Source organism: Athene noctua, chromosome 12, assembly GCF_965140245.1.
Source record: "Athene noctua chromosome 12, bAthNoc1.hap1.1, whole genome shotgun sequence".
Classification (NCBI taxonomy): domain Eukaryota; kingdom Metazoa; phylum Chordata; class Aves; order Strigiformes; family Strigidae; genus Athene; species Athene noctua.
In genome coordinates, this window is record NC_134048.1 from 3,355,383 (window position 1) to 3,477,278 (window position 121,896).

Sequence of the window (121,896 nt, forward strand, 5' to 3'; positions counted from 1 at the left end):
GGGGCAGGAGCACATCACTGCTGTGGAACAGGAACCGGTCAAAGCAGGGGAGGTCCAGGTCCCACAGTGAAGACCCTTGAGCTTTGCACCAGCGGGGCCTCGCCGACACCTCCCTGAGGCACGTCCCACATCATCTCCACGCAGGGCACGTGCCCTTAGCCCCAGGCTCGAGGCACTGCTGGCGCGAGGAGCTCCCAGGTCTGCTCCATCTGCTCCCCGACACCCAGCCAAGGTCACCTCTTCTCTGGGGGAGGCACTGACACCCGCCAAGTCTTACAGGTCAGCCTCTGGACAAGGAGCATGGTTTTCCTTGGGGTGCCTTACAGAGACCAACATGTCATTTGTGAGTTGACCAAGGCAAGATTTCACTTGAGGAAAGATTTTAGCATTTAAATGGAGAGCATCTATGCTTACCTGTTTCATGCCATCTCAGACTGCAGCATTTGAACAGTCAACTTACAACTAACCCAGTAAAATCCGCTTGTGACAAAAGCTTATTCTCCAATGAAGCATCCAGCATGAATTTAGAGTAGTTCCTACAGCTTTTTCAGCAGCATTTTCCAAGAGGGGATTGCAAGCTGAAACACCAAGTACTTTATGTTGATATTTAGGGTTACAACAAGAAAAGACTTATACAGAGCTTTATAAAAGTGATAAATCCATTAGGGTCAATCCCAGTCACTAAATCAGCGAGATCAACACACAGCAGAGGCTGCTGACAGCTCAGCAGGGACCGAGGTGCCATGTTGGGGTTGTGCATGCAACCTTTATCTCCACAGCTGAGGTGCCACTTGAACCTGCTTAGTTACAGCAAACAGTCCGAGTACATCCAGGAGCAGGCTGACACAACACCATCCTGCATCACCCCACTTGCGCACCTTCACCGACTGCTCTGCTCAATTCCATCTGTTCTCCTGAAAATCTGAGCCGTTATCCTGCAAGGTGTCAGCCGAGTGGGATTAAAAGCAAAAGGGGGGGGGGGGGGGGGGGGGGAGGGGGGCAAATCAAGGAAGCCATGCACAGAATTAACAGGAAAGCAGATCGGATCCCTCAGTGAGCAGGAGGCAGGTCAACATCAGGAAACCATACAACAGCCAAGGCTAAGCCGCAAGGTACAGTGATGGCTTTTTTTTGAAGCTCTGTCTAGTTATTCAAGTGTTCAACATGACTCACAACTGCTGGATTTCATGGGGCTGATCCCAAGCACTGAGGGACATGCATGACATCCTGCAGAAATATGGAATTACCGAATCCCATGTTGAACTGGCAATACACAGACCCCACAAACAGCCACTGACAGTGTCACTGTGTTGACTCACAAAGCTCTAGGTCAAGGAAAAAAAAAAAAAATTAAAAAAAATCACACTGCCAAGCTATATGAAAATTTTATTAAGACTTGCTAAAAGCTGGCTCAAGAACAGACACAAGGCAGGGCTATAAAATCTCCCAAGAACACAACTACTGAGGGTGCCTCAAGAGGTGAGCAGGGAAAGGATTTAGATACAAAACACCTGCTTTGCTTATGGAAAGGGGGTCAGAAACCTCTGCAACAGCATTTTCATGTTCGCCTTTGCTCTATCAGACCAAGAAATGAATGCTTTCCCTCCATCTAGAACACCATCATTGGCACTTTTTCCCATCTTGCCACCAGCTGCAGTGGCCTAACACTGGTTTGTTGCTTTCCCCACAGCCTTATCAGCCCCAATTCCTCCACACCAAGAGCAAAATGCTGCATGCAGTAGCTGGAGTTGTCCCCTGAGCCACCTTCAGCAGCTGGGGCTGCGTAAGGGCAGGACCACAACGCTTCAGCTGGACACAGGGACCGCATATGATCAGAGGGAAATTACAGGCACAGTGTTAGTGGCTTCAGGACACTTATTTCCTATTCGAGGAACTTGGAAACCACACTTGGAAGAGCTTACGCTCCCCAGCAGCCAGTGCTGGGACAACGGGCAGACCCCTGCAACACAACACAGAAGACCATGCCTGTAGCCAGACTGCTGGCACCACAGCTCAGCACCCTGCCACCCTCCCTCACTCCATCAGCTGGTTCAAGTTTAAGACTTTGGTCTCTGTAATGTGGTCCTGGTTACTCTGCTTCATACTCCCTTCCAAAACTTTGCTTTCAGGGGCAGGTCAGTATTCCTCAACAACTCTGACATGATGCTTTATGTGTTGATGTTGTAATAACAGCCTGAGAGTACACAGGTCCACAGCTCCCCTTGGTCTGTTGGGTCAGTACCAGCTTATAAAGGATGTCACATAACTCAATATTTAAAAAACACAAACCCAAATAAACAAACAAAAACCTCCCCCCAAAACCCCCAAACTAGGTTGTCTTCTGAAAAAAAAAAAATGTCCAAGACCAGCAAAAAAAAGCTGTACAAAGTTTTCAGTCTTTGCAGACTGTAAATTCTCTCTTGTCAAGACCAAAAAAGGTGAAGCAAAGTAAGCTCTCAGATCAGGGCAGGTGCACCACAGCACTGGCTGCCCTCCATCAGGATTTGGAAGCTGCTTCCTCAGTGTTTACCTTCAGTTCAGAAAAAATACTTTATCACAGGCATCGAAGAGTTTTCTAGGGTAGAAGTTTAACAGCAGCTCTGTTTTAATATCAGCTCTTACCACTGATGCTATTCCAAGTCATCCAAGTTGCCTCTGACTGTTCCCATCCACAAGCCACCCTGCTTCCCCCAAATCCTACCATCATCACCAGTACCACTAAACTACTTCACACTGACAAGATCAGATAAACAAGAGATTACACAAACATAAGGACAGAAGGGACACATTCACAGGAGTCTATTCAAGACAACCAGAGAGGTTACAGAACCCACAGTTCCCCTCAGGAAGCTCTTCAGCTGGAAGTGAGTACAGGTCAAGCATCACAGCTGCCCATCCTGTTCCTGTCTGCCCACACAGATCCTTTATTTTGGTGACTGTTGGAGAAAGAATAGGGTTTAGCTGGACTTCCAGTGCCAACAAACATTATTTCTTACATAGGAAGGCAGTGAAGAGCCTGAGAACCAACACTAGTGCACATGCAGTGACCAAACAAACCCGAGTTGCCAGCTTATTCAAAAGGCCAAGTTGCATCTAAACCCCATGACTTGGGTCCTTCAACCCAAACCTTTGCAATTTCATCCTGAATCTGTTCTGCAGGCTCTGTGGACCCAGCTACCATCGACAAGAAGCAAAAGACCAGCAAGAGCTTCCACTGATGCCAACTGTTCCTAAGAGATGGGGGCAAGGAAGAAGTGTACAGAGCCGAGCAACTCGCCAAGATAAACTCACTGATAAATCTCTCACCAAGCAACTCAGATTTCTCCATAAGAAGAGTATTCATTATGAATACATTCATTCATGAAAGGGCAAGAATTGTAAATTCATCTGCTCACCCTGAGATGCTTTGACCTAACTATATGACAATAAAAACTAAACATTCTCACACAGGGAAGGAAAGGGGGGTGGCAGCTGAGAGGCAGAAACACAACAAAAACCCGTGGATGTCAAATGGGAGGAAGAGTAAGCCACAAGGTAAGTCACAAGTTGTGGGAACCCCTGAACAGTCAAGATAGCTGTGGTTTCCTCCAATGCCACGCATGCCTTTTGCTTTTGTGCCAGATTATCCCAGCTTTACAGAACTAAGTGAGCCCAGAGTCAAGGACACAGGTGTTAGCAGCAGCTTGCTACCAAATCACAGCTTCCGACAAGGACAGCTCTGGGCTTGGTGAGAGCACAGGCATTTCTGTCAAGAAGTAGGCAAACCACCACCAAGGCTACTCAACATTGTCCAAAGTACTGCCCATGTTCAGAGAGCAAGCCAGGCTTTGCACAAAGGTAAAAACAAGAAACACAAGACAAAGGCAACTGGAAACAGCTGAGCAGAGGACAGTGCAGACTGGGTAACTGGGGAGGAGGGAGAGACTAGCCACAACAGGAAAGAAAATGAGCCAAAAAAAAATTGGATAAAAGGCAGAGGTAAAGCAAAAAAGCAATCAAGCCACAGTAAGTTTAAGGGAATTATTTAATGGTGATCAAAATGCAACACATTACAACAGTACAAGCAGTGTCAGCATAGATCTAGTCACACACACTTCCAGGTGAGCGCAGGGGCAGCGAGGCAATGGCTGTGGGAAGCCCTCCCAACGCTTCTGATCACTGTTATTCATGCAGGGGTTGGTCTCCACACATCCAGAAAGCTGGACAGCAGTTTTTCCTGCTTCTAACCTTCCATCAGGTGCCCTCAACACATTTCTTGTCACTGTGCACTCCCTGTAGGAAACCGCTTCTGCTAAACCCCCAAACAACTAAGAATTCCAACTTTGATCACAGACTTGCTCTAAGTCTACACAAAGGAGCCAAGGAAAGGAAGGAAACAGTAACTAGGGGGGGAATTAAATGCTTTTCTAGCTATCTGTGGGAGACAGAGGTGGGCTTCTCTAATGCTAAAGGGATGAGAGCGAAACTGCTCCAAAGTTTAAGAGGACAGCCTTCCTTCTACTCACATATACCATGGGGCTTTTATTCTTGCAGGAGATGGCTTCCAAGCTCTGCCTGGGCAACCATGCATGCCTGGGGCCTAAGCCCAAGGGCTCCTCCATCTGGAGTGGAAGTGCTGAGCAGTTCAGTGATGTTATCCCGGTTCTTCAGAGCAAAGTGACACATGAGTAAGTTTTAAACTGCTTTAAGCACTAGCTTTCTTCCGCACCTCCCACATGCTCAGGTCTGATGCCATGGTCTCCCAAAGCAAAAGCTGCTCAGGGAAATCCATCTTTACCTGGGCAAAGCACTTATCGTCCTTCCTTTAGGATTCTGATCTACCATCCATCAGAACCAGGAACACAAACAGCTCTAGAGCCGTTTCTCTGCTGTGCATAACAAGAGGATGACTGTCAAAAAATGCAGCCAGGCATTTGTCAGCAGCTGCAGCTACCAAAAGCTAGGAAGCCACCACCCGCAGTGACAAGGGACAGTTCAGAGTTTCCTTTACTGAACATGCTAGGGACACAAGATCACATCCAACTGAGTCCGCTGGGTTTTCTACAACATTCGATGTGTGCAGACTGAACAGACAAGTCCATAGACACTTCAGTATGCAGCTTAATTGAAAGCATTGGTATAAGTAAGGTAATAACACCAAAAAGAAAAACCAGAACAAAACATCACTCTTGCAGTGCCAAAAAGCTATGAAAGAAATGCAGCAGCACATGCTACCAAAAGACAAACTAGATATTTCAAGCACAGTAGTCAGGTCTCCAGTACTGCCCAGAATCAGCTCCATCCTAGGCTGTTGAGACCATGGATGTTGGACTCTTAAGTCATGGAAACGCTTGAGCTAACTGCCAACTTCTGCACGCTGAGTACTAATCTAGAAGAGTTCCTGAAATATATTGGATCATGTTCTCTCATATGCAAGCACAGCACATGTACAGAAACAGACCCTGAAAACTCCATTTGCAGGCAACACACTATAGCAGGTATATGCAGTGTCACACAGTGCCAGCTGCGCGGAGGCAGTAGTCCTAGCACACAGACACGCTGTACAGCTCACTGAACTTGGAGCTGATTGTCCTCTGGTTCACTCTGTTACAGCGGATGGGCACTGATGAACACAAGCAATGCATCCAGTGTTTCAGCTTTACAGCTCTGCCAGAGCTGGAGGAATCTAAGCAGCCCAGCATTTATTTTTGCTTAGTACATAACAGGAAAAAAGGGAAATGGCATGTACAATCTACATCCACAGAAGTCCCAGCACAAAGCAAGCTATGCAAAGTAACTTAATACTAAATCAAGTAAAAAAAAAAAAAGTACCTGGACAAAAAAAGTTCATGATGTTACAAGATCAGTTACCAGAAAGGCAACAACCAAGGCCCCTGGCTTCTTGTGCAGTTTTACACTGGAACATTCACAATACAGTTTCAAAAGAGCAAGTTTCTAGTCCCAACACACACTACAAGCTGGATCAGGTTTTAAGTCAAATTCTAGAAAAAAAAGGCTCATTTATCTAGTTCACAGTACAACCCTCAACGACAAATGGTTAACCCACATGAGGGACAGCATATGTACTCCCTACTTCAGGATCACCGAACTTGCTTTTACTATACCACAACTTTTGTCATGCCATCAGCAAGAAAGTCAGATCTGTTTAAACACTGCACTGCAAGCACGAGACAATCATCCCAACACAGGCAGAAATGCTAATACAGTCTCTAAGGTGATGTTGTTACAAAATTCAGGACGCTTTCAACTCATGTATGGCTCCATTACTCTCCCATCACCTAGCACACGTGACTCCTGCCCCACCAAAAATGGAAACCATCCTCCTCAACTTCCACTTCTTACTGTTCCCTTTGCTTTCTCTCCTACACAGGCCCCTGATCTCTCCCAGTAACTGCCAATGCCAAAACCCAGCCAAACCCACCACAAGTGATTTTTTTGGGTGGTTCACTTGTAAAGCAGTCAAGAGGAATCCCCCAAAAAGAGCTTGCTGCAAGGTTTGCAACCAATCCAACCCACCCTCCCTGTACTTATCAAAGTATCTGGTGACCCCACTGCAAAAGCACAGAGGACGACTCCACCATTGCTGATGTGTGTTCTCTGCCTCAGTCAGTCGTTAGTCCCTGCGTGTGAACAGTTAGTAAGAGGTAAGTCCAGGCACAGTTACAGGTTAACACAAACCCAAGGTACGCTAGCAGCCACTAGCTTACACTCTAGTTTTGACAATGCAACAAGTTTTTATCCAGGACTAGTGACAGCTCACATACTGCTTTCTCAACCCCTTGTGGCATTGCACAAGATGAGCCAGTAGCCAGGTTCAGAACCCTGTACACTGCGTTGCTCCCCTCCCCTGCAGCCATCACCCCTACGTTGTCACTCCACCAGGAAACGTGCTCATGTGCTCCATTATTTGGGCGAAGCTTTAGAGCTGCTCCGTCCCCACAGCGCAGCGTCACCTTGCTAGAGCAGCTGTCTTCACGCCTGCGGGAGACGCACACAGATCTTTGTTTCACCTACAGCTTGCTGCAAGAGGGCTCCAAGAAACACTGCCAACATTTACATCCAGCAGTGAGTACACAAGGACATTGAGAGATGAGACAAGTGGAACAGAGTTAGACCAAAAGCAGTGGACATTTATTCCTCATTTGTGCAAGAGTGTAAAGATGCATTTGAAAATGGATGGGACAGACCCCTGTGGCTGGAGAGCTGGAGGCCACAGCCTCTCCTTCAGTCGATGGCTTTGTTTACAATTCTACTAAGAGGAGATAATCTTGCAGACTCACCTATTGTCACACCAAAGATGCTGGCAAATACACTTGTATACAAAGAAAAGTTTCAAACTACATTTTTCACTAGATTCAAGTGAAGACTTTGTTCAAAAAAAGACACATACAAGTACAATTTAAAACTGTATGAACATTTGCAAATGTTTAGTGCAAAGTAATTATGTAAAAGCTACATTTTATGAAAGTTTGTGCTGATGTGTTTGGTAATAGGTTGTTTTTTTACCCTTTTACATCCATTATTTTAGTTACATAAGGTTTCACTTACCTACAGTACATATGTATTGTGTTAGGTCCCATGCAAGTGGGAATAATACCATTAGGCTTTGTAAAATGTCACTCAGATTCTCATTTAGTAAACTGCTTATTTGGTTTAACAGTCAAGTTCCTGGCACACTACACATCTTGATTTCATGTAAGTGCTTAAGCTTATGTTTGTCTTGTTCAGGTGCACAGCCTTGTGTGATGCAAACCAAACTGCTTCCTGACTTCCAAATGCAACCATTCGTGAATGCAAAAGTTTTAGAGAAATCCACCATTAGTTTTAGCCTGTAACAAACTGCTCTTAAAATTAAAAGCCTATTCACACAAAGTTATATGTAATGACTGTAGTAATCAGTTTATTACACAGATTAATCATTCTTGAACGTACAAGCTCCAGGGGAGCAGTTGGGTCTTTAAATATACACAAGTTCTGTCAAATGGATTTTTACCCTTACATCCAGAAAGACCTAAGCAGTTAAAAAACTTAAGAAAAGTAAGAGCTATTAGCTATGTATTAACTGAGAAACCACATACAAACCCAAAGAAGTATGAAGGAAGGGAGAGAGTTGAAACAAATCAACATCACTTGATGCACTAATAGCTCCAATCCATTTAATGTTGACCGGTTAAACTTAGACCTTAAACACAGGATGTGGGTACAGTTTATCTCATTGGTCATAACATTTACCTAAGGTGTAGGTCCTTCAGAATAAAATGAATACAGAAACAGCTTCAAGTTCTTCATCTTGCTTTTCATAACTTATGAGTTTAAAAGGATTCCACTTAAAATCCTTCACGGATCAGCACTGTCCCTAGAAATATGAAATCCACCATAACTCTCCCATTCACATTTTATTACCCCATTTAAATCAACAAGGAATGCTTTTAGGCTCAAAGTTATGACTGAAGAACCAGCTTTTCACACACACACTTCTCTGCTAGGAGTCAATGTTGGTACGGGGAAATACAGTATTTCTATTTTGTTGTTCCAAGTATGTACAACACGCAGCACTGCTGTATCAGGTAAACATGTGCACAGGGGAAGATGAGGCGTGGGCTCATAGAAAGCAGTCAAATGGAAATCAAAAGGACTTTCTCTTTCAGAGTTCCCCTATCTTTATTTGTAGAGGTTATCCAATAATTTCTTTAATTACATCGCATACTTCTGAGTCCATTCCCGAGCTATTCTGTTGTACCTGTATGTATAAAAAGAGGATTTACTTAACATAGCATCTGAACAGTCTTTCAACTCCAGCAGTTTAGTCTACACATGGCATGAACTCACATTCTCTCCAGCACTATCATGAATTTGTAAAATTTAAAAGCAAACTGAAATACTAGGCAAACAGAGGAAACAAGCCCACAGTACTTCATGGAAAAGAAATAACTAGTCATGTTTACAACAGGAATATGAAATCTTTGTGACTCAAGCCACAAAACAGGGCTGAGGGGAAAGGATTTTCAGGAGGTCTTTTCCTGTGCCTCCACCAGCCCCCAACTGCTACATGGAAAACTATTACTGCAGGTTTTGAATTCTGACATTCTGAATAAAAAAAAGTGTGCCCCTCTCACCTCTTCTTCCCTTAGAAAGTTAAGCCTAATAGCTGGTATCTACCAGGCTGCCAAACCCTGACAGGCTTGTTTCTTGCTACACATTGCATTTGACTGTTTTGATGACTATCAGGACATGACAATTTGTCCACCAGATTTTTTTATTCTGGTCACAATATGCTCCGTTTCACAAGCCTGTAGCTTCTGCACCCAAACACCCTTCATAGCCAGAGCTGCTGCTAGAGGAAGCTCAGAATACTTATGTAAAACAAAGCAGTTCTTGTGATTAACAGTACTGCTAAAAGCTTATTTCTAACAAGAGAAGGCAAGTTATGTTTTTTCTACAAATTCTGTAAAATAAGAACAAGACACAGCAAAGAGTTTCCTAGTTATGTACAACTAGGTTCTTGTGCTAGAATTCAGTCTGTAGACAGTGTTCTTTAGCTTAAAGAATCTGACAATCCACTCATGACAAGTGCTCTCACCTTCACATTGCTGTTCAGAGACTACTCAAGAAGAAAGTCCAGTTATGTTTAAGCACAAAATTAATTTCCCTATTTTTGGAAATAGGAAAAAGTCCTGCATACATTAAGTGCAGTCAGTCACTGTTAGCTGTGTCTCAAAATACATACTGTTGCTCTCGCAGGATGCCTGAACTTTTCTAACACTGCTTCTCAAGTATGTAGTAGAGTATGTTTGTAGATTATTTTTCCTTCCTATCTTGTTCTCAGGTGACCACGTAGCTTCAGAAATTAACACTACTGATCAGATCTGGAAGGGAACAGTGAGGTAGAAAAGTGTTTACAACAGTCGTTAAGCTGTTGTTTTTAAAGTGCTCATTAGTGCTAGAGTTCTCTCCATTCTTGCTGTTTACTTCATAGAAGCCTGGAGTCCTCTCATCCCACCTCTTCACCACTTGTTTTTCCCCTGTGTTGTCAAATGAAGATGAAACAGGGTATTGTTCTTATTCGCTTGTATAATTCCACCACCAATAGCCAGCATGGAAATATTCTCCCACTAGAGTAACTTGTTCTCCCTCTGCTGGTTATGTAGAATTAAAGCAGGCAGTGAAGGCTCTTAAAAGCTGGTCACATTCAACTTAGAGCTCCACATTAAACAGATTTGCATTGTTCACATTTTCATTAAAACAAGCAAACTGGTAATTAACAGCTACAAAACTAACGTATGACCATTGTGGGGAATGAGACCTCTACATCCCTCACTTCTACTGGCGTATGTACCTTTTTCCTACAACAGTGCAGTGCTGCTAAACTAGCAGAGCTACAGATCCCAGGAAAAAAAAAACAACTCTGAAAAGACCACAGTTGAAGTGAAAAAGGCAAATCAAAGTTCACACTCTTTTCCAAGAAGCACATGCTTTCAGTTCCCCTTTGCTATTTAAGTGTGGATTCTGCTCTGTCAAGAATGTTACACATTGTTTTGGCTTCCATACTCACTTTTCTCTATCTGTTTTGTAGATCCGTGCAATCTCAGGCACTAAAGGATCATCTGGATTGGGATCACACAACAGAGAACAGATGGACAAAAGTACTAGGGAGAGAAAAAAAAGACACTGCATTAGAGTTTAAGTGTATCTGAAGACACCTGTAGAAGTCAGCCCACACACTTGCTTCCCTTCTAGCCATTAGTATTAGCATTAATTTTTTTAAAAAGGCCAAGGAGCAGTAATCCCACATACTTCAGCCAAGTGATTTTGAACCAAAATCCTTACCATTTAACTACATAACTTCGCATGACCACAAGTTTTTAAATATCACAGTGAATAGCCTCCTGAATAGCTGTATTTCACTACAGCCTTAAGCTCCAAGGCAGAAGTGTTCTATCTGAAACCATACCTAAAACCTTTCCCAGAAAACATCCTTGCTTTTAGACTTGAAATTCAGCTTTTCCCTAAACCAGACAACCTCACTGTTAATGACTTGCTGAAGCACTGAAAGTCAGACAGGTCCAAATGAGATGAAGTAAGAACTGCTCACAGCTCCTCAAGTACTGTTTAAAAAAAATGCAGAGAATTAAGAGGCTTTATCCAATTATTTTCTGAGCATAAGGAAGGTTGAGATTAATTGTAGAATAGTACACAAAATGAATCACCTGCACTTGTACCAACCACAAAGCCTTGAACTTCAAAGTTTCACTGTAAATATATACTGTATATATCCCAGAAGCCACATCCCGCTCAAATGATGCCGCTGGGCACAGCATCAACCTTTAGCCATATAAGGAGTCAGGAGACTGCCTGCAAAGCTACAAATAGCACGTGCACATTCCTACGTTCACACCAAAGTAGAAGAGATGAGAAGGCAGTAAGTTATAAGCAAAGCATATTGGGATAACACTGCGTGAGGCATGTCAGGGACATTTTCCCCCCCCATAATAAATGCCAAACATTCCTTTGATTGCTTTCCCTCAGCCTGTTTTAATCAAATGGTGCCATTCCATATGCCCCTTCACCAATAGTAGCAACAGCAGAGTTGTCACAGTGCATCCTCCAAGCAAGTTGGAAATGACAGCTGCTGGAAGTTTGAAGGCACTAAACACAAATCTGTTTGAACTTCCATTGGTTGCTACTGCTACAGAGCAGGAGGCAGAGCTACCATGCTGAAAGATATCAGCTGGAAAATGGAAGAGAACAGCACACATTCCATAACTCTCTTGTTGTTTTTAAGATAGGTTAAAACAGAGGCCACAAAACAAAGAATGGCTAAATGCAGCCAGAGAGAAGGGGGAAAACAGGTCTGAACCACTGGAACTGGAGAAGATTTTTAAAGTGGGACAAAAGTGAAAGCTTCACTAGGTCTTAACTGAGCTAGCTGCTCAGTGATGGGAGCACCACGGACCCAGAAGCCCGGTTAGTTCAGTTTGTCTGTGTATTTCTGCAGACCCTTCACTAACAAATTATCGGTTGAAAGTTAAAAGCTATTAGAACAAGTTTAGTAATAAAGTGTTCTTGACTGAAGTGAATGTATTTCTTGTTCTAGAATAAAGAACCTGAAAGAGTTAAGAGCTTAGTTATTCTCTGCCACTGACTGACACTGGGACCATTTATTCAACTACCTCTCAGAACACAGCTTCAGAGTGCTAAGGCTCATTTTGTGCTGGAGGCACATAGAAGCCCCCAGTCCCAGACTGCTGTCCCTTAGCAAGGGGCACAGCATGCTTAGAGCCTGTAGCACTTTCCATCAGCTTCAGCCTTTTTCCCCTCCCACGTACACTGAGTAAAACTCCCAGTAGCATTCAGCAATGGGAATCTCTGCCACCTTACATCCACCTGCTGCCACCAGTCAGTTTAACTTCAAAAACAGTGATCTCCCCAGCTGTTTTCCTCTCTCTGTATTTATCAGACTACACTGCTCTGGGCAGTGAAGCTTCTTCAGCTGGTAGGATGAGTAAAACAGCTAACACCAGTCCCCTTCCTTTAACAGAAGCCATGGGAAATCCAAAGTTTTCTGGTCAACTATTGTAACAACTCCTTCAAGTTTTATCTCAGTCCTTTAATAACTATGGATTTTTCTGAACAAGATAGCTCACCCTTCATCAGCAGAACCAAACTGCAAGTCTGTCCAGCCCTCTCGGCCTAACTTCCCCAACCACCATACCCCCCCTTTCCTCAGCACTCACAGCACTGGTTAGGAGTTTCTCCTTGCACAGCTCACATCAGCCTTGCAAACCCCCCCATCTGCTCTAGGCACCAGACAGAGGTGGTGCTCAGCTGCTAGTCAGCATGGGCACCAGAATAACCAGAGTGCTGTCTTGTGTCCTCCAGAGCAACAGCAGTCCAACAGGCTGTCATTGCCCACTAGTCAGTTTGGGCTGGCAAGATGCAAGTCTGCCTTGAACAGCACCTCATCTGCTGAAAGGAAAGGGAGAGTTAACCACTGTCCCAGCTTGAGTTTTCATTCTTGGTTTACAGGCTATCAACATGAGAGTATCATTGGTACTTGCTGGCCGTTAAAACAGATCCCATGCCACTAATATTCTTTACTGTGGTTTGTTAGAACTCAATCAGTAGCTAAATTCTTCCTGTGATTAGTTCTGTCAATCACTTCAAAACACATTTCTAGATTTCATTCCTCAGCAGGTGTCCTATAAGAAGTGTCACTCCAAAAACACTGAATAGAAATGGACTGGCTTCAAGCTGCACTGCCACATTCAGCTGCTTTATTTTTTAAGTCTTCATTAATCAAAACTATTCTCCATTATGCTTGCTCTCACTGGTAACTTCACATCCTTCCCTTTTATCTGCACAGCCTCAGCAAGAAAAACATTTTAAACTGAGTTATCCAAACTAGTTTAATTTTAATAGCCTACTGAACCTAGCTATCTGTTAAAAAGAAATTCAGGAAGTTCCTCTTGAGGTTTTCCACCAGAACACTGCATATACTCACATTTTAGACCAACCACTGTATGCAGCCTCCAGACCACTACAAAGAACCCCTTGGAAGAAGGTACCTTCTCATAAAGTTTAAAGGAGCCAAGTGCAAGTGGGAAGAGGAAGTTATCCTTAAAAGTGTCAGCTGTGTATTAGAGTCCTTTGATGCATTAGAGTAACAAATTAAACCAACACTGTGGAATAGAGAGAATCTCCAGACCATCTTCTGCAATCAAGTATTGCTGCAATGAATTTCACAGCAAAGCCTTAACATTTATTAGTCAAATGACTACAACATTAGCAGAAGAAAATTAAAAATAGTTCACAAAAATGAAGTTTTATAACCACAGAATCAGGCTGAGTAACTACACAAGACAGGTAAGTAACACTGTTTTACACCTTGTCCTATTCATCCTGCACAACCATAGACAAAGCTGCCCTAGTGGTATCAGTCTGACAGCATCCCTTCTCATGTCTTTCACTGAAAGAGATACAGTAGAAGTGTGCACTCTCCAGAATTTAAGTCTCAATTTTTGTCAGTAATATTTGTCAGCAAATAAATTTTACTTCACATTGATTCAAGGGGTTCAAGTACAGAGTTATTTCTGATCTCTTCACTCTTAACTGTCAAAGCAGTCCAGCCTGTAGGAAACCATTAGGCAACTTAAAACACTGTCAATTTAAAACTCCCTTTCATTCAAAGATTGGTTTTGCTTTATTTCACCAACCGTGCAAGCCTACTTAATTCCAGTACTTCAACTGTGATCTCCATCAACGCCAACAACTTACCCTTTAGCTGGCTTCCTACTGCTGCGGACTATCACGGACCAAGGAACTGGAAGACCCAAACTAACCAAGCAGGAAGACTGCTAACAGTGTTTCTAAAAAAGTAATGGGCTTAGTTTCCCCATAGAGCAGTGATACAAATGCACTCTCATCAAGCAGAATCATCACCTAACACTTAATTAAGAATGCTCCAGCAACATGCTCTTTGAGGCAAAATGAGGTCTACCAGTGTAACTCTGATCCAAGTTTCCACTGCAAGTCTTCCCTTTACAGAGTACACAACACTTGAAAACTCAAGGACAATCTTTCTCAAGGCAGCTCCTCCGTGCAGATAATCATGCCACTTACAGCTTGTCAACAAGTTTAGCCACAGTTCACCACTGCAGGACCCACCTCACCTTCCCAACAGGCTTCTGTGCTGTGCTCTTACATCACTAAGAGTAGCCTGTCATTTCTGATGAGCAATTTCATTCCTGGTTCTGCCACGCCTCAGACTGAATGTGCAGGATAGACGCAAATTCTGTATATAAACTCCACCGCTGAGCTGCTTCTGCTATGAAGCAGCTCAGTCATTAGTCAGGACAATTCACTGTCAGCTCACCACAGATCCTTGCAGCACTAGCCAAATGAGCAGTACAGAAAACAACTTAAACCCCCATCTGCCTACTGGAACATCTACTGGCTCATACAAGTCTAAGGCATGTCAAAGCTCCTAGAGCTCAGTGCTGAAGAGACTCTTAAAAGCCACAAGACAACAGCTCCAGGCAGGGGCAGTAAGTTCCACAGGCCAGAAGACAGACATCTTCTGTAGAGTGTCATCAGGGGAAGGAAGTCAAAGATGCCTAGCAACTTATACATGGCAATTAACTCCCCTTGATGTCAAGGATGACTTTATGACCAAGTGCATCATGCAGCTATGACACACCCCTGTATGTCCAGAGCATGCAGCTGACCTGGAAGTGGTCTTTAGGAGCCAGAAGCAGCCATGGATGAGCCACAGCACTAACACACCTTTGCACACACTCTGTTGATGTTTAAGTCAACTGGGCTAAGCCAATTTCTACAGCAGCTCAGCAGTCCAGGTCATCACTGAAAAACTCTAAGCTTTGTTAGGGCATGACATAAGACCCAAAAGCTACACCTTCTGGTTCTTCATATATCAGCAGTAGAAAGGCAAGTATAAGTTCTGCTCTGTCAGCCCGTACTGAGACAGTGATCCCAGTTGATCAAAAAGCGTAGGTGCTTTTCATGTAGAAGCCCAAAACATGATAGGTAAGGAACAGACTTCCAAAAGGTTGCTAAACGCAGTTGATTATTATCTCTGCATTCTCAGTGCAGAAGTCACTTTCCAAATGCAAAGCTCAAATCATTCACTTTGCTTGCAAAGCCTGAATGGGTCTAATATCCACCACTTCCAGCTGTTCCCTTAACATAGGACACTAGCCACTATAGATACAACCATTCAATCCTAGCTGGAATTGCAAACAAAACTTGCTCCAGTAAAAAGTTTGTCTATGGGACACTTTAGGATAAGGAGAAGAATCTGAGGAGCAATGGAATCTCCAGCTGAATCACCACAGGGAGATAAAAAGCAAGCATCAATTCCTTCAAGGTAATGAGCCACCCAGAAGAAACATCTTAACTGCTGTGTTGTGATTTGACAGCTGTTTGGTGGAGTTACCACTCTCTAAAGAAGAGAAGCCACTTTAGGATTCATCTAGAAGTAAAGGTGTTTTCTTCTTGGGCAAACAGCTTAGATCAAAAATGGGTCATGAGTGAAAGCCTTAGCTCTCTTCCTTGAAAGCCCCTGCTATCATAGCTTTTATATTAAAGGCAAAAAGTACATCATTAAATCATAGAGTGAGAGGAACAGGTAAGTTGCCTTTAAAAAAAAAATTTATTCCTGTAGGCTCAACTCCTGCATGGAGTAAAAGGCCTCAGCAGACTCAAAGCCAGTATTCTCCCACCAAAAGAAGTTCCAGTTCTAAGTAAGCACAGAGACTGGACCAACAAAATTTCTGTTAAAAGTATAAGCAAGCTGATAAAACAATTACTTTATATGCCAGATTTTCAGGACAGCTATCTGTCCTGGCTGAGGTCACACAGTAGTCTCAAGATTGCCAGTATGAGAGCTCCTTCATATGATGTGGAGCTGTCAGATGGGGAAGCATCCATTCCTGGACACCATGCCAGTGTCATGAGTTCACAGTAATGGAGGCAGCCCATCTTGCCAGCTTTGCCCCAGGTGAGTGACAAATATGGCAGTTATGGAAAGCAGTTTGTCACCCTCCAGGAGACCAGGACACAGGCTCCAACAGACAGTGCTGTACTTTTTGATCCAGCTCATCCAGCCAAGTTTCTGAATATTAAAGTAACAATAGTTTGTCAGCTCAGGCTTAATTCAGCCTTGCATTCTGGGGATTATGAAACACATCTACTAGCATCAATTTGAGCTTAGGACACATACCACTACTGAAGAATTCTTAATTCTATTTCGGAGGCTTTATCCAGCTGTCCTGCTTCTCACACCAGCTAGGGCTCCTCTCTTCCTAATCATCACTCTGACAGCCAAAAGCCTCCTCAAAGTCCACTACTGCTTAGATCTCTGTTCCTCAAAAACAGGCAGAAATCTGACTCCTGGAAGGACCATTCACCTATACAATCACTACTCTGGAGTTTCAGGCCCCAGACCTTTGAAACTCTTGAGGCATAAAGTTGTCAAAGTTTTATCAGTGCTGACAAACATTAAGATTTTAATATTAAAACATAACTGATACTACTGTCCAATGAATTCAAGTGCTAAGTACCAAACGACTGGCTTCTGACTGTGAATGGGAAAAATGAATCTGAGTAAATTAGAGCAACTCCAGACTTCACTCAAGTTACATCCTATTTCTTAACCATAGTTCCATTTCAAACTCTTCCATCAGTCTTACCTAGTCTCACAGGAAGTGTACCTTTAAATCTGAGCAGTTTAAACTTCTTGCTTCAAAGCAACTTGAATTCCTGCTAAGTCAGTTCAACAATTTCTGGTGACAAGAGAAGAAAAGTTAAGTTTTTCCTAGTGTATCACAGACTGGTTGAGGTTGAGAGGGATCTCTGGAGATCATCTTGTCCAACCCCTCTGTTCAAACAGGGTCACCTAGAACAGGTTTCCCATGACCATGTCCAGCTGGCTTTTGAGTATTTCCAATGTAGGAGACCCCACAACCTCCCAAGGCAACTTGTGCCAGTGCTCAGCATACAGTAAAAAAAGTTTCCTACATTCAGAGGGACCCTCCTGTGTTTCAGTTCATGCCCATTGCCTCCTCTCCTGTCACTGGGTACCACTGAGAAGAATCTGGCTCTGTCATCTCTGCACTGTCCCTTTACCTATTTATATAAATCAGTAAGATCCCCCTGAGCCTCCTCTTCTCCATGCTGAACAGTCCCAGCTACCTTAACCTGTCCCCAGTGTGACATCCTCCAGTCCCTTCATTGCGCCATGACCCTTCACTGGGCTCTCCCAAGTACACCGATGCCTTTCTTGTTCTGGGGAGCCCAGCACTGGACCCACACTCTGGGTGCGGCCTCACCAGTGCCAAGCAGAGGGGAAGGTTCACCTCCCATGACTTGCTAGCAGCACTCTTCCTCGTGCAGCCTTCTTTGCTGAAGGGCAGCATCTGGGAAGCTACAGAAGTAGCTACACTGAAGTTCCAGGAGAGTTGAAATGCAAAAGAATTAAAGTTTCCCTTAGAACCTTGACTCAGCACACAGGGAGGGACTGATCCATGCTACATGCCGAAGTCATGCCCCCCCCCAAGTGATTTGGGTGAGCATTGTAACAGGCAAATTAAAAGCCAAGAGGATGATGAGAAACAGACTTCCTGATTTTGAAAACTGCACTGTGAAGACCAAGTTCATTTAGGTTGCTGGGTATTTGGAAATTCCCACCCAGTAAGTCTTAGTAAAGCAAGTCTTGAACACCTGTAAGAGCAGCACCACAGAAAATTTGCACTGCACTGGTCATGGAAGAGTTTGAGCAGTGTGAGCTCAACTCTTGGATGTGAGACTGAAGTTATTCTCTGCCACTCACCAAGCAGGGTCTTCCAACACACCTAACAAACTTCATGGTCCATTAGTTACAGAACACAGTGGGGAGAAGTGGGACGGGATAAAGCAAGTTAGCCTGACCTTCAGACTAGCCTGAAGAAGTAGTTCAGTTTAGCAGTAACTCTTTCACAGCCACTTGCCAAAATCAAGAGAAAGTGGGATTTTTCCCCAAAATGGCTGAGAACTGTTATAATCATCTTAAAACACTTTATCCTCCTGTTTAAGGCAACGGGGATTCTTATTTATCCAAACTTTAAGATAACATTTTTAATTTAAGCCTATGCATTTTGCTTAAGCTTTGGAGTTTAAATTAACCACCAAGGTGTTTCAGACTACTGTGAAATAATTTCTTCTACTACATGTATTCTTTAAAGAACAATTACTTCAGAATTACCAATACAAGTTAACTATTCTACTGAGACAATCAGTGTTGTTCTCCCAGTTCTTCAGAAGCCATTTTAGCAAGTCTAGGCACAACAAACATTTAGAATGAGAGAAAAAAAACCCAAGATGCTATTCACTGCTATCATCGCAGCCAAGATCACTTTATCAAGTTGCTTACAGAGGGAGAGACTTCCTTATTTATTTAGCTCCAGTAAAACTGCTCCAATAGCCCCCACACTCAGGCCTTTGCTATCTTACCCAGCAGAGAGGGCAGGGGCAGGCTCCCAAGCCAGATACTCCAAGTGCCCTCTGGAGCAGCCTTCAGAGTGTAAGGAGCCAAGATCCCTACCATTACCACTTCCCTAGGATGGATTAAGTAGCACTGACTACTTCTGTGTTTCCATCAAAAAGTGGCATTACAGATTAGAAAGAAGTCACTGTATACCCCTTCATCTTTCTCCTTGCAGGTTAGGGTGAAAAACATCTTCATTTTATGTTGCAATTCCTGTATAGTACATCTAGCCCATGTGAGCTGCTGATAATGTTGCCTACCAGATGCCTCAGAGGGAGAAAGCTGTGTTACAAGCTGTTTCCTAGAAGGACTGTTTCTAGTCTTCCCTAATTTCACTAGCAGTAGAGAGTACACTTTTTTGTAGCTGTGTTCTAGTCATCTGCTTACAGATTTTAAATTCTAACAGCTTGCTCCAAAAGCATCCTCTTTTAAAAGGTGGTACAATTCAGGAAACAGTCTAAGAAAGTTACACTAGAAATACTAAATTGCTGCTTTGGAAGGGATACAAGTTTCATGCTGAATAACTTCTGTCTTAATTTTTGTTATTCACTTTAAGTTACCCAACCCAACAGCTTTTCCTACTAGCATCACATTTATTCTTTGATAAAGCTAACCAAAGAGTCACTAGAGCTGAAATAGCCCCAAGGTCTTTAACAACATAGTTCTAACCTGACTGAAAACAAGATTTCCACCCTAAAAGACTCAAGTTGTCTTTGTGGAATTTACTTATACTTGCTCAAGATGGGAATACTTCTAAGGATCAGGTCTGACTTCTTAAGTTGAAGTTGCCTTCTGACAAGATGTCCCTGTTATTTCCAAGGAAGTACACTGAATTTCTATAGTCATAAGAATTTCTTTTGGTGCCTTTAACTCCTCCATGAAATGAACAGCAAGGGAACTCTGACAAGATCTATATGCAGGAGAGTGCGTGCATTCATATGAACTCTTCTGCAATGAGTGAAAAATGATCAGGAATACAAAGACACCTAACCCCAGGGAGCATACTTTAAGAGGGAGATGGGACAGCAGAAGGTGCTAAGTGACACAGTAATCGCATGGCTTACTCTAGCTAAGCTATGAGGATGCAGTTTGAAGAGGTAAGGAAAAGGAGTTCAAGGCAGAGAACAGAAGATGATCTTAAAAGCATACTACAACTGTATCTGGGCTGCAAAATTAATGTTAAGATATATTTTGTGAGTGATTAAAGCTGACAGCCATCAATAGGCAGTCCACTGATGCCCTTAACTGGCCTTTTAAATTCTTGATCCATCTTCTTCCAACTGCCTTTTTCCAACTATTAATTCCAGTCTATCTTCCAGTATTTTCAAGTCTGCTACCACCCGACTGCCTATAAGGTCATTTTAGATGCTCTAAATCAAATTAAAGATGCCGTGCCACATTACATTCTCCAACTATAGTATTCTAACCAATTATACACCAATTTAATCAAAATGTAAGACATCAGTACTTAGTACTAACTTAGTGCTTCTAACAGTAGCCAGTACTTGACTGAAAGCATTTGTAAGGAAAGTTGCATCAACCTGACAATCATTTTCCCTTTACTGGCACTGTTTCTTCAGTTCTTTCAACTCAGTGAAGACTTTCAGCTGCATGCACTCTAGCAGATTCACTTCTGTCAAGAGACAAGTTGAGATACTGTTTTGCCTTTCCACCTGTTTCTACAAATGCAGAAGCCTTTAGCTGGACACAGAAGGTAGAACTTTTGTGAGTTCAGTAAAAGGGAGACAGTTATGATGTCCAAGGGAGGGCTACCAGGAGTCATCTGTCTGAATCAAAAGGCATCTGGAAACATCACGTGTAGTTGGAGAGAAGAATTACAGGCAACAGGACAGCCTCACAGAGCTGGGACACAATGTGAAGGATACTGTAATTAAATGTAATGACTGCAACATTTAATTATGAAGACAGTGAGAAGCTAAAAAATAGAATGATAAAGACACAATCAATGCACAGAAGAGACCCAAAATATTTCTCAATAACCATGGCTAGATCTACAAACTGTAGATCTACAGTTTCAGTAGCCAAAAAAAATTCAAACCTGGGTCTTCAAAGTGTTTAAAGCCTCTGTTTTACATTAAATATGAATGCTGCTTTAACTAGGCAAAGGATATACCCCAGTGCCCCACAGGCTAACACAGTTCACAGGGGATGCATTTAGATAAAAGAGATAGTGCAAGCTAGTTAAGTTTTAAAATATGCTTTAGAATCCGTATCATTGAAAGTTTTGTTAAAAAATGACCAACATTAAGTTCTGATGTTACCTGAAAACAACTTTTTAAAATTACAAAGAATCAAAGCAGCTTTACCATTTTTTAAAAGCCACAGCTGTTCCCCTTTGTATTTTACTTGGTGTGCATTTTGAACATTGAAGTCTTCCATTTCATGTGCTAGGTTTCATTTTTTTTTAAGTCTTCAGCCCAAGGTGAGGTGGCAACACTACATACTTAGTGTAGCAACTTATCTGATCCACTGGCAAAGTTGAACAGTCTCCCTGTGGTCACAGGGAAATTGGATGTTCAGAGCATCCTGCGCTCATGAACTGGCTGCAAGCTAGATGTAGAGTCACAAGACTGAAGTAGTGACCACAGAAATGGTTGACAGCAGGAATGCAGCGGTATTTACATTCTCAATCCAAATCACTAATTCATTTCAGCAGAGCAAAATCAAATGAGCATTGGAGGTACCTTTTGAAATAGTTAGTGCTGGGGACCACTGTGATCGTAGAATATCAAGACAAATGCTGCCATTACTGTTAATATTTGGATGATAGATTCTTGTTGTAAATGCAACCTGCAGAAGAAGGAAAATTTCAGTGTAGGCTCACAAATATACATTACACCACATGGTAATGAATAGATTTATGGTACGAGCCACTCACCTTAGGTGGTTTGAAGGGATAATCTGTTGGGAAGTGAATTGTCAAGAAAAATACTCCACCTTGATAGGGACTGTCATTCTGTTAATGAAAAAGAATCATTGCAGCTTCAGGAGTTAAGAAGTCTAGTCATAAAAAGCTATGAACATCAATTCTCTCATACTTACTGGTCCCATTATTGTAGCTTGCCAATGGAACACTGAAAAAGAGAAAGATTTACTTCAGTTTGGAGAAGCTCGAAGTAATGAACTACTTTCTTCCAGACAAAGCAGCAAATAAAAGTCTATTTTAAAAACAGAGCCTTCTGAAAGGCTGCAGGGAAGCAAGCCAAAGAATTAAAGAGACAGAGCAAAGTACTCCACACTCCACATTCACTTGGTCCATACTTTGGGATTGCTGTGGTACTACACACACACCCTGCGAAAAAATCCTATTACAATTAAAAAAAACACAGTTTTGTCAACTTTTCAGACCTAAAACTGTGAGTTCTACTTTGTGGTTTCCAATGAAGCACCTGAATCAAAGCCCAGTTTCTAATGACTGCCCTCTTAGAGCAAGCCATGGCAAATGTACAGTATGAACTCATACCTTTCTTAGGCAGGATCTCTCCTACACAGTTCCTTAGTCAAATGCAGAGTAAGCCTAAGCTTTGTATAAACTGTATGTAAAGAGGTAATTTAAGACAGTGGTATCTTCACTGAATGTTTAAGCTTAGTCTCCACAGAGGCTTCAAGATTTCATTAAAGCAGCATAAAGCAATACAAGTCTTAAGAGAATGCAAGAACGAGTCGGCTCAGGATGTGCCAGTACACACTTTAGGTTAAAGGGACAGAAATTAAGCCTCATTCATATGCATCTGTCCGAGAGAACATCTTAATCTGGTAATACAGAAGGTTCATGAAGAATGTCTTTATGTTGCAGAAAACAAGGAAAACAAAGCTGTTAATCTGTATGAGACATGATAGGAAGTTCTCACGGTTCCTGCGTATCCCAAAGGCTCTAATGCTAGCCTGTGCAAAGAGCTCCAGCTTATATTATTTGTAAAATAGTATCATGGGAAGTTTCCCTCTGCATGAACGTCAGTTACATCGTATCTTCAGTACTGGGAAGCTGGGCAGAAGACTCCAGTTGCTGCAAGGTAAGTCTCCAAGACACAGAAGCTGAAGCCACCTGCAGCCATGAACTTATCTTGTAACTGGTGTCAACAGCTTTCAAGACCAGCTGGGCCAAAATGACTTTTGGCCCAGAGTGGCACTACTTGTTATAATCTAGCACAAGCAGTTTTTAATTACACACAGAACAGGCATTACAACTGTGATCTCATACAAGGAAGGGGAAAGCAGGAACAGCCCTGCCAACGCAAGGGGAAGAGTGTTTGGTTAGAGCAGCAGGTTTGTTACAAAGGGTACTGCAGCTGGTAACACACTAGCCTTTTAAGAAACTCTGCATTCAATGTAGAGTCAAAAAAATCAAGACAGTGGTTCATATGTAGCATTTACCCATTTTACAAGGGTTCAGACAGCTTCACATGATGGAAGCCCTTATCTCCTGTAGCAGGACAGTGGGAAACTTAGAACGTGAGGACAAAGGGGCAGCAGAAACCCAGCAGTGAAGATAGTGGCTAATGACAGAAAAAACACCAAGAATTTGACAGGCATCAGTTGATGCTAGCAAGATTGACTGTGACTGCATAGGAGTACACAGACAGCACTGGACCTTAACCTGCACACCTCTGCACACTGAAAAAGAAAACCCGATATAATCAACTATTGTCTTAAACCCAACAAGAAACCAGAAAGAAAAACATTTTCACCACGAATCTTAACATTTTACAAGCTGTAAGGGTGGTATGGTTGTTTTGGGTTCCCCCTCCCCCCCATGCTCAAGTGCTTATTTAACCTGAGCTTTAGATTCTCACAATATCCAGAACAAGTTTGACAAACTAGAAGATGCATCTGTCACAGAGCTTATTTCAACCGATTCTTTACTTCGAAATCAGCCATTCAAGAAGTTATTTACAAATTAATGGGGTTGCTGACTTTCAGTAGCTAAGCATAGATACATGTTCAAAAGCAAACTAAGCCACTGCACAGCACTCAAACTGTACAAGTGTAATTCAGTCCCAGGCATATTTCCAAAACAAAGGCAACAGGCAGGTGGAAGAGGACTAAAACTACATTACCAAGAGAAGGAAAACCCTGTCCCTACACTTACCAAGGCAGAAACAGCTCTTCACTTCCCAGTTTATGAACTACAGGGACATAACTGGGGACAGTTTACATCAGCTGAACTAGCCACAGGATACCAGTTTGCAAGCACAGCATGTCCTGAACTCTGAGAAATGTCATTCTGGCAAGGCAACTGAGGCAGGCCTAGGGCACAGGGATCTCAGAGAAGGCACCTTTCTGTTGCTGCCACTACTATCCACTTACACCCAAAGCATTGCTCTCAACAGTGAAAGTCTTTCATTAGAGGTCTTTCAGAAAGGTGGCACGAGGAGAATAATTGAATATTAAAGTTTTCTGTATTCAGAAGTAACTTTCCATTATAAGCATTCACCAACTTGTATTACCACCTCCTCCACCAAACGATCTCCATCACCTTTGATAGTTTTTGGAAACTAAGTAGTTTATCATGGCACAAGTCACACTGGATAATTCAAGGGAAGAGCCGCAAACTGACTCTACATCTTAGTAATTTCTCTTCCATGAAACTACCAGCTTTTTTGAAATACTGTTTTGAAAGCAGAAATAACTTGTGGAATAATTAGAAACAGCTTGACACTACTGCAAAAACCCTGAAAACCAAACACAGCTTCCACTTGTTTAAAAGCACTGCTGAACAGTAACATCTCCATTAATTTTAGTATTTTTGTTCTCAGGTTTCAAGTGCTTTTTTAAATCTACTCCTAGATTTCTATAGGAATGTGCAAGTTTCTATAAGCTTCAGCATTTTGAACAGTTCAGAAATGATTCAGCAGGGCTGAAGCACAGCCCCCTGAGATTAGGTGTCTTAATATATTTTTCCCTTTAGAAACAATATACCCAAGCTTAGAGCTCTTAGCACATAGATTGAGGGTTTCCCTGCTTAAACATCCCCTACTCTTATGAGCTTGGATGCTCTGCTGAACAGCACCCTTGTCAGAGACCATGCTGCACAGCAACTTCAATGCATGCTGTTTAATGGACATGCCAGTCAAACCCTCCAAGTGCTCTTAGGTAGCCTTTTATACACAGCAGATCTGCTACAAGTCAAAACTCACTCCCTTGTCTCAGGCATTCTGTGCATTAAATGTCAATACGCAGTACCTGAATTTACCCCAGGGCCCACTGTAAAGTTATAAAGCAAAAGGTGAATTTGCAAGTGTTCTTGTCTCACTGTAAACATCCTACTGATCTTGCTCACCTAAGCTATGACCAAGAGTCTAATGCTGCTATAAAAAAAATTGGTTCACTGGAAAACGTAAAATCCTAGTTCATATGGAGAAGGCTGTACAGCTTGAAAAACCACTGCGGTTTAAAGGCCTCTCACAGAAAACCACTGTAAAGTACAGGGAAAAAATTAAGTTGCCTTATTCACAGCTAATCAGAGCAGACTGCGGAACATCACCTACAAATAAGATAATGGTGTTTATATAGATGCTTCTTAAAGTCAAATCACACAATATATCTTGCCCTCCTCCCTATGCAAAAATAGATGCACAAGATGACAGTAGATCTTACTATAAAACAATGTTAGGCAAAAAAAAGTCATGGTAGGGCTTTAAATAACTGCTTTTTTTCCTGCTTTAACACAGGTCCTTGGAACTTTGAAATGACAGAAAAACAATTCCAAATCACACACCAGGTGAATAACCTTGCACAGGAGACAACCAGCTGATGTGTAGGCCAAAAAGATTGTCCTATGCCATCCCTTACATGGAACCTTGCAGGGCCGACTGATTTGAGTACAGTTTTCAAACAGAACAGTACCATGGGACTTAAGTACACTCCACCTGTACCTTCTATCTCACAGCTAAGCAGCTATGTCCAAATAAAGCGACAAGGTAGTCATGACACCATGATCTGGACATTTAGATTTTGCTAGTGAGAAAGCCACAAGTAGTATTCAAAACTGAGTGAAATCCTGTCTAAAAATTAAGAGCCAAACCTGGTTTTCAGTTCTTATACTCTGGCTTGCCCTATAATACAATAGCACAGAACAGATAAAAGAACAAGCAATGTTTCCAGTGCTTCTAACTCATTTGACCACAGTAACTATTGAAATTTTTTAAAAAAACTTAGCATCACTTGATGATTCAAGCTCTAATTTACCAACTAGTTCTCCTTCCATTCACATTTTAGCATCTTATTCCCAAGGACTACATGTAAATCTTTAAAAAAATGCAGTGTTGACTAACTTCTGTGTAAAATAGTTAACCCTGACCTTGCTGTACTAGCACTTAGTATTAGCAATAGATTCACTTCTACAGCCATGTGATTATGCCATATAAAGTTTAGATAGCAAAGCTCAAAGTTGTATGCAGCTGCTTACTGGTTTGGCCACAGAGCTACTGAAATTTCCTAACTTCATACCCTATGAGAATGCCAGAACAGTTAATTCAAATGATGCAATTTAGATGTCATCAGAGACCAGAGCTGGCCCATCAATAAAATGGGACTAACACACATCTCTAGTGATACACAAAGGAAGTATTAAGAGATACAGAAGGGCAACAAATTTAAGATTAGTATGAGGAGTAGTATTTAGTACTCTAACCAAAAGAAACAGAAGGGTTCTCCTTACTAAGGAACCAGACATCCCATTTTAGAAGAAAAAAAAGTTAAGACACTGCATGTGTTTGCTGATAGTAACATACTTACTGTCATCACCAACAGGCCCTGCTGAACACTGTGCTGGAGGATCACGTGCCAGATCATTCAACTCCTAAAAAAATAGGAACAGTTTATTTAATTTCAAACGCAATTATGTTATTGCTAAAAAACTACTAGTGGCACTTTAGCTATCATTCTCGCTCATGAACACAATGGTCACATTAGGGAGTTTTCTGAAACCACAAGAATAGCAATACCACAAAAGTAACAGCCAGGACCCTGGAAAGCAAAGTTGCATCTTAAATCCAGGTAACACGTTTGGCATATGCATCAGTTACCTTTCTAGGTTTCCACACAATATTAAGTCACAGCAATCCTTATCAAGTCATAGGGTCTATCAATTTGCCTTCATTGATAACAGAACTTAAGAGATGCCAAGCATTACTAAGGTATTATATATTCCACTATCTCCAGGTCAGAGAGATAAGATGGCCTCAATCCAATGACTCTCAGTATCAGCCTCATTTTATCCCCTGTATTGTAAAAGCTCCCAGGTTGCTCCAGCTATAACAATCTACTTTATCATCATCTCAAGCCTTCGGTGGCCTTTTTGTAGTATAGAAAGCTTCAATAACCTGTGGTTGTTTCATCTGCAGCTAAATGCATCAGTGAATATAGGTGGTTAAATGGAGTAAAACACAAGGCCTTCTGTACCTATAGAACTGCTAACCCATGAATGGAAATACTCACTTTTCAAGTAGCCGTGTCAGTCAAATTTTCCTCTGAAGAAATCCTATTATGAGTCTCAATTGCTCTGGCTAAAGAGGTTGAGTAATTCAGAATACTTCTCAACTATATCAAGTTTCAATCTGAAGCAAAATTTCAGCCCACATCAAAAAAGAGTCCACACATTGTCACCAGTAACTCACATTAGCAATTTTCTCAGGAAGTGGACATTCAGTGGAAAGTGCAAATTTTGAAGTCAAACTTTGTCTGTTCTGACTCAGCTACTGACCTACTTTGCATGATGAGCCCAAACATATTAACTTTTTTCTGTGCTAACTCAGTTTAGAGAGCTAAACATAAACACCAGACAATCATTATGAGCACGACTAAATGTACCATTCAGGAAACACTCCCACACTGTGCCTGGCCCCGTGGTTCAGCTTTTCACCTCACAGCCTGCAAGGGTTACCAGCAACAGTCCACAGTGGAGGCTCAGATACCAGACTTATCTGAAGCTTTTGATACACAAAACATTTAAGGACAATGATCAAGACAAGCTGATTGCAGGAACAGGAAAAGCTTGCCACTTAATGGCTTTTTGCTATTTACAGGAAGTATTTAAGCTCTGGAATAGACAGTATCTGGAATTCCAGTTTCTACTGCCCATCAACTGGGAGGCCACCACTAACCAAACCTTCTTCTGTTACAGCACAACAATGCTGCCTTACATCAAACAGGTAAGTCTCAGGATTTTTCCCTCCGTATGCAGTCCTCCAAGAGTCTTGCAGTGGAGATACAAAGCTTCACATACCCTGACTACTGTAAAGCATACACAAGTTTGGCTTTGCTCTCATTGACTCTCAGCTTCCAAAGATCCCAGCTAAAGGCCTTCTGACAGTTTTCTAGTGATCTCCTTACGGTGCAGACCCAAGCAAACTTTGCTCCCACCCTTCATGTTTCAGCATGGACTTGGGGCAGGAGATACTGAGCATGCAGTATAGCTGAATAGCCTACTCACTCCTGAAGGTGAAGAAGCATCTTCAGCTATCCTCTGAAGGAGGAAAGCCCTTCAGAGTTGTCGGTTATGCATGGCAATTCAGAGCAGACAACTTTAGCCAAGTAAGGATTCCCTCCTCACCTCCTATTTGCATGTATCAGCTAGCACAGAGATCAGTGGTGTGCTATCACTCCCCACCAGCACACTTCCCAGCACCCACTGTACACCTCTCTGCTTTAACTCCAGAACATGAAGTATGCTGAGCACCACCCTGCACAACAGGATACTGCTCTACCAGAGAAGTGCACATACTGTAGAAGTTTTCAGGTAGTGCCAGTCTGAAAAATACAGAGTAGCTGACTGCACTGTGCTCTGCTTCAGCACTGGTAAGCCACAAGACAGCCTGTGCCATCACTGCAGTGAAGGAAGGCACTTACAACTCCACTGGCACCTGGAGGCCACACACCTCCTTCATGGTCAGTCTAGTCGTGGCTACAAAGAATGAAGTGCATCTCCACATGCACAAATTCAAAAGTACAGGCATGAAAAAACTTAGAAACAGGAATGTACCTACTCCATCTGAAGGTGTATAGAGTACAATCCATTTCCAAATGACACAGGACTCTAATCTTCTGGAACAATTTAACACTACAGTACTCAAAACCCCAAACACATCTATTAAAGTCACACACATCTAACCTCTCTTCCTTACCACTTCTCATCCCCTTCACTCCTGTTTTATGCATAAGATGCAACACTAGACTCAGAAAGAGTGCAACTGGAAGAATCCATGTCTTCCACGCAAGGCCACAACCTACTATGGATTATAATAAGAACCTAGCATGGTCCTTCCCTACTATAAAGGGGAAATAGTTACAAACACAGGCTGCAGCCCGAGCACATACTCTGCCAGCTAGTATAATGTACAGCTCCAAAGCTGCCCCAACATTCACCCTACATCCTGCTGCTCAAAAGCATGATTTCAACAAACTGGATGAAACAACACACCTTCAGTAATACCACGAGGTAATTCTCACAACAGATGCAGAGGCAACAATGAAGTTGTTAGTGGCAGCCCTGTTTCTCAACAAAATACTCTCTACAATCTTCAGTTCCAGCTAGAAGGAATACTTTGGTTTTCTGAAGCCATGTATAGTATCTCACTGGAAAGAGACTACTTACAATAAACACTCAGACCACTTGTCTTAGCAATTCAGCTCTCACCTAAGGCAGCATTTCAGGTTCTGCTCTATAATTCACAGATTGAAACATCACAGATTAAAAGGCCCTTGTAAAAAGCAATGCATAAGCTCCTTCCACTTGGAAAAGTTTAGCAACAACTCTCGATTCAAGCCCCTGTGATAAAAAAATCCTCCCAGCTTTTGTAGAACAAGAGCTCAGATGACAAGAAGGAAGTTTAACCTCAAAAGAAACCTCTGGAGCACAGCCACTAGCTGCAGCAGACCATCAGTTGCCTCTGCACACCAGAGAGGCCAACATATCACCAGATTTCCTGGCAGGTCACAGACGATAGCTTTAACATGCCATTATTCTCTTGAAGCTGCCGACATGCTAATAAGACTCCCACTACTCACTTGTCAGACCTGCAAAGACAAGTTCTAAAACAGGAATGGTAGCTACATATTGTTGCATTTATCCAGGTACAAACGAAAAGGAGCATTCACTGCTGCAGCACAGTGCCAAGCTTTTGCATCTAAGATGTCACTTTGCCTTTTGAAAACTCCTGTGCAGTTTCCAAGGTACAGCTAGCACAGTACCAGACCTAGTGAGGTCTTTGCTTCCAGATGTTGCTGAGGGAGACTGAGAACCAGCTGGTTTGTAACTCAGAACAAATGACTCAAGTTCACATAAAACTGGAACTCATAATACATGGAGGATTCAATTATAGTTTGGTATCATCTACAAGCTATTACTGCATGTACCAGATCCTGAGCTGCAAGGTTGGCTATATTTCCCTGTCACCTGGGAAGGCTTGCTGGTAAATGATCAAATCTGATCTTGACAATGCTGATTTAAAACCGAAACCCAAAATGAGCTGTAGCTGGTTACCATTCAGGACAGTTTCTGATCCTTAGGCACATGCGGAAGGTTTTGCTTTAGGAACTTAGAAGTGAAGACTCAAGCAGCCTTTAGATGAAGTTTCAGTTTGAGTTATTCAGCACCCAGGAAGCTACCTCACCATGAACTCCCTTCAGCTGGAAAGCCAACTTAAAGTTTCTGCCATCTCCCCTACAGCAAAATACCCTTGAGGTTGGGCCCACTGCTGCAGATCATATCATCAACCCAATCCATCTTAGAGTTAAAAGTATTCATTTAGTTATTCAGCAAAAATGAGGAAGGGGAAGCACAACACAAAACAAAACAAGATTCAAGGTGTCTTGCCCAAAGGCCAAGGTGAATGAAACTACTCCCATTACATCCATAAATATCCTAAAAGCTACAAAACCCTCCCAAGTAGGCTCCAAAAGCAGACTTAATTGTGTTCCTAAGTTCCCAATAAAACAACCCCCTACTCAGGGGTGCCAGGAAAGCATTTTAAGGAAGATGGAGTGTGCTTGTGCCAGACACCCTCCCTAGCTGTGCTTCCCAAGTCAAAGGCATCAGCTGCCAGTGAGGCCTCATGGCACAGGGAAAAGCCAGTGTCACAAGTCTCACTCCTAGCCTCCTCCCTTCATACATTTCCCATCTAAAATACATCTTAAAATGCATCTTCATCAAGGACTTCAAACTACCCAACAAATTTTTAAAGCACTATCAAACACAAGTGTTTTAAGTCTTAACCTTAAAGTTTAACCCTTAAAGTTAATTAGTTTTAACTGCAAACTCCAAAGACATTTGTTAAGATAAGTTCAAATTTATTCCTCTAGACAACAACTACCTCCCCATGTTCCTGATAAAAACTGCTCTGGCCAGAAGACTGGTTTTAAGGATTAAACTAATGCTAATACAGCCTTCAGTAAGAATAACCAACATAACTGGCAAAATCAAGAAGCCAATCAAGCAACTAAAAACCAGCACCCTTTAGCAGTCAGTTCCAGCAATTTTAATAAACCTTGGCACACAGAGTTCCCCAAATACACCCCAACACACTAGATCCATGCCTTCAGCCAAAGATCACCCAAAGTTTTTAGCTTGGACTCCATAACCTTTCCTCCCTACTCCAGTTTGAGCTGTTTTCAAACTGTAATTTACTCAGAGATCACATCCCTAGCTTGATTATAAAATTTTCTTCAGGTTGCTGCTGTTAGGTGAAACAAGCTTTTAATCTGACTTTAGCAAGTGTATCTGCCTGAAGCCCCTGAATTCTTCTGTGACAGGTAGTTTGACACTATGTTACAAAATTGTGATTTACCTAACCAAAACGGAACTTCCAGTGACTTAGCCATGAATCATTAGCAATTTTCACCAGAGCAGTGCCAAGCAGTATGGAATCAGGGCCCAAGTCAAGCCAACAGCACTCTGGTTTACCTCAGCAGCAAGACCACAGTGCAGGTGAGCAGCTGCCAGCTACCTGCAGTCCAATGCAGTCATTATGTAGGGCAAGATCCTGCTGCTCGTTCCTTGGGCCAGCAGGTTCTACCCTTATCTGTTGCTGAAGGTACCATGTAGGGCAAGGTGTAAGAGCCTACATCCACCACACATTTCATCCAGCTATGCTCTCTACCTGCCAAGCAGTAACTCTGCACAAGGTAGCACTCACACGTGCACACAAAGGTCAGATCACTGATGCCCTGCAACATCCGTCAGTGCTCTCCTGGTCTACAGGACTCGTGTGATTCCAGAATATCTGTCATTCTAAGGCTACTACCCCTATTAACAGAAACATTTTAATCTTCAGAAAGATTTTAATCCTCTCCCTTTGATAGAATCTGCCTTTTCAATGCTTGAAATCTCAGATCCACAAGACTCTGCAAAAGTTAAAGGCAAGCAGTTAAGTAAGCAGCATGAGAAAAGTCAAGGTGCATGAAATACAGGAATAACCAAGGTACATGCTATAAACAAGCTCTGATGTAACTCTCACCTTTTTTTTTTAATAACCTGAACAGCAAGAAGACCAAAACAATGTGTAACTTCCTCCTGGTGTGGAATCTGACTATCAAAAAGCCTAGCTAGCTAACAGAAGCTTAACCAGTATTCTCTGTACTAGCAACACACAAGATACTTAACACAGATGGGCTGCACTGGCAGCTCCATGAACGCAGCAAGAGGCCGTAACGGAAGAAACAAGTTGTTCTCACTGGCTGCTGTAAAGCAGAACCAGTAGCGCAGAAATAACACAAAATTTGCTCAGCACAGGTAGCATGCACACAACTCTGAACACCAACATTGTCCAGTTAGCCAATCACTCTAATGCACCCCATCTGCGGGTAGTGTTTATTTTGGCAGAAGTGATACTTCTCAGGAGGGCAAGCAGCTCTGGACTACAGGCAAGCCCATCATCTTCTGAAGCTAAACAGGGACATCATTAGGAAATACATAGTTTAGTTCTGCAAATCATTACCTGGTTTTTAGGCCTCTACATTATAAACTCCTCTGCTATAAGAAAAGGTTTTACTTCAGCAGGGCTGAAGCACAGCTTCTGATTTCTCCTTCCCCCTCAACTATAGGGTCCATCCAGCAGTTCATATGGGACACCCATGTTAGTCTTTTATGTGCTCTCCCATTCAAAGAATCCAAAACAGTGCCCTAGTTATTCAGTCATAGGTAATGCACTTCCTAAAGATAAACAACACAGATGGGATGCGGCTGAATACAGAGTGCTTCACCTGAAACCCTAAAATGGAAGCCATTCATTACTGCCCTCCAGTATCACTCCCACCTTACCCCGGGTATCTTCGCATTGCATTTCTTATAAATTATATCCTTAATAAAAAATACCATTGATATATACATTAAAATAACACTGAAACTGTGATACTTCATGGTTTTATCCCCACACTTCATAGGGATCCTGGCTACCATCACTGCTTACACCCCGAACATTTCTCACAAGAAAAGAGTTCCAAGTTTTAGACCCGACAGCCAGTAAGCACCTAAGCAAGAACTAAGACCACTGCAGCCTGGAAGACTACAGTGAATAATACAAGCAGCAATCTGATAGCAGGTCTCGAGTCTGAGCTCTTTCAGAGCATCTGATTAAAGAACAGCTGCTGCTGCTTCGTGCAGAAACTCAAGCTCAAGTCCCTGGACAAGCCCAAGAGCAATCATGCTACCAGAGACATGCCAAGATGGACTGTGCAGGTTCGTGCGCTACCTCACGCACCAGCAATATTACTTACCCAGCTGCAAAAACCTCCTTGTTCTGCCCCTCTGCCAGCTCAGAAACGTTCAACATCAAAGAGGTAACACTGTTGACACTGTATCAAAGGTTTACTCTTGGGATTTCCTGCTTGTTTCCAAATTCTCATCCCTATATTGTCCAAAGACACAAAAATTTTGGCGAAAAGCTCAGTCTGTGGTTGAACATAAAACCCAAACTGCCAAGCACAAGAGCCAGTGGCAAGATTGAGACCTAAACACTGATCTATCAAGTCTGATAATACCCTCTAAAAATGCCTAAGCAGCAGCTTTCCTTCCATTGCTTCTCTGGACTCAAGTCTATTTGTATTATTTCTACTTGATCCCCATTCTGCAGGCTTTTGTTCTTGCCACTGTTCTTCTCGTTATCCTGACAGGGATGGTATGGTCACTACACACAAGATACTGCTGCTTTTCCCAAAGACCAGAACAAAACAGAGATGATGATACACTCTCCACAGGGTTTAAGAGAGCTGGAGTGTAAACAACCAGTGATTAAGTGATCAAAGAGTTACAGTCAATGGCTCCACATGCAAGTAGAGAGCAGTGACAAGCAGTGTTCCTCAGGGGTCGGGACCAGCGCTGTTTAACATCTTTGTTGGAGACACAGAGAGTGGGATCAAGGCACCCTCAGCAGGTTCACCGAGCAGTGTGGTGTGGTCACACGCTGGAGGGCAGGGATGTGCCATCCAGAGGGACCTGGACAGGCTGGAGAGGTGGGACCATGTGAACCTCATCGAGTTCAACAAGGGCAAGGGCAAGGTCCTGAACATGGGTCGGGGCAATCCCAAGCACAAACACAGGCTGAGCGAGGAGTGGATGGAGAGCAGCCCCAAGGAGAAGGACTGGGGGTATGAGTGGGTGGAAAACTGACTGTGAGCCAGCAACGTGCACTCACAGCCCAGAAAGCCAACCATGTCCTGGGCTGCATCCAGAGCAGTGTGGGCAGCAGGTCAAGGGAGGGGATTCTCCCCCTCTGCTCCGCTCTTGTGAGACCCTCCCCCTGCAGTGCTGGGTCCAGTTTTGGGGGCACCAACATCAGGACACAGACTTGCTCAAGTGGTTCCAGAGGAGGGTACAAGATGATCAGGGGCTGGAGCATTCCCCTGAGAGAGTTGGGGGTGGTCGGCTGGAGAAGAGAAGGCTCTGGAGAGACCTTAGAGTGGCCTCCCAGGACTGAAAGTGGCTACAGGAAAGGGGGGGGAAACTCATTATTGGGGGGGCCTAGGGATAGGATATGGGGTAATGGTTTTAAACTGAAAGGAGGTAGATCTAGATTAGATATGAGGAAGAAATTCTTCCCTGTGAGGGGGTGAGGCCCTGGCACAGGTTGCCCAGAGAAACTGTGGCTGCCCCCTCCCTGGAAGGGTTCAAGGCCAGGTTGGACGGGGCTTTGGGCAACCTGGGCTGGTGGAAGGTGTCCTTGCCTGTGGCAGGGGGTTGGGACTAGATGATCTTTAAGGTCCCCTCCAATCCAAACCACCCTATAATTCTATTATTTAAGTAGTTAAGGAAGTAACTCAGAGTACTCCTTTCCAATCCGTAGCTTAACTACCATCTAGCTTTTAAAGCATCCAGACTGTAGACAGTTTTATTTCCCTTCACATACTTTGTTGGAAATGTCACCTACAACGCTATCATCTCACCTCTCCTCAAAACCCACCACTCTTACTCCACTGAAATACTTGGTACTTTTCAGAGCTCAATATACGCCACTGTTTGGGCAATGCTCTTGCTACTTTCCAAGTCTTTAAAGGCTCTTACACAATCCCTGTGACCCATCAGGATTCCTTCTTTGCAAAGCAGCATAATGAATCGGTCCACAAGCACCCAATATTAACAGACTCAACACATTCAGATTCTCTCCTGTTAAAAACCGAGAGTAGAAACAGAAGTGCTCAGAGTGTTGAGTCCTGAACCTCAGCACACAAGCTACAACCGAGCAGCTGTCCTTGCTTCCCAAGTCACCTGATAGAAGATATACCGTCCCCAGAAGAGCCCTGCACTGTCTGCCCCTGCCCCCAGCAGCCACAGTTACCCTGCCCGGCGTTCACTGCTGTGTCTCTTAGGTCCATCTCAATGGCAGGCACATGACACGCTCCCAAGGAGGAAGCACTCTTCTGAAACACCTGCAAGCCCACAAACACACTGTGGAACAGTCTTCACAACGTACCGAGCGTCACTGAAGTAAGGGACAGAATGATATAGAAAAACAATACTCAGCTGGAGCACAACTTCCTTATGTAACCCACTACCATGTGCTCATCTGGAAATTTCAATACACTAAACCAATACTCAAAATCCTTCCATCTCAAGCTCTACCTATTCCACAAGCATACGTAAGCCTTCACACTCTCTTCAACTTTCTTCTCTGCCTTAACTTTAATTTGACCAGTACAACACATAAAGCTTCACTAAAACTTCAGGATAACCTACAATCAAACCAAAGATGTAATCACATAATCCAAATCTGATCCTACATACATAAAACAGAGCTAGCAAACTGATCTTAAACATTAGGTAGTGGGTTGACATCTGGTTCTAGACAAAAATTAGATTTACATAGTAATTAGATTTACACAGTAACAGATTTACTTAGAAACTCTGTGGGAGGAGTGGCTTCTACACCTGAACCTCGAATGGAGGCTCCAAACTGACAGCTAGGCACTTTGCTGGGAAAAGGATAGAAATTCCCTGCCTGACTCACCAAGGCAATAAAAGCGTACTTCAATAATCCTCTTCCCGCTCCCCCCGGTAAAATATACTATGATGATCAAGCAAAGTATAGTTTGAAGTCAACAGGAGATCCGGCAGCAGTGTTCTTCTAAAAGGCCAAGTGCTGTGCACCTCCTGTTCCAGGAGGCAGGGGCACCTCGCATGCCTTTCCCTACAAGTCTGCTAGATGACTCAGGTTGTAGAGCAGCACTGGCTCCATTAAAATAATAAATCACACTATTTTGATTAGTTGAACGTGACAAGTTTACTACGCTTAGCGCTTCAGTATCCAAGACCAAGATCGCCTGCCGCTCCTGGAGGAAGAAGGGCCTTTAACCACCGAAATCTCGATCGAGCTATACCAAAACTTCCAGCGCGGGCAGCGTTTAGCTCCTCCGGGCGCCTTCTCCCAAGAGCAGCGGCCTCCGCTCCAGCGCTGGGTTCCTCGCTACCCCCACGCGTGTCCGGTTCCACACCCCGAGCGACTCCGGAGGGCGAGAAGCAGCCCCGTAAGCTGCAACAGCTGGCGGCGGCTGGTGCCCACCCCCGGCCCGCCGCCCTGCCCCGCCGCCCGGCGCCCCCTCGCGGCCCCAGGGCCCGGGCTCCGGGGGCCACGTTGCCTCGGAGGGGCCCGGCCACCCAGACCCCCACCGGGCCCGGCCTCCCCCCGCGGCGGTAACAGCCCCGAGGGACAGGGCCCGGCACCGCATCCCCTCCGGCCAGAGCCGGCCTTTCCAGGGGGACGAACAAAGCGCCCCGGCAGGCTGGGCCGGAGCCGCCGAGCCCAGCTCCGGCAGCCGCGGCCCGGCCCGCGCCGCCGAGGGCAGCCGGGCAACTTCCCCGCGGCTCCCACCTCCCCGGGCCCGGCTGCCGCCTTCTCCTGGCGGCGGGCCGCCCGTCCCCTCAGCGCGGGCGGGGAGAGGCGCCCATAACCCCCCCCGCCCAGCCGAGGCGGGCACCGGAGGGACCCCGCGCCGCCGGGGCAGGGCCCAGCCCGGCCCTCCCCTCCCGCCAGGCCCGGGGCGGCGGCGGCGGCCTACCCGGGTTATGTAAGGCGAGCGCTAGGCCGGGGCGGGCGGGCGCGGAGCCGGGCGCGGGGCGGCGGGGCCCTGCCCTTACCTTGTGGATTCTCTTCAGCGCCATTGTGTGCGCGAGGCGGCGAGGAGGGGCGGGCGGGGAGGGGGCAGCCCGCGGGGACTATTTTCCGAGGGGGAGGGGGAAGGAGGAGCGCGGAGGTGGCGGCGGCGCGGCAGAGGGAGGGGGGAGGGGAAGGGGGGAGGGGAAGGAGAGAGAGAAGGGGGGAGGGAAGGAGGGGGCCCCCCCGAAGGCGGCAGCGGAGGGGGGGCGGGGGGCCTGCGGGCGGGCCGGCCTGGCGCGCTGCTCCCCTGGCGGCGCCGCTGGGACGGAGCTCGCTGCCGCTGCCGCAGCTCCTACCGCATCCCTCCGCCGCCGCTTTATGCACTGGCGCCTCCTCGCCGGCCTTCCGCGTATCACTCCGCCGCGGCTCCACAACCGCCGCCGCCGCGCTCGGCCGCCGGTTGGCAGCGCGGAGGCGGCCGCCGCGACGGGGGCCAAGGCCGGTCTAGGAGCGAAGGGGGAGGGCCGGGCGGGAGGGACAGGAGCAGCGGGGGACGGCGGGGACTATTTGTCGTGCGGCCGCCGTGCAGAACTCTCCAGAAGGGGGAGGGGGAGATCGCGGAAGGATACGGCGGCGGCGTGACGCGCTGGCGGCCGCGCGTGTGACGGCGCGTTCTCGCGAGAGCACCGGGCGGGAAGAAGTCCCGGCCGCGCCGCCGCCGTGGGGCCGGGCAGGGCCGGGCCGGGCCTGAGGCGGTGTCGGCGGCCCCGGCGGGAGCCCGCGTCCCGGCAGCCTCGGAGGAGACCTCCGCCCTCCTCCCCCTACGGTGCCCCCTTAACGGCGAGATGGCGGCCGGCCCCGAGTGCCCCGGCTGAGGTCGCGGAGGGCCCGAGGCCCTGTCCCAGAGGAAGGCCGGGGCCTCTGGGGCGCGGGCCTGTGGTGTTCCCGCCCTGGGGACGCATCCGGGAACACGGGGAGCGGCACTAAGCCGTGCTTGTGACACCTTGTACGTAGCAGGGGTGGCACGTGGCTCCGCATCCCTTCCCCATGGGCAGTGGCAGGGAACTGGCGCACAGCAATTCATTTGTAGGCCTGGGAGGACACATGGACTGAGTCCACCGAGTAGATCACAGCGTGGCTGCATAATAAAAGTTTGAACCATCAAATGGGCTCTTAATTATATAGCAAGGTGTCTCAAATACCAGGCTTAGCGAGCGTACCAAACCCAGAGTGTTGAGTGAAAAACACACGGCAGCGGCATCGCGGAGGGTGGCAAAGGCTCCCCAGCAGCAACGGTACCCATAGCCCCTGCGGCCAGAGGGGGAAGAAAAACTCATTTCCATCCAGCATCCCCATGGTAAAAATAATGACTCTTGTCAGATGACTGAGCAGCTTGTATCAAAAAAATTGCATCAAATAATCTTCTTGCTGGCTTCCAGCAAGCTGAAGGGTTCTGTGCAGCTTCAGCAAAACTCCAAGCCCCATAACCACGTCCTGTTTGCATAACTGCACGGTCAAAGCTGTAAACAGCCAGCTCAAACAAAAGGGCTACTTCCCTTCGGGTCTGAATCATCAGAAACCGAGCAAACGAGGCTGGGAACGGGACAGTGCTTGGGACAAGCACACGTTCAAACAAGGTGCCTCTGCAGGCAAGTTCAACCTAATGGCCAAACTGCCTGCACGTGCACAAACCCATGGGACATCTTGTAATAGTAAGACATTTTTAAATCTACGTCAGATTGGAGGCTTTTCTGTTGGTCCTGCTTCTCTTCCCGTTGCCAGCTTTGGATCATGACCTGGGACTGGATGCTTGCCCCTCCCCCTTGGGTTTGGGGTGGCCAATGCCTTGTGCTGTCTGGACCCTTCCAAGTTGGCAGTGCTGCTACTGAGTCAACTAAGAAAAACACCAAGAGCATCTTTAATCAGGGTTGGAAATCATAAGACTCCAAGAAGACATTAGTTTTCGTTCCTTTACAGGAGATCCTGGTTTCCTATGGATTCCTCTCCTGCGTAACTAATATTCTTAGTGAATTATACTAGTGTTTTTTTATTGCCTATCTTTTCCTCACCTAGTACTGCAGCAGGGGTGTTTTCCACCGTTCTTGTCAATCCCGCACCTCCTGTGCATCTCTTGGCAGAGAGAGATGAAAGGCTTAAACAAGAAATTTACGGGTAGGTAACTCAACTCCAAGCAGCAAGAAGCTCCAGAACGTCCCCTGGGGTCAGATTGCCCCTTTGCTAAAGCACCCTTCTGCCACCTGGTCCTTGTAGCCAGCAGAGTTACCCACAGGATTCATTTGCTTGCTGCTGTTGAACGAGCAAGGTTTGGAAACCCCACACCACTTCTCATGTGTTGGTGATAATGAACTCATGCCTGCTCCTCCCAAAGCACCTACTCCTGCCTCCTGCCCATATAGCTGCTGCTCCCAGCAGAGGTGAGGAGCTCTGGTAGTGTTTCCCTGGCCTCTCAGGAGTTGTCTCTCAGCAATAGCTGTGGTCTGTTCTCGTGCTGACTTTGCTGCCAGCCTTTCTGCAACAATTGAAGATTTCTTTTCTGGTGGCTTTTGCAGAGGGTGTGTTTTGAATTAATTTCTCTTTCCTCCTCCACATTTGGTATGGAGAAAATACATCACAGATTCATTAAAATGGTTTTCTGGGGCTTTTTTTTCAACCTCTTTGGTTAACTTTGTGGCTTCTTGCTCTTTTCTGTTGCCTTTTGGGTTGCGGGACACTATTGCAGAAGAGCAGACAACAGTGCACCGGCTCACTGCTCTGCCACACCCAGCACAAGGGAGCCTGTGGTCCTTCCTTGCCACACCAGTCTCCACCAGCCTGGGGAGCTGGAAATGCTCAAAAACTAACCCCAAGTAGTTCTGTCCCTTAAGGCTCCCTTCAGGCCTGGGGCAGAGGCAAAACTGCTTTTCTTCCATCGTTTTCTGTTTTCCTCTCTTACTGCCCAGCCAATGTCTGATCCCAGTCAGGCAGTCTGATCCCGCTTACTAGACGTGACATCCCAAATTCCTCTTTACTAGGAGATGCTGCCTGGGTCCCTGAGAGCTGTACAGCCACAGTAGCCTTGCTCAAACTTGGCCCACCTTGGCAGGGCAAACATCATGTCTGGAGCTGCAGTCACGGGGGTGATTGCTGGGGGCACAAAGGGCTTCCCTCTCCTCCAGCATCTCTCCAGAAGCAACTTTCTCATGTCTCTGGGGCACTTTTCAAAATACCTTCAAGTCACAGCCTCTAAGGACTTCACTTCAGAGGTCTGCACATCAGCCAAGATTAATCTTTTTCCAGTATCCTCAGGAAAAGTGTCAGATGTTGTCCCCAAATAGGAAAATTATTTTTGGCTCACAGTAGTAAGAGAAACAGTCTGGATTGCTGCTTTTTCCTTGTCAAGCTTTTAAAAGTCCTCTCTGAGTAGTAAAGTGTTGTAAAACTCAATACACAGAATAAACAATTTTGAAAATAAAAAAGAGATAGGAAAATAATTTTATTGTGGGTTTAGTACCTGGGATAACTATGGTTTGCTGTTTCTTACCAGATGGGTGTGAACTTATCAAAGAGATAAGAAATTGAAGCAGAAAAGTAATTTTCATCGTTGTTATTCACAAGGTCGGTCCCCTTAGAATTACTGAAAAACAAATCTCAGTTGCAACTTCTGACATGTGGCCTGTAGCTGTAATGGATAGATGTTAACTTAGTGGGTGTAGGCTGCAGGGAATTGAAGACAGGGACATGTCTTATCCAGAAGGTATTTTCCTCAAGATTCACAGTTAGATCTTTGTCTGATGTGGCAATAGATTAAATGCTTTCCACCAGAGCTCGCACATGTCTAAAAATGCCATGAGATGCGAGAAAGATCAGGCCAAATAAACATTAACCTACAATCAGAGGGGGCAGAGCCAGGGAATATCTGGTCATGTTGAGCTTGAGGTCAGAATTTCTCCTGGCTTTTTGACCCATTGCACTATGGTTTTCATGTCCTTTGCAATCTCTTCCCCTTTGCTTTCTCTCTTTGCCGAGGTTGGTTGTTTAGATTTCGCTTTCATGGTCCTGTCTGCAGCACTTTCTCACTGTCTGTCTCCCTGCTGTCTCTTGATTTCTACCGTCTCTTGTTAGGACTTCCTTATCCCACCTGCTGCCTTTCTCCCTTGCTTCTCTTCCACCTCGCCTGTCCCTTTTGCTGGTGTCCTCCTTCAGGTTTCCATCTCTTCCCACCCCTGCCCGAACATGAAGGCAGAGCGATTGATCCATACGCACTTTTCTGTATCCCACATCAGATCATATCCTGGTCCTCTTCTCTGAAATGATGAGTTCAGTTCACCAGCACCAGAGAAAATGCTTTGGGCTGCATCTGCTGTGAGAATTCATGGCTGATCCCTATCCAGAACAAGCCCTGCTGCAGAGAAAGCATTGTTTGTTAGGCTGATGCTGTCTCCCCACACCAGTGGCTGCTCATCCCTTGTGCAGCACCTCTCCACAGCATTTTAGGGAACGTTCCACCTGCAGCTCTCTGCCTTCTCTTTCTCAAGGAGAGAGCTGGCCCTGCAGACCCAGGGTGCTGTGGTCTCTCGTCCCAGGGGCACCACTGTGCTCTTGACTTCTGTTCCAGAGAAAAGCACTGAGTGATCTGCTGGCTGTGCCTGCCAAGACCATCCCATGCCAACATCACCCACTACAGAACAGCAGAGCATCACTGGGGGAGTGAGCAGAGTCCTGCCTTATCCTCAGATGACTCCTGCCTCCATGTGCCTTTTCTTCACCATCTTCCTCTGATCAGCTCTGCTCAACAGGGTCAGATTGCAGTGCTGCAATAGCGAAAAAACCTAGTCATTGTTTAGTCAGAGGCACAAAAATTTAAAGGAAAAATTTAAAATTTAAACAAGCTTCCCAGCCTAGCTAGCTAAATCTGATTTTTCTAGGCTTCGGTAACCACTGAGACCTTTGTTAGAAGGTGAAAAAAGATAACTCTAAAGGAGGTAAGACACATGTGGAAAAGGAAGAACCCCACACTTTACCAACGTTGGGCACACGCTGGTGGGCAAGCTTCAAAGAAAAAAACTCCCAGAAAAATGGACCTGGAACAGAGGAGGAAGTGAAGTGAAGGGTTAGGGAGAAGAAAGCTCTGCCTCCACCTCTCAGCAAAAAGCAAAGGACCTGCATCCCCTTCTGCAGCTATGAACTGACGAGAGTGACTTGCCTCCATAGCTGCTAAAACCTTGGTGTCTTTAAAAACAGGCACAGAAATCATTTTTACCCCTTGCTCATTGGTGTTTCCTCCAGGAGCAGCTGAAGCCCCCTGTCTGCTGACCTGCAGGCAGAAGAGCTGGTGTAGTGAAGACCACTCTCAGCTCTAGGCAGCACAGCTCCTGTCCTGAAGGTGCTCTGCCCAACAGTGCCACCCAAATGTACAATTTCACACAAATTCTTCCCTGTGTTACACCCTGCAGAGTCACTTGCCAACGGGGGAGTGAGCTGAGGTCCAGTCTGGTTCAGAGTTATCCACAGAAGCAGGAACCATGGCAATTCCAGTCAGAAGCTTGCAGATCCTGAGGTGAGTTGGCCAGGCTAGCAGCTAAAAGCCTTACAGTCTCAGAGAGGATTCTTTGGCACCTCAGTTCAAAGCATTTCTAAAAAATCTTATGGACTGAACTGATAGGCATAAGTTGTCATGTATGTCACATGGAGACTCCCACCACATAAAACACACTTTTTTCCTCTCCTGCTGCAAATCCTAGGCTTGGCTGTACTCAGATGGAGGGCAACCTGTAACTCAGCTATAGCATTGTTTCTTTTTGTCCTCTCCATCAAGACACCAGAGACAGGTCAGTATCCACAGCAACAGTTATCAAGAAGCTAATTCTGTGGGTTTTCAGCCCAGATGAAGAGCTCTAGAAATGCTCTTTCTAGCCTTGGCCCAATCCTGTGGGGTATGGATCCATGACTGTGTGTTGGTAGAACATGGGAGATCACAACCAGAAAGAAAATTTATGGAATCATTCTCATATTAGTTTTGAAATTCACAGATGAGTCTTTGTATAAAATGATCGCACTCCCTTCAAGATTGTTCTCCAAGACAAAACTGAAAACAAGCTTGGAACAGTCCGGGAGCCCTGAGTTTATGATGGTATATGGCAGGAAGGTGAAAATGGCCGCCTGAGCCCAACAGCTGTGCTCTCCATCACCCACTGAGGGAACACAGCAGCAAGGTCTCTGCTAATCTGTCCTGTGGCACCAGCTATCCCAGGCTTGAACATGACTGTAAGATTGCCGAGTGTAGGAATACAGAAGATAGGATTTCTCGTAACACACCATTATAATCTCTTCCAGTCTATCATCCCCTCTGCAGAACAACCTTAAACTTTAGAGAAAGGCAAAGAACAAACTGGAATGACCACAAAGCAGAATCTACAAGTTACCACCGCCACCTTGTCCATGAGAAAATTTCCAGCAGGCAGTGTATGATGTGGGCTGAAGGTATCACAACTGTAACTCTCACTGGATGTTTCACTGGTGTCACAGAAGAGGCACGGTGCCCATCTCTAGCTCTCTCAGGGCTGGATATCCTGGACCTGGTGTAACCAGCTTCTCCTAGCAGGACAGAACCCTTCTCCTTGTGTATTATTATGCTTCATAGTCTCTGGAATTGGAGGCAGAAGATACAAATTCACAAATGGCTTTAAAAGATCTAACTGCAAGCTGTTGCTGAAAGAAGCACTCCTGCCCACCGCCCCACAAGCCAATGGCTAGCTGTTCTCTGACATACAGTTGTGCTTAAGCTGGATCACTTGATCCAAAAGTAATTTCTACCTTCACCCAGCATTACATGGCACCTAGGGCTGTGAGTTGATCTGGTTCTCTTTGGAATCACTCATGCCAACACAAGGAAATGGGCTGGAGGAAGCCCCCGGAGAAGATCTTCTAATTCAGTCCCAGGCTGGGAAGCTGCTGGGCTCAGCCACCATTGCAGTGCTCTCCATGGGATATTGAGGACAATGACAGGGCAGTCGTGGAATCATTCAGCATAGTCAAAGAGAAACAACAGGAGCTTTTTGGGCAAAAATTCAGGCAGTGCTGACAGCTATAGGCACGTCCTGAATTGTTCATTCCCTGTTCCCAGCTTGCTAAAATCCTCCTGGGCAGTTTGGGCTTCCATGGGTATTCGAGTGAGCATCTCAGCCCTGCCAGTCACCCTGCTGGTACCTCCATCATTTGCCAGAGTAAATCAGAGACTTCCATGTTATGCCCTGGCTCTACTTGTCTGTGCTGTGGGGACGGGCTCCTGTAAATCTCCCTTCTCTAGCTATGAGAGTGCCAATAAATCTCCCTTGGGTGCATGTCCTGACCAAGGAGACAACAATAAATTTCCTGTAAGTGGTTGAGAGAGGAGGAACAAGGAAAGAAACAGGATAGTCACACCGGTCATTACACCTGCTTGCATAGGAAAAGAAAGCCTGGCTCCCCTCTCTGGCAGTCAGGTTCTGGCTCCATTTTCCGTACAGCCATTGCCCTTTGCTCTGATGCCACGGGCTGCCCTTCTCCACCCCCCTGCATGCCTGCTGCCCCCAGTGCCGCCGAGCACTGCCATGCTAGAAGTCCCCCCTCACCCCAGCACCTCCTCGCCTCCACTGAGCATCTCATCACCACGGCTGCCTCCTTCTCCATGAGAGTTCACAGAGATCCCTGGGAACTGCAAGCACAGTTCCCATGCTGCTCCCTGCCACTTTCAGTTCCTTTTTTCAGAGAGACTTTTCTTCATCCCCAAGTTGTTTTATCCCCCTTTCATCCCCCTTGGCTGTATCAACAGCAGGCTTCTAGGGTCAGTTGACAGGTCTTCTTCCATGCCTTTATAACACTGCCCAGGGGGATCTCTAGCAAGGCTTTTGACACCGTTTCCCACAGCAGTCTCCTGGCAAAAATGACTGCCGAGGTTTGGACAATCGCACACTTTGCTGGGTAAAAAACTGGTTGGACGACTGGGCCCAGAGAGTTGTGGTGAATGGAGTTAAATCCAGGTGGCAGCTGGTCACGAGTGGTGTCCCCCAGGGCTCGGTTTTGGGGCCACTCCTGTTTAACATCTTTATTGATGATCTGGACGAGGGGATCGAGTGCACCCTCAGTCAGTTTGCAGATGACACCCAGTTGGGTGGGAGTGTTAATGTGCTCAAGGGTAGGGAGGCTCTGCAGAGAGACCTGGACAGGCTGGAGCCATGGGCTGAGGCCAACTGGAGGAGTTTCACTGAAGGCAAATGCCGGGGGCTGCCCTTGGGCCACAACAACCCCCAGCAGCACTACAGGCTTGGGGAGGAGTGGCTGGAGAGCTGCCAGTCAGAGAGGGACCTGGGGGTGTTGATTGACAGCCGCCTGAATATGAGCCAGCAGTGTGCTCAGGTGGCCAAGAAGGCCAATGGCATCTTGGCTTGTATCAGGATTAGCGTGGCCAGCAGGGACAGGGAAGGGATCTTGCCCCTGTACTTGGCACTGGTGAGGCTGCACCTGGATTCCTGTGTTCAGTTTTTGGCCCCTCACTACAAAAAGCACATAGAGTTACTCGAACGTTGTCCAGAGAAGGGCTACAAAGCTGGTGCAGGGTCTGGAACACATGTCCTATGAGGAGCGGCTGAGGGAACTGGGATTGTTTAGTCTGGAGAAGAGGAGGCTGAGGGGAGACCTCATCACCCTCTACAACTCCCTGAAAGGAGGGTGCAGAGAGCTGGGGATGAGCCTCTTTAGCCTAGTAGAAAGCGACAGGACAAGAGGGAATGGCCTCAAGTTGCACCAGGGAAAGTTCAGACTAGATATTAGGAAGCATTTCTTTACAGAAGGGGTTGTTGGGCGTTGGAATGGGCTGCCCAGGGAGGTGGTGGAGTCCCCATCCCTGGAGGTGTTTAAGAGTAGGGTCAATTTAGAGCTTAAGGATATGCTGTAGGTGGGAACTGTGCTAGGAGAGCGGTTGGACTAGATGATCTCCAGGGTCCTTTCCAACCTAGATGATTCTGTGATTCTTCTGGCCTCACTTGGGCTTTCTGTGCTGTCCTGTTGCACAGGACAATCCCAGCAAAGCTTCAAGCCCACTGCTGCAGAGGAAGGGGGAACACCATCAGTGAAAAGCAGGTTCAGGCGAGGAGCACTGTTTGGCTCGAGATCTCACATCCAGTTCAGAAGATGCTCTGTTGGCTCCTGCAGCTCCCCCATCATGGGGTCCTGCCTTTGCAAAGGCTGTCCCCTGCCGCGCGGCAAAGGTGGGGGTCAGGATGCGTTAGGGCAAGAGCAGTTCCCAGCGGTCCCTGGGACTGCAGCACTCACCAACTGCCCGCTGTCAGCAAGCTTTTGGTGGCTCCATCCCCAAAGCCAGCTTTGTCTGTCCTGCAGGCTGGAAGATACCCATAAAAGAACCCAAAAGGCACACGTGTACACAGCCATTTATTGTGTTGTAGTTTCATTTGTTCTCAGCTCAGCCTAGTTGGGTCCCCAGTGGACATGTGGTGGGACGCCAGAGGAGACACAAACAGCCACTTCCCTTTCCTCTGTCTCTGTGCCAGCATGACTGGCAACAAAGGGTAGGAGCATACATGACTGTGGGAGGACACAGGGCAAGAGTACAGGTGTTTGAGTGGAGGGGTCCCAGCGGGAGCTCCCCAGGGATCTGTGCTGAGACCTGGGCAGCTTAACACATGTGACCTGGAAGAGTCAGATCTGGAAGGGACCAGGAGAAACTATTCAAAGCATTTTGACCAGCACAATCAAGTAGAAAACAGCTTCTTTTCAAGGAACAACTGAGTATCTGAGATGCTTCAGCCTGGGAGAGAGAGGGCTGAGGTCTGAAGCCATGAGTGCTCTGGGGAGGAGGAAAGGGCTGGTTGTTCATGTCTCTCCCAGCACGAGAGCAGTGACACCCCAAACCACGCTAGCCTGTGACAGTTTCAAAACAAGCAAAAATGACTTCTCCACCCAACGTGTAACTGGGGACTCAGTGCCACAGGATACTGCAGGTGCTGACAGTATACAGGGATCAAAAGACTGCATAGATCACGGATTGATCCACTGATGTTTATTAGATGGATAAAAACTCTCTCTTAGGCAGGAAGTTCTGGTGCCACAAAGGAAGGAAGAACCTTAATCGATAAGGGACGTGCAGCCCTCAGAGCAGCCCCATGATCCAGGGATGGAGGAATGGGCCATGCTGCCATCAGGATTTTAAACTCATAATTGCTCAGGTCAGGGCGAGGCAAAGGATCTCCCAAGCTGGGCACATTCCTGGAAAGGCATCCCATTTCCACATGGACTTTGTGAGCAAAGATCAGGGTCCTGCATCATCTGGAGACAGAGCAGAAAATCTGTCCAGGACACCTCCCTGGCTGCCCTGACTGTCACCTCTTTTGTTCCACAATTAAACTGCTTTGCTGAATGAGTGAGGGACAATGTGTGCTTGGGAGATGGAGGAAGCAGATCGCCTGCTTCCATAAGATTTTACCCAGTATGTGGATGGCTTCTCACTGCATCAGAGAGGCTGATCCAGTTCACAGAGCCCAGTGCAACACAGAATGTTACAGAGCACTTTATTTTTGCTAGGGTGGGTGATAAAGCAAGCCCTCTCAGTGCACAGGACCTGAGGGTACACTGGTGGTGCAACTGCAGCACTAAAACCACCGACTGCAGCACTTCTTAGCCAAGAGACCAACGGCACTCTTAACACCAGCCTGGCATCCGAACCCTGGCCCCGCAGGCATCCCCGGTGTAAAGCTATCACTGGGCAGCCTGCCTTGTGGCTGAAGCCAGCAGCTCTACTCGCTTTTGCAGAGCAGCAGCACATGATGCAAAAAAAGGGGAGTAAGCAAGTGCTGCTGCAGTGCCCATCGCCAGGAGCAGTCCTGTACCCAGGAGACTCCAGGGAAAGCGCCATGTTCCTGGACTGGCTTTTGATTGAGGACACACTACATGCATCCAGCACCTGCTCCTAACTCCTCCAGCCTTGCACAGGGGCAGCGACCAAGCCCAGCTTCTGGGTTAATCCACCTTATACCTACAGCGCCTCATACCGAGCAGCCAGTGGGTCTCCAGAGGTCAGGGGAGACTTCGAGGATATTTGCAGCATCTGGCTGCCTGCAAGGGATCTTACCTCCTATCACTGTGGGACTTCTACATTCTTTTTCCAGGTTATTACAAATTCTCAAGCATTTCACTGAGACTCTTTCCTGTCTAAACAAGCCCTGGATACAGCTCTCCACTCCACCTGTGGCCGTTGGGATCTCAGGAGAGGTTAATGTCTTTCTCAGTCTCAACGAGTACACCTGGTACACCAAGGCCCTCCTAGAAACCAGCCTATGTTGTGTTACAGGCCAGCTCTTTTGGATGCTCCAAAGGGTAGAAGTTGTCTTTCCCTGCCTTTGCAAGTACCTCTGCCGCTTGGCAGATAGCTTAGTTCTTGCTGTGTTTGGACAGTAATTAAACCATGGATGGTTTGGACAGCGAGTTTGGACCACAAGCTCCTACACCTCTGCCTGGGTGTGTAGAGAGATGCTATAGGGTCCTTCGGGTGCTCCAAAAGATGACACAGAGTAGGCTTCAGAGGCCAAGAACAGGCACTCAGGTAACAGCAGGCGTGGAGCTGCCCTGACCCCAGCCCATCTCCTCTCCGCAGCACAGCAGCAGCGTGAAAACCAGCAAGCCAAGGCTGCACTGGAAGGTCAGTGTCAACTATTGTGGTGCTGATGAGTCAGTTATCCCGCAGCTGAGCGTGGACATCTCCAGTAACATAATTTGCTGTGGTTTGGCTGCATCAGAGCGTCCCAAAGATGCATTGCCAGGACGCTGCCCTAGGACGATGCGTGCCCCCAGCACAAGAAGTGGGGAAGGTGAAGGTGCCCCTTGTGTCCCCGAAGCAGCAGCTGATGCACGTGCTGCTCTGTGGTTAGGGAAAGGCCACGGCACATGGTGCATGAGGGGTTTATGCTGCCTGCTACTCTGGTGTTTTAAAAACCTCTACGGTGAGAAATTACTAATCTCAGTGAGGTCTGCAGTGTAGGTGGGTTTTGTAGATTGCTTTTCAGACAGATGATTTCTTTGCCCAAGTAAATCTTACAAGTGTCAGCACTAGTCTAGTTGGAAGTGCCATGGCACTGGTCTGGAGAGGTCACTTGCCATGATTTTTTATGCATCAGAAATCTTCTGGCGTCATGCATGACTTCTGTTTCCCTCCACTTGAGAGAATAACAGCAAGCAGGGTAAGAGGGAATTTCAACCAAGACACGATCTGGAAATGCAAATTGTTGGCTGGAGCAGAAGACCGGGGTGACAAAGCGGGCAGTTTTGGTGGTGCTGCTTCTCGTTGGCTATGCAGAGGCACTGGGCAGCACTGGGCTGTCCATTCCCAGGCAAGTTCAGAAGTCACAGATGTCCAGCCTCTGCTGGAGACATTCAAATCTCATTCCTGGAGTTTAGGTTTGGCTCTTGGCCCAGGCACCACAGCTCTGCTCTGAGCTGCCCATCTCAAACATAGTCCCAAGCACAATGCGGCAGGGAGCCTGGAAAGGCTGGGGGGTGGCTGGGAGGATTGTTCAAGACCAAAGTGGTGTGGAAGTGATGCGAAATGGTTAAAAACATGTGAGCTCTCATTTTGTCCCCATCTGCAGCTGGCCCACAAACTGCAGATGAAATTCCTCTTTGCTTCGATCCTCACCTCCCCCCAGCCTGTTTCTGCAGGCTCTGGCAGGCAAAATGGCTCTTCCATGGTGCTTTGTTTTTGCAGTTAGCACCCTAGCAACACCTACTTACAAGGCAGGTCTGGGGTTGTGAGGCAAAGGCTGGCTCAGAGCAGAAGTGAAAGAGAAAGAAACACCACAGGTGTTAGCATGCTGAAGGTAGAACTGAAAGCAGGAAGCCAGGCTCCATGGGCAGGATTGTCACCCAGCTGCTCAGGGACCCACAGGAAGAGGGCTGGGGGGCCAGGCATCCTCTTCCACTGCACCTCAAGAGGCAGCCAGAGCTGGTCAGTGAGACCCAGCTGGTGGGGACAACCCGGCACAGGAGGAAGAAGTGATTTGCTTGATGTTTCAAAAGAAGAGTTGCCAACAGGTCAACAGAGATGATTCTCCCCCTCTACTCTGCTCTCGTGAGACCCCCTTACAGTGCTGGGTCCAGCTCTGGGGCACCAGCATCAGAAGGACACAGAGCTGCTCAAGTGGGTCCTGAGGAGGCCACAAAGATGCTCGGGGGGCTGGAGCACCTTCCTGTGAGGACAGGCTGAGAGAGCTGGGCAGGTTCAGCTGGAGAAGAGAAGGCTCTGGGGAGACCTTAGAGCAGCCTCCCAGGGCTGAAAGGGGCTGCAGGAAAGGGGGGAGGGACTCTTTATCAGGGAGTTGAGTGGTAGGATATGGAGTGGTGGCTTTAAACTGACAGAGGGCACCTTCCCTGTGAGGGTGGTGAGGCCCTGGCACAGGTTGCCCAGAGAAGCTGTGGCTGCCCCCTCCCTGGCAGGGCTCAAGGCCAGGTTGGATGGGGCTTTGGGCAACTGGGCTAGTGGAAGGTGTCCCTGCCCGGGGCAGGGGCGTGGAACTAGATGATCTTTAAGGTCCCTTCCAACCCAAACCACTCTATGATTCTAATTTTTAGCCAGCTTTTGTGTTGAAGAGGCAAATAACATGTTGGCTATATCCACAAGCCCTCCCCCAGCTAGGAACACAGGTCAGGTGCCCTGTAAAGTGGGTTTGCTGGGGTTCCTAAGATACCACTGAAAGAGAGTCTGACAACCTCGAGACAAGTGCAGGTAGCACACTGCCACTCTCTGGGCATCTGTTCCTTCTTCCACTCTCTGAGCTTTCAAATGCTTGAATTAAATGTTACCTGTGGGCATGTCTGGATCAAGATCCTTGTGCTGTGTGCCCACTGCAGCCTGTGCAGACCCCTGGCAAGGTGTCTGCAGGTCTGTGGGGACTCAAGGGTCTCCAGGCAGCCTCCCTGCATCTACAGGCATTCCTGGGCAGAAAGCAATTGGACTCAGAGCAGGTTCTGGACAGCCACCCCTTTCCCCAGCCTGAATCTACCCAGTTTGGCTCATGGAGGCCATAGGAGGCCATGCTGAAGTAACGGTTCTCCCCTCATCCACACAGCTGTAAGGCACTCAGGTTGGCCAGGTACGATGTGCCCTTTGTAAATCCCTGCTGGCTGTGCCCTTCTCATCCTTCAGGTGCTTGGCAGTGATTGCTGGGAGGATTTGCTCCATCACCTTCCCAGGGACAGAGGTGGTGTCGGGCAGGCTGTAGTTCACCAAGCCCTCCTTCTTCCCTTGCTTGAAGCTGGGTGTGATGTTTGCCTTCTCCCACTCACCAGGAACCTCTTGATTGCTATGATCAGGAGGTAATGGACAAGAAGGAATGGCCTCAAGCTGCCCAGGGCAGGGTCAGGCTGGCTCTGAGGAAGGATTTCTGTGCAGAAGGGGCTGTTGGGCGTTGGAATGGGCTGCCCAGGGCAGGGGGGGAGTCCCCATCCCTGGAGGGGTTGAAGAGTCGGGTTGACCCAGCACTGAGGGATCTGGTGGAGCTGGGAATGGTCAGGGGGAGGCTCATGGTTGGACTGGAGGAGCTTCAAGGTCTTTTCCAACCGAGATGATTCTGTGAACTTCCAAAGACATCAGAGAGCGGGGCACTGGCCATCTCCCTCAGCATCCTTGAGTGCATCCCACCCGGTCCTCTGGGCTTGTGTATGTGTGCTTTAAGTCAGTCTTCCTTGAGGATGGGTAATACCTAACTGCAGACCCTGCTGCTAGGACCAGGGACCTGTTAGGCTTGAGGGCAAACCTCAGCAATAACAGCTGAGTAAAAGGCTTTGTGTACCTCGGCTGTTCTGGGTCTGTGTCACTACGACCAGGGACCCGAGAGCCTTGAGGGCACTTACCAGCCAGCAAGAGCCTGGCTGCAGGAACCCCCTGCAGTGTTTCCAGTGCCCATGGGCACTGTCCCCCAAGACAGCATCTCCCAGAGCTGTGTGGGGTGCAGGGATCTAGGGTGCTGTGAGTCACCCTCTCTGCTAGAAAGAATTTCCTTCTGTTTCACTGCTGGAACCCTGCTGCACTTAATAAATTAAATCTCAATAAATTATTGTTTCTTTCCTCATTCTGTTTTGGCTCAGGTGCACTATGACCTGACAAGTATGTTGGGGCTTGCCAGAGTTGTGAGCTCATGAGCATCGAAACCTGACACATCCACTCAGCACTGCCCAGTGCCCGGATTTCCAGTGGGCTGGGACACCTCATTGGTGCCCTGCGTGGGAGGGCTCTGGTGCTTTCGGCAAGCTGCCTGCAGCCACAGCTCCTTTCATTTTCATTTTTCTCAGCACTGGGAACTGTGCAGCTCCACCCGTGGCACCAGAAGCCTGTGTGGTGCAGAGGCTCTTGGTCTCCATCTGCAGCAGGAGCCTCCAAAAAGAGCCGCAGCTGCCCAGGCAGGAGCACAGAGCCCACCGACCGCCGTGCGGGACCCGGGCAGCGCCTGATCTCCCGCTGGTAACTGCTCCGGTGAGTGTGACAAGAGGCGTGAGGGCCGGGTGGCTGCGGAGCAGGGAGGGCTGGCCTGTGGTTGCCATCCATGTGGGGCGGGGAGGCCAGCCAGGCTCTGTCTTGCCCAGCCCGTTTGGGCACGGGGCAGGGGAAGCCCTGAGATGACCTGGGCATCGCGCAAAGGAGCCTCCCCAGAAGCATTTCAGCAGCGTGCAAAGGGGCTCTGTTGCATGCTTTGGGGTGCTCAGCGAGCGCTGGATGTGTGTGTCTCCCCCCTTCTCCACTCCCCACAGTGTTGCTGTGGGTGCTGGGGACAAGAGCTGCTTCTGACCTCCCCTCTCTGCCACAGATGTCTCAGGAATCGTGGCGGCCGAGCCACCCCAGCACCCTGCTGATCCCCAAGGCCCGGGCAGGGCGAGCACAGCATGCCGTGTACCTGCTGCTGGCTCTGGGCGCTGCGGCGCTGTACCTCCGTGGGGAGCCCCTCGTGCCCACCGCCCGCAGCCTCACCTTCCACTTCACGGCCCTGCAGATCGGGGTGCTGCTCAAGGGCACCTGCTTCCTGGCGGAGGAGATCTTCCACCTCCAATCCAGGTGAGCCAGCGTGGGGGTGGCTGTCTCCCCAGTTCCTGGGAACACCCTGGGGACAAGGGCAGAGCAGCCTCCGGGTGTTGGCGGGGATCTGCTCCTTGTCTGTGCTCCCACACATCCCCTCTGTGGCAATGCCCAGCCGTGCCCCTGGCAGCACACACTGCTCTGTATCAGCCTCCTGTCTCTTTCATCTCTTCCTCCCTCCTCCCCATCTCCTGCCTGCCCTGATCCCCTGTCTATGGACCTCTCCCTTTGTTGTGGTTTAACCCCAGCTGCTTACTCACTTTCCCCCGTGGTGTGATAGGGGAGAATCAGAAGGGTAAAAGTAAGAAAACTCATGGGTTGAGATAAGAACAGTTCAATAATTGAAATAAAATTTTTAAATACTAAAAAAAAAAAAAAAAGAAAAGGAAGATAACAAAAAGAGAGCTAAATAAAACCCAAGAAAAACAAGCAATGAATGTAAAATGAATTAAAAACAATTGCTCGCCCCCAACCGACCGATGCCCAATCCGTTCCCGAATAGTGGTCCCCGGCAGCTTTCCTCCTAGTTTATATGCTGAGTGTGATGTCACATCCCTTTGGCAAGCTGGGGTTAGCTGTCCTGGCTGTGTCCCCTCCCAGCGTCTTGTGTGTCCCAACCTCCTTGCTTACTGAGTTCTTGACTTAGCTTAAGCACTGCTAAAACATCAGCCTGTTATCAACATTATTCTCATCCTAAATCCAAACTCAGCACAATACCAGCTACTATGAAGAACATTAACTCTATCCCAGCCGAAACCAGGACACCCTTTCCTCTCTGTGGTAGCTCCCTAGTGTGCCCTTTCCCTGGGGAACAGAACTTGGCCCCCAGCCTTTCCTCACCACCCAGTGCTGGAGGGCACAGGGCTGTTGGGGACAGTCTGCCTTTGCTGTCCAGGGCGACATTACATCTGCTCCCCTCTGAGACCCACACATGCTGCCAGAGACCCAAGCGCTCTCCTGGCTCGGGGCACCCCCAGTGCACTGAGCAGGGTCCCACAGGGCTCCCGGGCTCCACGCTGCTCCAGAGGGTCAGTGGCACTGGCAGGGAGGTGGGAGCATCCCCTGGCCTGTGCCCTGTAGGCTGCAGATGGTGGGTGGGCGGCCACCAACCTGTCTGCTGTCTCCCTCTCCCACCCAGGCACCACGGCAGCTTCTGGAGGGCCCTGAACGCCTGCTTCCCCCTGCGCTGGCATGGGCTCATGCTGCTCGTCTGTGGCTCAGCCTACGTGGCTCTTCTCGATGGCGATGGGCAGCTGCTCGGCCTCCACCTCGGCCTCGCCAGCCTGTGCCAGCTCCTCATCCTCGCTCTGGGGCTCCACGTAAGGCACAAACACCTCTGGGGAGCACTTCAGCCCTGAGCAGTTGTGGGGGCACCTGGCCTGGCCCTGCATGGTCCCTGCGTGTACAGCCCGCCCACACGCAGCCCCACGGCAGAAGAAACGCTCTCGTTAGCTCAGCCTTGAAGAGCTGATCTCCTCAGCCCCATACTGCCACAGGCATCAGTAGGAGGGCCAGGCTGCCTTTAATGAGCACAGCCACCCTGGGTTGCTGACAATGGCCCTGCTGCAGCCAGAGCCCCACTCACACACACACACACACACACACACAAAAAAAAAGGTGTATTTTTAAATCTGTCAGTCAAGCTGGTGCTTGAGGGGAAAGGGTAGCCTGTCTGGTCTCCAAAGGGTTAATTATCAGACATGCTGTGGGCAGCAGAGCCCAGCTCGAGGTTTCTCTGCAGCATTGGGAGGGCTCTGCTTTACCCCAGCAGAGCTGGAGAGGGAGAGGGGTCACTCAGCCTACAGGAGGGTGCTTCGGGGAGGGCAGCCATCAGGCGCCTGTGGGGGCTCAACACCCATTTCCACCTACATGAACACACAGAGCTAGCAGGGGCCACTGATGGCCCTGAAAATCCTACCATCAGGCACTGGGATGGCTGCTCCTGCATGCTGGAAGCGCTGGGCAGATGCACAAGTTCCACTGGGACACACGAGCCCAACGGAGAGTGCAGCCAGAAAAGTGCCCAGCTCTCCCCAGCATCACCTTTCCCCTCTGCAGGGGCTGCATGGGCTGTCAGGGCCCCACTGCCTGCCATAGTGGGGCAAGGGGGCAGCAGGGTTTCTCACTTTCCAGATCTCTTTGGAGAGGGCAGCTGTTCTCCAATGACTGTAAAGAACCGACTGTTGAAGAAGAGCCCAGGTGGCTGCATTCATCACCACTGGTCTGTCTTTCCTTCCCTCTGCAGAAACCCTCAGCAGTGGAGGTTTCTGAGATGTCTGAAAAGTCCAAGCAGAATGTCGCTCATGGGCTTGCCTGGTCTTATTACATTGGGTACCTAAAAATAGTCCTGCCACGTACGTAACTGTTTCCCTGCATTATCATGCCTACAGATAGAAATAGCTCCTAATAACAATCCTCCCACTTTTACAGCATTAGCTAGGAAATGGGGAGCAAGACAGAAAGCAGCTATACTCACACCAGGCACCTCTGTGCAATGCTTTCTTCAACCAGGCGTGAAAAAGTCGATGGAGGAATTCAGCAGAGCCAACCCCAATGTGCTGGCATGCAGCGAGACCTGGAAGCTCCACATCTTGGTCCCTCTGAGCTGTGACATATATGATGACCTGGAGAAAGCTGATAGCAATATCCAGTACCTGACAGACCTCACTGAAACCACCCTAACCCGAGCTGGCACCAAAAAAAGGGTCTACAAACACAGCCTCTACACAATCAGGGATAAAGACAAGGTAAACTGAGTGTAGTGTCGGAAGAGCAGTCAGGATGCATCAGCCCAGAGGTCTTCCTGGCCTCAGATCCCAGTCCAGAACGGGCATAAGGGCAGGACAGTGTCCCCTCTCCTATTAGATACTCGGAGCTTTCAGCAGGCTTCCGCGAGATGAAGAGGTCCTGTTCATGCTGGCCATCTGCACCCTTTCCTCCTGCTTGCCTCCTTCCAGGCTCAGCCCTTGCAGGGATACTGGGCTCACTTAACCCTTCCTGGAGTTGATTTAAGGCCAGAAAACAGCAGAAAACTAAGCAGAAAAAAGCAGATGTGGGGTACAGAGCATCACTTCCCATGGGAAGAATGAATATTTCCTTTTGTTGTGAAGAGGGGCTTGAAAATGTCCGTGTGAGTTGTTGTATAATTTGACTCTCTCCCATTCCTCCAGTCACCTCTTTTCCAGGCTGACAAGCACCAAATCCTTCCACCTTGTGGTGCATTCATCTCCTTCCACATCTCCAGACAGGCCTCTGCCCCTGCACCCTGGGAGGGGGGAACACACTGCTCCTGGTGACACAGCTGTGGATGAAGGCGTCGGCAGAGCCTGGGTCCCCCTAATTTGCCTTTTGATGGTGGCTGAGTGCTGAGCTGCTGCTTTAAAGCGCTGTCTGAAGCGACTCCAGGGCCTTTTTCCTGGCCCTGCTCCTGGGGAAGTACAGCAGCGTCGGGTTTTTCCCGCTACAATGCATGCATTGATGCTGTGTTTCACCTGCCCGTCCCCTGCTGAGTCACTCAGCACTAAGTGAACTCCAGCAGCTCTGCAGGCTGGACCTGTCCTGACCTGCTGTGTGTTGTCAGTCTTGCTGCCCAGTCACTGGTGGACATGTCCATGGCAGCTCCCGTCCTTGGCACCTGCTCCAGGTCACTGCTTTTCCTGACACTCTGCAGTTACCCAGGGATCCTGGCCCTCTTCCTTCTAACACCCTTCATTAAACTTTCCAGTTTACCCAGTATCAGACTGACTGGTCACACTGCTCCTCCTTGGAATTTTTATGACCTTAACAAATCTCTCCTCATTGGTTTGGTCAGCCTCCTCCTAGCTGTGCACTGTTCATCTTGCCAGTGTTTGTCCTTTTCTCTGCTCTCCTACTCTCCATTAGGATGCTCAGACTTCCCCTTGCCTAGAAGAAAAGCCACCACGAAGGCGTGATCAGACACGGGCAAGGGGTGTCTCCATAGGGGACCAATTTCCATGGGGAAAATCCCCCCCCAGGATGCGGCTTGCAAAGCCAGTGACTTGACAAAGCCAGTGGCTGCCCCCCAGGGCCTGGCAGGAGGGGGGCAAAGCATGGGGCACAGCGCTACCTGCTCAACCCAGGGCAGGGGGACCCTGCAGTCAGCACCTGTGTCCCTGTCCCAGCCATCCAGCACACAGCACCAGTGCAGGGCAGGCTGAGGAGCCGCAGAGAGCTCTCGAGGACTCTGCACAGTGCCAGGGTCCCCCAGCTGCTTGGTCCTCCTGCCCCATGTCTTTTTCCTTCCGTCCCCGCAGCTCTGGCACTGCGCGGTGGAGTATGCCACCCCACTGCAGTCCCTCTACGCCATGTCCCAGGATGAGTGCGCTGCCTTCAGCCGTGAGGAGCGCCTGGAGCAGGCCAAGCTTTTCTACAGGACCTTAGAAGAGATCTTGAAAGGCTCCAAGGAGTGCGCGGGTACCTACCGGCTCATTGCGTACGAGGGTGAGTGAGGAAGAGGGGCAGGAGTGCCCAGCACGGTGGCTCTGCCCTCCCAGCCCCTTGACTGACGTCAGATCAGGGCAGACAAGGGGAAGTAGGCAGGATCTGTGCAGTGCTTGGCTGATATTCCCCACTCAAGTGGCCGTGTGGGAGGAAGGGGCAGCCTCCCCACACAGAAGGATTTCTTGCTGCGGGTCTCAGAGGAGCGGGGAGGGTGCTAGCAGAGCTGGTCCCTGCTGGAGGCACCCGAGACAAGCAGCCTTCCCTGGGGCAGCAGGAACTCTGCCTCAAGGATTAAGTATAAGAGTGGACTTCCAGGGGAAGGAGCAGCTCCATTTGCTGCTGATGTTTGTGGGAGGAATGGCTGGGGCTCACAAGCTCTCCCCAGCAGTGGGATGGATGTGCCATGTGCGTGCTGACTCAGTGGCATTCCTCCTGAGGGGATGGGAAGAAGCAAGGCTTTCCCTTCTTCCCACCTTGCTTTCGTTTCCCTTCTCCTCACCTCTGCCAGAGCAGCAGGGATTAAAAACACTTTGCTGCTTCGTGCTGGAATGAATCTCGTTTTTCAGAGGAAATTCAGCACTCTCCCTGATGGGGGAGGTAGTTCCCATCACAACAAGCACTACTAGGAATTCAGCACATAGTGCTTGTATTTGACTCTCCTTCCTGCACTCTGTGTTTTAATTTCTTTCTTCTGGCATGTTGAAAAGGGGAAGTAAAAACTGCATTTTAAGTTCTCAGGAAATTCTGCATATTTTGGGGCATCTCCCAGAGACCTCGGGCCTGACCAGTGAAGGTGGGGTTTTGTCTTTCTTCTGTTCCAGAGTCAGGAGAAGCAGAGACTCACTTCTTGTCCAGAGAGATCCTCTGGCACCTCTGGCAGCAGCACCACGAGGAGTACGCCGTGTGCGAGGGGAACCACCCGCCTGCCCCATCCACGACCCTCAACTCCACAGAGCTCAACCTCCAGATCAGCACCTCCGACCTGCCGCAGCCTCTGCGAAGTGACTGCTTCTGAAGCTCCAGCGCTGCCCAGCCCCACACCACCACCTCCGGGCTCCAGTCCCCCTTCCCCACGCCCCTTCCTCTCGCAGGAAGTGCTGCCCATGCCAGTGATCCCCAACCTCCTGTGGGAACTGTTCACCAGAACCTCCTGCACATCACTCACAACACACTCCTGGGACATGCTTCTCATTTTCTTTGTTATGTATAGTTCATACATTAATCTGTGGATGGGGTTTTTTTCAGTCTGCTTTGATTTGTGTCATATAAAGCATTTTCCTCTGGAGCGAGTTGCATTATCCTGAATCTTGGGCACAATGTGCAGTCTGCCCTTGGACATCCTGTGGTGTTGGATGCAGCTTTGGAAATCCCATCCGTGAATGTGTCTGTGTGTGCTGAGTCCAACACATCCAGCCAGCATGGCCTGACGAATCTGGTGGCTTCTGCAGGCACAAGGACTGTGTGCAAAACTCCAGCCTGATGTACCCACTGTGCAGTCACATACAAACATCCTCCCTTTGCACCCCATTCAGGATGTGAAGGTGGAAGAATAGGAGGTCTTGATGCCTTGTGCAACAGGTAGAAAGAAATGTTCTGTTACACCTTTTAAAGTCACCCTGATATGATTGATCCATGTTTGCTTAACATGTATCAAACCTTCAGAACAGACACTGGGCTCAGAGAACCCAGAGTCTTGCAGTCAGAACCTGCCAAAACCAGGCAACCATATAGAAAAAAAAAACCCCAAATGTGTAGGTTAACCCACACTGCACACACTCCAGAGGAGAGTTCACTAAAGGACACCCCTGAAGACCACCAAAGAGCCCCATGAAAGACCCTAAGAGACTCCAAGCGGATGCATAATTAGGATGCAAACATTACAATTAGTTCCAGGAAAAAGAATGAATATGTATGACTATTCTGAGAAATCTAATGCATATAGAAATTGTTGCGCAATATAAGCTCCGCATGCTGCAACGTGTGGCTCACACGCTGGGTGGAGCGACCCTCTGTGCATCCGGTGCTGTAGTAAAGAATGCCTGACTTCTAAAACTTCAAACCAAGTCTTACAGGGCTCTTTTGAGACCAGATTTACAGTCACATTCTGGCCTGGGGATCTCTGACATTCAGTGGTCCCACAGCGCAAGAAACCTCCCTGCCTTTGCTCCAGCCAGTCGTTTTGCCGTTTTGGTGCCTGCAGATGCCCTTCATGCCCACATTCCTCCCAGGCACTCTGCAGAAATGTTTCACCAGCTCCAAAGGATGTGCCAGACCCCTGGAGCTCTGGGGAAGGGGAAGAGTGCAGAACTGAGACAATTTGCATGTGGGTTTTGGTGCAAGACATCACATGTCTCAGCCCAGAAGAAGTTACCCTCAAGAAGCCCAGCAGCCTGGGCTCTCCCTGACTGCTCAGGCTCTGTGGTCACGAGGAAGCAGAGCAGAGGATGTGCAGCCGGTCTGCTCAGCATGGCGCTGAGACAGACGATTTATTGGCTCTACCCACCTACATGCCACTCAGGATCTGCCTGTGGATGCTTAGGCTAAAAAAGGGGCTGTTCCAGGGCCAACCCCAACTCCTGGACACCCGACATAAGGCCACGCTTGCTGAAAAGACTCGGCTTGCAAGGGGACAGAGCCTGCTCCTGGGGGACTGCCAGGGCCAAGGAAGTGGCTGAAAAATACAGTCCCTGTGGTAGGCTGCCACCAGGAGCCTGCCCAGCCCTGAAGACATCAAAATCCCAAAGGTGCCCCGCATGACCTGGGGCAGGCAAGCCATCTGGTCCCTCCAGCAACCAAGCACGGGGAACAGTGTGTCCAGAGCTGTGTGCCATGGGGCAGGATGGCAATCTTGTTTCTTGTCAGGTTGCCAGAGACCATGGCAGAGCTTTGTGATGGTGCAGCTTGGCAAGGCCACAGAAGAGAGACCAGAGCTGTGCACCCACTGCTCTGTGCCTCAGTTTCCCCTTTTGCCAAGAGCTGAAGGAGGCTCTAACCAGCCAGGGAGAGAAGTGGGGGCAGGGGGCAGCTCAGTTGGCCTGTTACCCCCTGATGTTGCAGTGTCCCTACCCTTTGGTCCCTCTCAACTCCCAAGACTTTGGCAAAAGGATGAGGTGCCTTGAGAGGTCGCAGGTTCTTGCCCTCAGCCTGAACTTCCAGCACCAGGGCCTAGACACAGCTGTGATCATCCTCTGGGCCAGCCATGGAGACCCTGAGGGGACTGTGGAGTCCAGGGGCTCAGAGGAGGTGACCTGGCTGCATGGCTGAGGATGGCAACAAGAGTGCTGGGCCTGGCTGCCTCCTGGCTCTGCTCACAGCTTCCTGGGTGGGTTGCCTGGAGCCATACACACACAAAATCATCCCAGGGATGCTTCTACCTCCCTTTGTGGATACTGGTGAGCATCCAGCTTAGCCAGCTCCCCTGCCACTATTTTTCCAATGTGGTTAGGGTCCCTCAAATCCTGCCTGGACCTGTTGGCCAGTGGTCTATCTGGTGCCAGGTATGTGATCTCTCTAACAGCAGGTCCTTACTGGAGCCGTGGCTGCCTGGCCTCACCATGGCCTTGCCACATGGCTCCTGTCTGGGGAGGAGCAGCTTGCAGCACCCAGCAAGATGCTCCTTCCTGGAGCCCAGCTTCTACTGGTCTGAATGTACACAGCCTGTGGAAGGGCCGTGATGCTGCAGGGACAACAAAACCAGCCAAGAGGACAGAGTCAACTGTGGTTGTTGGGATCACGGCAGGGTGCTGGGTTTCTCTGTCACTCCCAGGCCAAGGTGAAAGTGTTTGTGGCTGAGCAGGCTCATCTGGATTGGAGAGACACTGGTGCAAAGGGCTGGGTGGGCGCAGGCTGGGTCTGAACCCACATCCCCACTCCTGCCCTTGGCTCCTTTTACCCTGATATCTACCTGTGCTCGCAGCTCCCATCCCCAAGATGCTGGATGCACTTTCCTCTGCCCGTGGCTCCCAAGACAATGGTCATGCTTGGACAACTTGCACCTCCTTGAGCTGAAAAAAGCCACAGGCCAAAGCTTCACCCTTTGGCAGGAAGATGGGTGTCCCAGGCAGACCCCCAACCTGGGAGACAGAGGTGCCTGGGGAGAAATCCTGAGACAAACATTTATGTCACCTCCTCTTTATGTACCCGGTACAACAGCTTTGATGCTGGTGGGAGGCTGTGTGCACAGGGCTCCCCACAGGCAAGGAGGCAGCTCCCATGGGCAACGTGGCACAGCAGCAGATGCTGCCAGGAGCCTGGTTCAAGAGCAGTCTGCCTGCGCTGCCTCCAAGGGCAGCTCCAAGGGCTCCCACATGGCAGTGCTGCTTCAGCCTTGTTTGGTCCACAGAGCTCGCTGGGCTCATCTCAGAAGCGTAGCCACACCACCCAGCATACCCCTCTGAGCGGGAGGAGAAAAACCTGAGTGAGAGTGTGGCCAGAGCTGTGTGCCATGGGGCAAGATGGCAAGCTTGTTGCTTGCCAAGTTGCCAGAGACCATGGCAGAGTTTTGTGATGGTGCAGCTTGTCAAGGCCACAGAACAGAGGCCAGAGCTATGCACCCACTGCTCTGTGCTTCAGTTTACCCTTTTGCCAAGAGCTGAATGAGGCTCTAACCAGACAGGGAGAGAAGTGTTCGCTATTCTGACCAGGTGGGTGAAAGCTTGGATGGCTACAGTTTCTGTTGGGAGGAAGGCAGCCAGCTACCATGGGCCACCAGCGGCTTGGCCACATGAAGCCTGTGGAGCCAAGTGCTTCACAGCCACCCAAGGAGACCTGGCAGCGCTGTTAAGCCCATCTGGCACACCAAGGCACAGAGAGCCTATAACCCAGCTCCTTAACCACCTTTTGAAGACTGTGGGATTCAAAAGGCCACTAGGACCTGCTCAGGCTCCCAGGCAATAGGCAGCCCAGGGCCAGCAAGCAGCTAGATGTCCTTCCCCTCACAGTGCCAATATCCAAGGCTCCAGGGATGCCTGTGAGCCCCGTAGGACAGCATCTGCTGGCCCTCACAGCCTGGTACCACTCTCCTGCCCTGGAACTGCATTCTGTGCTGAGACTTTCTGCCCCCAGTATGACCCCAAGTAAAGAGGGATCAGCTACAGCTTATTCCTCTCTCATTTAAAGCCACTCATGAAACAGCTCGGGTTCCTTCTGTCTCTCCCAAGCTTTCCTCCCCAGGGTAAAATTGTTCTTGGCTGGCAGCTGTCTCTCAGCAAAGCACCCCAGGTAAATATCAGGGCTCCAATTTTCATGCACATGGGAGAACATGGTGGGGGACACCTCTTCCCAGCTCCAGACCAGCAAGCTTTCAGAGGAGATTTGGCTGCACATTGGTCCTGCTGGGACTGGGAATTGGAACCCATTTCAGGATTCAGTAAAACCTTAATCTGCAGCCTAATCTCTGGGTACTGCATCTGTGCAAAACTCCAAAACAGCAGATGAAAGGGCTGTTAAAGGAGGGCTTGTGACAGCAAAGGCTGCTGCAAAGAGCCAGCTCATCTCAGCTTGCTGGTTTGCAGATGTGCTGGGGATCTTCACCGAGGCCGCCGGGATGTGCTGAGTGCCTGGTGCTGCACTGGCCGGAGAGGGAGAGGGGAGAGCTGTGCTGCTGCAGGCGAGGGGCCTCTGCTTGTGGTACCCCTCAGTGCAGGGAGCAGAGTGCTGCACCCCAGGGCTCTCGCCCTGTGGTGTGGGCAGGTGGACATCGGTCCTGATCGCCCACCTCCCATTTCAGAGCAGCGTTCCTGAGGGCACAGAGCTGGGGGCACCTGCTGAGATTCAAGGTAAATGCCTGGCATCAGGGCTGAGCTCAGCAACATGGCAACAGCCAGAAGCAGTTGTGTGAGCAGCAAAACCAGCACCAAGACAGACCCCGAGGGTTTGCTCCCCCCACTGGAGATCCTCATGGGGCAAAGACTCCCTCCTGACACCCTGCTCCCTTCCCATATGGGTGCTTCTTATCTTGACCATCACCACCCTCAGTCAGGTTGGGCTGAAGATGGCTGATAAGCTCAGCCCATATTATCAGGGCACAGGTAGCGAGACAGGCACAAGCCCAGAGGAAACCTGACAACGCAACCTTGTTCCAGCAGAAACCATGTGGCCAGCAAAAGGCTCAGCCTCTGCCACAGCTCAAGGGCAAAGCCAGGGCCAAGCAGACAGTAAGGTGAAAGCCTTGGCTATCAGATGAATCACAGGCAGAGCTGAATCAGGGGCAGGAAAACCAAACCTCAGAAGAAGTTTGCTGCTCAAGCTGGCAAAGAGGATAACCAGTTTCCTCCTGAGCTCTCTAACAGCACAAATCAGCTCAGTTTTTGCACTAATTGCAGCATTCCACATCAGACCTGACCCAGGAGTCCCCAGGTGTGGCTGAGGGTTGAGGGTGTCAGCAGCACAGACGCAACCTGGCCCACTGCTAGCATGCACCAGCAGGGCAGTGCCCCCCTGCAGCCCCATCACCACTGTGCCCACCGCTATGAGGGGGCAAAAGCCCCAGATGTCCCTGGTCATCACACAGTGCTCGGGCACAGCCTTGCGTCGGTGATGCCCCACGCTCCAGTGCCAGGGCTGCTAGTAGAGGCAGAGGCGTGTGAGGGGCACAGGCACTACCCTTATCTGGAGCCCAGTGTGCAGAGACTGCCAGGGCCATGAGGGGTGATGAGAAGATTTAGGGGCCATCTTCAAGCTGAGACCCCCGAGCACAAGCTGTGGGGGACAGGAGCATGGCCCCAAGCCTAACCATCATGGAGAGGTGCCTGACACTGGGCTACGAGCCCCGGCTATTGCTCATCACCAGGGCAAGAACAGAGCCACAGAGGTGACTGAGAGATGGGCTCGGTGCAGCAGTGAGAGGTGGCTGGCACTGCTCTTGCCCTACCTTTTCCTCTCTCCACTGCTTCTCCACTCAGGGAAGATGTATGGGATGAGGAGCTGAGCTTTACCACCAGCTCTGCAGCGGGATTGCTGGGTCCCAGGCATCCAGGCCTCAAAGAACTAAAGACCAAGCCAGTCACAGCCATCAGCCCCACCAGCAGCAGGGTGCTCTTGCTGAACATTTTTCCCCAACACCCAGACTGCTCCAGAACCTGGGAAGCTCTTCTCTGCTCTCAGGATGAAGGAGAGGTGTTAGGGAGCAGCAGACCCATACCTGAGCCGTAGGGAGCAGCAGTGCCACCATACCCCAGCGAGCTGAGCTGAGGTCCACCAGCACCCAGTAACAACTAGGCAGGTCCAAGGTCAAGCAGGGAAGCAGGATCACAACCAGGGTCCAGGTGAGCAAGGCACAGAGCCAGGCACAGAGTGGCTGCACCCTCCCTCCAGCCAGGGCTGGGGCTTCTCACAGCTCTCCCTCACATCTAAGCTGTTTTCCCATCGGGTTTTGTTAGTGCCGTTTGGATATAAATAAGCCCAGCTCCTGTTCATTTGCAACCACAGAACTAGCCAGGTCAGCAGTCCTTTCTGAGGTCTCCTTGTGGGTGACCAGAAATCACTATTAACTGCCTGTAGTGATCCATCCATCCTGCTCCATACAGCAGAGAGACATTTTTTAATGTAATTTTTAAATTGTCTCAAAGACCCATTGCAGAGCAGGTGTTCAGGTTTTTACCATGAACTTAGAAAAACTGATCTTCAGTTCTTCTGCAGATTGTGTGCCTGTTACTGCTCTATGCTGAACAGCAAGAAAACTTTAAAAAGATACCTTGTGTTGCTCATCAACAAAATGTGCCCCTTATTGAAAACTGTTCCTTCAGTTTGGTGACTCTTCTTGGCTGGCTTCAGCACTGACTTTTTAAAAATTCTCTCAAGCATATCTAGATATCAATTCCTTGGCATCCAGCATCACTTAAAGTCTGGGGGTGCATTGCTATTTGCCATAGGGAAATGACCATTTTTGTCTCCAGATTTAAGCCTTTGCACAGGTTCTCTGGCCCTGCGACTGTGCCTAAATCACTGCTTTTCTTCAAATCAGAACTTACTGAGTCATGTAAATTCATTCAGTTTGCGGTGGGAGCCTGAGTTGGTCAAGTGTTCCACAAAATATTTATGTACTCATGTATCATTATCAGCAGCTTAAGGAAAGACATACGGCTTAAAAGAAGAACAAAGATAAAAGATGCAGCAGTCCTTGCTCTTTGCTAGACCCCACTTACTTAATGTGAACCTGAGCAGCTGATCCAGATGCTGGTTTTCTCTGTCTTGCCGGCTGTGCTTGCGGAGCCTTAGTTCTGCAAAAGCTGGTAAAGAGGCTGTTCCTATAATGCTGGTGGTTAGCAACTGGATCATGGAAAATGTGCTGAGATTTCTCATTTTTTATTATGTTCCTGATAACTATTATTTGCTGTGTCTTGAAGTCTTATGCCAAATATACACCTTTGCTGGAATGTTTTCTTCTAATGGAAGAGCCAGAGTGAATTTTGACACTTAAAAATTTTATGGTTTGAATATAAAAGCTGGCATTAACAAAACAGATCTAGAAGACCCCCAAACCTGACTCACTGTAAGGCTACCTCTGGTGCTGAGAGCCAGGAAGTGTTCTCAACTTTGTTTGTGCTCCCACCCCTCCACTCCTGAGAGCTACAAACCGACCCTGACACTTGGGTCTTGAATCCTCTGAACAGAAACTTTCTGATTGTTTGAAAAGGTAAAATTAATGAAGCCTTGCAAATGCAGGATGCTTCTGTTATCTGGGGCAGAAAGAAGCCAAAAGTAGCTATTTCTGGAGCTTGACAATAGCTAAAAAGATTCATCAGGATCTACTATTATTTGTATCCTTAAACATTATATCCATTAGTAATTATTAAAGAGCAGGTCAGTTTGGTCCATAACAAAGAATACTTTGTGCATGGTGATGCTTTACAACTGGCTTGTGCAGTGGTAGTCAGTTCATGAGGCTGAAATAAAACAAGTTATTGACAAATAACTTCAGCTTGGAGAAGAGAAGGCTCTGGAGAGACCTTATAGTGGCCTTCCAGTGCTTAAAGGTGGGGAGGGACTCTTGATCAGGGAGTGGAGTGATAGGACAAGGGGCAATGGATTTAAACTGACAGAGGGCAGATTTAGATTAGATCTAAGGAAGAAATTCTTCCCTGTGAGGGTGGTGAGGCCCTGGCACAGGTTGCCCAGAGAAGCTGTGGCTGCCCCCTCCCTGGCAGGGTTCAAGGCCAGGTGGGACGGGGCTTTGGGCAGCCTGGGCTAGTGGAAGGTGTCCCTGCCCGGGACAGGGGGTTGGGACTAGGTGATCTTTAAGGTCCCTTCCAACCCAAACCAGTCTGTGATATGATCCTGTGAAACAAGCGTGCATGTCAGACGGAGTTGTGTGCTCTGATGCAGGAAAATGCACACCTTCTGCAGAGAAGCGCTTTGGGGTTGGTGATGGGTAGAGCTTCCACGAGGAAACAAGCTACAGGAGGTGAGCGGCAGTGACTGTTGGTGCTGTGCTGCCCTCAAGTGTTCCTTTTCAGCAACATCCACATTTTCAGTCAGCCTGCACTAAGTGGCGCTCTGCAACTTTTGTGGTTGTGCTCCAAGAAAGACCCTTGCAATAACACCGATTTTTTTTTTCTTACCTTTCATGTAGTAAAAATCCTGCTTGAAAAGTGAGCTTGTCTGAGGAGGAAAATGGCACGTTCACTAAGTTCACGCATGTCTCTGGTTAAAGTTTGGCATCCTGCAAAGCAAGGAAAACAGCAGCTCAGCCCTTCGGCTATCAGCAGTGGTTGGACTCTCACATCTCTTGGACTTAAACTGGCTATTAATTAACTGCCTCTGCTTCGTTCAGCACCTGCTACTGACTCCACAGACCCTTTCATTTCCTCTCCCCAGTAGCTCAGTGGGAGCAGTATAATATATACGGGGAATGCGTATAAATTAAATTTGAGAGCCAGTAGCCTGACAGTCCAGAAGCCTTCACATGACTGTCTCGAGGCTCTTGCATGCTGCCTGTTTTAGTGCCCAGCTTTGTCCGAAAATTCACACCTTTACATCCTTGAGCCTTTAAATCCAGGGGTAGCATCTATGGGGGTAACATATACATAAAACCCAACATCCCAATTTTTAATTAGATTGTTAGCCAAGCATCCAAAACACACATTTCTCCCAATTCCTCAGTCTTGCTTGTAGTTCTGTAGTGCCTGTTTCCCAAGCTGAAAGTGCTGCAGTTTGTGTTTCACTGACATCTTCAATGGATGCGTTAGATGGAGTATGGTCCCAAGCACGAGTGTGCAGTGCTTAGGTCTCACAGAGAGAACAGACAAAGAAATGGAAAAACAACTTAAAGCCCCAGGTAGGGAAGAAGGATTATTTCTGGGTGCCAGCCTGGGGGTCACAGGTGGCTCAGGGGCCCACACAGGGTCCATTCTTCTGGCAGCTCTTTACTAAGCCAAGCCTCTTGCTAGCAAAGAGAGAACTGCCAGCTCTAGCCTTTGGATAGTAACTTCAAGGTGTTAGTTTTAGGGACCCATTTTTGTTCTCTCCTCATCAATTTTGTTCTGGTCTCTGGCACCAGCACAGCCAGCCTGCTGCTCCCATCACAGCTGAGCATCCCCCAGCCCTGGCTGGTATGGCACAAAGCTGTTCCAGGCAGGAGTGACCTGCTAACCACGGCAGAGATGGATGCTGAGGGGATTCCCTGAGCCATTCTCTAGCCCCAGCAAAACAGCATGGACATCTAAGCTGCTTTGAGCACTGAGGAAAAAGCCCACAGTGTTGTCTGCACAAACACATCCTGCGCATGAAAGGGAGAGGAAGAGAGGTTAATTAGGTTGGGACATGTTTTGTCTCTTTTTCCTGCATCTGGTACTGCCTTTGGGCTGGACACAGCCTCCTGAGATGGTTATCTCTGCCCTGAAATCAGCAATAGCAGAGAGCAGAGGGGGATTGCCTCCAGCACTCCTGCTGGGAAAAGGATGGCTGTCTCCATGCTGTGGCCGAAGGCCAGGAAGAGGGCAGGAGGGATCCTGAGCCACAGGATGAGGCACCACTTGGGACCAAACATGTCCTGCCACTTGTGCCTGACACCACCCACAGGACCAGTTACTGGAGCCCCCAGTGCAGCTGTTTGTCAGTGCCCCACGGTGAGGGCTTGACACAAGAGCAGGACCAGAGATGGGATGAGACACAGCCTCAAGTCCGTAATTTTTTGGCACAGATCCCTACACTGAAAGCTGCTTTCTACCTTTCTCTGCTCTGCATCTCTCTAGGCTGGAGCTGCACTAGCACACGTTCACCCTCCCACACAGCTTTTCACTAACAGATGGGTTGCAGATAGCAAACCACAGGGCTTAGCTCCCTGCCATGGGCCAGGGACAGCCCACCCTCAGCTGAGGGCTGCTCCGTCTCCTGCATGAGCTGTGGGGACAGCAGAAGCAGGGAGGTGACAGTCCCCCCATACTCTGCACTGGTGAGGCCACACCTGGAGTATTGTGTCCAGTTTTGGGCACCTCAATACAAGAGAGATCTCAAGGTGCTGAAGCAAGTGCAGAGGAGGGCAACGAAGCTGAGGAAGGGCCTGGAGAATAAATCCTGTGAGGAGCAATTGAAGGAGCTGGGACTATTCAGTTCGAGGAGAATAAGGCTGAGGGGAGACCTCATCACTCTCTACAGCTCCCTGAAAGGACATTGTAGAGAGGTTGGGGCTGGGCTCTTCTCACAGGCAATTAGCAATAGAACAAGAGAGAACGGCTTTAAACTGTAACAGGGGAGGTTCAGACTAGACATTAGGAAAAAAATTTTCACAGAAAGAGTGGTCAGAGTAGAATAGGCTGCCCAGGGAGGGGATGGAGTCACCATCCCTGGCTGTGCTTAAGGGTCATTTAGATGAGCTGTTGGGGGATGTGGGGTAGGGGAGAACTTTGTAGAGTCGGGCTGAGGATTGGACTTGATGATCCCAAGGGTCTTTTCCAATCTGAATGATTCTGTGATTCTGATTCTGTGACAGTATGCTCTTCCTGGCCAGCCCTGTGGGGTGAGCCCCTGCCTCACCTGCTCAGGTGGTACAAGGACTGCCACACATTGACAACTGTCTGCTACCTTTGGGGCGTTGCTTTTGGTGACCCTTGGCTTTTCTCTGCTGGTCTGGAGTGCCTGGAGGCACACGCAGATGGAGAAGGGTCCCCAGCTCTGCAGCTTCCCAGTGCTCCCCTTCTGAGGAGGAAATAGAAGCAGTGCTCAAGCAGTGTAAATTCCCTTTCACTTGAGAGGGGATCAGGTCAGAGTTGGTATTTATTAGGAGACCTTCGAGAATTGCTTTAAGAAGACCATTAAGCATTGCTTAATGGTCTTCTTAAAGCTGGTATCAACCACAGATAACCAGTCCCACGGCACAGACTCACAGGGATCACTCATACCTGCTCATCCAGCAACACCTGGAGACTGACCCCAGCTGCTCCCCACAGTGGAGTGTGGCACTGACACACCAGAGCCCACTGGAAGGTTCTCACAATGTCTCTCAGAGGGGCTCTTCTCTCATCAGATGCTTGTATAAAATCCTGCTATGCGCAATGGACCCAGCCCGAGTTACACGACCCCCAGCTGATGCTCACCTGTGCCAGAAGCCTCATGGTGCCCTACTCTCACCAGCTCCCGTGTATTCAAAACCACTGCCAGCCTCTTACCAGATCTTGGGGGGGTTTCACTGACTGCCTCTCAGCATGCACTTTTCCCCTGTCACCTGCTGTCCTGTGGTAGCTATTTCTCCATCCACACCTACAGCATCCAGTCACACACATTTACACAGCAAGGCGCTTTGGGACACAAGAGCTGGTCCATGTGGGGCCTGAAGGCATGGTACCCTGCAACAGGCACCACATACTGGCCAGGTGTAGCCCAGATCACAGGGGAACATCTTTTACCTCTTGGGCTGGTGAGGGAGAAACGCTCATCCATTAGGAAAACATCCTCAGTGCTGTGAAGGACACTGCTGAGCCAAGGCGTGGGGCTCTCTCTCACCAGCATGGCGAGACACCAGCATTCTCGGGGCACACATCCATCCATGGCAGACAGTCCTCCATGCCACGGCTGCAGTCAAACCAGTAGAGATCTCCTCAGCCTGGCCCAGCCATCACAGTGAAGATACCCTGAGGGAACAGGGGCTGCAGAGGGGCAGGGCCTGGCAGCCTGGGGTCACAGCTGGGCCCTGCCAGCCTTGACAGTGCTTCCTGCAAACCCCAACTCTGGGCTCTCTCTCTCTCCCAGCTGCCTGCACTCCATTTGGTACCTTGACATTTTCCCTTCATGTCGCCTTTTCTGACAGCAGCCCCCAGCCACAAGTGGATCACGGTATCTTTGGGAGGCTGCGGGTAGAGGAAGACTGACGAGTGATTCCTTCAGCCACAGCTCTCTACAACTTGCTGTCACCTCAGCTAATTTCGGAGCTATGCTGAAAAGCCACAGCACAACACTCAGAGGCACAAAGCATAACAGCAGAGGAAGACTGAGGTTTCTGTCACCAGGGACCCCACTTACCTCCCCCTTCAGTTCAGACAGTGGGAGCAGGACTAAAGGCAGTGACCCAAAGCTGGGCCCAGCCTGCTCCTTTCGCTCTGTCCCTCACTGTGCAGCAGGTACAACGTTCCTGCAGTGATCTTCACTCACCAGAACTCTGCCTGTGGGGATGGCTGCTCTCACCCCATGCTGTAGCCTGTCCTCCACCAGCGGGCCAGAAACCTAAGGCAGCAGCATCCCATCATCACTCCCTCCTCACACCCCTCACAGACCTTCCTGCTCGCCTTCCGCGACTCCCTCCCCACACCCGGACAAACACTCGCTCAGTGTGGGGTGTGACTGGGACCCCGTGGCAGAGCTTTGCCTAGGTGGGGAGAGAGGGCAGGCAGGGGAAACAGGGAGGTGACTCCAGCATTGCTGCCAACGCCAGCACCCTGGCAGCATTCTCTGGGACATAGCCAAAACGCATCCCTGAACACCAAGCTCCAGAAACACTCTGCTGCGCCCTGGAAAGGCACTGGGACTTCTCTGCCAGCTTGCTGGGCCAGGGCAAGGAATGCCCGAGGCAGATGCTGGGCTGGTTCTCATGTTGTCCCAAAATATGGGTTCTTCTACCCAGCATGCAATGAGTCAAAAATCACAACATATTTGTTTAATCCGTACCTGTGCAGAGCTGGGTGCTAGGTGGCAATTCCACAAAGCTAGCACACCACACACAGGCAAGCAACATATTTATACACTTCAAACTACAGGAATACACATTTAATGTAATGACCATGGGTTAGTTTCTCACCACTTTGTAACTCATCAGTCAACAACATGCGTCATCTCACTTTAGTCACAGTAACCTCTTTTAACTGCCATGTTCAGTAAGCAAGAGGCTTTTCTTGGTGGGGGGCTTTTTCCTACTCAAGGGTGGGTTTTTACTATATTAATGAGGAAAGCCCACTCATAGTTCAAGTAGCTCTCTCCTTGGTTCAATTAACAGCTTTTGTTCCTGTGCACTTATCTTGGCATTTACCTGCTTGATGGTTTTATGGTGTCATCCCTTGCACTTATTGCTACTTCAGGGTCACGCTGGCAGCTTTACCAGTACCTTTATCAATTCCTGGCATTCTTTCACAACCCTCCTTTGGTCATTTCATTAAGGTATAACACTCTGCCCTTTGCAAAAGAAATAAGTCACACAAAGGGATCCCTCAGAGCACATGGACACATGTGTGCACACCCATCCTGTGCTGGGGTCCCCCCCGCCCCAGCTCTCCCAGGACAGTGACCGCACGCAGTCACTGGCCCAGCAGTTCCCACTCACTCGGGGCACAAGCAGCTGCCCCAGCCCCACTCCAGGCCCGGCCCGGCCCGGCCCTTCCCTTCCCTTCCCTTCCCTCCCACACGCGGGGCTCAAACAGTTCCTCCGCTGGCCTCCTTCGTCAGCACCACCCATCGCTCCGCGGGGCCGTCAGCAGCTGCCAGAGCCCACCCCGGGGAACGGACACCAGCAGGCGCTCGGAAGAGCCCAGCTCCCGCTGGGGGTGGCCATAAGGTGCGGGTACCCCCGTGCGGGGCGGGCCTGCAGGGTGCTGTATCAGCGCCCCTACCGCCCAGGCGGGGCCGGGCCTCGGGAGGGGGGCGGAGCCGCCGCCATGATGGCAGCTGCACTGCACCCCCGCCCCACCTCAAGATGGCGCCGGTCAGGGGCGCGTGCTGTGTCACGTGCCTCCCCGCCGCCCAACCAACGCCAGGCGTGCTGCGCGGTGGGCGGTGCCTGTGTGGCGCGAGCGCCTGCGCTAAGATGGCGGATGATAAGGTGAGCGGGGAGGGCAGGCGGGCCGGGCCGCGCCGGGGCTGAGGGAGCGCTGGGTTGGTTCCCTGTCCCTGGGGGCTGGGCATCAGCATGCGTGTCTCCGCCAGGACCCGCTGCCCAAGCTGAAGGACCTCGCCTTCCTGAAGGACCAGCTGGAGAGCCTGCAGCGTCGGGTGGAGGATGAGGTGCACGCTGGCGTGGGGCAGGTAACGCGCTCCCCCCGCCGCTCTGGCGACCCGTGTGGCCCTGGCACCCGCCTTGAGGGGGATTGGTTAAAAAAAAAAAATATTTCAAAATCCCCGGGGGGCCATGCCTGTGCTCTGCATTCCCTGTGCAAGCCCGCACTAGCTGGTGGCCTCACTCTTTGCTCTTTTCCTCAGGATGGCTCTCTGCTGGCCTCGCCCTTTCTCAAAGGCTTCCTGGCAGGCTACTTGGTAGCCAAACTTCGCTTCTCGGCCGTCCTGGGATTCGTGGCTGGGACCTGCACAGGGATATACGCTGCTCAGAACTACGCTGTCCCCAATGTTGAAAAGACAGTCCGGGACTATTTCAGTTCACTGAAAAAAGGCCGGGACTAGCGCAGAGCTCTTTGGCAGCAGTGACTGTGGGAACGGTACTCCTTAGTTAGCAGGTGCAGAAGATTCCTAGGGCTTTCAGAGGCATATCACGTACACGGTTCTGTTCCACTGGAAAAGGGCTTTACACCACAACGTCGTGAGACATCAGCAGGTCTGGTTATGGGGTATTTATTAGAGCATTGTGGCAGTGGTGATCACTTCATTAACCCACGGTAGCGTGGAAGCACTGGTGGCTGACCGTTTGCTAGCTGCTTTTCCCCTCACCTCTCACCCTGTGGACCAAAAGGCTGCCTGTGACATGTCATTACGCTCACAACCTGCATGCTTTTCCGCCAAGAGCACACTTTGCCCTAGGAACACGTTTTGTGTGGCTTTCTGGGGAGGCTTGTAGTTCTCTTCCTAACAAAAGACAAAACCATTCTCTTGTACTGCATCAGAAATATAGCAGGTAACATCCTGTTTTAATCAGGCTCATTAAATTCACGGTATTTGGTCTCTTCTTGAATGTTCTAGGGTGCAAATCTGTCTGGCCTCTCTTCACTGATAGCAGTTTGCCCTTGCTGGCTGCTGCCTGAAAATGGTGATTTTTGGTAATTCTGCCAGCTCTGCAAACCAGGTGCTCCAGAGGGGTCTGTGGGGACTGATGCTGATCTTGTCTGTAGCCATATATGGCTCTCACGCTCCCCTCCTGACTCAGTGCAAGGTGGATGGGATGATCCCCTTCAGCTCCACATCTGTTGTGGTTCTTGTTGAGCTGACAAAGCTGGTGTTCTCCCTCCTCATCCTGCTGACCTGGGACCGGGAGCTGCTGGGAGTTGCCGTGTCGTGGCGCCACGTTGCCCCCTTCGCCCTCTCTGCCCTGCTCTATGCTGCCAACAACAACCTGGTGGTTCACATGCAGCTCTTCATGGATCCCAGCACCTACCAGGTCTTGAGTAACTTAAAGATCGTCAGCACCGCGCTCCTCTACAGCCTCTTCCTGCGCCAAAGACTCAGCATGCGCAAGTGGCTGGCGCTTCTCCTGCTGGTGGCTGCTGGGGTCAGCTACAGCTGTGGTGGTCTGCAGGACCCTGGCAGCCCCTCCAAGATGCAGCTGCACATCACACTGGTGGGCTTGTTGCTGATTTCAGTGTACTGCCTTATTTCAGGCTTGTCTGCTGTCTACACAGAAGCCATCCTGAAAACCCAGGCACTGCCTCTCAGCCTTCAGAACCTCTTCCTTTACTTCTTTGGAGTCCTGCTCAACTTAATCGGCTACTTTTGGAGCAACGCAGAGGGTGATTTCTTGGAGGGCTTTTCCTCCTGGGTGCTGGTGATTGTGGTCAGCCAGGCCTTGAATGGCTTGATCATGTCTGTGGTCATGAAGCACAGCAGTAACATCACCAGGCTCTTTGTGATCTCCTGCTCTATCCTGGTCAACGCCCTCCTGTCTGTTGCTCTCTTCAACCTCCAGCTCACCCTTCTCTTCTTCATTGCTGTCTTGTGCATTGGCCTCGCTATTCACTTGTACTATGGGGTCACGTAGCTGCTGCCTTCCTGCCCTGCGTGCACCAGGGCAGCCTTTAGTTGTTCCTCAGGGGTGTTCGGTGCGTGTGCTGGGACTGCTGTTGGAAGCACAGTGGTGTTGTGGCCATCAGCTTCCCAGCCCTGGTGTTACTGGTGGGCGTGTGCACAGCTAGCGAGGGGCCCCAAGAGGAGGAGTGCTGAGGGGGAGAGGGCCCTGTCCTGTTTCTAGAGGGGAAGCTGGACCCTTCTGCAGCCCAGCAAGGGAGTGCCAGAGGGTTCCTGTGTGATCGGGTGTGCCCAGCCTTGAGGGTGGGTCTTGAGCCCCTTGTTCGTGGGGTGTCTCATATTCTCAAGCTGCTTCCCCTATCTTCCCCCCACCAGAGTGCACCCGTCTCTTGTGCCTGTGAATGCTCCTGCAGTGTTATTAGCTCTGCTGTGCTGAGGCCTCTTCTGTATGCAGGCAGCCCTGCTGCACCATGGCTGGCAGGCTGGCATTGCTCTGATGCTGTTTCCCTCCCTGTGGAGGGCGCTTCCATCAGCAGTCTGCAGGACTGGGTGCTGCTGCCCAGAGAGCCTCGGGCTGCATCCAGGGACATCTCCCCCACCTCCACAGATTTCCAGCCTACCCCTTGCCCCAGCCCCTGGCTGAAGGGCTGCTGTGCTTAGGCCCCATTTCTCCCTCTCCGGCATGATGTCACTGCTCTGTGCGGAGAAGGTGGGGAATGGGGGGATTTGGGAATTGTTTTACCTGCTCTCCAGAAGGGAGACAGCACCCAGATTTGTACCAGCACTGCAGCTAGTGAGTCGCTGGCAGGCAGAAATCACTGCTGGCTCTGGCTGGGGTTATTAAAGTTGCAGTTCAGCATTGTGTGTGTGTCTCTCCTCTCTGCAGGAAGGCATCTGTTTTGTTTGGTGGAGGTTTGGGGGGCAGGAGCATGTCCAAGGCTGATGACAGTCACTGGTGAACGGGCATCTGCTTTATTGCAGTTGTGGGGACCATCAGCCTTCCCACCCTGCTCGCTCTGGCTGTGTGCCCGAGCCTGTGCCCCGCACGGCAGCAGAGCAGGGTTTTCCCTGGCGGGGCAGAGGGGTGAAGCGCTCCCCTCCTGCCAGCAAGCAGCGTCCCCGGGGCCAGGCCTCTGCCGGGAGCAGCTCTCAGCAGCTGGAGCAGGCAGGGTGGGAGGCTTTGCCCTGTGTAACTGCCATAGCTGGGGTGGTGTCAGGGGGCTGCAGGGCCTGCGTCCTGCCTGCCAGGGCAGCCATCCCCACTGCCCCGCGACACTGGTTCAGGGTGTCTGTGTGGCGGCGTCGCGCAGCCGTTGGTTGGGCTCAGCGAGCTCTGCAGTGTCCCGGAGCACCTCCTGCAGCTGTACGCGGTGCTGGCGGTCCAGAGCCTCTCTCTGCTCCCCTGCCAGGTGCTGCTGGTCCTGAAGCACCTGCGGGGATGCCGGGAGCTGCCTGGCACAGCCCTGGCATCCCGGAGGCATGTCCCCAGCCTTGCCAGCCCACCTGCAGCAGGTGTTGCCTGCAGGCCTGCATCTCCTGCCTGTGGCTCTGCAGCAAGGCCTCTAGGTCCCACTCGGCTGCCTCCTGCTCCTTGCGAGCTGTCTCCAGGCTTAGCCCCAGTGTAGCTGCCTCCTGTTGCCAGCGAGCTGCGTCCCGCTGCAGGGGACAGGGATGAGGACAGGGCAGCTCTCGAGGTCTCTGCTCCTAGTGACTGTCCTGCCCTGGAAGGAGAGCCTGGAGCACGAAGTGATGGGCTCTTTTCCCCTGCCCACCTCCCCTGCTCACCTCCTGGCCTGGTGCTGCCCCGTGGCCGAGCTCTGGCCAGAGGAGCAGGCAGTGCTGAGTTTGCAGCCGCTGCCTCTGCACCTTGGCCAGGGCGTACTGGACCTCCAGGGACGGGCACGGCTGGCAGCAGCTCCCTGCCTGGTAGAGAGCAAGCAGGCTGGGATGGCTTCTGGGGGACCCGGTGCTGCTGGTGCAGACAGCTGCAGGCCCTGGGCACTGCTCCTGGCCAGGAGTTGCAGGCAGGGAGCTAGAGGGCTCCTACTCACTGTGTCGGCCCCAGTCAGTGGCCACGGCTGTGGCACATCGCTCGGCAAGGACTCTTCCAGTAGACCCTGCCCTGTGCTCGCCGGGGCTCGGCTGTCCCCTCCCTGGCTGCTCTCGCTGGCACCCAGTCCTGGGTGGGGAGAGGAAAGGAGAATGAGCAGGATGTGGTGTGACTGAAGAAAGCAGTTTAGACAAAGGAATGAGGCCTTTGCCTGCCCAAATGAAGCCTTTTCCCACCAGGTGAAGCGGCGCTCCATGCCCACATATCAGCCACCCAGGAATGGGGCCTGTCCACACGCTCCGGACCTGGTGGCTCCAGACTGGCACCACTCAGGGGTGTTTGGGTGCCAGGTGGCTGGGCTGGTGCTGCAGAGATCCAGTCCTGTGGGAGCAGGCGGAGCTGTTACAGGGATGCAACCAGGATTCAGGACTTCTTCTGCACCTGGGTTGTCCCTGGATAAGGGGTCAGTGGCCTAGCCTGTGCCCACCTGCCTGCCAGGCTCATGTGTCTGGCTCGTCCTGGGCACCTCAGCCGCTGCCTGCTTCTTCTCCCACCTTTGGCTCTTCAGCACCTGGAAAAGGGGGCGGGGAGTCCTTGCTGCCGTGCTGCAGACCTTCAGGCATGGCACAGCTCCAGGGATGCATCCCACCCCCACCATCTGGCCCCGCAGCAGGCAGCCCCCAGCCCCTGCCCTCAATGCTGGACAGGGGTCTGACACTGGGACAGAGCCCAGACCTCATCCAGTGGGAGAGCATCGGTACCATCCTGGTCCCGTCCGGTGGCCAGGAGCGTTGTCCCACCTGCAGCTCCCGCAGGGCTGTCCGCAGCCGGGCCACAGCCGTCTTCTGCTCGGGGAGGCCAGCTCTAGCTAGCAGCTCCATCCGCAGCCCTCGGATCTCCCTCCGACGTGCCGCAACCTCTTGCACGGGGTCCCAGAATGTGGCTGAGATGGTCTTGGCCAGCCCCTTCGCCCGCTCAGCCAGCCCCAGGGCTGCCAGGATCTCCTCTCTGGAGGTGTCTGGGAGAGCAGCAATCCCTGGGCGGGGGCTGCGGGGGGTCCACCAGCACAGGGACGTCCCAGGGCCTGGCACAGGGTCAGGGCTGATGGGGGGGAGTGGAGCCAGGGTCCAGCTTCTGACGGCTGCTGGTGTCCCCGGGCAGTGGGCAGGGGCTGAGTGCCAGGTGTGGGGTGGGATGGGGGGGAAACCTCAGGGAGGGGCCACCCCAAAGAGGCGTGTCCCAGTCCCAGGGGCTACCTGGCAGCGTCACACACAGCAGCAGGAATGTCAGGCTGTTCCCCTCCAGCAGCTGCTCGATGATCCAGGGCAGGCAGCCAGCATCAGGCACAGGTTGGGCAACGGCTGGTGCCCTGCGCGTGGGGTGAGACGCCCCGGGAGAGGGATGGGACTGGGACCTGTGCGCCAGGCAGGCTGAGCCTTGACTCACGGCAGCCCAAGGACAGGTTGGCCATGCTGGGAGCAAGCCCACATCCCCATCGGGCAGTGGCACCCCCTTGGCTCTCAGCCACGGGCTCCCACTGGGGTGTCAGGGTCCTTCATGCTTCACCTCTGGCTACCGAGTCCCCCCACAACCTCTCAGCAGTCACAGCGGGGCTGCCCAACAGGGGACATGGCTCAGCCCCAGTGCAGAGCTGCAGCTCAGGTACGTACGGCCTGGGGCAGGGCCCAGTGGCCCCAGAGGATGCCAGGATCCTGAGGGCTGAGCGCTGGTGCCTGCCACCCTCCAGCTCCCGCTCCACGGTGAGAGTGAAGAGGCTTCCAGCACTGGGGAGAGGCCAGCAATGGGCTGTGGCGGTGCCCAGAGCCAGTGCCAGCACCCCGTGGCCCAATCCTGACCCTGGGGGATGTCTGCCAAATCCCTCACCCCTGCGTGGCTAAGCGCCCATCTGTGGGGGGCTGCCGTGCACACCCCTCGAACAGTGCCGGGATGGCACCCAGCCCCCAGGCATAGACACTGATGGCAGCTTGGGCATCGGGCACAGCAATTTCTGTTGCCCCCTCCACCATCCTGGAAGCAGAAGGAGACAAGAGTGAGTGAGGAGGGCCACGTCCACCTACCTCCTGCATGCCCAAGGCTCCCTCGGGAGGCAGTTCTCTGGCTGGGCACCATGCTCCCTGCCCAGCCCCACGCTCCATGTGAGGGTACCAGCCCCCCGGGAGTACCTGCCTGACCGTAGGGCATCAGGTACCTACAGGCCCAGGGGCACGACATCCATCACTTGCAGGGCTCGGCCATCAGGACGGAGCAAGTCCCAGGCTTTGTCGTGAGCGCAGACCTGGAACAGGGCTGTGTTAGACAGTGATACAAAGAAATGCTCACCTGCTGTGCAACTCATTTCCTCATAGCAACTTGTAATGATTTCTGAATATTGCTCAATAATCCTGCTTGTCCGGACTGTTCTGGGGAAGCTTACCAAGGGCTACTGTGTATGGCAAAACAAAGCAGTTTTCTGTGGAAACTTACCAAGAATTACTGTGTTCGGCAAAATTAAGAGACATGTCCTTGGAAAGCAGATGTGCTCTAACTAGTTTAGTCTTGGTAATGACTAGATAGCCATGTATGGATGGTAGAGATGGATGCACTGGTACTTTAGGTAAGATAGAACGAGTAAACCGGCTGAAAACATTTGTTATTCAAGAAATTGGCTACGAGAATCTGCGCATGCTCTGAGGAAAAGTACAAGGCGACGACTGTGAGCCTTCCTCCAACAGAGCCCGGAGACGCCCCCCAGGAGGCAATGGGCAGGCACAGAGAGAACAAAACCTGCTGACACCAGCCTCTAGAGCTAACCCAGCCTCAGTCATGAATATGGATGAGTGTGTTACGTAACCCACTGAATATGGATATTCACACTCGATAAGTTTCTGGTAAAATGTGCTGTCGGGGTGCAAGCTTTGTGGAGAAATCCCCTTGCACCCCGGCCGGAGCAAACATCCCTGCTGTGTAACTCTGAGTTGTAGAGTCTGTTTCTGCAAATCAAAAGGGGGCAGAGGGACGGGGCTGCTGCATCCCCCTCCCCAGGGACCCCGGCTGCCCCTGGCCGCGCCCGGGAGTGCTGCTTTCTGCCAGGATGGAGTTAACGTTCCCGGGCCAAGGGACCCCCGCAGAGCCCGGCGGGAGTGGTCCCGAGCGGGACGGCCGGGGCGGGTGGCGCCGTGCCCGGTTCCGGTGCCCGTGGCGGGGTTTCTGGTGCGGCGGGTCGCTGCTGCGGGCTGCGAGCCTGTGCCGCGCCCGGGGAGCCACTGCTGCGTTTTGCCCGGTTTGCACTTACTATCGTTACTGTTGTTCGGGTTACTGTTACTAATTTTTTTAATTCAACCTACGAATTTCTTTTGTCTCTCCCCTGTTTCACCGGCCGGGGGTTGGCGGGGGGGGGGGAGTAAACTACTGGCCACGTGGCGATTGGCTACCGGCGGAGTTCAAATCGCAACAGGTTTTATTTAGCCTGAGGTCTGAGATAATGACAGAACGGGTAATAATGTTGATTACTTGGCTCTTTATGATTTTAGCACCTCACTTGCGATATGTATTTCCCATGCTGTTGCTCACAGTCCCGGCGAGTTGGCTTAAGGTTTTGGTTTTGCTGTACTATGTGTTGCTCATCCATGATGGGGTGCAGTCATCGGCCCTGGGGCTATCTACAATTGTGTTTGAGAAATTCAGAAATTTCAGATATCTTTGGAATGTTGACATTAGCATGGTCATCCTACTGCTGGGAGCTAGTGTGTTCCTGCATGTGGTTCTGGTTTTGCTCAGGATTAAGCAACTATTTAAGAGAATCACCTGGAAACTTGCTCCAAGGGTGGAGAATGATGAGTGGCTGAGCGTGTGGAGTAGCATGGGCAAGTTCCTAGAATGGTGGGGACCTCTGGTGTATTGGAACTTCACTCCTAAACAGGTGCAGAACCCTGAGGAAGTAGTAATATATTTGGAAAAAGTATGTTGTCACCCGGGTATTTCCAGAGAGGCACAGCTCACTGCAATGTGCTGGGGCCTGGCCCACGCCTATTGGGTGCTATTAAACACTGTTCAGCACCCTCAAGAGGAAGAGAAGGGCTCTGGATCTGGTGAAAAAGTAACAGAAACTGCAGCCACTACAAGCCCGAGGACAGGTGCTGCAGCTGAACCAGAGAACCAACCCGTGACGGTCTCAGTTGCTGCCAGACTTAAGAAGAAATACAGAAGAAAATCCCCTCGAGGTGTACAGGGTGACAATGAACCAGTCCCGTCATGAGAACAGGAGGAGGAGGGAAATGCTCTGCAGGGGCGCTTACAGCAGCAGGAACGGAGCAACTGGCAGCACAGAGGCAAACCCATCTGTGCTGCTGAAGATATTGCTGCTCAGGGAGAGAATCTTGTTGTGAAAGTACAACATGTAGACACTCATGTACCCAAGAGCCAGGCCACTGAAGAACATCAGAACAACCAACAGGAGGATCAGGCTGCCAAGATCAAGGTGGCTCATGTAGATCTGGACTGGCAACATAAGGGTGAACGATTTATGGCTCGCTGGGCCCATGACTCCTCAGGCCATCAGGGAACAGATGGAACATATAGATGGGCTTGTGACCGAGGGATAGACTTACCCATGGAAACCATTGCACAGATAATCTATGAATGTGAGACATGCGCTACGATCAAGCTAGCCAAACGGTTAAAGCCCCTTTCATGTGAAGGAAAATATAAATATGGAGAGGCCTGGCAGATTGATTATATCACGCTCCCACAAATTCGCCAAGGCAAACACTATGTGCTTACAATGGTGGAAGCAGCCACTGGTTGGTTGGAAACTCATGCCATGCCCCATGCCACTGCCCGGAACATCATTTCAGGCCTTGAGGAGGAAGTCTTATGGCGGCATGGCACACCAGAAAGGATTGAGTCAGGTAATGGGACACACTTCCGAAACAACCTCATAGATGCCTGGGCCAAGAAACATGGCATTGAGTGGATATATCCCATTCCCTACGATGCACCAGCCTCTGGGAAAATTGAGCGATGCAATGAATTGCTGAAAACTACACTGAGAGAGATGGGTGGTAGAACTCTCAAACACTGGGACGTGCATTTAGCAAAAGCCACTTGAAGACTCCATAATGCACATTGAAAATATGCTGGGGAAGAGAGTCTGGGTTACTCCTGAATTGCGTAAAGGTAAACCCATCCGCGGGATTACTTTTGCCGAAGGACCTGGGTGCACTTGGTGGGTAATGCAGGAGGACGGAGAACTCCGATGTGTGCCTCAAGAAGATTTGATTTTAGGTGAAAGTAGCCAATGAACCAAACTGTTAAATAACCCTGTTACTGCAGATGGTGCTTCACAACATTCTCCTGCCACATCCAAAGCCTCCTGCTCCACTGACTGAACCAACTCCACTCCTTCCTCCAGCCTTAAAGACTGTCATGACAGATGGAACCCGAAGTTATGGACTAATTGAACTCAGTAGACAGTTTGGAAGGATGGCCCATAGACTGAGGGAATGATATCTCTGAGACCCGGGAAAAGGGTTGGTGACTCCTTAGAATGTGTTTGGAGCCTGAGCATGACGTCAGTGGTGTGGAATAAGGGGTGGAGACTGTCCTGGTTTCGGCCAGGATGGAGATAAATTTTCTTGGGCTGAGAGGGAGCACAGCTGGATGACTGGGTCCGGATCGACCATTGGAGTGTTCCATATCATGGGACTCATGCTCAGTATCCAGGCGGATGCGGGCTTTCCCACGTGTGTTTTGGTGTCCGGCTCGGCGGGGTGGGATTCTCTGGTGTGGTCGGGTCACTGCTGGGGACAGGCTCTGTATCTGTCACTGCTCGGTGAGCCACTGCTGCATTTTACCCGTTTTGGACTACTATTGTTACTGTTGTTTTGGTTACTATTATTAAATTTTTTTCTTCAACCTATGAATTCTTTTTTCTCTCCCCTATTTCACCAGGGTGGGGGCGGGAGTAAGCAACTGGCCATGTGGTGATGGGCTACTGGCTGAGTTCAAACCACAACAACAGGTAAGGGCTAACAAAGGAGAGATCTTGGGGTCACTCCCAGCTTTTCCAGCCCCAGGGCCAGGGAAGGGCAGAGCCCTGGGAACACTCAAGTCATGTGTGAAGCTTGGCAGCATCCCAGAGACTTGCCCATCCTGGTGGCAGGAGCTGGCATTGCTCCCGTGCCAACCAAGGACCCATGGAAGGACCTTCAGCCCACAGGGGAAGTGCCTGGCAGGAAAATCCCAGCCACGAAGGTGGGCAGGAAGGTTTTAAGAGAGCTCCCCTGTTCCCACCATGCTGCTGCTGGAGCCTGGCAGATACCCCGTGGGGTATATCCCCTTGGGCAACCAAGGCTTCCCACACCTGGGAAGCCCTGCAAAAAGGTGAGAAAACCTGGGATCTGAATGTCTCCAGCCCCTGGTCACCCTCTGGCACGCTATGTGCCCCATGGCACAGCAGGGTCTGGCCAAGGGCAGAGACGGAACAGGAGCCCACTGCAGGGCACCCTGGCCAGCCCTGCCCCTGCCCTACCTGGACCAGGCTGACAGTCTGCAGGCTCTGTGCGTCACCCCCCAAGGCCTCCAGTTCTTGGAAGATGGTGTCGATCACCTGGGGACAAGCCAGTCAAGCTGGGAACTGTTGGTTCTTGGACCTGTGGCTGGGTCTCACACTCATACCAGCTGACTGGGGTCAGCTGGATGACCCAGGAGCCCAGCACCATGCAGTAGCACTGTCACCTCTCCCTGTCACCTCTCCCCTCACCTGCCAGACGATACTCTGGAAGGGCAGCTGGGTCCCAGGGCCGTGGGGGTCCCACAGCAGCAGGGACACACTGTAGCCAAGGGGAACCAGGGCCAGCTGAGGTCTTGCCAACTCCAGGACCTTCTCCTGGTAGGAGAGATGTAGCCAGCAGAGGGTATGGCGTGGCACAGCCAGCATGGCATGGCACAGCCAGCACGGTGCAGAAGGCACTGGCGTGGATCAGGCAGCACAACAGCACGGGTAGCACAGCACAGGTAGCCCAGTATAGATGGCAGAGTGTAGATGCACAGCATGCCTGGCATGGCACAGATCGCGTGGCACAGTGGTGCACAGCATGACAGGGAGGGTGCAGCACAGGCAGTGAGGCACAGCCAACATGGCACAGCATGCAGCCACGTCCCAGCACCCAAGAAGAAACGGGTAAAGGGTGAGAACCACCAGCAGAGCCACACATAGGACCAAGCTCTGGGTCCTCAGCACTGCCTGTGACTCCTGAGGAGCTGGCAGAGGTGCCCAGTGCCCCCAGCACTGCAGCTGGGTGTCCCAGCCCACAGCTTGGCCCAGCGTGTCCCTGGCTCATCTGGCTGGGGACAGGGATGCAGGAGAAGGACTTGGGGCCCACAATACCTGTCCTTCATCCAAGCGGAAGACGCCATCAACAGTCAAGCAGCTGTCCTGGCACAAGGGAAGGAGAGTGATAATGTTCAGCTTTCCCCCATCCCAGTATGACCAGTGCAGGGTAAAGGAGGGACTGGGCATACTAGGATGGAGATAGCAGGAGCGGCATGAAGGGCCGGGCACAGGCAGGGGTGGGAGGACACCTCCTCCCTCACCCTGCTCTTTGGTAACCCCCAGAAGCCCCCCACAAGAATGGGGCCCATAGGGGTGTAGGGTAGGATCAGCCCAAGACCTCAGCACCCATCAGGGTCCCAAGCATGGCGGGGGCCTGGGACAGAGCCCCCTGCTCCCATCTGGTTCCCCAGGGAGCCTCATCCCCTTGATGCCCACGTCCCTGCCACTCTCACCTGCACCTCCTTCCCTGAGAAGAGAAGCTGCAGGGGGTCTTCACTGCTGCCTGCCCAGCTTTCCCCCAGCCCTGAAAACACGGAGTGTGTGTTGCTGTGAGGGGCAGGGGGGGTCATCCCCACCTGCCCCAGCTCTGCCCCCTGCCACCCCAGCCTGGGGCCAGGTCCCAGGGCTTCACAGCATTCCCGAGCCCTCCTGCTACAACCACGGTGCTCAGAGCCCCCAGGCTGGGGGGAGGACACCCCCTCCCTATCCCCACTGCCCAGCGCAGGCCCACCAGCGTGGCCAGCAGTCCCAGTGCCTCCGTGGCTGTGGCTGCCGCCCTAGCTTGCGTCCCTGGCGTGGGGGTTTGGGCTGAAGGCACTGGGACAGCCCCAGCTCTACCTGCTGCCTGGTGCAGTCCCACGGCTGCTCGCACGCACACATCCTGCTCGGCCTGCCAGGACACAGGGCAGAGGGGAGTGAGCTGAGTCCTGCCCCACGCGCCCGGCACCTGCCAGGAGCCGGAGGAGCCCCGGGGCAGCTGGGCAGTGCCTGGCCATGCTGCACCTAGGGTGGGGGACTGATCTCTCCAAACCACCCTGTGATGGCCCCCATGATGTCACTCACCTCCCCAGTGTCCATGGCCAGCTCCGTAGCAGCAGCCCTGAGCTGCAGTTTTGGCCAGGGCAGGAGATGGGGTTACACGGAGAGATCCTGTTCCCCTACATAATTAATGACTGTCAGGCACAGTTGTATGGGCAGAGCCAGGCAGAGTTGGGCCCAGCCTGGAGGCACCATGTCCTGGAGGCTGAGCCCCGCTGGCCAGGGAGTCAGCAGGACCACAGGAGGCAACGCTCACACCATTGGTGTGCTCCTGGCTCCCAGAGGGACATCTGTGCCAGATGGGGACGGGAGGTGAGGGACCTTGCACTATCATGAAGGTTTTCAAGACAAAAGAAGCAACCACAAACCACAGAATCACATTTTTTGGAGATCATTTGTGCCAAGAAAACTCATGGTTTGAGCTCAGAGGGCGACTGAGCACCACACAGCTGCTCACTCCCCCCTTCCCCCACAGCGCTGAGAAGGAGGGAAGCAAAAAACCCAGGAACTTGAGATAAGGACAAGGAGGGATGGTGTCATGCTTCAAGGTACAGGCAGAAGACAGACTTTTTAGGGGAAGAAAAAAAGTACATAAATTTAACAGAGACACTAAGGATAACAACACAACATAGTAGGACTGTGAGAAGCATTACCACATCCTGAAAACACTTTCCCCCACCCCTCCATTTCTTCCCAGGCTCAGCTTTGCTCCTGATATCCCCATCTCCCCCCATCAGCAGCACAGGCGGCAGGGAATGGGGGGTGTGGTCAGTCCTGCTGCTCCTTCCAGCTCGGGGGGGGGGAACTTTTGGCATTCCTCCCCTGCTCCAGCGCAGCCCCCTCTCACCAGAGACAGTCATCCCTCCACAAACCAGCTCTGACATGAGTCCCTCCCACGGGCATGTGGGTCACCCCTGTGTGTTGCAGTTCTCCCAGCGCTGGACCGCAACAGCGGGGACTTCTTCCCACAGGGTCTCGGCCTTCTTCAGGTGCAGTCACCTGACCTGGCATGGGCCCCCCCAGACCACAAACCAGTATCTGCTCCACTGCAGACCCCCATGGGTGCAGGGGGGCGGCCCTGCCCTCTCACCATGGCATACAGGGGAGTCTGCTCTGACACCACCCCTGTTCTCCTCCTTCCTTCTACCAACTTCAGCGTTCACAAAGATGTTCATTTTGCAACTTCTCCTCAGGACTCCCACAACTCCTCCCAGGTTCCCCTTCTTAAATACGTTATCACAGAGGTGCAGCTAACTGGCCTGGCCTTGGTGCAAAAGTGGGTCCAACTTGGAGCCAGGGGAGCTTCGAGAAGCCTCTCACACAGGCCCACCACTGTAGCCCTCTCCTCTGCTACCAAAACACCCTGCCACTCACTCTGACCAGGATGGAAGCACAGAAGAAAATACTGAAGCTAAGGATCTCTGTGGTCTGTGGAAACGCAGACTGTGGGAGACAGGAGAGAGGTCCCAGGGCAGCCCCTTCCCCCTGCATTAGAGCAGGACCAGGCACGATGAGATGCACACACATCCCTCTATCTGCCACCATTCTCCCCACAGGATGAAATCACAACCCTGCCCCTGCCTCCCTGAGTCCCAGCCTGCCCAAATGTCTTCAGGCATGAGGGTGATGCCAGGCTGGACACAAGTCATCACCGCAAATGGAGCAAGGGTGCAGAGCAAGGGGCTGTGCTTCACTTGGGTGCTAAGGGAAAGCATACCCTGGGGTTCTGGGACACGGATTTCTCCTTCCTCATCCGTTCAAGAGCAGCTGCCGCTCCCTAGTCCCAGGTCCAGCCAGTAGCAAGGCTGGCTGAGCACCAGTCCCTGAGCCCCACATGCAGACCCCTGATGTACACACATCCCCCTGGGTCAACACACGCAGAGCAGCGCGTTTGCCAGCACCCATCTAACCACCAGTGGTGCTCCCATGAACACAAGCAGGCGGGTGGCACGGCCCCTTCCCTCCCCTGCAGGTGCTCAGGTCTGACGTGGGCTGGCGGACAATCCCATCCCCTGATCCTCAACCCACAGGCAGCTCGAACATGCAGCAGAGCCTGAGCCCATCAGGGATCCACAGCTGGACCCTGGGCCCTGCTTAGCCACTCTCCAGCTCCAGCCTTGGGTCTTCCCACTCTCTGGTTTCCCACCCACCAGCTCGTCCAGCCTGTGTTTGCTCACAGGTCACATGCACATGTGCACAAACAGAACAGAGAGTGAGGGGACATGGAAAATACCCAGGAATAGATTTTAATGAGAAGGCAGGACAGACCATGGGGATGAAGTACAGGGCTCGGCCAGATGACTGCTCTCTACCCACAAAGAGCCCCTTTCTTCCCCATCCCCATCCTCCCACCCTTGTTCCTTCCCCACCCACCTGCCATGATCCTCCCTTTGATCCTTCCCATAAGCGTTCCCCAGAAAGTTTTGGATTCCTCTGATCTCCCTCAGCATCCTCTAACCAGTTTTCTCTTTCCTATGAGATGTTTTCTGAATAACCCTGAAGCCAGAATAAATACATTTTCTTCTTATCAGTTAAAAAGTTTCTGGTCAAACCTCTTCAGTGTCACACTTGAGAGGTTCATCCACCAGTGTCTTGAGAGCTCAGGTCCTGGTTACTGTCTCTGTTACTGTTAGCTCTCTATAGGGGTGTTTAATTTATTAATTTTCCTGTCTTTTGCCATTTTCCTCTTATGCTCAATAGCAGTTAAGCAGACATCCTCACAAACCATACATCCTCACAGCCATGGCCCAGCCATTGACCCCGGTGAGGAGAGGTGGAGGATGAGTGGAGGCTGCAAGGATGGCTGAGCTGGGGGCACAGGGCTACCGGGAGTGGGGAGGGCTCTCGGCAGGGTCCAACAGACCCCAGTGAGGCTCCAGGCATCTGAGCGCCGCCTGCGGTGCTGCAAATACGATGGGGCTGAACTCTTGTTCAGGACAGATGATATCATAGGGGAGATGGGGCATGTTGGGGCTTGAGGAGCTGGCTGTAAGGAAAACTCCTCTGGGAAGGTGCAGCCCTGGGACAGAGCATGGCAAGGGGCTTTGCTTGGGGGTTTCCCCAAAACCTGAGTGGGCAAAGCCACAGGCACTGTGGGATAATGCTGAGGACAGTCCTGCTCCACAGGGGAGCCTGGACTGGGGGCACTGAGAGAGCCCCTCACCAGCAACAGGGTGTCCTGTGAGCCTTCCCACAGATCTCCTGGCCTTGCAGCCCCTGGGGCCAAGCCCTTGCAGGGAAGCACCGATGGGAATGGTCACTCATCCCCTTCACACTCTGCAGCAGGGCCGGACAAGCTGAGGCCTGAATCTCACCAGGCAGACGGCCCCAGCCAAGCTGAGCAGGGTGAGGGCAATGCAGAGAGGGGCAATCACCGCAGCGCTGTTACACTGCAGCACCGAGACTGGCACGTCCTGCACCAGCCTGCCCTGGTAGTGGGGAGGGGAGTGACATGTGTAGTCGTGGGGCCAGCCCTGCCCAAGGTGCCCCATACCCGCCAGCGCCTGGAGCCCCCTGGCCCCAGAGCACGAGCAGTTGTAGGGGTTGCCAGCCACAGCCACATCCTGCAAGTGCCCCAGGAGCTTCACCTCATCCCCTGGCAGCTCTGTAATCAAGTTGTTGTCTAGGTGGAGGGTGTCCAAGACAGGGTAATTCCTGATGGAGGGGGCAGCCTGCAGCATGTTTTGGTTCAGGAAGAGCTTCTTCAGGGAGCTGAGGGAGATGTCTACAGCATGGAGGTGGTTGCAGCTCATGTCCAACACTTCTAGACTGGGAGGCAGAGGTGTGAGGACTTCATCCAAGCCAGTGTTGGACAAGTTAAAAACTTGGAGGGACAGTGGCCACTGGCAGGAGGAGGATGGGTCTGCCATGAGCCTGTTCTGGCTGAGATCCAGCTGCTGGAGCTCAGGCAGCAGCTGCACACTTTCGCACACCCTGTGGTAGGATTTCAGGTTGTTGCGCTGCAGACCCAGTACCTGGAGCTGAGGAAAAGCCCCCTTGCAGAATGCGGGCATCAAGCTCTCATCCTCAAGGCTGTTTTGTGCCATGTCCAGGGAGCGCAGAGCTCTGAACACACCTCCGATGCCACAGGGCAGGCTGGTGACATGGGAGCCAGTGACAGACAGCTCCTGCAGGGTCTCCAGCCAGCTGCTCAGACTGGACAGGTCCTGCTCACGGCCCGTCAGCGGGGCAGACGTCACGTTGTGGAAGTGCAGGGACAATATGGGCAAGTTCTGGCCAGCCATTTCATCCCAGTTGCCTCTCCCCTCAAAAATGCAGCTGTCAAACACCAGCTCCTGCACATGGGTGTAGGAGAAGAACCTCAGGACTCGGGCGAGGAGTATCTCAGGAACCAGGAGATCACCAAAAATTACTTTCCTGATTATAAGAGAGCCCAGCATTTCAATGGTGGAGGGGTCCAGGTCACTGATGGGGTAGGCTACGTATCTCTCCAGCTCTCCTCCACGAATCTCCACAGCAGTGGCTGCAAGGCACTGAATGATGCTGTTTATGCTTTCCTCAGACAGGCTGTAGCACACACAGTGCTCCTGAGTGCGATTGAAGAAACACCTGCCTTCTGCCTCCAACAGCCCCAGCCCCAGGAGGAGGAGAACAGCCACATTCATGGTGAACAACCTAGAAACAAGGAGAGCAACGGTGAAAGGCAGCAGTCTTCGTGGCAGCTGAGGGCACCATTCAGATCCAACCTACTAGGGCTGGCTTGGGCAGTTTCTGCTCTGGAGACACACAGCTGCCCTCCTGCCCAACTGCCCTTCATAGTGGTCCAGCACACCCCATCAGCACCCCCTGGCTACACAGTCATGACTCAGGACAAAGCTCAAATCACCAGCGAAACACCTAGGAGCTACACCTGTGCCACCGGCTGCTTGGCACTGGCCTCACCCCGCCCCAAAAGCAGGGTTTCAGCAAGGCGGGGTGGCTCCTCCTGAGGCTGCGCTTTCCTGCCTGGGCTGCCTTGCTGCAGACTCCTGTTCCTAAGCGACCAGGAAATCCCACGGATCAGGAGAAACTAGAAATGTCAAGTTACAGGCAGTGAAGCCAGATATATCAGTCTGACCATAGGATGGAATAGCCACAGCTCTGTTTGTTTCTCCGCACAGGGCGCTCTGTAATCTGGGGCAGGAAGTTGCAACAGAGTGCTTCTTATTTTCCTTTTTCTTACCCAGCGATTTGATTCATTACCAGCCTCCAAAGGGACAGTAGAAAATAATTTCTGAGGGTCTGTATGCATCCCTGCCAGCACCTAGTATTGCTTTGCTGTCCAGCTGACAGGAGAGCCTTATCAACAGGTTGCAAAAAAACAGCAAGCAAAGATTAAACACTCCTAAGAATGGGCTGGCTCAGGTCTGCCCGAGCACCCAGACAGGGCAGTGGCGAGGAGTCTTTGGGGGTCTCTCTTCAACTTCCTGCTTCGAGCAGATCTGTTGCTGCCACTAGCCCCAGTGAGTCACAGCTTTTTCTGGCCACATCTCAAAAAACTCTGAGGACAGAGCTCTCCCTACCTCTCTGCTGTTGCGGGGCTGCACCACCCTCCTGGGGAGAAGCTCTCCTCCAGCGCTTGCAAAGTCCCCCTGACCGGCGGCGCAGCACGAAGTGGGGGTGGATTTACCCAGAGACTCACCAGCCAGATCACACCGAAATGTTTCCTTGCCTTGCCCCACGACTGCGTCCTCTAGCTGCTGCCAAATCCAGGGCTGAAGTGCCAAAGGCTCTGCAAGTGCTCAGCTCTCTCCTGCGCCTAATCCTCCACTGCCTCCAGCTGGATGAGCCCTCAGCGCCTGCAGGTGTTTTCCAGCTGCCGCAACCCGTCCCGCCACGTGTAGATCTACGCAGTTGGGGCTGAGGGCACTTGGAGGCAAGTTCCCGGGCACTGCCCTTGCTCCCGCTGCGTGACTTCCTGAGCAGGATGGGGCCAGCTGTGCCACGGGAAGCAACGCGCCATGCAGCAGCCACCCAAGTCACTTCTGCTTCGCTTCTCTACAAGAGGCTCTTGCGGCTGCCTGTGGCTGCAGGCTGGGAAGGGTTTTGGTCTAAGTGTCAGTGATGCTCCCTTTCCTAGGAAGGGTGAGTGAAGAGAGTGCAGTCAAAGTTCTGTAAATGCACTCTTGGGACTAGCCCAAACACACCTTTGCTTCCAGATGCTCTGGGCTTGCAGTGCCTCGGAGCCCACTGGGTGCCGAGCGCCCCGCAGGAGGCAATGCAGAAGGGTACAGGACCGTCATACCCAGCACCCAGACCATCCCCAGATGTCTGTGTCCTGTGTAGGACAGGGACAGGACAAATTCCCATCTGCTGTGTGTGCAGCACAACACTGCAAAGGGCACTTCTTCACCCGAGGTCAGCTTCCTTGGCTGAGGAACTCACATCACTTGCACCATGCTCCTTTGGCAGCTGGTGGCTGTGCCTACACCAAGATGTTAACACCCTCCATCAGCGAGCCGAGACCACCAGGCATGTGGAAAGATCTGTCAGGGATTTTTTTTTCTTCCCTGAGGATATCTCTGCCTATGTTAAGATTTCAGAAAGGGTTTCAAAAAGGCAACGAAACTGCATGACTAGAAGACGCAGTTCCCAGTTTGCTGTTGTTAATGCAGCATTACAGAGACACTATCAGCACAAGGACAGCTGGGGATGGAGCTGCCTGTCCAGCACTCTGCCACGCCGCTGTCAGGATGGGTGAGGGAAGGTGTCCTTTTGGTTGTTACATCTACTGCAGTTCATTTTCTTGTTCCTGGTGTCTCAGGTGGAGTGCTGCACTGCTTTGCTGCCTTTCCTTGAGCAATTCCTTGTGCAGAGGGGTTCAGCAATTCCACAATCCTCCTTTCTAAAACTGCTGTTGTGTGGATCATGGAAAAATCACAGCAGCCTTTATGAGTTCTCCCCGCTACTCCTTTTGGTGAGGTCAGAAGCTCTGTCTGAGTCTGGTACCTTTTAATGGCTCATGCCTGACCACCAACTACAAATTCCTCCACATGCCTTTCTGGGGAAAAATGAGCTCTTCGATGTCCTCCGTGACCAACCACGCTGTGCTTCAAAGGCACATGCTTTTGGAGCCGTCTTTTGGGTGACGACTTTCTTGTTCTTGTCACCACCATGGAAGGTCCCAGGACACAGAGACTCATTGTCTTATGTTTCTGGTGAGTCTCTGGGGTTTTTTTTGGCTTCAACAAACATGCAATACAGCCCTGTGGGGGCAGAAACCTTGCCCGAGCCCGGAGGCTGGCTGGTTTCAGCCCTACGAAGCCAGAGTTCATCCTCCGGCTGGTTTTGCCCCACTGTGTCCAGCCGTGTCCGTGTCCCCATGTGCAGGCCCTGCACCCCAGCATGGAGCCAGCACCGTCACTGCTGACCGCACCAGAGCGGGTCCCCAGGTGCCCCCCACCACCAGGGCAGGCTGGGTGTGTCCCCCCCCCCCCGGGGTGGACCTGCTGTGCCCCGGCTAGGCAGCCATGGTGGCCGAGCTCCCTCCCGCAGCAGGATGGTGGAGGGGCCGCAGCAGAGCCCCTGTCCCAGTGACTTGCGGAAACACGACTCCACAACCTCTAAGGTTATAAAGTCGGTATGTTTATTCAACGCTGAGGCACACAGGAGATCATTCCACCACAAACGTGCACACCTCTCGTGGCACCTTGTCTTGGCTTTATGCTACAAAGCATCACATATTCATAATACACCTATACATATGCATGACCTATCCCCGCTTCATATTATAGTAAGCTTGATATGTTCCGCCCCAGTCTCCTCCTAGCTGTGTCTGTGCAGTGTGTCCCAGTGGTCGTGGGCTGGGGTCGCAGAGAGAAGTAGCTCCTCTTCCTCACTATTGAACTTTTTCCCTCGGTTTCTTGCGCAGTCTCTGTAGCCTCCTGGACTCAGGCCAGACCATAGGGCTGGTTTTGACGAGTTTTTAGGGCTGTCTTCCTATTCCACCAGGAAGCGTTCCCTCACATCTTCCATTAATCAAGGTTTCTATATTGTTCTGCTCTCTGGCCCATCAACTATGATCTATTATCCTATTTAATCTTAGTTATCTTAACTAGTGGGCCTCTAGTCCCTAGCCTGATCTCTAAGTCTTCAATCTTTATCTCTAAACTAAGTTGTACCTTCATTTCTTGAGTGCCTAATTTCTATAACCCTATTTTAATTTCCTAGCTCCTCATCTCACTGGGAAGGGCTGATCCCGGCCCTCCTGAGCTGGAGAGGCAACGGGGGGTGTGTGGGCCTCAGCTCCCGGGACTCCCGGGGCTGCAGGTGGAGCCGCCGGCCGAGCCCTCAGCGGGGCCAGCAGGATGTCGTGTGTGTGTGTGTGTGTGTGTGTCTGTCTGTCTGTGTGTGTCTGTATCTGTCTGTGTGTCTGTCTGTGTGTGTCTGTGTCTCTGTGTGTGTCTGTATGTGTGTGTCTATGTGTGTCCGTGTGTGTGTGTCTGTGTGTGTGTGTCTATGTGTCTGTCTGTGTCTGTCTCTGTGTGTGTGTGTGTCTGTATCTGTGTGTCTGTCTGTGTGTGTCTGTGTGTGTGTGTGTCTGTGTGTGTGTCTGTGTGTGTGTGTGTCTGTCTGTGTGTCTCTGTCTGTGTGTCTCTGTGTCTGTCTGTCTGTGTGTCTGTGTGTGTGTGTCTGTGTGTCTGTGTGTGTGTGTCTGTCTGTGTGTCTCTGTCTGTGTGTCTCTGTGTCTGTCTGTCTGTGTGTCTGTGTCTGTCTGTCTGTGTGTCTGTGTCTGTCTGTCTGTGTGTCTGTGTGTGTGTGTGTGTCTGTCTGTGTGTGTGTGTGTCTGTCTGTGTGTGTGTCTGTGTGTCCCTTCCCGGGGCTGCCCGGGGACCAGCGGCCGCCCCGCCGACGCCTCCGCGGCCTGATCCGGCCCTGCCCGCCGCCCCGCCCCGGGCCCGGCGCTGCCCGGCCCCCTCCTCCTCCCCCCCCAGCCGCCATGTGGGGCGGGCGGCGGCGCGGGCCCGGCCCGAGCGGCGGCGGCGCGGAGGAGCTGCGGGCCCGGCGGCGGGAGCGAGAGGCAGGTCGGGCTCGGCGCCGGGGCCTGCCCGGGCGGGGAGGGCGCAGCGCGGCAGGACGGGCCCGGGCGCTGCCCGGGCCGAGGTCGCGGGGCCGGGGGGGGGGTGTGGGGCCCCCCGAGGGTGGCGGGGCCGCTGGCGGGATCCCCCGCGGCCGCCAGCTCCGCGCCGCAGCGGGACCCAAGCAGCGCCCCGGCCCCCCGCCCCGCCCGGCCGCACCGGTGGGCTCCCTGCCCGCCCGGGGAAGCAGTTTACACCCTTTTCTTTTGTTTTCAGTCCACGCGGGCTTTCTGCCCTGCCCGCCCCCCATTTCCTCAACCACCTCCCTGCGGTTTTCCCAAGGTCTTGCCTACATAAACCAGCCCTGGGCCCCTCCCAGCGCGGCCGCTCCGCTCCTCGCACCTCTGTCCTGCCTTCGCGCGGCCGCCCGGCCGAGGCTTCTCGCGCTGATGCGTGTCTGACCCCGCAGCCCTGCGGAGTGCGAGGTCCGGACGCAGTTACTGCCCGTGCGTCCCTCCCCGGCTCACGCGAGGAGGCTTCTCCCTGTTAAAAGGAATAAGGCTCTTTGGTGGGGTGGAAGCGCGGCTGGGCAGGGGGTGACGGGGACACTTGGATCGCAGCTCTCCGGAAAGCCCGGCGGCAGGAGCAGCTGGTCAGCAAGAGGCTTCTGCGGGAGGACACTGCAGCAGAGGAAGGTGGACAGGATGGAGCAGAGGTCGCACCGGACCCGCTCTCTGAGGATGAGGTGAAGAGCAAAATGTTCTCCATGGTGATGGGGGTCCCTGGGGTCTTTCCCAACCTCTGGGCATGTGGAGGAGTCTGGGTGGAGGTGGGTTTGGTGAGAAACAGTAAGGTTTTTTTGACCATCTTTGCACCCTGGGTTTCTTTGCCTTCAGGATTGATGGGATGAAACCTTAACCCTGGCACTGCTTGACATTCACCCATCTTTTAATTTTTGGGTAGGTCCTTGAGCTGCTCAGAGGGGTGAAGAAGGGTTCAGAGGACAGGAAAAGATCACTCAGCCGCCTCCGCTGGGCTCTGCAGAACAAGGAAACTCAGCAGAAGTTTGTCAGGTCTGGCACTGCATGGCTGTTATCAAGGGCATGTCCTTTGTCACAGTCGTTGTGTGGGTGAGCTGGTACGTGGCCGAGGGTGGGAAGGCGGGAGATGACAGCGCCCTTTGGGTTCCACCAGGCTGGACGGCAGCATCCGGACACTCATTGGGCTCTTCACCAGCAGCCTGGCTGACATGCAGATGGAGGCAGCCTGCTGTCTCCATGAGCTCTCCCACTCCAGTGACCCTGCTGTGGCTGAGGCATGTCTGCCAGCGACCTCCTATCTCCTCACCTACCTCTCGGGACATAGCGTTGAGTTCACGGTAAGACCTGTGCTTGCATTTGCCAGGGCTCTGGCACCTGATAATCCTTTGGTAGCGGTGGATGTTGACCTCTGTTGGCCAGCCTTAGCCTAACATGGTTTACATAGGAGTGCTTGTGGGAGGGGGCCCTCTGGAAGTCTTTAATCCAACCTTCTCCTTGGAGTAGAACTGTCCCTGGTGTTAGCCCAGGGCAGCAAGGCTTTGTCTAAGTCCTGGGAATATGGAGACGCCCTTCATTGTGCCCCGTCCCAACACCAAGAGGAGTTTGATTCCATTGTGTTTGCAGCTTCTTCCAGGTAGCTGCAGGCTGCTCTTAAATGCTACCAAGCTTCATCTGGGCCAGGCAAATCCTCCTGCCACAGCCTGGGACACGGTGGTTTGCCCCATTTGCAGTGGGTTCCTCTTCTTCAGCTCCAAGCTCTGTCTGGGAAAGCAGGGACTGCAGGCTGTGGGCAGGTGGGCTTGTGGTCTGGCCTGGACAGGAGGTACTTTAGAGTCTGTGTGGTGGGTAAAGCACAGATACTAGATGCAGGTCAGTTCAGGTGTTTTAAAAGATCTTGGAGAAGTGAAACAGCTGCAGGCTGGGAGGCAGGAACAGCTCCTTTGTCAGCTTACCTTCATGCAACAAACAGGCAGGCTTTTGTCTGGGTGGGGGGGAAGAGCAGAGTGCCTGTGGCTCCAAGCTGCGCAGTTTGATCCCGGCAAAGGCGCAAACAGTTGGATTAGCTCTGGGATGCCCCTGTGTTCTGTCTGCTGCCGAGCAGAAGGCCTTGGGCAGCACACTGCCCTGCTTTGAGCGGTGGACAGCATGAGAGCCAAGGAACAAGATGGAGAGCAACACCAAGGTGATGATCATGTTTTAATGCAGCACACAGGCAGTCTCCAGGACAATACTGTGAAATTAGAGGGGTCTCAGGGAAATGTCACAGCAATAATTAGAAGCCTGAAAAACCTCTGAAGCAGAAGTGATCAGATCCCAACCCGAGCCAGATAGAAAAAGGATAAATTGAAGCTGATACAGCTGGGAATGGGGTAGCTGGAGAGTCCATCAGTATCCATGTTTACCCCTCTTAAGACAGATTCTGCCCCACTCAGGAGATGTGTGTGCCCTGTCCCAGGGTGCAAGGACCTAGAGGCCTTGCTGGCTGCCCAGGGCACGCGTGGGGAGTGCAGAGGAGGTGACCTGCTCTCTTGGGTGTGTTTTCAGGAGCTGTGTTTGTACACCCTGGGGAACCTGGTAGTGGAAAGCGAAGCTATGAGAAAGCAGCTTTTGCCTCAGGGCATCATTCCAGTGCTGGCATCCTGCATCCAGGTGGGTGAAATAGCTCAGCCACACTCCTCCCCTGCCCTGCCCCAGAAAGGTGCCTTTTCTGTTGCCCTCTAGACACTGGCTGGTATTGAGTTACCACCCCTTTTTCCAGCTGTGACCATGAGCAGAGACCCCTCTGCAGAGGGCTGTTCCCTTGCAGGTGAGGGTCTCTCATGGGTTTTCTTGCATTCCATTTTTGGGGCTCAGGTCATCACCTTGTGCTCTTCTCCAGCTGAATCTCACATCTGTAACTGCGGCTTGCCAATAAACAGTCTGTACCATGGGGAGCTGCAGGCTTCTCCCTCCACACGGCTTGGGTCCAGCAGGTGTACGAGGTCAACACAGTGAGAGGGGCTGTCATTTGCAGGTCTGAATGCTTAAAGCAGCACTGCTGCTGTGCTTGGGTTCCTGTATCCTACAGCCGCAGCCCCTGTGAGTGCAGGGAGCGGGAACAGCTCAGCTCTGGTGTGGCTACAGATTGCTCTATTGCTCCCGGTCCTCTGCTGTGCCCCCTTTTCTCCAGGCATGGAGAGACTGTGCTGCTCAGCTGCTTGGTTCGGTGTTACGAAGGGTATTGCCTCTCAACAACACAGCAGCTGGCACCCTGGGATCTCTAGGCTCTGTCAGGTGGCATTAGCTTTGTTCTGTTTGATTGCAGTCCCCACATGAGGCTGTGCTGGAAGGTCTGGGCTACGTCCTCTCGCAGCTCCTCCAAGCCAAGGAAGCTCCCACAGAGATCATACCGTGAGTCTGAGCCTTTTAACCCTGCATCAGGATGGGCCCTGGGGCCTGGTGTGGTATTTGCGTGCCGGGGACAACAATGCCTTTCCCATCCCCGTGATATTAATAGTTCAGAGCAGAATCCGACCAGAACTATGGAGGTTTTGTGGCAGATCAGGGTGCAGGACTTAACTCTTTTCCTGCAGCCTCATCTGAGCAGACAGCTCTGGTATTTCAGTAAAGGACAGTGTTGAGCAGGGTAGGCTTGCAGGGAAATTCTGACTGTATTCCTCCTGTGAATGAAAAGATCAGCTTGACAGCACCCAGTGCTAAAAATGTGCCCCCAGGCCCTGCCACAGACAGGGAAAGCTTATGCTGGGCCTTAGTGGTGCCTGAGGCTGCAGCCCTTAGGTAGGAGTTTCTTCCAGGTGTGTTTTCTGAGTATGTAGCCCCCAGCACAGGGGAGAGCAATTCCCCTGATGCTCAGTGGCCAGGGCTAGTGTCTCCCTGTCAGTTGTCTGTCCTGCTTGTGCTCTGGCCTGTGCCTCCATTAACTCTGCTGTTCTGACCCCAGCTTGGTTCTGGACTCTGTTCTCCCCCAGCACATGATTCGACTGGTTTGCTCTGGCCTCAAGGGTGGGATAGGAGCAGCCGTGGAGTTTGCATGGTGTCTCCACTACGTCGTTTGTAGGTAAATGCACTGTTCTCCTCATTGTGAGTTACCTGGGGGCAGCCAAAGAGAGGCATGAACGCTCAGTGTCCTCTGAGGGGACCCAGATGGCCTCCCCTTGCCCTTTTCCCTTGGGAGAGCAATTTCCCTGCCATCCTGGGCATTCCTGCTCTCGTATCTGAGTGCACACAGGCTGTTTGCATGATCACTGAGTTCCTTTACAGGGTGATTACAGCTGATTAACCAGAGGCGGCTGTTTCTAGTCCTCTGAAACCACCCCAGTCGTCCCCCCAAGGCAAGGTTCCTGAATCCTTATGCTTCTGGGGTTGGCCCAGTGTCACCTGGCTGGGCTGGCTGCTGCCAACAATTTCTGCCTGCCTTGAGGTGGCTGCTCCAGTGCCATCTCCTCCAGCAGCCCTAGCAGAGAGGAACGTGTGGCTACTCAAAGAAGGATCAGGACTATTGTTTCCAGACCCACACAGATTATTCTAGTGGATCTGTTTTCCATGGGCTTTTAAACTTTCTCAAGCTCAGAAACAAACTGCTATTCAAACATGAAGCAAGCCCTAGGGTGGTTCAGGGGAGTGCTCCAAATTTCCAGGCCCCATTTTTGGAAAGGGCTGCAGCAGTTTTTCCCTCTCCGAGTGCTGAGAGCAACCAGACTGTCCCTTTCCTTTTGCAGCCATACAGCCAATGCAGCATTGCTGTCACTGGGGGCCTTGCCTGCCCTCACCTCACTCCTGCTCAACCTGGCTTCTGCAATCCCTCAGGATGCTCCCAAGGGCCTGGAGCTGGTAAGACGTGGGCAGGGTGCTGGCCGTTCCCGGCATTGCTGTGGGGACACGGTTGGCCTAAAGGACTTTGTTTCTGTCACAGCTTGTCTGCCCAGTGCTGCGGTGTCTTAGCAACCTGCTTGCAGAGGAGACAGGCTGTGAAGTCCAGATCCAGGATGAGCGCCTGCTCATCGCCCTCTTCCTCATCCTGCAGCACTTCCTCCAGCCGCACCCGTTCATCGTACAGGAGTGTCTCTGGCTGCTGAACAACCTCACAGGTGAGTGTCAGCAGAGCCAGAGCTTCTGCCAGGACCTGCCTTGATTGCTGTCAGACTGGTGGAGTCTTGTCTACAGAGACCTCCCTCAGAAACCTCACTTTTAGTGACAAGTTCCTTCTCTGCCCACTGTAGCAGACAAGCCCTTCTTCTGCTCCACTCTGCTCTCCCTGGACTTGCTCCCGGCCCTGATGCAGCTCCTGCCGTGTTCCCAGATGGCCAGCGTGTTGGTAAGACCTTGCCCCACGCCCCACGTCTGGGGGAGAAGTGCTGGTCTTTCAGGAACATGAATCCCACATACGCAGTGCTCAAGTTGGGAGGTTGGCTTGGGGCAGTAGCAACAGCTTGGTGGAAGGTCTTGTCTCACGATAGTCACCATCCACCTCCCCTGAAGTCACTATGTCTGTGTTTACGCTTGACAGAGTTGTGTCCCACCAGAAGGGTCCCAAGGCAGATGTTAACTTGGGGCCACCTGCCAGCACCTGCAGTGGACCCAGGGATGCTGGCTGCCACCTTATTTTGGAAGACCCTAAAGCTTTAGGGAGCCCTGGGGGGATGCTGTGCCAAGGGGTGGGTGTGCGGCTGCTTCTGCTTGGCTTGGGGCGCCTTGGGGCGAGGCTGGAGGTGGTTTTTAACAAACACACAGGTTTGGAAAAGCCCCCCTCAGAACCTTCAGCAAGGATATGGGGAGTTCTTTGGGGCTTTCCTAAGCCTGCCAGCAATCTACCCACTAACAGACCCTCGCTGCTCACTCCCTCTCCCTCCAGGTCCTGACAGTTCTGTGCAATATAGCGGTGAAGGGGCCAGCCTACTGCCAGCAGCTGCACTGGCAGCCTGCCCTGCCCCTGCTGCTGCCTGCCCTCACACTGCCCGACCCCGAAGCAGTGGGGCAGTGCCTCGAGCTGCTGCACCTCCTCTTCCAACACTGGCCAGAGGTAAGAGCCAGGAGTGCCTACCCCAGAACCAAGCACAAGACTGTAAAGCCAGGGATAGGGATTGTTGTTATTGAAATCACACTGCCTTCAGTCATTGCCACGCTAACCCCCTGCTCCTCAGCACCCAGACGTGTGCCTGAAGGGGGGCATTTGCATGATGCAGAGGGTGGAAGCCCTTCTTGTGTCTCTGGGGAGTTCCTTTCCATTGAGAATCACTTTTTTTGGTTGTACCCTTTCGGATTATCATGGGGGGTTCTCATTCAGTTGTGCTTACTCTGTGCGCTCCTGGCCAGCAATCAGTGTGGCTGGATTTACCTGGCTTTGGACTTTAGTGTCTGGTAGGGCTCTGGATCAGCTGTAGCAGCTACTCAGCTAGCAGCCAGCCAGCTCTTGCCTCTCTCCTCTCACACAGGCAGCTGCCGACTTCATCAGGCAAGGTGGGCGCTGGGCCCTTGAGCAGCACCAGAGCACCCCAGAACTCCAGGAGCGGGCACAGGCACTGCTGGCCATGGTTGGGCAGCCCCTGGGAGCCTCCACCTTCAGTCCCTGCGACACTAGGTTGCCTGCCTTCTCCTAGGCCATGCCACCTCCCCTCTCTCCCCCTGCGCTCCAAGGAGTCAGTAGGTTCTTCACCCTGTCCCCTGCTTTCCCAAGGGTGGGTAGGGCTCTAACTGCCAGCTCTGGCTGCATGGGGACGCTGGTCCTTGGCAAGATACAGCTGTTTCCACCCTTGGAGCTACCAGCAGCCTGCCCCATGCCCCCCCCCCCCCTGGAGCCCAGAGCAGGGGCAGAGCTGAGCTGCAACCCAAGAACCCAGGCAGACGGGCTCCAGAGAGGTGTATATACCCTGTTGGACTGGCTGTTCCCTCCAGCGTGTCCTTTTGGTTTTAAACCCAACATGTGAAACTCAGAGTAAGCATGTTGCATTTATGTGATTAATGTAAAACATGTGTCTTTTAATTTATCAAAGATCATCAGTCAGGTATTCAGCATGCACATGTTTACTGTCCATCTTCACACCTTGCTTTTCACAATGTTCTCCAAGGCCTTGGCCACTTCGTCCACAGTAAGGTTGTTCAGTGGCACACTTTTCTCTTTGCCAAACTCTGCAGGAAAGACAAAGAGTGAGAGAGGGGAGATGCCTCAGTCTGTTCGGTGCAAGGGCAACCCACAGCCTTGCTTTAGGTCTCCCAAGCACCTCCAGTGTCACAGCCCAAGCTCCACTCACCACTCCTCAGCATCCCTCCCTGTGACCAAGTTACAGTTTCCACTTTATTCTCAGCCTTTTCCTTGGAGAGAAGCCAATGCAGCCTAACATATTCCTTTGCCTATTTTTGTTAACTTTTGCTGCAGAGCAGTTGGACAGAGGTCATCACCACATGCCAAAGCAATCTGGTGGCTTTTGGTCTGTACACATCAAGATGCTCACTAACACTAAAGTAAAGTTAGTGCTGAAAAACTTGTTATTACTACAGCAGCCCCTACCTGGGGCTGTATTTCCCTGCAAGTCACATACCAACAAGAGATAAGACTATAGATGTAGGCTCTGTTGGCCCACATGCTCACACTTGGAAGCTTGTGCTTTAAATAGATTTTAAAAAAAGTTTCTAAATTTGTCCAGCCCAGATGGCTTTAGGAAAAAAGATCAAAGCTTTTACAGAGGAGCCTTTCTGCTCCCTCCTTGGAGTTTCACAGAGAATGCAGTGAAAATAAAGGAAAAAAAAAAAAATTTCTGTATAGGAATCCTACCAGGGTAGGAGATCACAGCCACAAGCTGACAAACCACTATCTGAGCTCCAGGTCCCTTTTCTGCCTCCCACCAGGTTGTGCAGCAGTAACACACCTTCTCCGAAGTCAATCCCCACCGTGCCTTGCTGACAGCTGCTCCCCCTCCCTCCTGTGATAAGCAATCAAGGGTAATTTTCAGATCAAACGGGTTTTTTTTAACAAAAGGAATGATCTTGCTGCAACAGATCTGAGCACGTACTGTCTGGCAAGGAAAAAAAGACTTAACCGTGAGGTTGCAAGATGTACTGTCTCAAGGCAACTGTTAAACTGCAATCTTATGTTACCATGAGAACTTCTGAACTTTTGTCTTTGTTTAGTTTAGATCTTAGGGTAAAAAGAGATTAGTTTTGTAATTTACAATTTCACAGCTCCCTGTTAACGAACGTACAGCCCCCATTGTTAGGTGACTGAAAGCCTATTTGCTCAAACCGACAAACCAGCCTTGAAGCTAGCCAGCCTTAAAGAAGTTATAATAACAGAAGCTAAGAGGCATGCTGAAGATGTCGAAACCGACCTCCGCGAGAATAAAAAAGCTGTGTTACTTGTCGGAATTTGCGAGCCTTGGGTAGAGCTGCGACTCCCTGGCCACCCTGCACGCTGTTTTGCTTTCCTACCTTAATAAATATTAAGGAATTTATTTCGGACTCTAGTAATTTTAATTCAACTATAACACTCCGTGTCTCCTACTGTAACCCCTACGTGCTGCAGACCGCAGGGCTCTGGCACTCGCTTCCAGCTGCCCTCCGGTGGTGCTTCCCGGCGGGCACCCCTCACCTACCGTACCGAGCCCAGAGCTTGGGCTGGACACCGGAGCACTCGCGGATCAGGATGGGGAAATCGGGATTCGCCTTCTTCAGGGTCACGTAGTGCTGCTCGATGAAGTCTCTGGGGACGGAAAGAGGAACGGCGGATGCCCGTGGCTGAGTCCGATGGCGCCGGGCAAGCCAGTGCCTCACTCGCCCAAGCTGGACCCGCTCGCAGAGCGGCCGCCCGGCCCGGCCCTGCGACTCCCGGCCGCGGCTCACCTGACACCGCGGCTGCCGGCGGAGCGCTGGCACAGGTGGATGCGGAGCTCCCGCAGGCTGCGGCTCAACTCGCCCCCGACGCCCCTCACAGCCGCCGCCGCCATCTTCTCTCTGCTCTGGACAACAACATGGGGGCGTGGCTTCGGTACCCGCCAATCACAGCGCCCGCCAATCGCACCGTTGACCAATCGCAGCGCTCTCCGGCCAGCGTCTGGCCAATAGGGGCGGGGGGCGGGGCGGCCGGCGTTCCGGGCCGCGGGGGGTGCTGGGAAAGAGGGCGGCGGCGGAGAGGGGCTGCGGAGCGGGGCTGCGGGACCGGGCGCGATGCCGGAGCGTGACAGTGAGTGGGGCGGGGGAACACGGGGCGCTGGGGGGACTCTGGGACACCCCCAGGGCCGGTGCGCCCGACCCTCGGGCGGGGAGTACAGCGGCACTCGGGGTAGTGGGGGAGCGGCCTGGAGGGGGGGGCGGCGTCGGCCTGCCCTGGGCTTGGGGCACTGGGCTGCGGTGGGGGAGCGGGCAGACCCCCCCCAGGGGGGCACGGGCACACCCCCAACCTGGTGAGAGGAACAGTCCTGCTGGGGAAAGGAGTTTGGTGACAACCTTAAGGAGGGAGCGGATCTCAGGGATGGGGCTCCAGGGCATCCCAGGGGGCGAGGAGATGCTCGGGGGGACGTGGGGACACGCGGAGGTGTGTTTGGGGATCAGCCTCTGCGCGGGGAATTTTACACTGGGGTACGCTCTGGGGATGGGGCAATAGGGCATTTCTGCGGGTGAGGGGGATGTAGGGGCAGTCCCGGGAGGTGGCGGGGACAGGACGCCTCCGGGGAAATACAGAGGCCCACTGGGGGAGGCACTGGAACAGCCACCGGCAGGGTGCGGAGTCACTCGGATTGGGGAGCAGGAAGGTCTCATGGTGGGCAGTGACAGCAGGACCGCTTAGTCAACCCCGAGGTGTCAGCGGCCTGTGCTTGGTGGAGGAGTGGAGTCGGGGGTGAATGCTGCTCCGCCCCCCCCCCCCCCCTTCTTGAACCCCTGTTCAGGACTGGACTGGGAGGATTGTGGGGGTTGGAGGGGGGTTGAAGCCACACAAGAAGACTGAGCACTGCCTTTCCTTCTGTCCCCCAGATGAACCGTTCTCCAACCCCCTGGCCCCTGATGGCCACGATGTGGATGACACACACTCCTTCCACCAGTGAGTACAACACTGGGGTAGTGGGGCAGGACTGGGGCCCGAGGCCGGTTCCCCCCATCTAGAGGCTGCAAGTGACTGGTGCAGTGGAGCCTTTGGGCTCCCTCCACAGGGACCCCGTGTCCGACTCTGTCGCACAGGACATACTGGCAAACCCGCTGCCTCCTCAGTAGCCACCAGGCTGCCAAAGCTCATTGGGGGATGAAGGTTTCTGTTTCTCCTCTTCCTTGCAGATCCAAGCTGACCAATGAAGACTTCAGAAAGCTTCTCATGACCCCGCGGGCTGCACCAACATCTGCGCCACCGTCCAAATCGCGCCACCATGAGTGAGTAGGACGTTATTTCACAGGACTGTATGACAAAGCATGTCTCCTTTTCCTCAGGTTCCATTCCTGCCTGACTCTCTCCCCGTCTCTCTGTGGTGTAGTACCTAAAGGGGCTTTTGCTAATGAATGTGTGTCCCGATTCTGGCTGGGATAGAGTTAATTTTCTTTGTAGTAGCTGGTACAGTGCTTTGTTTTGGATTTAGTGTGAGAATAATGCTCATAACAGACTGATGTTTTAGTTGTTGCTAAGTAGTGCTTATCTGAAGTTAAGTTTTGTTTTCCTTTACTCTGCTTGCAAGCAGATGCATAAGAAGCTGGGAGGGACAGAAGCATGGCCAGGACAGCTGGCCCAGCTGGCCAAAGGGCTATTCCACACCGTAGAGCATCATGCCCAATATATAAACTCAGACGAGTTGGCCAGGAGAGGCAGATGGCAGCTGGGGCATCAGTCAGCGGGTTGTGAGCAATTGCACTGTGCATCACTTGTCTTTTCTTGGGTTTTGTTTCTTTCTTTGTTATATTACTTTTCATTAGAATAATTATTATTACAATTATGTTTTAAATTAATATTATTATGACTATATTTTATTTTAATTATTGAACTGTTCTTATTTCATGAGTTTTACTTTTTTTTTATTCCCTCCCTGTCCTGCTGGGAAGGGCGAGGAGTGAGTGAGCAGCTGTGTGGTGCTTAGCTGCTGGCTGGGGTTAAATCATGACACTACGCAGACAGGACCCGAGGAGTAGACCTTGGCCTTCTTTTGTGCTTGGTTCCATGCAAGCTGTACATGTATGTCTTAAGTGGAGAAACAAGCGGGTCAGGACTGTTATAAATAACAGAGTGAGTTAACATGGCTGTTAAGATGCTCTGTGCATGAGCCAGATTTAGTTTTTGTTCTGTGAAAATCAGAGCTTTCTCCCTGCTGACAGAGTGGAATTAGGGAGAAATGGGACTGTACCCATCTTTAAGCATCTTGTGCTCTGCTGTGTCTGAGGGACTGTTCTGTCTAGCTGCCTGTGTTTGTATGGCTCTGCAGACTGTACGTGTGGTTTCTCGCCCTTTTCCAGGATGCCCCGGGAGTACAACGAAGATGAAGACCCAGCTGCTCGCAGGAGGAAGAAGAAAAGGTAAACAGGGAAAGTGATGCATCAGAACTTGTCTTCATACATCACGTCCCTCCTGTGGAAGCAGCTTCTGAGCTCTTGGGCCGGCAAAGAGGACCCTGAGTAACCTGGATTATCTCAGGGCTTTGGAGCCAAGCAGAGTGAGAAGAGCTTGGACTGAGTTTCTGTCACACCTTGTGGGAACAGATGTGGGAGAGTGACAGCAGGACGGGGTGAAGCTTCACCTCTGGAAGAAGTGGGAGAGGCTCTGTAGGTGTCTGGTAGAGCAGGGCAGTGGTGGGACACCTGCACCGGTGACTGTGTCTTCTGGGGCACATCTGCACAGCAGAACTGTACTTGACCTCTTCCCTTTGGAAGGGAATATAGAGCTCTTCTTTAGTTAGCCTCAGTTCAGTAGTTTCATATTGTCTGGTGTCCTCCAGGCATGTTGTGTCCCATGGTGCTTCAGCAGATTTTTGGGGAAGGGGTTTGGAAGCAGAACAGGGGTGTGTGGGCCCTTGGGGACTGTTCCCTGACCATCAGAAGCGTGAACATGTCACTAACACTGAGCTGTTTTTCCAATCCCAGCTATTATGCAAAGCTGCGCCAGCAGGAGATAGAGCGTGAGAGGGAGCTGGCTGAGAAGTACAGGGATCGAGCCAAGGAGAGGAGAGATGGTGTCAACAAGGACTACGAGGAGACAGAGCTAATCAGCACAACTGCTAACTACAGGGCTGTGGGGCCAACAGCAGAGGCGTACGTGAGCCTGCAGCTCGGCCTTGTCTTGTTAGTCTGCTCCAGAGGGGCTGTCTTGTGACTGGCTCTATTTTTGTTGCACAGGGATAAATCCGCTGCGGAGAAGAGGAGACAGTTGATCCAGGAGTCCAAGTTCTTGGGTGGTGACATGGAGCACACTCACTTGGTGAAGGGTCTGGACTTTGCGCTTTTGCAGAAGGTGAGCACAGATATCACCGTGCTGCTCTTCTACTCTGTCCACTCCCACAGGCAGTAGTTGCCACTTACAGGTGCTTCAGTCTTGTCAGAGTGGATTTCTTTTTCTGGGTAAGATTTATGAAGGGTTGAGGAGGTGATGGAAGTGGGTTTAATGGTTCTGATGGGCAGCAGTAGCACAGATTGGTCTGTTATGCACGGATTTGTTCTGTGGCCAGGTACGGGCTGAGATTGCCAGCAAGGAGAAGGAAGAGGAGGAGATGATGGAGAAGCCCCAGAAAGAAACTAAGTGAGTGGTTGGGGATTTTTCACTCCTGAGTGGAACTGCCTCACAGAAAGAGGGATGCAGAGAAGGCATGTGTTTAGCATAATACTTATGTTTTTCTGTTTCTGTTCAGGAAGGACGAGGATCCTGAGAACAAAATTGAATTTAAGACCCGACTGGGTAAGACACTGTGGATGTGGCTGTTTCCCACCTTGTGTTGCCCTGTGAATGTGGGAGAAATCCTGGAGGATGAATGGAGAAATGAAAACCTTTAGTTGTTTAGTCTGAGGTGTAGACATCCTGAATTTGAGGGCTGGAGGCAGTGTGTCTCTTAATCGGCAATTCTGATGTTCCTGATAAAAGAAATGTGCTCCATGATGGGCTCATCCATTGCTCTCATAAGAGCAGCTCTCCCACGTGTTTCCTTCCCCTCCAGGTCGCAACATCTACCGCATTCTGTTCAAGAACAAGGCCTATGAGCGGAATGAGCTGTTCCTGCCGGGGAGGATGGCCTACGTGGTAGATCTGGACGATGAGTATGCCGACACTGACATCCCAACCACGCTGATCCGGAGCAAGGCTGACTGCCCCACCATGGAGGTGTGCAGCTGGCATCCAGCTCGCTTGACTGCACTGGTCTGAACTGGCCAGAGCGGGTCTTGCCAGGAGGAGTTCCCAGTCAGGGGAGTCTGATGCTTCCTCGGGCATTTCTCTTCCAGGCACAGACCACGCTGACCACCAATGACATTGTCATCAGCAAACTGACGCAGATCCTCTCCTATCTCAGGCAAGGGACCCGCAACAAGAAGCTCAAGAAGAAAGACAAAGGTAGAAGATGAGGGGAATTATTACAACTTAATGCTTGAAGCATATCCTGAGAGAATGAGATGTGTTTTGGTTTGCTGTATTTCTCTGTGCCAGGAGGCAGTGGACTTAAGAGGACAGCGATTTCCTGTAGCTCCCTGAGCACTGTGTCCTGAGAGCAGGCTGTTCTGTGGCAGGACCACATGCTGCTGAGAAATTTTAGCCGCCAGGGTGCCTAGTGCTGCTCTACTCTTCCTGGTTAAGGCCCAGTTCCTTAGGGAAGTGTCCCATGTTGGGAGGGGGAGAACAAAATGGCTTCCTGAGAGGACTACTTATGATGTGGTAGGCAAAGAGGAAGTCAGGACATCCTCCAGGCCTACCACTCCTGGGACTTGGAAACACGATTGGGGACAGGGAAAGAGCGCAGATGGCAGATGAACGATGTGCCTCTCACTGCTGTTGTGTCCTTGCAGGGAAGCTGGATGAGAAGAAGCCCCCTGAAGCTGATATGAAGTAAGTGCCTCCCTGCTCACAGCTCTCTGCCTTCAGGAAGGTCTTGTTGGCCCTTCACATTTGGAGGGGGTTGGGTTTGGTGCTCTGGAGCAAGCTGCCTCTTTGGACCTGTGGTTTGTAGGAAAAGGCTGGAGGCAAGCTCTGGTTTTGATTTCAGGCTTGAGGCAGGCAAGGGCTCTCTGTTGTCATGGGCCACAAGAAGCAGGTCCAGGCAGCAGAAGAAAGCAGAAATGCAGTGATACCTCTGACAGATGTAGAAGCAGGTTCTAGTGGTCATCCTTAGCTGTCGGTGCTGGTGCTGCATGTGCCTTTATCAGGCTCCAGTTCAAAGGGAGGTGGTTGTGGCCTCTTCTCTTGCAGCACCCATAACTGCAGGCTCTTTTCCACTTCTAGCATCTTTGAGGACATTGGAGATTATGTGCCCTCCACTGCCAAGATGCCACGGGAGAAGGAGCGGGAGAGGTACCGTGAGAGGGAGCGTGACAGGGACCGGGAACGTGACAGGGACCGGGAACGTGACCGAGACCGGGAGCGTGAGAGGGACCGAGAGCGTGACCGGGAGCGGGAGGAGGAAAAGAAGAGGCACAGCTACTTTGAGAAGCCCAAGGCTGATGATGAGGTAAGCCTCTGCTTTTGAAGTCTGGACTGTCCCACCTGATCTCTGCCCTTTGGGGAGTGTAGCTGTGGGGTTGGTGGGGTCACCCTGGTGGCTTTGGGTGTCTCTGGTCATGCTCCCATATGCACCAGTGTTCAGTTCTTGCAGAACTCTGTCTCTCCAGCCAGGGGCTGCTGGGTGGCTGCGTGCTTTTCGTCTCCTTCCACAAGTAAGGCACAACTAGCACAATCCAGTAGCTTTTATGGCTCAAATACTTCATGTTTGCCACAAAGAGTCTTAAAATGAGCTGCAAGTCATGTAGCATTGTCGCTTGCCCGCTTTCAGCCCTCCTGGGTGACATGGTGTTTCTCTCTCTTCTTTGCAGCCCACAGACATTGACAAAGGTGAGTCAAGTGGTGTGTGGACATTTGAGTGAGGCTGGACGGGGCTGCAGGTTTCAGAACTGCTTGGCTTGCTGGCCTGTGTGAGCTCCCTGTTCTCCTGGAGGCTGCTATTAAGATGGAGGCAATTGTTTGCTGTGATGGTTTTGGGTGAAGAGTCTTGTGCCTACAGGCTGCTGCATGCCAGCCTGGTTTGAGTGTGTGTGCAGATCCTTCCCTTGCAGCAGACAAGCTCAAACAACTTTTTGCTGGCTGTAAGCTGAGGAGGATTTGGGGTCTACTAGGATAAGCTCATCCCTGTCTGTGCTTGAACTGGTTTGCTGCTCCTTGGTGTTTTCCTGGCTCCCCCTTTTCTACCTCATAGGCAGTCCTTTCTTCTGCCTCTTACCCTGTCCCCATGAGTTGATTGTGCAGAGGGGGGCTCTGCCCAGCCCCATGGGTACTGCAGTGAGCTGTTCGCCCCAAAACTCAGCCTGCTCTCTCTTTACTCCAGGACCTGGCTCAGCCAAGGAGCTCATCAAGTCCATCAATGAGAAGTTTGCTGGAGCCACTGGCTGGGAAGGAACAGAGTCATATCCTTTACTATCTGTGCCAGCCTGGCTGACTGCAAGGCCAGACTTCCCTTGCAGGCAGGCCTTGCCTGAGCATGGCCGCATGGCTGTTCTTCCTCACTTGCACTTGGGAGGGCTCTTCCTCCTTCTAGCAGAGAAATGCCACGCAAACCTTGCTGCTTATATGCTAGATACAAGCTCTGCAGCCTCCAGTTCGGTTGTGTTAGGGCAGGAGGTGGCTCTTGGGCTGGCCATGCTCAGCCCTTAGCTGTAAGGCTGCCTGGTGGTGCTTTCCTTGACTCTTGTCACATTGAAGAAGCCAGAAGACAAGAAGCAGCTGGGGGACTTCTTTGGCATGTCAAACAGCTATGCCGAGTGCTACCCTGCTACGTAAGGAAGCAGCAAGAACCTGTGGGTTGGGGGCAGGGTATGCCACGGGGCTGCTGTTCTCTGGCAGCAAGATCTTGGAACATAATCCCCACTACTTGTTGGAAGGAGCAGGCCTGGCTTTGTGTGGGGTTGCAATCTACTGTGAAAAAGCTCCCCGAGTCCTTGGTTCTGGCAGACCTGGGCTTTTCTTAGCTGGTCTCTGCTATAAATGGCTGCCTGGAGTCCACTGCCCCTCAGTGCCAAGGAGAAGCCAAGGTGGCTGGGAGTCTGCTGGGTTCCCTGGTAATTCATGTGCTTGTTGAGCTCTGACCTCGAAGCAGTCCCTCGGTAGAAGAGGAACAGCTTTTGACCTGCAGAGTCATCTTGGGAGCATTTGCAATCTTGGATGCCCTTGCACAGCTCACCTGCAGGGCTGGCACTTGGAGCTGCTTCTCTCTGGTCCAGGAACTGAGTGTGTTTAGTCTGTGGCCATGAGAGGTGGCTTCCACCGGCCTGGCTCCAAGGTCCATATCCATGTCCCATGGGCCCACTCTGAACTCTTTCCTTGCTTTTCTTTACAGAATGGACGATATGGCTGTGGACAGTGATGAAGAGGTGGACTACAGCAAAATGGATCAGGTATGTCATCACCAGCTTTTAGGACCAGCCAGCAAACTAATTGTCAGCCAGTGCAGGCTGAGAGGATCCCACTGGAGAGAAGCAGGCTTGTGCAGAGAGGTTGAATGCCCTGGAGCTGGGTGTTGAATGTGTTTGGGGGTTTGCTGATCTGCTGTGTGCCTGGGTCTGGGCACAACCTGTTGTCCCAGGGAGCAAACATGTGACTCCCTGGCACTTGACCAGAGGTGCTGTGGAGGTGTGCTAGTTTGTCTCACCTCCCTCTTCTACAGAATCTCCTGTCTGGGGCTTCTCAGGGGCATGGATCTTGGAGCCAAGGCCAGACTGGATACCCAAGCCCATTGAACTGGGGCCGATGGGAGATTGCCAGGGCACACAGGGCTGACTGAGAAGCCCTGGCCAGTGTCAGCTGAGTCCTTCTTTTGCTGCAGGGTAACAAGAAGGGACCTCTGGGCCGCTGGGACTTCGACACCCAAGAGGAGTACAGCGAATACATGAACAACAAAGAGGCTCTGCCCAAGTGAGTGCAGCCATTGCGAAGGGCTGAGCAGGGATTCTGGGGTGGGGGATGGCCACGCTGGCCAAACCTGGGTCCTGGAGGGGCTTAAAGCAAGAAGAGTGTTGCCTGGTGAGGACCTGAGGAGGGGCTGTGGATCCTGGGCTTGGTGACTTGTCTTTGCTCTTGGTATCCCTCTTGAGGACTCCTGCCCAGCCGCTGCATTCAGGGGCCCAGGCCAGCTCTGGAGTGCGGCCTCATGGCTGGGGCAGACGTGTCTGTTCACAGCACACTGTGGATCCCCTGTGAGCGCTCAGCTCTGCCTTGCTCCTTCCCCAGGGCAGCCTTTCAGTATGGGATCAAGATGTCTGAGGGACGCAAAACCCGTCGCTTCAAGGAGACTAATGACAAAGCAGAGCTGGACCGGCAGTGGAAGAAGATCAGTGCGGTGAGTGCCCAGTGCTGGGGTATTATCTGTTTTGTCTGCGAGCTGCCAGTGTAGCTCAGTAGAGCTCCCACCTAGTCCTGTCCTCACTGTCCTGGTTGTGGCTCTTCGGTTCAGCCCCTGTCCTGGCAGCCAGGCTGTGCGTGTGCAGCGGGGCTGGCTCTCCAGAAGCTGTATTTGCTCCTAGCATCAGCCAGATGTTTGGGTCTTCAGAACTTAAAAGGCATCTGGAGTTGTCCCAAGCCAGGGGCTTTTTACTCTGGGCTCTGCAGCAGGTGAATGTGCCCAAAACTGGCAGCTTGGAGCCATCCCAAGGGGCTTGGAGGGGATGAGGCATCTTCAGCAGCTCTGTTTAATCAGCAAAGCTGGGGGTTGACCTGGCAGGGTGAGCTGGCCGTGAGCACCCCAATGGTATGGGATGAGCTGGGGCCAAGTGAGAACAAATGGTCTTTGGCCAGAATGAAGCAAAGGGGAGCAGGCCAAGCTTCTCCAGACTTCATGGAGGCAGCTGGGAGACAACTTAATCTCACCTCAACTTGCTCTGGGCTGGCTACAGCTCTCCCTGGGTGTATTTTGTACCCTACAGCCTCTCTGCTGCAGTTGTGGGCAGGCAGCTACCCAGAGGGTAATGGGATTTTGTGTTTTTTTTGCAGATCATTGAGAAGAGGAAGAAGTTGGAGGCTGATGGGTTAGTACAGTTGTCTCTGTTCTTGGCTTGGCTGCAGGGCAGTGCTGGCACCTGCCAGCTCTTGGTGTGGGGCTGGAAGGAGAGTGGAGAACATTTGGTCTTTTTAGGGTGCTTCTGCCCTGCTCAGCTCAGCAGAGCCCATGGGGCACCTCTCCCCTGGGCCATGGGAGGGTGCTGAGCAGACCCCAGGACTGTGCTGAGGCTCTTCCTTGACCAGAGTTCTGCCCTGAGGAGCTGTGGGGCCCCCCTACTCCTCTGTGGGGTGAAACTGGATCTTGGTGTTGAGCTTTTGAGGGGGGACTAAAAGAGCTCAACACTGTCCTGCCCCTCTGTATCTTCCAGGGTTGAGGTGAAACGTCCCAAGTACTGATGCCTCCAGTATCTTCTCCTCCAGCTCCTGGAATGCCAGCGGGCTGGATGTTGCCTTGCTGGAGCTTGCTGGTGTGCTCTTGCCCCCCACGCCGTCCACTTTCTGCTCCGGGCAGCACATGTCATGTCCCCCCCAGCCTTGTGCTGTGGGTTTGTGCTGAGGTTCTCCCCTCCAGAGGTTGCTGTATAGCCTGTGATGTGTAAATGTTGTAGCTGTAATAAAGCTGTATTCAATTTGCATGAATGTCTGTCTGTGAGGGCAAAGAGAAGGTGCCTGGGCTGGGCTTAGATCAGTGGGGTACCAGGGTTCCTTTTCCACCCTCCAGGCCCCTTTGTTCTCACAGGGCCAGCCCTAGCTAAGGGTGTTTCACAGAATCGTCTAGGCTGGAAAAGCCCTTGAAGCTCCTCCAGCCCAACCATGACCCTCACCCTGACCGTTCCCAACTCCCCCAGATCCCTCAGCGCTGGCTCAGCCCGACTCTTCAACCCCTCCAGGGACCCCGGGGACTCCCCCCCTGCGCTGGGCAGCCCATTCCAACGCCCAACAGCCCCTTCTGCACAGAAATCCTTCCTCAGAGCCAGCCTGACCCTGCCCTGGCACAGCTTGAGGCCGTTCCCTCCTGTCCCGGTGCTGGTTCCTTGGCTCAAGAGAGTCATTCCCAGCTCTCTGCAACCTCCCTGTGATTTATGGTGGGTGCAGGCAGCCCCTATTAAGCTCAGGATAAAATTAGCAAATAATTTTTAGGGGAAATGATCCCAGCTGAGCCACCTCTGCCTCAAGTGTGTGGGGAAGAAATGGGGCCCTTGGGGGGGGTACAGCAAGGGGAAGGGCCTGAAGTAGAGGATTTACACCGCTTTGCCTGGCACCAGTAGGGCTGTGTGGGCACAGGAGCGGGGATCACCCGTGACCAGCAGCAGGTGGGTGTGATGGGGCCAGGGCAGGGGCAGCCCCTCGGGGTGCCGTTCCAGCCCCAGGCCAGGTCCCTGGCTGGCCACTGAAACAAGGAGCTCCACTCAACAGTCAGGATCGAGTATAATTGTTCAGCAGGGATTCCTCTGCAGTGCTGGGCAGCACTGGGGATTGTTCCACCACAAGTGCCACGCTTACTAACAAACTCTGACTAATATACACAGAAAGTGTACATATGCATTAGATTTCTTAGAAAAGGCAGTCTTATGCTAATGGCTTCACAGAATTCATTGACATAGTCTGAGCATGCATAGCAAAAGTAGAGTGAGTGTCTACTCCTCTCCTTAGGGATCCCCACAGCATTTCTCACACTGTCCCTTAGTGAACTTTAGGTTTCTAGTGTCCATCTCTGCTATTAGGGATGTACTCAGGGAGTTTTTCAGACTGTCCATGGTCTATCTTATCTTTACTAGATGAGGAATTAAAGGTTTTAAAACATCTTATAAGTGGGAATTTACCACAGAGGGTAGTTAGGAAAAAGTATAAATGAAATTAGATACATTACAGTAAAATACAGGAAAAAAAAAAAAGAGCTAGTAAAACATAAGTGGTGTCTAACATTAAAACTCGAAGTCTTACTTCACAGGGACCTGTACATCAGCAATTTGAAGTACACTTGTAGCAGCTTCCCTCCACCTGATACAGAGAAATGATTACTTGTTTTGAGATTTATTTACTTATTTACTTATAGAAAACTGCTTAGCAGCTTATTTACTTATAGCAAGTTACAGTACTTTTAAAAATATTGCTAAGAATCCTGCTTGCCCAGACTGTTCTGTGGAATTTTACCAAGGACTACTGTGTTCATCAAAACAAAGCAGTTCACTGTGAAAATCTACCAAGGACTACAATGTTCAGCAAAACATTATACTTCTGTCCTTGAGTAACAGGTGACTAACTAGTTGGAATTTCGCTGATGAGTAAAGATAGCTGTATACGGATGGGAGAAGTTCTATTGGTTCTCTTAGATAAGATAGAAGAAAGTAAACTGTCTGAAAAACACTCTTGTTATTCAAGAAATCGGGCAAGAGAATCTGCGCGTGCTCCGGGGAAAAAACAAAGTGCGAAAGACCCCGAGCCTTCCTCCCAAAGCCCCCCGAAGAGGATGACCAGGAGGCAATGCGCAGGTGCAGAGATGACATAAACTGTTGACATCGGCCTTTCGAACTGACCCAGCCTCACTCACGCGTATGGATGAGTGTGTTATGTAACCCAATGAATATGGAGATCCACGCTCGGTAAGTTTTTGGTAAGATGTGCGGTGGGTGTGCAAGCTTTGTGGAGAAATCCCCCTGCACCCCGGTGCCAGAGTCAACACACCGGCTTTATAACTCTGTTCGAGTTGTAGCGTCTTTTCCCGCGAATCACCCCTCCCCGGGGTGCAGATCGGGGCGGGGGGCACCCACGCGGGGTCGAGCCCCCGCAGGCAGCTGCTGAGCCGGGGCGGCGGGGCCGCGCTCCAGCCCGCCCACGCGCGAGGCCGCCGCGCCGCGCGGCGGGGCAGGCGATGCGAAGGGGGAGGGGGCATGCAAATGAGGGGGCGTCGACATGCAAACGAGCCCAGCCCGCGCCCGGCCGCCATGGCGGTGCCGGCGGAGGTGAGCACGCGTCGGGGGGCGCAGCGCGGCTCCGGCCCCGCCGGCCCCGGCCCCACCGCCCCGCTCTCCCCCAGGAGTGCTCGGAGCCAGCGGGGAGGGAGCCGCGGCTGCGGGACACCCCCGAGGACATCTGCTTGGAGGCGACGGCCAACGCCATTGCCCTGCACCCGGCCCGGCCCTTGCTGGCGGCGGGAGACGTGGATGGCGACGTCTACCTGTGAGTGGGGCCGTGGGGGGCTCCGCCGGGCCGTGGGAGGGGGTTCCGGGGTTAGGAACCGCCGCGCACCGGCCGCCGGGGCTCCCCGTGCTACCGTGGGCCCCGGTGAGCCCGACCCGGTGCTGGCAGGTACTCGTACTCCCGCACCGAGGGGGAGAACCGGCAGCTCTGGTCTTCAGGGCATCACCTCAAGTCGTGCCGGGACGTGGCCTTCTCCCAGGATGGGCAGAGTGAGTGCGGGGAACATGGGGTGGCAACGGGGCCAGGGGGGCAACAGCCAGGGCTGGGGACACTTACACAGCTCTCCAGAGCTTTTCACCGTGTCCAAAGACAAGTCCATCCATGTTTTGACGGTGGAGGAGGGACGGCTGGAAACACGCTTCCCGAAGGCCCACGGGTAAGTCTGTGCAGGCAACAGCTGCCGGGGCAGCGTCCCCTTCCCTCCCCTGCTGGGGCCACACAGGCTGGAGCATCCTTGGTGCTCAGGGAGACACTCGCCTGCACTGTGGGCTGTGACGGTGCTGGCGTGGGGTTGGGGTCTCTGCAGCTCGGCCCTCAACTGCGTGCTGCCCATTGATAACCACGTCTTTGCCACGGGCGACGACGACGGGGCGCTGAAGGTGTGGGACCTGCGCAAGGGGGATGCCATCCTGGAGGCCCGTCAGCAGGAGGAGTACATCAGCGCGATGGCTGTGGATGGCAACGGGAAGATCCTGCTGACCACCAGGTACCCAGGGCTCCGTGGCACCGGACTCAGGCTCCCCCGGACCGCGTTCCGCGCTCACGTCATGCCCTTTCCGTCTCCTGCAGTGGTGATGGCACACTGGGTGTCTTCAACGTGAAGAGACGGCGCTTTGAGCTGCTCTCAGAGCCACAGAACGGGGACCTGACATCTGTTGTGCTGCTGAAGGTTGGTGCTGGGCCCCACCGTGTAGCAGGATCCCGTGAATCCCTCTCCACACCCCGCGTTTCGTGCTCTGTCTCTGCCTTGCTGTCCTCCATCTTGCCTAGAGGGGGAAGAAAGTGGCATGTGGCTCCAGCGAAGGCACCATCTACCTCTTCAACTGGGATGGCTTCGGGGCTGCCAGCGACCGCTTTGCTCTGCGGGCCGAGTCCGTTGACTGCGTGGTCCCCGTCACAGACAGCATCGTCTGCGTGGGGTCCCTGGACGGAGTCATCAGGTCAGTGCTGCGGGATGGCGTGGGGAGGGTGCAGAGCAAGACCCGCCTTGATCAGGAGCAAGGGCAGGGCGGGCAGGGAAGCCAGTGCCGGGGCGGGCAGGGGGGCTGGTGGCGGGCGCGGGCGCTGCCCCCCCCGCGGGTCCTCAGCGGCCACCCCGTCCCCAGGGCGGTGAACATCCTGCCCAACCGCGTGCTGGGCTGCGTGGGGCAGCACCTGGGGGAGCCCATCGAGCAGCTGGCGCTGGCCCCCGGCGGGCAGCTCCTGGCCAGCTGCGCCCACGACCAGAAGGTGAAGTTCTGGGACGTCTCCGCCCTGGGGGCGCTGGTGGTGGACGACTACCGGAGGAAGAAGAAGAAGGGGGGGCCGCTGCGGGCGCTCAGCAGCAAGGCGGCGGGCAGCGGCGAGGACTTCTTCGCCGATCTGCGGGACGAGGCCGAGCCGGAGGCGGCGGCGGGGAGCGACAGCGACGGCAGCGACTGAGGGGGGGCCCGGGGCCGGGCAGGGCCCAGCCGGGCGGGCAGCGCCGCCGGGCCCAGCGCGGGGGCGGGGCCACGGCGGGACACGCCCCCGGGGTGTGTCTCTGCTCGGCCACACCTCGGGGGCGGGCGCTGCCGGCGCTGTGAGCAAACCGCGAGCCGGCCTTGTGATTGGCTCCCAGGGCTGCCACTCAGGCCGGGAGGCGGGCGTGTTCTTAAAGGGACAGAGCGGCGGGTCCCTCATACGGGGTGGGGGTGGGCAGCCTGTTGGGGCGTCGGAGACCCGGGAGGGATGAGCCCGGGGGGGCCTCGGGGGTGGGGGGGAGTTCGGGGGGGGGGTGGCTGAGGATCCTGGGGGAGGGGCGGTACGTGGGGAGGGCGCGGCTGAGGGCCCTCCTGAGAGGGACGGGGCGGGGGGCGTGGCTGAGGGTCCCGCGTATGGGGCGGGTTGGCGGTGGGGGTCGCTGGTGGAGGGGGGGGCTATGACTGAGGATCCCTGGGGGTGTGGAGGTGGAATGTGATGGGGGGGTTGCTGGTGTATTTGGGGTTCCTGGGGGGTGGGGGTGAGGCAGGGCGTTGCTCAGGACGGGGATTGACACGGTGTCCCTGCCCCTGCTGTGCCTGCCCCACTGTCCAAGCAGGTGTGTCCATTAGCCTTTGTTAATTAATTTAGACATCAGCTCTACTACAAATAAACCCAGTGCCTTTCAGTTCCTAGTGCGTTGTGCTGATGGTTTGGCTCACCCCAACTTCCTGGGCACGTCTGGGACCCGCCCGCGAGGCACTGGGGCCAGGGGGTTGTGGTGGGGAGAGCGCCCAGCGCTTGGGTGTTGTGACACGTAGCTGGTGTTAGGGGGGAGCCGGGGTTTTTCCGTGCTGCTCCGAGTGCCCGGGGATGCCTGACTTGGCCGTGGGCCTCTCTGCGGGTCCCTGCTGGGTGGCTGGTGGCCTGGGGGAGGCTGCAGGCATCGTGGACCAGGGCAGGGGACTGGCGCCACCTTCCCCTGCCATGGACAAGCCTCCAGGCTGGTGACATCTACCCCCCTGGCGTGGCCCTGGCCAGACCCAGCCCTTTCCCCACAGCCCCTCAGCCATGGCATCTCCCCGCTGTGAGCACCACTCTGAGCTGGGGAGCCAGATGTGCCCAGCAGTTGGGCATCTCCACGTTAAGTGAGGCTCTGGGTGCAGCCAAGGAGTCACCACCAGCACCCAGCTCTCCTGCCCTGGGGCCAGACCCTGCCCTCTGGCCATCTCCTGCAGCCCAGCCCTGGGTGGCACTGATCTTTCCAGCCCAGCGGGGGCTAGGTGGTTGCCCCACATGAAGAGCACAGTGCTGGTGGGGGCCATGAGAGCATCCAGCGGCTCTTGAATGCCAACACCAAGCCCAACCCATCCTGGTGCAAGGCAAGGACCCTGGGACACCATGGGTTAGGGGGTGGCAGAGTGGCCCGTGCATCTCACAAGTGGCCAACGAGGAGCATGGATCAGGAGAAAGGGGAGTGTGGGGCTCCAGTGTTCCCACACCATCTCGTGCCTCCACATCCTGGCCAAAGGCATGGCTACCTGGACACTTCCGTGTCCTTGGTGACAATGAGACACTGGAGGGGCAAAAGCCCACTGAAGCCCTCAGCATCACCTACGTGCACTGGGTGCCCAAAACCCAACACGTGGCCCTCTGGGCTCCCCAAGCTGGTGTGTGCTCCCATCCCCCAGCTGGCACAGGAGATGCCGTTGAGGTCCCACACAGTGCCCTTACCTGGGCTGACAGCACATCTGGGCTCAGAGGAGCAGTAGCACCAACTCCATCAGCATCCTGGATGAAGTAACCGGGGCCAACGCAGAGGAAGCAGCCCACGCCATCAGCATGGATCAGTGCATCACCAACTTCTTCCTCGAGAGCAGCGTGGGTGCATCCTGCACCCTCAGTCCCCACGAGTATCCCCTAGGAAGCACAGGGAATGTCCACACCAGTAGCCAGGGACTAGCCTGGTGGGACAGATGTACCTGGCAACTGGCTTATCCCCTGTCATCCCTGGTGGCCCCTGGGGTGGTTCCAGCTTCCTACGTGCCTCTGGATGCTGGGGGTGGAGGAGGCTTGCAGTGTCACTGACCCTAAGGGAACTTGTGGTGTCCCCAGCTGGCACTGTCTGGACACGGTGTCAGCAGGTTTGTGGGGCAGCCATTTCCACAAAGATGTGCTCAACCTGCTCTGTCTCCAAGGCTCTCAACCCCAGCCCAACCTGCCACACCACGAGCTCAACAAGTGTTGGTGCCACTGCTTCAGTGCCATGGCCATGGTCACGCTGCTGGGCTTTACCTTCCAAATGGACATGGGGAAACACAAGGTACTGGCTGGGCAGGGTTGGGGAGGAACGCGCTGGGCCATTGCTCTGTCTGCCATCATTCTTCAGTCACATATGTGATGAGAAGCCTGATCTCTGCAGCTCCACCTCAGAGCAGGAGAAGAATTTACACACTGGGCCCTTGTGCAGCTCAACTCTCCCTCTTGGCCCAGGGAGTCATCCAGCATCTCCATCAGCAAGTACGGGATGGATGAGGCTGCCCACCTGTACATTTATGGCCTCAGGATGAAGAATGAGCAGATGGTGCAGACCGTGTCCCACTCCATCACCTCAGCTGAGGGGCAGGGCCAGTGCACACCTGGGGTGACAAGGACCACAGGCCACCAGTGCTCCCCAGTGCTGAAGCTCAGAGCAGGTCCCTGGTGCCACCCCAGACCCGGCAGTTGTGTCCCTGGGAGCAGAACCCTGCTGTGACTCTGCCAGTTTCCCTCTTGCCTGGTCTCCATTGCCCATCCCTGCGGCACCAGAAGTAGAGGTTGGATTTGGTGATGGCTCTGGACGTGCTGGATGCTCTCCTCCTGAGCCCTTGCTCAGCCTGGTCTGCATGGCCTCTTACCCCAACAAAACCTGTGGCAAGACCCACGCCATCATTTTCTGCACCGGTACATCTGCACATCAACATCTTCAAGGTAAGATGCTCTAGCCGTGGCCACAGTAGCAGGAAGGACTCTTAGAGCTAGTCCTGTCAGAGGTCAGCTCTGCCCATTCCCCTCCCCTGTGGAGCTGCTTGCTCCTCATCCTTTGGCTCTGATCTGCCCCGTGGCCTCTACCTCCACCCAGGTGGCCGTCAGGCTTTCCCACTGTCAGAGCCCCTTGGCTCCTGCCGTCCTGGGCTGCTCTCAGCCCCAGTTCCCACCCCCAGCAGCTCACCTTGGGTGCTCTTCCAGAAGCTGGACTACAAGTGCATCTACTGGGCCATGCTGGTGACCCTAGACTCTTGATAGCTTGTGCTCCAAGTGGGGACCATCAGCAAGAGAATCAGGTAGCACTGCCCCTTCACCAACACCAGCACATAGCCCGGCTGGACACGCAGCTTCCTCCCACGAGGAAGATGAAGCGATGATGTTTCTGTAGATACATCTTGAAATATCTGTGAAGATGTGATGTATCCGTATGTGGTGGGTGCTGCTGACTGTGGATGCAGATGGCTGGGCTTCTCAGGGAGGGGGATGCCCTCTCTTCAGGTTGCTCACCGAGGCTGGGCTGGTGTCTCTCATTCCAGACTGTCCTAATAAAAAGACTGGGCTGCTTTGGGAGCTGGGGTGATCCTTCTTCCAGCCCTACTCCTGGGCGATCAGACTCCCATGAGGTCCTGAGCCACACCAAGGCTGCGGCACATTGCCAGGGCCAGCAAAGCCCCCAAGGCCTTTGGGATACCCCAAATGGTACTGGTAGACCTCTGGGGGGTACAGAATGATCCATGGAGGTCCCAGAGGAGGGTTTCACAGGAAAATGCACATTGCACTGCAGGGGCTTCAACAAGAAAACTCTGAGACAACAAAGGTCACCGAAAGGCAGGTGCACGCAGAGATGCTGAGGGTACTGGTGTACATCGAAGGGACACACAGACCTCTGGGGAGCACAAAAAGA

The 121,896-nt window shown here is 51.8% G+C and overlaps 9 protein-coding genes across 13 annotated transcripts; 6 read left to right on the forward strand and 3 right to left on the reverse strand.

Moving 5' to 3' along the window:
- Positions 1-8,130: 8,130 nt before the first annotated feature.
- On the reverse strand, positions 8,131-38,006 carry UBE2D2 (ubiquitin conjugating enzyme E2 D2). Of its 2 annotated transcripts, none has more exons than XM_074916416.1 (7): positions 37,626-38,006; positions 26,798-26,861; positions 22,103-22,134; positions 21,939-22,016; positions 21,745-21,850; positions 10,553-10,646; positions 8,131-8,740 (listed from the first exon to the last, which is right to left on the reverse strand). In XM_074916416.1, the coding sequence occupies exons 1-7, from the start codon at positions 37,647-37,649 to the stop codon at positions 8,695-8,697; spliced, it is 444 nt and encodes a 147-aa protein (XP_074772517.1). In that variant the 5' UTR covers positions 37,650-38,006; the 3' UTR covers positions 8,131-8,694. The 2 variants fall into 2 exon arrangements, with proteins under 2 accessions (XP_074772517.1, XP_074772518.1); XM_074916417.1 differs by lacking the exon at positions 37,626-38,006 and adding an exon at positions 36,869-37,130.
- A 14,710-nt stretch (positions 38,007-52,716) lies between these two features.
- On the forward strand, positions 52,717-59,479 carry STING1 (stimulator of interferon response cGAMP interactor 1). Its single transcript, XM_074916023.1, has 7 exons — positions 52,717-53,098; positions 53,430-53,674; positions 54,834-55,014; positions 55,941-56,049; positions 56,207-56,442; positions 57,970-58,156; positions 58,978-59,479. Exons 2-7 carry the CDS (start codon positions 53,430-53,432, stop codon positions 59,169-59,171), a joined length of 1,152 nt encoding a protein of 383 aa, XP_074772124.1. The 5' UTR covers positions 52,717-53,098; the 3' UTR covers positions 59,172-59,479.
- A 13,802-nt stretch (positions 59,480-73,281) lies between these two features.
- Positions 73,282-74,467, forward strand: LOC141965159 (SLC35A4 upstream open reading frame protein). Its single transcript, XM_074916318.1, has 3 exons — positions 73,282-73,397; positions 73,502-73,600; positions 73,775-74,467. The coding sequence occupies exons 1-3, from the start codon at positions 73,383-73,385 to the stop codon at positions 73,970-73,972; spliced, it is 312 nt and encodes a 103-aa protein (XP_074772419.1). The 5' UTR covers positions 73,282-73,382; the 3' UTR covers positions 73,973-74,467.
- On the forward strand, positions 73,991-76,343 carry SLC35A4 (solute carrier family 35 member A4). Its single transcript, XM_074916316.1, has 2 exons — positions 73,991-74,123; positions 74,486-76,343. Exon 2 carries the CDS (start codon positions 74,550-74,552, stop codon positions 75,495-75,497), a length of 948 nt encoding a protein of 315 aa, XP_074772417.1. The 5' UTR covers positions 73,991-74,123; positions 74,486-74,549; the 3' UTR covers positions 75,498-76,343.
- Positions 76,344-88,307: 11,964 nt separating this feature from the next.
- On the reverse strand, positions 88,308-91,649 carry CD14 (CD14 molecule). Its single transcript, XM_074916278.1, has 2 exons — positions 91,547-91,649; positions 88,308-90,540 (listed from the first exon to the last, which is right to left on the reverse strand). Exon 2 carries the CDS (start codon positions 90,528-90,530, stop codon positions 89,175-89,177), a length of 1,356 nt encoding a protein of 451 aa, XP_074772379.1. The 5' UTR covers positions 90,531-90,540; positions 91,547-91,649; the 3' UTR covers positions 88,308-89,174.
- A 3,193-nt stretch (positions 91,650-94,842) lies between these two features.
- Positions 94,843-101,756, forward strand: TMCO6 (transmembrane and coiled-coil domains 6). 2 transcript variants are annotated; one of them, XM_074916228.1, is made up of 12 exons: positions 94,843-94,928; positions 95,543-95,667; positions 95,886-95,995; positions 96,117-96,300; positions 97,508-97,612; positions 98,268-98,353; positions 98,904-99,020; positions 99,682-99,793; positions 99,876-100,050; positions 100,183-100,277; positions 100,815-100,982; positions 101,395-101,756. In XM_074916228.1, the coding sequence occupies exons 1-12, from the start codon at positions 94,844-94,846 to the stop codon at positions 101,557-101,559; spliced, it is 1,527 nt and encodes a 508-aa protein (XP_074772329.1). In that variant the 5' UTR covers position 94,843; the 3' UTR covers positions 101,560-101,756. The 2 variants fall into 2 exon arrangements, with proteins under 2 accessions (XP_074772329.1, XP_074772330.1); XM_074916229.1 differs by lacking the exon at positions 98,904-99,020.
- A 138-nt stretch (positions 101,757-101,894) lies between these two features.
- NDUFA2 (NADH:ubiquinone oxidoreductase subunit A2) lies at positions 101,895-103,922 on the reverse strand. Of its 2 annotated transcripts, none has more exons than XM_074916230.1 (3): positions 103,796-103,922; positions 103,554-103,655; positions 101,895-102,088 (listed from the first exon to the last, which is right to left on the reverse strand). In XM_074916230.1, the coding sequence occupies exons 1-3, from the start codon at positions 103,897-103,899 to the stop codon at positions 101,947-101,949; spliced, it is 348 nt and encodes a 115-aa protein (XP_074772331.1). In that variant the 5' UTR covers positions 103,900-103,922; the 3' UTR covers positions 101,895-101,946. The 2 variants fall into 2 exon arrangements, with proteins under 2 accessions (XP_074772331.1, XP_074772332.1); XM_074916231.1 differs by having other exon boundaries at positions 103,549-103,655.
- Positions 103,923-104,046: 124 nt separating this feature from the next.
- Positions 104,047-113,738, forward strand: IK (IK cytokine). Its single transcript, XM_074916188.1, has 20 exons — positions 104,047-104,135; positions 104,924-104,990; positions 105,221-105,313; positions 106,382-106,441; positions 107,006-107,173; positions 107,258-107,372; positions 107,587-107,657; positions 107,767-107,813; positions 108,070-108,233; positions 108,353-108,461; positions 108,911-108,950; positions 109,344-109,569; positions 109,931-109,949; positions 110,440-110,518; positions 110,807-110,887; positions 111,448-111,505; positions 111,934-112,022; positions 112,338-112,446; positions 113,097-113,131; positions 113,474-113,738. Exons 1-20 carry the CDS (start codon positions 104,120-104,122, stop codon positions 113,499-113,501), a joined length of 1,674 nt encoding a protein of 557 aa, XP_074772289.1. The 5' UTR covers positions 104,047-104,119; the 3' UTR covers positions 113,502-113,738.
- Positions 113,739-114,549: 811 nt separating this feature from the next.
- On the forward strand, positions 114,550-118,181 carry WDR55 (WD repeat domain 55). Of its 2 annotated transcripts, XM_074915884.1 has the most exons (8): positions 114,550-116,068; positions 116,143-116,285; positions 116,415-116,515; positions 116,595-116,682; positions 116,906-117,012; positions 117,096-117,195; positions 117,297-117,466; positions 117,632-118,181. In XM_074915884.1, exons 1-8 carry the CDS (start codon positions 115,978-115,980, stop codon positions 117,945-117,947), a joined length of 1,116 nt encoding a protein of 371 aa, XP_074771985.1. In that variant the 5' UTR covers positions 114,550-115,977; the 3' UTR covers positions 117,948-118,181. The 2 variants fall into 2 exon arrangements, with proteins under 2 accessions (XP_074771985.1, XP_074771984.1); XM_074915883.1 differs by having other exon boundaries at positions 114,550-116,285; positions 116,833-117,012.
- The last annotated feature ends 3,715 nt before the right edge of the window (positions 118,182-121,896 follow it).

Excerpts from the sequence above, each read along its gene's own strand:
- IK (XM_074916188.1), top strand. Across the intron at positions 110,519-110,806 it reads GGCTGGGAAGGAACAGAGTC|ATTGAAGAAGCCAGAAGACA; the intron begins ATATCCTTTACT and ends GACTCTTGTCAC. Across the intron at positions 112,023-112,337 it reads AACAAAGAGGCTCTGCCCAA|GGCAGCCTTTCAGTATGGGA; the intron begins GTGAGTGCAGCC and ends CTCCTTCCCCAG.
- LOC141965159 (XM_074916318.1), top strand. Across the intron at positions 73,601-73,774 it reads TGCACGCTGGCGTGGGGCAG|GATGGCTCTCTGCTGGCCTC; the intron begins GTAACGCGCTCC and ends TCTTTTCCTCAG.
- SLC35A4 (XM_074916316.1), top strand. The coding sequence starts at position 74,550 with ATGGTGATTTTTGGTAATTCTGCCAGCTCTGCAAACCAGGTGCTCCAG.
- TMCO6 (XM_074916228.1), top strand. The coding sequence starts at position 94,844 with ATGTGGGGCGGGCGGCGGCGCGGGCCCGGCCCGAGCGGCGGCGGCGCG. Across the intron at positions 94,929-95,542 it reads GCGGCGGGAGCGAGAGGCAG|CTCTCCGGAAAGCCCGGCGG; the intron begins GTCGGGCTCGGC and ends CTTGGATCGCAG. Across the intron at positions 100,278-100,814 it reads CCCAGATGGCCAGCGTGTTG|GTCCTGACAGTTCTGTGCAA; the intron begins GTAAGACCTTGC and ends CTCTCCCTCCAG.
- STING1 (XM_074916023.1), top strand. The coding sequence starts at position 53,430 with ATGTCTCAGGAATCGTGGCGGCCGAGCCACCCCAGCACCCTGCTGATC. Across the intron at positions 55,015-55,940 it reads TCCTCGCTCTGGGGCTCCAC|AAACCCTCAGCAGTGGAGGT; the intron begins GTAAGGCACAAA and ends TTCCCTCTGCAG. Across the intron at positions 56,050-56,206 it reads CCTAAAAATAGTCCTGCCAC|GCGTGAAAAAGTCGATGGAG; the intron begins GTACGTAACTGT and ends TTCTTCAACCAG.
- CD14 (XM_074916278.1), bottom strand. The coding sequence starts at position 90,530 with ATGAATGTGGCTGTTCTCCTCCTCCTGGGGCTGGGGCTGTTGGAGGCA.
- WDR55 (XM_074915883.1), top strand. The coding sequence starts at position 115,978 with ATGCGAAGGGGGAGGGGGCATGCAAATGAGGGGGCGTCGACATGCAAA. Across the intron at positions 117,196-117,296 it reads CATCTGTTGTGCTGCTGAAG|AGGGGGAAGAAAGTGGCATG; the intron begins GTTGGTGCTGGG and ends CATCTTGCCTAG. Across the intron at positions 117,467-117,631 it reads TCCCTGGACGGAGTCATCAG|GGCGGTGAACATCCTGCCCA; the intron begins GTCAGTGCTGCG and ends CCCCGTCCCCAG.
- NDUFA2 (XM_074916230.1), bottom strand. The coding sequence starts at position 103,899 with ATGGCGGCGGCGGCTGTGAGGGGCGTCGGGGGCGAGTTGAGCCGCAGC. Across the intron at positions 103,656-103,795 it reads GCCGGCAGCCGCGGTGTCAG|AGACTTCATCGAGCAGCACT; the intron begins GTGAGCCGCGGC and ends TTCCGTCCCCAG. Across the intron at positions 102,089-103,553 it reads CAGCCCAAGCTCTGGGCTCG|AGTTTGGCAAAGAGAAAAGT; the intron begins GTACGGTAGGTG and ends TCTTTCCTGCAG.
- UBE2D2 (XM_074916416.1), bottom strand. The coding sequence starts at position 37,649 with ATGGCGCTGAAGAGAATCCACAAG. Across the intron at positions 21,851-21,938 it reads ATCCCTTCAAACCACCTAAG|GTTGCATTTACAACAAGAAT; the intron begins GTGAGTGGCTCG and ends CTTCTTCTGCAG. Across the intron at positions 10,647-21,744 it reads AGCACTAACTATTTCAAAAG|TACTTTTGTCCATCTGTTCT; the intron begins GTACCTCCAATG and ends TTCTCTCCCTAG.